Source organism: Lemur catta, chromosome 24 (genome assembly GCF_020740605.2).
Source record: "Lemur catta isolate mLemCat1 chromosome 24, mLemCat1.pri, whole genome shotgun sequence".
Lineage (NCBI taxonomy): Eukaryota > Metazoa > Chordata > Mammalia > Primates > Lemuridae > Lemur > Lemur catta.
In genome coordinates, this window is record NC_059151.1 from 2,258,958 (window position 1) to 2,365,159 (window position 106,202).

Sequence of the window (106,202 nt, forward strand, 5' to 3'; positions counted from 1 at the left end):
CCATCCATCCACCCATCCTCCATTGGAGAGGGAGGAGCGGTCGGCGCGCAGCTTGCTGCCCTGGCCTTTCCCATTGGCTGCCGCGACGCGGCGTGGCCTGCGATTGGCTGCGGCGCCCGCGGGCAGGAAGGGCGGGAGTCCCGCGCCGCGAAGGCCCGCCTTCCCTGACGAAGAAAGGTCGCCGCCGCCGCCGCCGCCGCCGCCGCCGCCGCCGCGTCAACGGGCGGAGCCAAGTCGCTCGTGATTCATGCTGTCGCGGGAGGCCCGAGGGCGGAGCCCCACGTGAGGCGAGGATGACCCGAAGTTGCTCCGCAGTGGGCTGCAGCACCCGGGACACCGTGCTGAGCCGGGAGCGCGGCCTCTCCTTCCACCAGTGCGTGTGAGAGCAGCCCCGGCGCCATGGCGCTCCCCGCGGGCCGGGCGCGCTGTATGCCGGGGCGGGGCTGGGTGGGCGGGGCGTCGTGACGTGACGTGACGTGACGTGCGTGGCGCGGGCCGTGGGAGCGGACTCGGGGCCTGTCTGAGAGCTGAGGTTTTCCTGCTGCTCGCTGTTTGCCTGCAGGTTGCTGAGTCTTTCTCGCCGCCTTCCGCTTGCCTAATGGCCTCCCCCGCCCAGACATCTCGCTGCGTTGCCCAGGCTGGAGTGCAGTGGCCGCATCGCCCCTCACTGCAGCCTCACAGCCCTGGGCTCCAGCGTCCTCCTGCCCCAGCCTCCCGAGTAGCTGGGACTCCAGGCACGGCCACCACGCCCGGCTGGTTTCCCTGTTTGTTGTAGAGCGGGGGTCTCGCTGTGTTGCTCAGGCTGGCCTCGAACTCCCGGCCTCGAGCGATCCTCCACCCTCGGCCTCCCAGAGGGCTAGTGCCCAAAGGCTTTTAAAGAGAGTTACCGGAAAGGGTTCCCGCTTTCTTAGGGTGGTCTTACTGTTTAAATTGAAGACAGCGGAAGGGAGGGCAGTTCAGGAGACCTGCTGAAGGCGTGAGCTCCCATTAGAGTGCGTGGCATCTTCATGAGCGTGAGTAAGGATCCGTTTTCGCCTGTACTGCCTGACATGGCGAGGTGGTGAGTGCCATTAGCCAGGCTCTGCAGGGCGGGTCCGATTTTGACTGCATTTGATCGTGGCAAGGAGACTGCATTTGGCTGAAGAGTGGGGCAGACTTTCAACAAGTCTTATCTGAACTCTCATCTATGGTCCAGATGTGTATAGGTCATTAAAATCAACATTCAAGTCTTACAGGAAGCAGCCTGGGTGGGGTCGCTCACGCCTATAATCCCAGCACTTTGGGAGGCTGGGGGCCGAGGGGGAGGATCTCTTGAGGCCAGGAGTCCCAGACCAGCCTGGGCAATTCACAGCTAGATAAGTTCTGTACAAAAAATAAAAAGAGTAGCCAGAGTGGTGGCCCCACCTGTAATCCAAGCTGCTTGAGAGGCTGAGGCAGGAGGATCGCTTGAGCCCAACCAAGAGTGTGAGACTGCAGTGAGCTATGATCATGCCACCGCACTTCTGTCTTGAGTGACAGAGTGAGACTCTGTCTCAAAAAAAAAAAAAAAAAAAAAAAGACATACTGGGAAACAGAATAGTGAACAAAATAGTTCCTCACGGACAAAAAGTAGATGGACCTCAAAAAGAGGTAGCCTATTAAGGTATTAATGAGATGTATTGAGTTAAACGATGAGAAAGCACTTTTTAAGGGAGGATCAAAAAGAGCTTTATGGGTAGAGGGGGTAGGAGGACAGTAGCACGGAGTAGCATGGAAAAATGTAAAGAGATAGAAAGTACAGATACAATGTAGAGGAGTGGAAAAGTACTTTGAAGATAAATTACTTTAAATATTTAGATGCCAGGTTAATTAATTTGGACTACGGTATGGTAGGCCTTTTTGTAGTCATTCATTGATATATTTTTTAAAAATGGGGTTGATTCCTCCACCTAAACTGTTACAATTGTATCCTTTGCTGCCTTCTCTGCAACTTTTCCCTATCGATTAGTTCCCATTCTCTTTATTTCAAACTGCTCTTTTTCTGTTTAGTTGCCTAAAGCCAGCGAGCATGCTTACAGCACTCCCATTTTTAAAGAGGGACACGCACAAGTCTTGAGCCTATGTGCACCTCTACATCACTCTGCTAATCTTCACTTTATAATAGGGCTCCTCAAAACAGGAGCGTATACCTACTTCCTTAAGTCCCGTTGGCTTTTCGGCCCCCTGTAGGCAGACAGCTGCCGGCACTGCTCTCATGAAACAGCACTGACAAAGGGTCACCAGTAATCTTGCCAAATTTAGCTAGCACTTCTTGTGACCTGTTTTTAACTTTCAGTGGTATTACTACTGCTCCTTGAAATTCTTCCCCACCCGGATAGTCTGCCATGGTTCTTCCAGTCTGATTTCTTCCCCTTTCCTTCCATTTTCCAGATTTCCTGGAAGCAATTTTTCTGAAATGCAAATTTTATCATACTGCTTCCTTGAAAGAAGGGTTTTAGTCCCTTGGGGCTCTTCGGTGTCTCAGAGACAGAATGCAGGTTCCTCTGTGAAGCCTTTGCCTCATGTATCCTCTCCCACCTGAGCTGCATTCCCTCTGTATTTTATTATTATACGTGTGCGGTGAATGAACACATGTCCATGAATGGAAGGAGTCACCTTTGTCATCCTGACAGCTAGGAAGTTGCAAGGAGAGCATAAAGACAGGAAGAGGAGTTAGAATACTATTGCGTTAGTCCTAGCAACAAGGTAATACGGATCAGTAGTAAGGGTCAGCGAAAAGGTAATATGGGAAGGAGAAAATTAGTCAACTTGCCACGGCCTAAAGCAGCTGTCTTCAAATTTTTTGATCGTGGAGCTCTCACCATAAACCAGTTTGGGTATATGCCCCTGATACATGTATAGTGATTATTAAATTCCACATAGGAAATACTGTACTAGTACATATTGTAAAACACAATAAAGAATGAGGCAAAAACTTATAAAAACAAATCCTAATGTTTAAGTCTCGACAGATGCTTTTCTGTGGAGTGAGTGTACTTCCCTGTCATGACCACGGGCCTAAAGGGTGGATTGAATTCATAGCTTATTAGTATATAATAATTAGTCCCTTTGTGATCAGGCCTCTAGCTAACCCTCCCACTCATCTGCAAGCAGTCCCTCCTTCATCTATACTCCCTTTTCAACTCTTTTAAGCCTCCAACTTCTTTTTTTTTTTCTTTTTTTAAATTTCTAGACTACCAGGGAATTAACTTCTTTTTCAGTGCTTTATCAGTCAGTGAGATCCAAGTAGTTATTTTCTATCTCTATGATTTTGCATTTGCTTTGGGTGGTCACTATGTGCATGGAAAACTCCTACTGAGGCTTCAGCTCTAGCTCTGGAATCATCTCCTCTGAAGCCTTCCCCAATACCAGCCAGCACCCTCACCAGAGTTGCAGAAGGAGTTGCCAGGACCTAGGCAAGAGGCTCTGGTGGAAAAACCTGAATCAAAATGACTCGAAATGGTGAAGAGCGTTATTGCAAGAACACTGGTCCTCTGTCAAAAGCGTAAATGACTAAATGTGAAGTGGGACTGGCAACTTAAAAATTAAAGGGACCCTTTAATTCATCTTTTTGTTTGTGTCAGTGAAGAGATTGAGAATTTATTTCACAACCAAGGAAATATAATTGGAGGAGTATTGTTGCCTGCATTGTTAAAATGAATTCTTCTATTTTTAAATTTTTCATTATACAGTGTTTCAGGAGTACTAATAGGCAGAAAATAATATATTAACAAACCCTGTGTGCCCATCACTAGTATTAAGCAAGTGTTAACCTTTTGCTTAGTTTCAGATTTTTTTTTCCTTTAGAACAGAATTAAGGTACAGGCATAATTAAAGTCTCGTTCCTCAATCTTTTCTCTCCCTTCCCAGAGGTAGGCACTGTAGAAAGGTTTTGTTAGCCACTTTTCTAGAAAATATTTGATGTACAAGGAGCTAAAGGTAAATTCCCACCGGTAGTATAAAAAAGGCATGATCAGCAGGAGAAAAAAATGGATTCTGTTATGGTGTAAACTAATTTATTGTTGTGTATATGTTCCCAGATTGGTTTGGGATTTTCTTGTGCTAGACGTGGCTTTAGACTAGAGAGACGTGAATTCCGGTTTCAACTGATAATTTCCTGGTGGCCATCCTTGGCGCTGGTCTTGGTTTCTTTCATCTGTAAGCCAATAAAAACCTGCCTTACCGAGTTTTTGTAAGACTAAAATCTGAGTCTCTAAAAGATACATATAGCACAATGTAAATGCTTTAAAAGTGGTCATTATTATTATTACCAATTTAATTTTATACAGAACTCAAAGTAGTCATGCTAGTTAGACTGTATTACATCCCAGCCTTTCTCATGACATTTTACACATAGGCAACACTTGTTGAATATTATTCTTTGGGGCAAACCGGTGGCGTTGTTTGGGGCTGGCTCGAAGTAACTGCTCAAGGGCGGCAGGTGTCCTAGGCCACCCTTGAGCTAAGAAGATGGACAGCTGTACTCACCACACATACCAGTCGGGAAGCTTTGTATCTATCAGAGGACCAGGGTAGAAATATGACTTGGTAGACCGGTAAACTTTGATGGTTCCTTGCATGGTTAGAGACTTATACCCAATCCGTGGAAAAGCCGCTTTGCAAACGTGCCATTAATTCCGAAAAGAGACAGATTGGCCTCACTTTCATTGGAAACAACATTCCTTGTTTGTTCTCTGTTGATCAAGTAGCAGCATCTTCCTGGTATAATAAAATGAAAATACCGGAAATGGAATTAGTTGCTCCTAGGAAAGAACAAACTTTGGATCATACTTTCCAGCTTGCAAAGTGCTTTTGAACCCATTCATGGCCCTCTGCACTCTCACTCTAGCCCTGTGAGGAGGCTCAGAGATCGAGATGTGTCTAATACCTCATAGCTGGGGAAAAAAAGGTCGCTGAGGTTTAAATACAAGGTTTTCCAATTCAATGTTCTTTCTCAAAGTGATGAAGGGAGTATCTCAGAATTATGTTTCCCCATACTGCTGTATTATTTCTCTACCAATTAGCTGAGGAAAATAAAATTTTCACCAGTCTCCGTTCCTAACTACTATGGGCTTTAAAGCCTGAATTAGAACGTACAAAAGGCACACGGCTATAAGGCTCCCTATGAATCTGTCTCCAAAATAAGTCAGAGGAGGGCACGGAAACAATAGTTTTGTGATTTCCATTATGTTAATGTCACAGGTTTCTAAACATCATAATTTGGCTGGGATTGAAAAATAGAGAAATGCAAGGTAATTTTTGTACTTAAGGCCAGGAAAAAGTAGTGCCTTCAAAAAAAAATAGTAAAATTGAGTACAGTGAATGTACTTGTTTTCTACTGCTACGTAACAAATTACTTCAAAATGCAGTGGAAACATCGTCTCACACAATCCTGAGGGTCAGGAATTCAGGAGTGGATTAGCTGGGTATTGTAGGGTATCTCATAAGCTTGCAGTCGTGTGAAGGCTGAACATAGATAACTTCCCCCAGAGCAAACCATTCGGTACAGAGTGAGGAGGAAGTCCCTTTCATGACCTAGTCTGTGGTCACCCAGTGTCACCTCTGCTTTTCATTTCTTAGCAAATCACTAACACTAGCCCATGCTCAAGGTGGGTGGGGGGAATTAGGCTCCACTCCTTGAAAGGAGAAACATCGAAGAATTTATGGGCCTGGTTTAAACTTGCCACAGGAAGGGAAAAGATACATTAAGTTCCTTAACCCTTCAAATTTGAGCAGATTCTGTTAAGTGTAGGGAGTGAAGACAGAAGGTAGCAGGATGTATATGAGATTTGTCCTCATACAACTAACATACACAAAATCACCTAGATAGTGAACTTTTGGATTCAAGAAAAATCCAAGAACTTTGAAAAATTAAATCAGATAAGTAAATTCATTGACTGGGCTTTATATAAAGCAGTTAAATCATGAGTCTGTATAAAGCGACTGTAGTGTTACTGTAATATTTTCATGTTAATGGACCTTTAATATGATTGCTATAGATTTCCAACTGACACCATCCAGCGCTCACAATGGATCAGGGCTGTTAATCGTGTGGATCCCAGAAGCAAAAAGATTTGGATTCCAGGACCAGGTGCCATACTGTGTTCCAAACACTTTCAAGAAAGTGACTTTGAGTCATATGGCATAAGAAGAAAGCTGAAAAAAGGAGCTGTCCCTTCTGTTTCTCTATACAAGGTACTTAAATGTAGGTGTAAACAAAAGTAAATTTTACAGAGCCTTTCAAAATGAAAATAGTTCACGTTATAGCTAAAATCTACTGACAGAAAATCGAGAGTATTAAAATAAATCTAATAATAGATTTTAAATGCTTTGAAAATTAGGGTTTTTTTTTTAAAAAATAGCATCTTTTCTGGGGCATTTAAAAAAGTATATAAATGCAAATCATTTGTCTAGACGTGTGTAAATATTACTAATTAATCGCAGAAATCTACTAGTGGATATAAATGGCCTTAGAATTCAGGCTTTTTCTTAAGTATGAGACAGCTTTTGTAATACTTTGAAATTATCTACCTTTTTTTGGCTCCTACCGATGTTATGGATCTTGACCAAAAAATACCTAATAATTAGGATTGATGTAGGAAGAAGTACACAGAAAATGGAGATACAGAATAGGAGATTTCTATGAGTAAATCACTAGTATTGGTGTGACATTCTTATGTTTCTTGTGATTGTTTTTATTTTATCCTTTACCCCTTAACCACAACCGTGTGTACATGGCTTTCTGCACAATCTGTAACAAGACACCTAATTGTTCTGTCCTGACATTAGTCTTACCTTCCTCTTATTCATAAGTCTCCTTCTTTCAGTATTGATCTGTCTCATTCCCCTATTCAGAAGTATGTAGTTAGTGTCAAATTCAAACTCTTAAGTTCCGAGAGCTTCCTGGTAATTGATCTGTGAATTTTTAACCGCCCTGGATTTTCTTTTCAAACCACATACACTTACCCACTATTTCTGTGATAAACTTACCTGCTTTCATGCTTCTGTGTAAAATCAGTTTATTTATCAAGACCTACAATAGTCTAGGCATCGTATTAGGAGATTTACATAAATTATTGTATTGTATCCTCAGAACAACATTGTGTTATTAGCCACATTTTACAGATGAGGACATAAGGGATTGTAAAGCGTACGTGACAGCTAGTAAGTGAGAGAGTTGGGATTCAAACCCAGGTCAGTCTTCCTTCCAAAGCTGTGCTCTGTCCACGTGCCTTCTTTTTTGTGCAGATAACTTCCCTGTCTTCTCCATTCAACCACGGCACTGTACCTCAAAGAACAACTCAAAGCCCACTTCAGTGAAGCCTTCTCAAATTATCACCACCTTTCTCTAGTCCTTTAGTCATTTCAGAAACTTTCAGTCAACATCATATTAATACTTCTGTATAGATCCCCTGACACCCCCCTATTCACATTGTCCCATAGGCCAGCAGTCCCAGCCTGTTTGGTAGCAGGGACCGGTTTCATGAGAGACAGTTTTTCCCTGGGGGGTCGAGGGGGATGGGTTTGGGGTGATTCAGGCACAATATATCATGACATTTACCGTGCAGTCAAACCTCTCTGCTAGTGACGATCTGGATTTGCAGCCGCTCCCCGGCGCTGGCATCACCGCCTCAGCTCCACCTCAGGTGGAGAGTCTCAGGTGTTAGAGTCTCATGAGGAGCCGCAACCTCGATCCGTCACATGCTCAGTTTACAGGAGGGTTCATGCTCCTATGAGAATCTTATGCCTTGTGCAGTGATGCCAGCGACGGGGAGTGGCCGTAAATACAGATGACCTGGCCTGCCCGCCTGCCCGCCCCCCACCTCCTGCCGTGTGGCCGGGTTCCTGACAGGCCACGGACTGGGACCGGGGTTAGGGACTGCAGCTATATGCTATATATTTTTACAAATTCATAGATTGTGACTTTTTCTTTCATAACTAGCCATAGCAACCAGGTGAGTGCTTTGTATTTGGTAATATTTTTACAGATAATCTAACGTGATGATTTCTAAAATAAACTTAATTTTATCTTTCTGTCATAGGTGCCTCAAGGTATACACCTTAAAGGTAAAGCAAGACAAAAAATCCTAAAACAACCACTTCCAGATAACTCTGAAGAGGTTGCTGCTGAGGATCACAACTATAGTTTAAAGACACCTTTGACAGCAGGTGCAGAGAAACTGGCTGAGGTGCAACGGATGTTACAAGTGTCCAAAAAAAGGCTTCTCTCTGTAAAAAACTACAGGATGATCAAGAAGAGAAAGGACTTACAATTAATTGATGCACTTGTAGAAGAGAAGCTACTTTCTGAAGAGACAGAGTGTCTGCTCCGAGCTCAATTCTCAGGTATTTCTCCTAGTAACCTGAAACATTTACAAAATACCTATTTTTCTGAAATACCTTTAAATATATACTTTGTCGTTGCCTATGAAAACATGCTTTCATCTGGACAGTGAAAATTCTCTGTAGTGTGAGCAAGAAGAATGAAAAGTAATTGGTAAAATTCTTTTCTATTTTATGGTTTCCCAATTGTAAGAGTAACATGGTTATTATAGGAAAAGCAAAGAAATATTTAAATGGTAAAAATAATGCATAATCCCACTAGAGATCGTACGGTTTACACAATTTTGTATTCTGTCCTCTTTTTATAATACCTCTTACCCATGCTACTGGTAAACAATTTTAACCACTACGTAATTTATTACCAGTCTTTTTGCAGTGGAGTTGAACTGGATAATTTGCAAAATTTCTTTGAACTTGGAAATTGTATGTATCTCCACATTTAAAAAAAAAATACTATAGAGTAGATATATAAATCTATGGAAAGACTACACAGTCCTCTTTGTGAACTGGGATATTTCAAGAGGGGCAAAATAAGAACTGCCAACTTATTCTTTGATGAAAGCGGCAGAGATCTGGGCTTAGATTCTGGGAAAAGAAAAGGATGTCCTGTTTCCAGAAACAAGTAGGTATCTTTGAAGGAGGAGAATATTTTGTGTTTCTTTAAGAGGGGAATAGAGGAAATAAATAGGAGCCCCCACCAGGAACAGTGGATTTTTCTTTTTTTTCTCTCTCAGCGGTAGGCAGTGGTCTACCAATTTGAATAGGACCCTATCCCTAGAAATGTGTCTCATATCTGATTTTCACTCTCAGATAAATGGTAACCAGGGAACAAAATAAAACAAATAAATGTCCTCATAATCCAGAGACTTAATTTTATACAGATATTTCATTTTCTTCCCTGTTCCTCTAAAAAAATCTCTACTCAGGTTGCCAGTGAATGATAAAACATGATTCAGATTGAAACTTGTTTCTTCCCTCTCACCAGTGAAATGATTTAAGATGAACACCATAATTGGTGAAGGAGCTGAAAGTGGATGTTAACCTCTGAACAAACTCAGTTAAAATGTGACCGTATTTGTATTTGAATTTTGATGCCCAGTAAATTTTACATCCAAATGCTGTGATCTGTACTTGAAAATGTTACTATTAACATTTTATCACAAAGAATAAATACATTTATTTTAACAGATTTTAAGTGGGAGTTATACAATTGGAGAGAAACAGACGAGTACTCCACAGAAATGAAACAATTTGCATGTACCCTCTACTTGTGCAGTAGCAAAGTCTACGACTATGTAAGAAAGATTCTTAAGTTGCCTCATTCTTCCATCCTCAGAACGTAAGTGAATTATATTTTAGATGTTAAATAAATATATTTTTTACTGCCTTTTATACATTAAGGCTATTAGTACTCATACTCTCATTGGTTAGTCCATTTTCAGTTTTTTAAAAACTTCTAGGTGGTATTTGCGTATTATCACAACAGCAATATTTCACCAACAAAATGAAGACACATAATCTGACAAAATGTTTGCATCTCCCAGATATCAGAGACACTCTGGGTGACAAAATTTGAATCCTGGAATATTGGAATTTCTAGTACACTTCAGCAGTTTTAATATCTGACTATCCTGGAAAATCTAGAACAGTTCTGGATAGATAACCATTGGTCTGGGCAAAGCACAAAAATGTACATTTTTCATAAGCACTGCAGTTGATGCCAATGTAGGTTGTCCAGGGACCAGATTTTGCTTAATAATTTTTTAGGATTTGTGGTCAAAATATATAGATATATTTATAATTCTGTTAGTGTGAAGCAAATAGCACATGGCTTTCTAGTAATGTTTTATAAATTTGATTCTTAATACTTAATTTTTACTGTTTTCACCACTGGTTTTACAATTTTTTTTTTTTTTTTTAAAGAGTGAGACTCTCTGGTCACCCAGGCTGGAGGGCAGTGGTGTGCCTTGAACTTCTGGTCTCAAGGGACCTTCCTGCCTCAGCTTTCTGAGTATCTGGGACTACAGGTGTGTGCCACTATGCCTGGCTAATTTTTTTAAAATTTTTTGTAGAGATGGGGTCTCACTCTGTTGCCCAGGCTAGACGCGACCTCCTGGCTTAAAGCAATCCTCCCACCTCATCCTCCTGAGTAGCTGAGACTATAGGTGTGCACCACCATCCCTGGCCCATTTAATCTTATTCCAGATGGTTACTAAATGTGGCTGTTTTCTTTCCTGATCTATAACAAATCAGGGTAAGTAGAAGTAAGAAGAACTGTGAACATAGACACTAATAGTAATAGGAAAGAATAATTAGCAGTCTGAGACTGGCAGGGGTACTACGAAAGAATTGCCAAGATATTAGCGCAGGTTGGCTGTATAGGGTGGTGGCACCTTAAATGTCCCTGATGGTGACACTGTGAAGAGTGAGGAGAGCCCTGGATCCCCGGGCATCAGGAAAGCTGGGCTTCACATTTGCTCATGACTAACAGCACAGCGTGGGCCAAGTGGCTTACCCTGTTAGGGACTGGTCCCCGCCGCTCCCCAAGGCTCGCGTCACTGCCTGAACTCCGCCAGCCCCGTCTCCCCAACTTCCATCCATGGAAAAATTGCCTTCCATGAAACCCTGGTCCCTGGTGCCAAAAACACTGGGGACCACTGGCTTAACCTCTCCTTCTGTCCCAGTTTCCCAATCTGTAAAATGATGTACTAGATGGTCTCAAAAGTTCCTTCCCCTTCAATAGATTTTCTCATTTCAGTGAACTGACAGGTAAGACTGGTTTATGATCTCCATACAAAGATCAGTTAAAACAAACTGCATAGTTGGTGTGTTGCCTTTTTAAAGAATCAGTGAGAGATTTAAAATACCACTTTGTGTTTGTAAGTTCCTATATTGTCTCACTACTTTCTTATAACTATATGAATATATGCTTGAAAATGTAGACTTTGGCTACTTAAGCTTAGATTTCGACAGGGATGTGAGACCATTTTAGTACCCTTTAAGGCATTTTTCCCTTTTATCTTTCTAGTCTTTTCATTTCTTCATTTAAGTTTTGTATTTTCCGCTGTTTATGTATTCTAGGTGGTTATCCAGATGCCAGCCCAGTCCAGGCTTCGACAGCAACGTTTTTTCTTTTCTGCAGCGAAGAGTGGAGGGCGGAGACCAGCTGTACCAGTACTGCTCGCTGATCGTAAAAAGCGTGTCCCTCAAGCAGCAGCTGCAGTGGGACCCCCGCAGTCACAGTTTGCAGGGGTTTATGGACTTTGGTCTGGGAAAACTCGACGCCGATGAGACACCACTTGCCTCGGAAACGGTTTTGTTAATGGCAGTGGGTATCTTTGGCCACTGGAGAACACCTCTGGGTTATTTCTTTGTAAACAGAGCGTCCGGGTGTTTGCAAGCTCAGCTGCTTCGTCTGACGATCGGCAAACTGAGTGACATCGGGATCACAGTCCTGGCTGTCACCTCGGACGCCACGGCGCACAGCGTTCAGATGGCAAAAGCGCTGGGCATCCACATGGACGGCGACAGCGTGAAGTGCACCTTCCAGCACCCGGCGTCCTCCAGCCAGCAGGTCGCCTACTTCTTTGACTCCTGCCACTTGCTGAGACTGGTGAGAAACGCGTTCCAGAATTTTCAAAGCATCCGTTTTATCAGCGGCACAGCGCACTGGCAGCACCTGGTGGAGCTGGCAGCACTGGAGGAGCAGGAGTTATCGAAGATGGAAAGAATCCCGGGGAAGCTTGCAAATCTGAAAAATCATGTCCTGAAAACGAATTGCGCTGCCCAGCTGTTTAGCGAGAGCGTAGCCAGAGCACTGGAGTACTTGCTGTCGCTAGGCCTGCCGCCTTTCCAAAACTGCATCGGGACCGTCCACTTTCTGCGCCTAATTAACAATCTCTTTGACATTTTTAACAGCAGGAATCGGCACGGGAAGGGACTTAAGGGGCCCCTGTTGCCTGAGACGTACGGCCGAATAAACCAGGTGCTGATCGAAGCCAAGACCATCTTTGTCACACTGTCTGACGCCAGCAATAACCAGATCATCAAAGGCAAGCAGAAACTGGGATTCCTGGGGTTTCTACTCAACGCCGAGAGCTTAAAATGGCTTTACCAAAACTACGTTTCCCCAAAGGTCATGCCTCTTCCGTACCTTCTGACTTACAAATTCAGTCAAGATCACCTGGAATTATTTCTAAAGGCGCTCAGGCAGGTCCTGGTGACCAGCTCCAGCCCGACCTGCGGGGCATTCCAGAGAGCGTACCATCACTTGCAGACCAGCTGCAGGTCTCAAGACGAGGCCTACCTGAGTGACGTCAGCCTCTTTGACATGTCGGTGGCTCGCAGGAAAGACCTGGCCCTCTGGGCAGTTCAGCGCCAGTACGGCGTCAGCACGGCCGAGACCCCCTTTCCCACGGAGGGCATCTGGCAAGACTGGTCCGCCTGTCCGCTGAGCGAGGCGTTGCTGGACCTGTCGGACCACGGGCGCAGGCTCGTCTGCTACGCCGGTTATATTGCAAATAAGTTAGCCGCCCTGTTGACGTGTGAGGAGTGCATCAGGGTGCTGTACGCGTCGGATCTCAAAGCCTCTAAAACTGGGTCCCTGTTGTGCGTTAAAAAGAAGAACGGTTTGCATTTTCCTTCAGAAAGTCTCTATCGGGTCGTAAATACGTGTGAGCAAGTTGTGCGAACCCATGCAAGAATGGCAACTTCTGAACTGGTCCCTAAGCAGAGGGAGTATCTCCAACAGAAAATACTCCATGAGCTTTCTGGGAATGTCTGTCTTTTTGTAGACTTAGACGTGCATCTCTTTGATGGCGAAGCGTGTGCCGTCAATCACTTTGTCAAGCTGCTAAAAGATATAATAAAGTGTTTCTTAACCATCAGAGCTACAGATGTAGCTCAGTACCCTTTAAAACATCACTCGGAAAGAACTGAGAGGGAAACTTGACCAAGGAAGCACTGGTCATCCTTACAGGATTACAAATGTTCAAGTTTTGCTAATACTAATAAATTCAGGCATTTGCCATGTAATGACGGATATCCATTCAAATGAGAGACCTAAATATATTGACACTTCTATTAAGAATACTTAGCCAACATTTTTTTTTAAAGTTTGATTTGCCATATTTTATAAAGTGACCATTCTGCACAGTGGACAAGTTTGTAATTCTGACTTATCAGAATTTCTAATAATGCATATCATAAAATCTGTTCATACTTTGGTATGTCTGGCAGCATGTGTGAGTTTCCCAAAATGTAGAAAGCAACAAGTCAGTGGGGACTGACTCTCCAAGAGGTGTTATCTTTGAACTCACTACTGTAAGACTGAGTAATATGACCGGACATACTTTTAACTTGTTCAGTCTACTTTAAAAACAAGAATAACAACTAGGAGTCACCAGAACATTGACGGCTCTTATGAATAGACTACGTTTCCTAAAAGAGCTTTGGTTTACAATTCTTAAGAATGTTCACAGGATACCTGTAAAAGCTTGAATATGATTTTTACTTAAATATGAAAATTAAGTTGTGGTTTGAAAATGAGGCTAAAGCAAAATATCAAATCCTGCAAAAATCTCCTTATCCCAGGGTGCCCTAAAATAGAAGTATTTACACTTTGTCAGGCAGAAGGTAAAGTACAGGAGCCATGAGATTATTCCCTGTGCTGCAACCAAGCTGCACGGTGCAGTCTAGGAAGAACATAGGTGATGGGATTTTCACTATTCACTGTCAAAGTATGACTTTAGAATAATATAATAAGGTGGATACTTACTTGACTCCTGTTGGAAGAGCCCAGTGCTCATCAGAAAATAGGGAGAGAAGCCTTTAATTCAACCTCTCTTTCCACGGTCTACTTGTGTTTTCAAGGAGGCTAAAATAATGAAACACATATTCAGTGTGGAGTGAATAATGGAGTATCATACCACATAATAAATTGGAAAAAGATGGTCAGTTGAGACAATGGATATGAAAACGTTTGTCAGTTACACAATGGATCTTTTCAGAAATTTAGGAGAAGCTTAAATAATCTGAAGATGGAAGCATGCTAAGGACAAATTTCTCCATTCACTCCTGTACCCACATTTGAAAAGATAAGTAGAAAAACATAGGCACATACACTTCCACAGATGGAAATACTTTAATGGATGGAAGAAGAGACAACACATTTTCCACCTGTGTTTGTAAAACCTCTGCTCTTTTTTGTCATTGAATAAATGTTCACAAATACAGTTAATCTTAATATGCAAATTTAGAATTATAAGAGATTAATGATTCGGTAAAAGTATATTAATTGAAATTCCTCTTAAAAAGTATATTTTGATATATTTGTTTCTTCTACCTCAATCAAAGGTTTTTGTTTTGAAACGTAACCAGTGTTGTACTACAGTTTTTCAAAACCGATTGTTGAGAAATCTGCATGTTGTGGTTTTTGTTTGCAAACAGAATTGAGCCTGTTTGCAAATCACCACTTTTAACTTATTGCTTACATAAACCCAAGTTTTCTACCTGATCTTTATGTAAAGCAAGGTTCCCATCTGTAGTGTCAACCGTTCCTTGCTGTTGCATTTGACTTATGTACTAACATCATCTGTGTTTGAAGAAATTAGTATTTTTAAGTGCTGGATAAATTGGGCAAACCCTGAAGATAAGAATATTTCCTTCACTGCCTTTAGCCCAGTTAATTGCTCCTTCACTTGTGAAAGGGTTTAAAGTCTTATATCAGATTTACTTGATATGCTTTACAGTGAAATAAATTATTCATTCATATTTGATTCATTTGTAGGGTAATTTGGTTATAATTTCTACTGTGGATCTTTGTGTCATTTTATTTTCTTCAAAGAAAAATGTTCCCTTTAAAAATGTATCCTTCCTACTTTCCAATAGTGCTGGGACACCTGGATATCCACATGCAAAATGACGAACTCAAAATGAGTCAAAACTTCAATGTAAGAGGTAATGCCAGGGGACACGGTAGTGCATGCCTGCAATCCTGGCACTCTGGGAGGCCGAGGCGGGAGGACCGTATGAGACCAGGAGTTTGAGACCAACCTGAACAACATAGTGCGACTACCCACCCCTGTCTCTACAAACAATATTATCAAAATTTTAGCCAGGTATGGTGGCTTGTGCCTGTAGTCCCAGCTGCTTGAGAGGCTGGGGCAGGAGGATCTCTTGAGCCCAGGAGTTTGAGGTTGCAGTGAGCTCATGATGATGCCACTGCACTCTAGCCCAGGCAACAGAGCAGGAAGGTAATACTATAAAACTCTTAGAAAAAACAGAGCTAATCTTTGAGACTTGGATTGTATTAGACGGTGGGTTCTTAAATAAGACACCAAAAACAGAAATAGCCGAAGAAAATAAATTGGACTTCATCAAAATTTAAAACTTGTGCTTCGAAGGGATACCATCGAGAAAATGAAAGACAATCTCTTGAATGCAAATCATAAATACAAAGAACTCATAATAAAGGACAAATAACCAAATTTTTTAAATGGGTAAAGAATTTGAATAGACTTTTCTCCAAAGGAAGTACATACAAATGGCCATAAGACACATGAATATATGTTCACATCAGCCATGCAGGAAATGCAAATGCAAATCACCATGAGATGTCACCCCACACCCACTAGGATGGCTATACTAAGGTAAATTAAGTATTAGCAAGAATATGAAGAAATTGGAACTCATACACTATTGGTGGGAATGTTAAACTGTGCAGATAATGCAGATGCTTTGGAAAATAGCCTGGCACATTCTTCAGAAGGTTAAACACTTACCTGTGAGCCAGCAATTCTCCTCCGGGGCATACCTAGAGAAATGAAAACACGTCCACACAAATTAGTCGTACAAGAACTGCATAGCAGTATATAGCCAAAAAGTGGGGGAAAACCTACATGTCGACAGATGAATGGATAAATAAAACTGTGCTAGATCTATGCAATGGGTCATACAGTAAGTGCACGTTTACCTTACAATGAACTGTCAGAACTTTTTGCAAAGTGACTCATTTATTCTAGTAGTTTAACCTTGCTAAACTCATTTATTCGAGTAGTTTTCTTTTACATGGTTTTTCTATTGAAGCAATCACATCACCTACAAATACAGTTTTATTTATTCATGTCCAATCTATGGGACTTTTTCCCCCATGCTTTACTGCACAGTGAGCTCTAATACAGTGTTGAATGCAAGTGCCTCAGTCTCGCTCTTAGAGGGAAAACTCACTCTTCACCATTTGTATGATGTTAACTAGAAGCTCTTTTGCAAATGCTCTTTATCAGATTTATTGTTAATAGGTTGCTCAAGAGTTGCTTTTTTGTTTTTTGAATCATAAATGAGTGTTGAATTTTGTCAGATACTTTGCACCTTTTGGAAGAAATATTTTTGAAAATAATTCACATACCATATTTACCCTTTTAAAGCATACAATTCAGCAGTCTTTCATATAATGACAAAATCATTTTCTGCAACTTTTGAGATAAACATTTAGTTTTTCTTTTGTGCTGACACAGTGCATTAAATAGATTTTTTTTAAACTATCAGATCAATCTTTTATTACTGGGATAAATCCCACTTGGTCATGTATTCATTCATTTTATATCTTGTCAGATTTCATTTACATATATAACAGAGTTAAAGTCCCTATGACCTTATCATAAACAGTACCCTGAATATACTTGTTTTCTTATTGCTTTTGAATAGAAACTAAGAATGTTTTGAATGTTTTAAATATTTTCATAAAATTTACCATTTAGAAAGAAATTTGTTTTAAAAAGCCTTTACAAAAGCTTTCACTTTATAAAATCACTTGGATGGAAAAAAGCTCACACTTTGTCTACAGATACTGATAAAATGTGCATTAAGGAACCCCTAACGAGAAGAAAACAAATCTTAAATAATTTGTAACACAGAAAATAACTCCAGTAGTCAAGGCTCTTTAGTTGCTTTGGCCACACCAGAACTCCTATGTAAATGCTCATGAGGAATGCAATAGGATCAAAAGCAGGGCTGGAGGCCCTGAAGTTTCATTTACATATAACAAGCATTCATTTTCTTAACTATTTGTGTTACAGAACAATAAAAATAGAAAACTTTTCTACAGGTATTTTTATTCACATTTTACATAAGACTGAGAAAATGGCAGTTGTTCAGTATCAAAAAATGGGGAGATGAAAGCTGCCCGCTCCCACCCCCCATCCCTGCTCTGCCTGCTGCGGTCCCTGTAACATTGAGGTGCAGCTTCCCGGAGTCCCGAGCTAAGACCCACAGGTTGCTTTTAGTTCCTCAGAGAACAGGAAACTAGGAAGGTCTTCATAAGAACATCACACATTAAAAGAAAAGAAAGTAGATTTTCTTTTCCTAAAAGAAACAGTGGGGAGAAAAAGGAGACATATATTTTCATTCCAAAGCAATTTACGTTCATGATAATTGGGCAAAATGGTAGAATTTTTTAGTTCTGTGTTTTCAGAAGTAATGTCAAATTTACTTGAAGATCAGATAATTTAAAAGGTTTCTTGCATGTTAAATGATTAAAAGTGGTGTCATTGGACTAAAGAAAAAAGGCAAAACCTTTTTTTATAGAATAGTATAAATGTTTATTTTCTGTATGATTTACTTTGCTGTCCTGTTTTTACAATATAGAAAAGTGTATTCTTTGAATAGCTCTAGTAAATATAAATTTAATCTTTCTACTTTGGGATGTAAATAGAGCTAAAAAATTATATACCCAACCCTCCCCAAATAGTCTTTTAAAATCGTTGAATTAATGTGGCCATTCATCTCGTTCAGCAATTTGACGCAAATGCCTAAACAGAAAAAGTTGTTTAGTAAGTACTACACGGGAAGGAGAAGTCTTACTATTTTAGATAGCTTCTTGGAAATCAGAAAAACTAGTAGCATTTGATTGCACCTTCAAATTTTTACAAGCAAAACATTCTTAAGCAATGCCATCATACATAATCTACAATTGTAATCGAAATTTCACAAACATTTTCTGCACACTGTATATAAATACACATCACAAAGGTGCAATTAGAATTAACACAGAATATGTACAAAATGAACAAAGTTTAGGTTTAGACCAAAAACTTACTGCAATCTTTTGAAAAATAACTTGATTAGATATTATTTTATCCTCTTAAACTAATTTACATTTATACAAATTTTAATTAAACAGATTGAGGTGCTAAGAATGTTTGCACTATCTACATTTAAAGTTACTGCACTATAATTTTATAAATCCAAATTTCAAAAGGAAGATACTTTAATGAATAACGGAATCCTCTTTTGGATTACTTAATTTCTATTGCCTATATCTTGCATGTTCATATGAACATATATACACACACTTAATACATACAACTATAGAGTCCTTGCAGGAAACATAATAATCATATACTAATAATTACTGAGGATTAAGGTACCTAACAAAATGCCTGAATTCCAACATGGTTTTTTGTTGTCATAAAATCAAGAGTCTTATTATAATAGGCTCTTAAATTCATAGGGTTTTTGAATTACTGAAAATGATTTAGATTATTTTAGTAATTACAGAGAAACACTCATACCTGCAGCTTACCAAAACACTGGCTAAAAATAATGCCACATTTCCCTTATAAAAAGACTTTTTCCCACTATAATTTTGAAAGCTTTGTTAGGAGGCCCATTTCAGTAAATCAAGTAAGAGTCAGGTATTGGTTTGAAACCTCTTAGTTCAAAAGTTTACGAAGAGAACTATTTGTACAGATGAAAAATCCTTCTCCAATTCATCTTGTACAGCTTCAATATTATTTCTTCATCGAGGCCAAATTTTATACTTGATAATTATGTGAGGTTCTATAATACCACTACATAATAATACGTTTACTTCTACTTATACACACCTCTCATTTTAATAGTACCCAGTAATCACTTTGACAATTTATTATCATTTCAAGTACATACCACCTCTTTGAAGGAAAATGGGAGACATCCCAGAGCATGTTAGCCATTCCTTATTATAGAAATAGATTGCCCATCCTCTGAGAATTATTTACTGTCCCTTAATATTTTATATGTTTTTAAAAAAAAATTTTTTTTTTATTTTAAAAGTGTACCTGGGGATTACTTCCCTTTCTGACATTCCCAAAGTGACAACAGGATATTATTCCAGGATCCAACCTAAAACACTCATGTTTCTTTAAAAGATAAGTGCTTTTTCCAAATGCAAAATGTCATCTGAATGTTTCATAAGGAGTTGCTTCTGCTGGACATTCTATCCGAATATATTTGAGGTCCAGTCCTATGAATGACTGGACAGTAACCGCTGCTGCTCTGGCTTCTTCTACTGAACGAAGTCATCCAACACCATCCATTATAAATTATAGCAATTTATAAATGTTCTTTGTCAATAGAATCAGAAGGATAGAACATCTAACTCTTACGAAACCCAAGCAAATTTAAAAGCTATATAATACAATAAAGAAAAATGCAATTTAGAAGGGGCATAAGCAGATTTGACTAAGATTTAAAACATACTAGTTTCCTCGTTTAAAATTTTTTCTCTTTCAATATTATAATTTCAGGTCTCTTAAAACAAGGACTGAATTAAAATACAGTAATTGTTAAACTATCTTCCAGAAAATCAAGTGTCCCTGCACCTTAAGTTTTCTGTACAGTTCCATTCATCAGTCTTTTGTGCAAGAGTCAGCAATTCATGGCACAAGGGTCACTTTTTGCTTTTCCTGCGGAGTTGATGACACTCATCAAACATCGTCCGAATTCCTCGAGTATCATCCGTTCAGCTGCGGCCTTTGACTTTCCCTTCTTGTCTGCCTGCTCTGCCTGGGCAAGGAGGCAGTTACACGTGGCTTCAGCTACTTCCTTCGTTACGAATGTAAAGGGCAATCTGGAAGGATTTTTGAGAGACAGAGAGAAAGAGATGATGCCAGCATTGAATCACAACCAAAGTGGGTAACATTTTTTCATCTGGAAATCTCTGTTGACACATTCAAGCCTCACCAGCAAAAGGAGCATCATCATTTACACAATGAGCACAAGCACATCCTAAAGAGCTTTCAAAAGTTAGATTTGGTTTTATTAGCGAGAATATTTTTAACATACTGTTCAGGAACTATAACATTTAACATAAAATATATGACATATTACCTAGACAAGGTTATCTGGTTAACTAAAAGATGTAATCCTGGATGTTTCTAAAGATGTTTCTAAAGTTAAGTTAAAGTCCTCCAAATTCATGAATGTAAGTTCTACCAGTGCAGGCTTTGTTTTATTTACTGCTCTTTTCTCCAGGGCCTAGAATAGTGCCCGACACACAGAGTCATTGCCTGAACATTTGCTGAACGAATGGATGAATAATATTGGGAATTGAAAGAGCTATCTCTTGGGCAACACTAAAAATAAAGCACCTTACCATAGTTGCTAATATTGTTTGGAAAAAGCAAACAAGAAAACACACCAAAATTCTGCACTGCTCCATCACAACAAATAAAACAACGGGGAAACCATTGTTCTACACACAGAGTCTTCATAAAGACCTGAACTATTTATTATGAAATCAGAGCAATCCATCCTTAGGCTTGCTATACTGTAGCCTGGTCAAGACTTAAAGCCTGTAAGAGATTAAATAAGGCAACCTAATCTAACTACTAACTCAACAACCTGTGAGCAGTTATTAATAAAAGTACACTGTAAGAATAAATAAAGGAAGTCTGGACTTAAGGCCACTATGACAAGAGAAAGTAACAGAATTCAGGCCGCCATGCAGGTGTACAGAAATCTTTAATGTACAAACAAGCACTTTAAATTAGAAAATATTCATATTATAATAATGTTAATATTACCGTAACACTGACAATACTATATAATAAAAGTGCTCATTACAAAATATTTGGAAACTATAGAAAAGTAAAAGGAAAGAAAAAGAATTCAAGGTTTGTTACTTGAAACAAAAGCTTGTTAAAATGCTGGTATAACCGTTACAGTTTTTTGATTATAGTATGCAATTTTGTATTCTTTTTCACTTCATATCATGAACATTTTCTGAAGTTTAAAAATTAATTGTAAATATTTTACTGTAGCAATATATTTAATAATCTAAAAGATTATTAAAAGACCTGAAAGGATCCTATGCCATAACCCTTACTAAGGTGTGTGCATATTTCTACTTTTTTCAGTCAAGAACCATTTGCTGATTATATTCCAGTTCAGTTGTAAGAGTTCTCCGGAATTAGTATCAGAAATATTTTATACAAAAAAAAGCCTTACTTTTATAAGTAATGGATCTTACTTCAACTTAGGCATTTTATATAATATACCATTTGCAAGGCTCATTCCATTTAATAGTTCCTCCAATTAACTTCTAACAAACTTTCTGACACAAATCCAGGTCCAAACTGCAAACCATGTTGCATCAGGCCCTGACAAATGCTGGGGATGAAAATGCTTTGTTCTCTACACCCACCTGGTAAGTAAGGGCTATTTTAAGGCCGAGAAAACTGAGGCTGAGAGCTGAAGTGCTTGTCTGATTCATAAACTACTCAGTAGCATGGACGGTATTTAAACTCAGGTCTGCCTGGCTTTAAAGGTCAAGATTTTCTACTCTGCAGCTCAGTAGCCTAGTGAGAGAGACTGCAAGAAGGAACTGCGATATTACAGTGTGACAGGGGGTCCCGTAGGACGGGAAAAGTGCGCCAAGTACTTGGAAAAGCCAAGAGAAGATAAGCAAGTGCAAAAATACTAATAATTACAGTATCAGTAAAAGGTATAAAAAAATTTGGTTTTCTTAGGGGGTTCTCAAATTACATATTAACTTGATGTTATCAGAGAGAAATCCAATTAAATTAAGCACAGTGAACTAAAGCATGTACTGTGTATTTTAGAATTGCACAGTATATTTGACAGTGGTTTTTCTGTTACCTTTAAATTCCTTTACAAGTAACTCAAGATGGAAAGAAAATGCAAAAATCAAGTTTGCAACAACCAAAAAAGGATGAGCTCAACTTTGTCCTCCCAAAAGAAACTTTACCAAAAATATTTGAGAATATTAGAGAAACACTGTAAGAAGGGATAAAAATATTGGCTTACTTTCCTCCTCCGCTGTTCAAAGCCGGTGTGGGCCTGGTGAGCAGATCCGAAATTTGAGAGGATAACTTGGTCTTTGCTGCCGTTTGTTGCTGTACCCTGACTTCGGCCGCATCTGCCAAGTGCATCAGTGTCTTTCTTTCCGGGCTTTCTTCGAAATTCTTACAGCCAATACATTTGCATATGGAGGAACACATTATTTTTGCCTAAAAGATTTACAGAAGAAAAGTTTCCAAGTCAAGACCAAAAATCATTACTATGAGTAGATTCCACAATCAAATCAACAGATGACAGCATTACCTGCTCAGCTGAGGCGGGATTAGACGGAAGCATCTCCTGCTGACAAACACCGAATGGGCTACGTGCGCCATGTGCGTGGCTCAGGCAATCTCAGCTCTGAGAGTGGCCCTACGGTGTTTGTGCTTGAGTCTTTTCATGTCAGTTTCCCCACTACCAATACAGATTTTCCTCCAGATGTGAAGACATATGTTCTTCATAAGGAATATGAATGACACATTAAAATATACTTTTAAAGGGTCATTCAGAATCCAGCCACCTCAACCAAATCACCATCAACACGCGGGTGACCTCCCATGTATGCAAACACAGACACGATCTCGCATTAAAGGGAGTTCACAGATGCTCTCTTTGTTATGGAGACCTCCCTCTTCGGATTCCTCCAAGCCTTCAATAGCCCACATCAAATTATGCCCTTTCATGTAAAAATATGTAAAATATATAAAATCATAGATTTATGTACATCTACTAACAAATACAGAGCTCTCCTTCACTTTTTAGTTTGTTTTACAAGATATCATACCTACTTTTCTCACACAGCTCACAAAATCCCTCCCAAGTCATCCGGCACCGCCTGAATTCACCCTATTTAATGGCTGGGTATTAATCCGGGTATGATGTCCTACATTTTACTGGGCATTCATTTCCTTACTGATGGGTGTTTGTTTCCAGTTCTTGGTAGCACAAATGTGCATAGAAAGACTTTTTTTTCATATGTATCATGCTTTTATTTCTGAGCTAGATTTCTAGAATTGGGCTAACTGGTCAAAGGGTATGCATATTTTAAGAGATGTGGCCAGACTGCTTTTTCAAAAGGCTGTAACATCTCACATCTCATCAGCAACGTATAAAGGGAGACTTTCCCACATTCCTTCCAGCAATGGATATTATAACTCCTTTTAGTATTTTCTAATCTGACAACGGGGCATGTTGTGAGATCTTGTTGTTCTTTAATTTACATTTCCTTGACTCCTACTGAATTTGAGTACTTTTATCGGCTGTGTTTTCTTCAGTGAACCCATGTCAATATAAATAAACACAACCACTGTCCTTTCTCTCTATAGCACCTGGCAAGATAAATGGACCACATTATGAATACATTTACAAAACACCAATAAATTCCACATACCAAAGGAATAAGTGGATATACATTTGGGTTAACTGGGTTGCTATGAGCTTGTCTGGGAATCTAACTAAAGCAACAATTAATAAGCATCTAGTTGTGAAGAGATAAAATACCTGACCTTGGGGTAGGGGAGACATACAAATAATGGTAATTTAGGTTACATCTTAACCGTAAAAAGGAGACTAATAATGTCTAACAGGAGCTCAAGAGGCAGAAATTACAATGACAAGCAACCACTTCGCTTTGCTAATTCAGCTTCCCCTGTGGGGGGTGGGGAGATATGGGGAGGAGAAAAAAAGTTACAAGAAAAGACACAACCGTTTAAATACTGTGGCCTGCCACGCAGCCAATGCGCAAGTCTGAAGGCATGTGAGAGGAACATGAACGTGCTGTGCAGATGCAAACCAAATGGACCCAAAGCCAATTCACCTGAAGACCAAAGTGTCAAAAGAACAATGCAACACAAACGATACCACAACATCACAGCCAATTCACAGCCAATGAGCCCCTGCTATTCATAGTTCACTGTAGTTTAAGTTTTTCCATTTTTTGGTACATGACTTTTTAGAATGACAAATTAGTTACTAGACACTGTGTCTGTGCTGACACCATTTCATTAAAAGAGACAGGGCAGAGTTTTCTCTTGTAACACTTTGCAAACAGTCTACTACTTTTTCTGCTTCTATTATTAATTCATAGATTTGTTAGCCAGTTCAATGAAATAATTAGTTCATGCGTGTTTGAACTGAACATGCCCGGCATGTGTTGACTGACTGCTGAATGCCACGTACATGGACAGGTAGCCCGCCCTCTGACCCAGCTTTCTACCAGTGTCCCTCTTCCCTCTTTTTGCGGACGTGGTTGAACAGCTTACAAAACACAATTCTGTGTTAATTTCAACACATTCATGACAACTTTTGTATGATACAGTTTAAAAACACAAGCCAACTATGTCATTAGGTATTCAAATAGAAGAAAAAGTCAAAATATTCCAACACTAGCTGAAAACCTGGCTTGTTGGATTTTGAGATGTTTTTTAAGACACTTTCAAAAATAACCTTGACTTTATGCAACTTTCACTCAAATGGACCGTGAGAACTAACAGGATGTTACTCTACTATACTTACGTCTTGAGAGGAGTATTTGACCCTTTAAATAAGTAAATTAGAAAAGAATATTCCCCAGAGGATGCGGTACACAAAATCTTTCATAGGACTAAAAAAAAAAAGTCTCTGAGAATAAAATTTGAAAGAATGAAAATATAACAGAACAGCCAACAGTCAGAATACCCAAAACACTGTCAATAAAGAGTCCCAGGCATACCCAGGACCCAGTTGTGGTAACCCAGGGTTATCTCAAGTGTGACTAGACTGCTGCATTTAACCTTTGCAAATAACCTGCACGGCTCTTTGAAGGAAGAGGGGGACGATTTACATGGCATCTGTCAAAGTGCAGTTTCAGCTAGATTCTCCAGAGACGATGCCTGACCCACAAATGGAAACAGCCCGTGAGTGGATGACAGAGCAGTGGAAACGGACACAATCGCCTCAGCGACCATCCATGTTCCATACTCCTCCTTTCCTGTTTTTATGCTTATAAACCAAACATCTTGACATAATTCAGTTTTCCACACACAGCAGCGTTCTTCAAAGAGGCACTACCGGCATTTTGGTCAAGATAACCCTGTCCCTTCAAGACTGCACCCTAGAATGAAGACTAATTTGTTTTTGAGACAGAATCTCACTCTGTCACCCTGGCCAGAGTGCAATGGAGTCATCAGAGCTCACAGCAACCTCAAACTCCTGGGCTTCAGCGATCCTCCTGCCTCAGCCTCCCGAGTAGCTGGGACTACTCAGGCACGCACCACCACATCCGGCTAATTTTCCCATTTTTAGTAGAGACGGGGTCTCGCTCTTGCTCAGGCTGGTCTCGAACTCCTGACCTCAAGCAATCCTCCCGCCTCAGCCTCCCACAGCACTAGGATAACAGGCGTGAGCCACCACACCCGGCCAAGGCTATTTTTGTACCCACATACGTTTCTAAAAAGCTCACGGAGACTGGTAGGCAGTACTGCCCCTCGGTTAAAAACGACTGTTACAGGGTTTCCAGTCCACTTTGATGTTATTATTTTTATTGAAAGTCAATACACTAATGCTCTGATTTGCATACTTCTGGGTTTAATGACCAAAGAGTTACAAACTGGCAAATCGCCTAGTGAGACTGCAAGCTGTAGTGACAAACCAGCCCAAGGGGGCGTTCCTCTGCAGCCCGGCTTGAGGCTTTCCTCAGACAGGGGCCTTGGACCCCTATTTTCAAATGGCAACGGCAATTTTCAAGTAAGTTTCTGTAGTACGTCCTTTCTCAAACTGTTTTCAAAAGATGGTTAGATCATTTTTTCCCAGCCAGCTGCTCACCTCGTAGCATTCGCAGTAGTTTTTGAGACATCCCGATCGTTTGCAATTACAGCCTTTGCTGTGCCGGCGGTCTGATTCTCCCTCCTTCCCTTTCCCTATCTTAGGCTTAAAGGCTTCTGGATTCCTGTCGAGGCATGCCTGTCAAAGCAGATCAAGTATCAATTAAAGTTAAATCATGGTAGATTAAAATCTAAACTGCAAAGGGAATTAGTATTGTTCTTTGTAAGACAATTGAGTTACTCGAAAAACAGGTTTTTGAAAAAGTTATTCAAAAAACGATTTTTGTCAGTTAGATGAAATAAAAAATAATCACCTTTATTGCTTTTTGCCTTTCATTTTCATGTTCCAAATTGTTATAACAATTAGTACAATTGCAGTTGTTGCAAAATTCACCATTTGCAAAGCAATCACAATACCTGGAAGGTTAAAATCAACAAAAGGTAAAAAGTCATCATTAAACAAAACTATTAATTATCTGATTATATATGACTATATATTAATACATGCAAGACATATGTGGTAAAGTATTTCAGAAATGTATTCAGAGCTACCTAGTTACAGACTTCATATATACTGGTAATCACATACTAAGGCTCAAAATTTAAGTCACCAAGTCCTAGAATTTTGGCCTAAAAACTTAGTCCAACTAGTAACAGCTGTTAATACAAGAACTATGTGCTTTTATGTGCCCCCCCAAAATAAGTTATTTTAAAATCATGAAAAAGGAAAATCACTGACTATATTCTAATCGTGGAAACTGCTCATTGAGCTCAAAAGTGCTTCTTTGGATTCTAAGCCCCAATCAGATCAATGCTTGTCATTTGTCTGTTTCATGTAAAATCTTTGTGTTTAATGCTAATAAGCATATTAATCACCCAATTATATTTAAAACCACTCAAAGTATCACCTTGGTCAGGAGACCAAATACAAAGGTCACGAATGAGACCAAACGTATATTATTAAGGGCAGAAACCACGTCTGTCTCCTGCTGCCCCCTCCAAGTGCCCCACTGCAGTGACTCATGTCAAGGCTAAAATTACTTCTTTTTGAATGAATGAAAGCATATTTCTACACTGCCATATATAGGCCTTCACTTGTATGTTTAAATTACTTAGACATATGAAATTGGTCTGTTAAGAATTTTCAGTTAGCTCCCTTTATTTTTAAGAGCAGTGCTAGTTATATCAAATGAGCAAACAGTAGCAAAAACACTTACAATTTCAAACACAGAGATTTTGTACAATTACAGGGCTTTCTCGGCCGACTGGCAGACTCTGACGGGATTATACTATATGGATACACAAAAAAAAAAAAGATACACATTTTAATCACTTAACAGTAACTATTTAGAAAAAACTTAGGAAAGTCTCCAACCCATAAATTCCTCCAAAACTAAAGCTTTAACAAATGTATCCATCCCTAATAAAAGCTTGCTTTTTTTGTTTCATTTCTATTAAGTTCAAAGGCAAGTTGTAACGTGTAAAGAGAGACAGCCAAGGTATGAAATAAGTTTTTTAAAAAGAAGTTATCAACGGCTACTAAAGAAAACTCCATAAATACTCTTCCTTCTGTGAAAACAAAAGTTGAAATCTCCTCAAAATTCTTTGGATTCAACTGTGAAGGGCAGGGAGGAGGGGAATGGGGGGGTATGCGGACTGTTCCAGACCGTTTTCCCGTAATTACCTAAGCACTGCTTCTAAGCGGATCCGATATTACAAAGGCAGCAATTAATACATTAACAAGCAAACAACAACAACAAACAAGAACCTAACATAACAATTTAAAAACAGCTAACATCATCATTTGAAAAACATATTCAGAATGAGAGAGAGAATAGTAAACGAAGCATGGCAAAATTGGTGAAGCTGAGTGACAGGTGTCTGGGAGTTCTTTGACTATTTCTGTAACTTTTCTGATTGAACTATTTCAAAATAAAAAGTACTTTAGGGGCATGCACACATGGTTTTAAGGGGAAAAAATCAAATAGGATGTATTTTGGAATATATATATTTAATGGAATATATTTAATTTAAGCTGATCCAACAACTTAATTTACTTATTTTCAAAATACTCACCCATTGAAGGGAAGCCTTGCCTGGGTCTGGATACCAGATGTTCCAGTAAAGTTAGAGTTACTTGCTATGGACACATATGAAGACTGCTGTAGCTACATGCAAAGAAAGGGAATTTTAGATCATATTTACGAAAATAGATAATACTCTCAAATGGGATGATCAGTAAGAAGCACAAACACAGATCACTAAAGATATGACACCTGGAAATGGATTTCAGAGCTTGTTTTCCAAGTACAAGTTGGTGGCATCGTATTCATGTGTGAGGAAGAGCTTTGTTATAATCTGTTCTAAATTCACTTGATCTCTGCTGATTTTAGCTTCAACTTATTTTTCCTCCTGTCTCCATAGGCTTGCCCTCCCACCAAGCCGCTCTCAGCTCCGAATTGTCTGACTTGTACATCTGACTTGTGTTGTGTATTTCCAGATGCTACAGATACATAGAAATAAACTCAAAGGTTTCGGTTAACATTTCAAAGTTCTGGAGTTATTTTAATACTAAGTTAGATGTTTTTGAGTAGTTTCAGAATGCGATTCCGCTAGACATCTTAGACCCAATTCCCACTTTTGAAACTCAATGACCTCGTTTTCTTCGCGTACCTGAGTGACGTACTGAGCTGGAAGCACCGCGTAACCCACGTTCCCCGTTCCCGGGGCGGGTGCCAGGACGGTGCCCGGCGGCAGGTTGGTGAGGTTGGGCTGGATCTGCGGCAGCGGCGTGGCAGGCATGATGAGCCGCTGCTGGGGCTGGCTAGTCGTCACTATTTGTGACGCTGGATTGAGTGGTTTGGGAACAACCTAAAAATAAAGGAAATACATCAATGATCACAAAAATAAATTTTACAGCTGCTCAATTCAGTATGAACGTCTTATACCTAAATCTTAACTTTCAACTGAAAAAGTAAATTGTCTATTTGGGAGAAACTGAGGAAAGAAGTTGCGTGGTACTCACTTGTTTGACAGTCTGAGCTGAGACGATTGGAACCGACATCCGCACTGGAGTTGTGTTGACAACCACCGGCTTTGCTTTTTAAAAAAGGAAAAAAAATATGAGTAATTTATTTACAGAAGATAGTATTTTAAACACTTATGAATACTTAGGACTCCCAAGCTATCCTCATGAAAGAGCCTAACAAATTCCATTTGTTTCCTATTCTGAGGAATCTTTAATCGGAATAGTTACCTTGCAAAAATGCTTACCCCATCTGCCAGAGAACTTGTATCTAAGGTAGCTATAAAGGGGTTTGTTCCGTGAAGTTTAGATTCGGTCGAGGGGCTGCAGTTGGGGAGCTCAAGGCCACAGGTTCCCCGTCCCTGGTCTACCTGCTTTATAGGGGATATCTGGACGTTCCAGACACTCTACTGAAAATACTTGAATCTGTATTTAGAGGATTTTGCATTTAGTACTAAATCCAGTGGAATGAAATATCGTGTAAATAAGAGAACTGCCATTCATGAGCTTGGGTAACAACACTTTTCTACACCATTCTTTCTAATTGCTGTTTCTATTCAAACCAGAGAAAATATCACTCTTATGTAATTCAATATTTACAGAATACAGACTAAAAGCCAGCAAAGCAAAAAGTAAAGACTATGGGCTCTATCTGAGTCGTAAGACCCGGGGGTTCAAATCCAGTTCTGCCGTAACGACTTGCGCCTGAGTGCTCACCTGCAACACGGGGAATACGGACCTCCCAGCATATGAGGATCCAGGAGGGATGTAACTCATGACAACTGATCCGAACAGACCATCGCCTGGCAAATGGTCCAGTGCTCGGTTAAGTGCTAGTTCCCATGACTGCTGCTGTTATTACGATCATTACAACCACAATGCCACTGCGGTCCCTGTTCCCGGAAAACGAAAGTACAAGACACCTGCTCTCAGGAGATCACGTTCTAGCAGAGGTTAGGCAAGTACCTAAACAAGACAGATACTGTTCAAGAAGCTAAATGAAGAGCTGTGGGAGTTCAGAGAAAGAGAATACACGTCTGACTGGCAGAGGGTGGGAACACACAAGAGTGCAGGGGGACGTGGCACTGAAATGGGCCCTGAACAGGGGGCAAAGTGCACAGCGGGCACGCGGGCCGGAGGGCGCTCCGTGCAGAGCAGAGGCAAGGAAGGGGAGGCTTCATCCTGGGAGGCTGCAAAGCGTGTTCACAACACACTGGTGAACAGACCAGTCGGGGGGAGGGGAGGGAACCTGGGGTCACAGGGGACAAACACGGGCAGAACGCAGGCTGCGGACGTTTGCTGAGGACCGTGACTGCTAAGGTAGGGATCTCTACGTTAAATTCTGTATTTTAGATCCGGCAGGCAATAACAAGTTTCTGGGGATTTTTAAGTACAGAAATATTGGAATACAACAAAACGAAGTTGTATCTGGCAACAGTGTGTAAGAGAATGGAGTCGCAAAAAACAAAAAAGTCAGACTAGTGAAAAACGGGGGTCCCGCCTGGGGTGGCAGCCCTGGGAGTGAAAGGACAGAGCCGACGCGAGAGAACCGGCGGAGGGGACGGGATCGTGACTTATCAACCACTGAATGGCAGGAATTGTGCGTGTAAGGGAAGAAAAAATACGTCACTGGAGAGCTTTCAAGTGACCGGGAAAATGACAGCTGTCAGAACTAAACTGTCAAGGATGAGCTGGTTTGAAGGGCTGACAAAAGCTGACGTGCAGGATGGAACTCAGGCAAGAGGCTGGACCTAGACCCGGGTGTTTGGATTGCGACTGCCTCCCGCCACTTCCACACCCTCCAGCCGGGATTCAAGACGACACAAAGGACAGCTCTTCAGCTTTCATTTAGGCAAAAGCAAGGCCGGGAGCCTGGTCTGAAAAGGACAGGTTGAGACAACGGGATCTCTATTCTGAACGATAAATGAAAAACAGTAAGTTTCTTGGGTGGAAAGGCTACTCTGATATTAACATCTTTTACTTTTGGTGGGGACTGCAAGGCTGAAGACAAAAAAGTTGAGAGTCCTAGAAGGGAATATTAAAGAGGCTCCTCTGATCTAAAAGGGAGCAGGCGACTAAAGCAAGGGGACAAACCAGGGAGGAGGGAGAGCGGGAGACTTCTAGCAAGAGTGCATGATTAGGGGTAATGGTTGCACACCTCCGTGCATATACTAAAAACCAATAAAAGGGACACTTGAAAAGAGCGAATTGTATGGCAGGTATGAATTATTTCTCAACAAATTTGTTATACAAAAAGAGGGTATGGCCATGAAATGAAGGAGCAGTGACATCTGATGCCCAATTTGAAGCCGCTCCTGTTCTGTTCTGATTCTCGGCAGTTTACACCCAAGCATTAACGAAGTTATAGTAACCACGGCAGACTGGTCTCAGCAATACCAGAAGGAATTAAAAGGTGAGCCTGCATTTGTGCTTGGAACACAGGAGAGTGGACTCCCTGAGCCACCTGCTCCTTGGGGAGGAGAGGACGGTCCCTGTGCCGTAAGCACACAGAGCAGCGACTGGGAGTGACGCCAACCACTAGTGGAACGTAAGAACTTCCTGGTGGTCCTGGGAGGGGTGTGATCTTCCCACAGTCACATTAAATGGGGGACAGTCCCTTCCCCCACCCCTGCCACTAAGAAAAACAAAACGTGGGAACTCAAGTTTACACAGGGTTTGGTCTCTGTGTGCTGGGGGTTAACTGAGGCCTGGGGAACGAAGAAAATATAAAATAAAGTGGTCATAAAACAGAACAGCAGAAAATATCTAGGGAAGGGGAGAGGATATAACTAAGTCACAAGTCTGTATTCCTCTTCCTCCTCACCTTCGCGCACACTACTAACTACTGCTGCCGTGTGCACAGCAGCTGGCATGATCTTTTATTTTTTAGTCTTTAGCAGGAACTCTGAACAATCCTTTAGAACAAGCTCCTTCCAAACTTCAGAAACCACACCTGCAAGTGTTTGAGGCTTTTTAATTTCTTAAATTGACTTCCTCCCTCACCAAGATGACCGATTGTCTTGTGAAAGGTTAGCCAAGCACTCTTCTGGGTCTTTCTACGCTGCCTGCCATTGAGCCCGTAATTAACATGATGGAGCCTCTGAACATTGGTTCCTGTCCAGCTTTTGGGGGAAAATGTTCAAGAGGAGCCCGATGTCCCGATTTCCCTTGGCATTTAAGCAAATCCCTCATAAGATATTAGGCCCTTAGATGAACACATTTGATGAACTAGGGCAACTATTTAGTGTATCTCTAATAAAAATTATAAATTTATCTTTTACAATTATTCCTGTGAATAACATATGTTATATATACCTAGATCTTTTACGGGACAGGGGAGAAAGACAAAGAGAAACATGAGCGTCTCTAAGGGCGATCCCATGGGTGGTGCGTGCGCAGGGGGGCGGGAAGAGGGGCAGGGAGGGAGGCGGAGAGCGAGAGGGCAGAACAGGGGCGAAGCTGCAGGTGGACGGCAACCACGGAAAGAGCAGGGAGCAGAAGCAGGACGAGACATTGCCAGGAGACAGAGAGAGAAGGGGAAGGAGACAGGCAGGAGAGAGACGCAAGGCAGGACAAGAAGGCAGAGACAACACTGCCGTCTGCAATGTCCACCCCTTTCCGCCAGCCTCCCTGAGTCCAGCTCCCTGTTTGACTTATACCAAAGGCTTATTCTTGCTAATGAGAAAATTAATGTGAACATTCATTAGGATTGACCCCTGAATGGATTCTTAGCATACTATCCACACACAAACACACACACATAAAGTATAACCAATGTATCTAATGACGGCCTTGTATCACCACGATACCTACGTAGACTGGACTTGTAGCACTTCTCCCAGTATCCTAAATCTAAGCACTGAGAGGATGTAACACTCGGGATTCCCTTAGTCAACACGATGCAAGTTTCATTTTTCCTCTCGCTAAGAACACTATGATAGTGATTTTCTTCCAAAATCAGTTTAGAGAGAGATTAGAAAATATAACTACTTGATGTGTCTAATTTAATAGAATACACACTAAAATACTGTTTATTTCATTTTTTCCCTTCAGTAATTTGAAAAAGTTTTTTTTCTTCTACAGTTTCCCTCAGGTGACTTAGCTATTAGCAAGAGGTAGCTCCAAACCTCTGATCTCTTAATAAAAACGAAAGAGGAACCAACTGGTCTTTAGTTCTATTTACTTCCAATAAACAAGAAGTCATTCACTGGCTATCAACTACTTTTTGACATTGCTGGAATACAAAGTAGTATCTTCCAAGGAAAAACTTAAGCCCTAAACTATAAAACATCTTGATCCTTTCATAACATTCAAGTTTTAAATATGTTTTAAATAAGTTTGTTTAAATAAATAAGTTTAAATATGTTTAAATAAGTTTTAAATTTCTATGTTATACACGTGTCTGTGTCCGTGTACCGGGTGGTAGGGAGGGGTAAACACAAACAGAGAAAATAGAGAAGCAACCAACAAGAATATTCTCTAGGAAAAATATAACTGAGCAAGACAGAACATTTTAATTACTTTTTATTAGCAATTGTAGATCCAAAATAAGTAAAAGCTGAAAATGATATTAAGTCCCTACTTATCATTTATACCTTTGCCTATTTGCCATTTAAACTGACCCAAACCCTATCAAGGGGGATTCATAGCTTAGAAAACAAAACAAATAATTTGGTTACATTTAAATCTGTCCCACTGGCATAAAAGGTAGGTTTTTAAACCAGCAATAAAATGGCTAACCACAAATTAACAAATGATGATTATTATCTGGTCTTAGAGTACGCTGTGTACCCACTTTGAGCAGAATTAATAATACCATTACGTAAAACCCTGATGATATTTCTTTGCCTTCTGTAACAGCCACTCTTTCAGACTCTCAGCTGAAATGCCACACTTAACCAGGATTTCAGCAAGAAAAGGACCAGTGTTCTTTAATAATGTTAAGAGCATTAATTACTATTTTTTAAAAAGCGGTTACTAACCTTGCTGCAGAGGCTGAGTGTTTGTACTGGGGTTCTGACTAACTGGCGGGCTGGAGCTACTGGCTGTCGTGGCCGTAACCAGCCGGACATAATGGAACTTGCTTCCAGGCACTTGGATCTGCTGGACATTGGGAGCGGCTGCCAGAGGAATAATTGTCTTAAACTGGGATGTGCTCACTCCTCCGACAGTGATGGTCTGCACAGTTGACTTCACTGCCTAGTGGACGACACAACACGGCTACCGTTACTCTGGGCTTGGACTGGCCTACTCCTTGGGATTTACGACAATCTCTCGAGTAATAAAGTATACACTCCTGCGTTTCATCAAGAGCTGTGGAAAGGAACAACCTGTTCAGAGAGAAATGAAAAGAACAGTAATGAATGCAGGAGGGAAACCAAAATTAATGAGTTCTACCCTTCTCCTCTAGTAGATAAGCTCCTTGGTGGTCCAGGTCGTATGACTTGCTATGAAGAAATTATTACTTAATTTGTAAGAATTTACACAGTTTTTTTTAAATACCAGGTAAAAGTTATAAGAAAAGGATGATTTTAAAACTCCCAGAATTAAGCCCCATCTTTAATACAGAGAAAAGAGGATACAGATAGTTGGTGTTATTACTGCCCACCAAATGAACTATGACAAATTTGATATTCCCATGTTCTACGGGAGAAAGAAACCCCAAAGAAAAGCCCATCTTATACCTCTATTAAGTCTAGTCAATTCTGAACAGCTTATAATACTCCCCAGGTACAAAAGTACACACCAGCATGTAAGCAGGAGGCCAAATTCAGTCCAAAATTACCCCAATTTTATTTGTCTAGGGCAACTCATTTGGGGTGAAATCAGGTCTGAGTAAATGCAATGACTTTAATCAATTAAAATGATTTAATCATTTAAAAGTTGAGGGTTAGTATTAATCTTCTCCATCAGCTGACAGAAAGCAACAGGACCTCCCCAAAGGCTAAAATGAATCATCACAGGCAGAGCAGAACAGACTGAGTCTTCTGAGATGTCCCCAACTGATGTCTAACCAATGTGTCGCACAAAGCAAAGTTCAAACAAGAGTCTCTAATTAGTTCTATGGTATTATTTTATAAACAATCATATCCCCACCTATTCTATAAAAGCCCTCATGCTAAAAGACAACTGACATATGATGGAAGAAATCTATATTCACTATGTGGATAATAATTTATGAAACAAGAATTCTGAAATTTTGGAACATTTTCATAAAAGCCCAGGGGAATGAAAAAAGAACGCTATTTAGTTTGGAAACTCTACAGTCAATGGAAATAAATAATTCACATATTACCAATAGGCAGAGGCATCAAAAAGCAGATTCAGAATAAAGTTAATAACAATAGGCATTGTGGTCAGTGAATTAAGTGAAAACAGAAAGCATAAGAAAAAAGACAGAATGTATAAACATGGAAGCTACTGAAAAATCAAGCAACCTATCAGACAAATAGGTACAATGGTGCAAGGGACACAGTCCTTGCTGTATTAGTTCAAAAAGGGGGAAAACCCATTAAAAAACAATAATAGTCACATTTGTTGAGTACTTAACATGCATGGAAGACAGCACTAAAAACTAAAGATTATCTGATTTAAATCTAGCAAGCACATTATGAGGTTGGTATGGCATGCTACAAGTGCAGAGGCTGGTTTGGTTAAGTTTCCACAGTATACCTCTTCTTATTTCTTTTTTAAAAGACACGTTTTATTGTGTATATTTAAGATATACAACATGATGTTACGGGATACACAGAGATAGTAAAATGTTTATTATAATGAAGCAAATTAACATACCCATCATCTCACATAACTGCCCTTTTGTGTGTGCGTGGCAAGAACAGCCAAAATCTACTCATTTATCAGGAATTTCAAATACAGTGCAATTTTATTACCTATAGATCTCTATACTTATTCATCCCACTTATCTGTTACTTTATGTCCTCTGACCTACATCTTCCCGTTTCCTCTGCCTCCATCCCTTCCCCATAATCACTGTTTTATTCTCTATCTCTGATATTGGACTTTTTTTTAAATAAGATTCTACATATCAGTGAGATCATGCAGTATTTTTCTTTCTGGCTTATATCACTTAGTATAATGCCCACCAGGTTCATTCATGTTGTCGCAAATGGCAGGATTTTCTTTTTAAGGCTGAATAATATTCTATTGTATACACACACACACACACACACACACACACACACACACACACACACACAGAGGGTCTTTATCCACTCATCCACTGAGGGACAGTTAGGTTGTTTCCATATCTTGGCTCTTATGAATAATGCTGCAATAAACATGGGAGGGCAGATACCTTCACCAGGTGGGGTACAGATATCAACACAAGGTGGTGAATCATTTCCTTTGGGTATATTCCCAGAACAGGGATTGCTGGGTAGTTCTGTTTTTAATTTCTTTAGCAACCTCCAACTGTTCTTCACAATGGCTGTACCAACCTAGTACATTCCCACCAACAGTGTACCAGGGTTCCATGTTCTCCACATTCTGGCCAATATTTAATAATGGCCACCTAATGAGGTGCTTATTTCATGCCAGTTTTGATTTGCATTTCCCTGATGATTAATGATGCTGAGCACCTTTTCATACGTCTGTTGGCCATTTTTATGTTCTTCTTTGGAAAAATGTCTATTCAGGTCCTTGGCCTAGTTTTTAACCAGGTTATTTGTTTTTCCTGCTACTGTGTTGCAGGAATTCTTTTATAAACTCTGGATATTAACCTCTTATCAGATATACAGTTTGCAAATATTTTTTCCCAATCCTTACGCTGCCATTTCATTTTGTATTTCATTTGTGGTGCAGAAGCTTTTCTGTTTGATGCAGTCCCATTTATTTTTGCTTTTGTCACCTGAGCTTTGGTGTGGCATCCAAAAATTCACTGCCAAGGCCAATATCCAGGAGCTCCCCCTTGTTCTCCTCTAGCAGTTTCATAGTTTCAAGTCTTACATTTAGGTCTTTTACTCATTTTGAGTTGTTTTTTGTATATGGTGTAAGATACGAATCCAATTCCATTCTTTCGAGTGTGGAAATCCAGGTTTCCCAGCACCATTTATTAAAGAGTCTATCGTTTCTCCACATCCTCTTGATGCTCCTGTCAAAATTTAGTTGACCGTATGTTTGGATTTATTTCTGGGCTATCCTGTTCCACCGGTCTATGTTTTTATCCCAATATCATACTGTTCTGAAAACTATAGCTTTGGAACATAATTTTAAATCAGGAAGTGTGATGTCTCCAACTTTTTCTTTCTCAGAATTGTTTTGGCTATTTGGGGTCTTCTGTGGTTCCATACGGATTGTTTTTTCTATTTCTGTGAAGAATGCCATTGGGATTTTGATAGGGATTGCACTGAATCTGTATAGGGCTTAGGGTAGTATAAACATTTTAACAATATTAATTCTTCCAATCCATGAGCACGGGATATCTTTCCATTTATTTGTGTCTTCTTTAATTTCTTTCATCGATGTTCCTTTTTCTATGTTTCACTTTTCTGTATCCTAAACTTCAAGCTACAAATCTTACAAGCTGTATATAATTGGATCTTTTTTTAAAAAAGAACTGACTATATTTTAAATCAGTGTATGTCTGTTTACATTTAACATAGCTAATTAAACATGTGGATTTAAATCAAGCATTGTATTGTTTCCTATTTAAACCCCCTATCCTCTTCTGTTCCTTTTTCTCTCCTTTCTTGACTTCTTTTGAGTTAAATGTTTTATTATCTCATTTTCCCATGTATTAGCTTGTTATTTATATTTTGTTACTATTCTTTTAGTGGTTACCCTAGAGATTATAACATGCAATGTAGGAATATAAATTAATACTTCACACACCCAGCAATGAAAGAACCATAGAACACGAACACCATTTACTCTTGACCCATCTTTCTGCTATTGTGAATTATTTCAATTCTACATATAATTAAGTCTGATGTTCATTTAGCCACATCCACAACTTTACACTTTCTGTCCTTCCTACACCTCCATGTTTCCACTGGGATCATTTTCCTTCTGCCTAAAAAAAACATCACTTTAGGATAAGTACTACTGATGACAAATTCTCCCCACTTTATTTTTTAAAACATATCTAGCCTTTTGTTTATTTGTATCAAAACTGTTGATAAACTCTTCTACTGAGTTCTTAATCTCAGTTTTAAGTTTTCAGTTTGAAAAGTATTCATCTGATTCCTTTTTATAGCTTCTAGTTCTCTGCTGAAATTGTCCATCTTGCTAAATAAATTGCTCAATACATTAATCTTAGTTATTTTAAAAGTCTGAGTCTGATAACTTGATGATCACTATCTCTTGGTTTGGAATAATTTGGTCTAGCCTCCTAGTATGTTGGACAATTTTTAATAAATGCCAGACATTGTTTATAAAAAATTAAGATGATGATTTGAGGCTCTGAATGATGTCATATGCCTCAAGACAGAAGTCACTTTGGCTTCCGGCAGGCAGTTACAACGAGCAGCAGATCATCCTAAACCAATCACAAACTGAACTGCGGTGAAGCTGGGCTTCAACCTTGGTGAGGCCTTTTCTACTTCCAGTCCATTCTTCCTCCATCCATATAGCAACGCTTCAGTGGCCCTGACTACAAGGACTTGGGTATTTATGAGGGTTCCTCCTTCTTGGTGGGGCCCGAACCCCAATTTTTGTCCACAGCACTTATAAGACTGCCAGATCTGCTTGGCTCCTCAACCTCCTATGGCCACTTTCTGCTCACCTTCTCAGTCTCTCGGCCCCAACTTACAAATCAGCCAGTGCCCCAAGGAGAACTGTCACGCGGAACATCAGGCCGACCTCTCTAGGTCTCCCTTTACTCAGGATGGTGGCCGCTGAAGTCCTGGCTCCCTTGGTAGGCCTCCAATGCCTTCCGACAGATTTGTAAACTACATTTCATTCTGCTTTTTAGTTGTTCTTGGTGTGAGGGTTGGTCTGCAACAAGCTAGTTCTATAGAGCCCAAAGCAGAAAATCCAGATTGCCAGGATTTTAATCTAAACTCCACCATTTCCTAGTGCTGTGACTTTGGTTGGATAACTAAACTTCTGAAAATGTGAAAATCTATCTTTCTCATGAGATTGTTGTAACAATTAAATGAGTTAAATTATATAAAATATAAACATGTTGCATAGTACAAATTTGTATTGATATTTGTATTGATAAAAATATTAATAATGCCCATTTCAGATGAGAAAACTGAAGTTCACAGAGACTAAGTAACTTCGCCAACGGCACACAGCTGACAAGTAGCAGAGCCTGGATGTGAAGCAGATCTAACCAAAAGTGTGGTAGTGCCCATGTGTAGTCCTAGACTGTACCCAGGAGTTTGAGGTTGCAGTGGGCTATAAAAATACCACTGTACTCTAGGCTGTAGGTTGGGTGACAGACCAAGACAGGGTCTCAAAAAAAAAAAAAAAAAAAGAGAGAGAGAGAGAAAAGAAGAGTTTTTTTAAAAAGCATCCCTATCTTTTATCCATAAAGAACTATCTACAGATGAAATGACATGCTTAACTTAAAAACTCAAAGGTGGGGAGATGAAAACAAGGTTTAAGCTGATAATTCTAAAGTTGGATAATGAAAGGCATATGGCGGTTAATTATACTATTCTAATGTTTTAATATATTCTAAATTTCTATAGTGAAAACATTAAAAATAATATAGCAATGAGACCCTTTAAGTATTCAATCAACATAATATATAAAGACAAAAACAAAACCAACACACATTGCACAGTGAAAAGAATAATTCCTTACTCATTTATTCTTTCTGCTTCTCTATCCTGGCTAATGGGTAACAGTATAAGGAGCTATATACAATAAAAATTCTTACAACAGAGCCAATGGAGCCTCTAACCTGTAGTCACTGAAGTTCCAACTCTTACTAATCTTTTATGGGTCCCTTTCACGTCAAATTGTATATACTACCAATCATGTAAGAGCCTCACAGCAAAAGCAATCAACTTCTAAAACCACTTCCCCAAATCTGTTCTAATTTTCAACTTTGCAATACTGTCATTACTCAGATCACTTCCTGCCTGGGTACTGGCAAAAGACACTCAAAATCACCTTTATGATTCCAGTCTCCACCTGTCTTGAACCCACCATGCAGACATTGCCTAATATTTTACAAACTTTATTTTCACATTTTTATTATATCTCTTGTCTCAGAAACATCCCAAGAGTTTCCATTTGCCTAATTAAGCCTAAATTTGCTTTGTTTTGACGATTATCCATAAACTGGCCCTATGTTTACTTTCTCTCCATTCCCTCCAAAGCACTAGTAATTCCAATCAGACTAGTTGTCTTACTGTCCCATGTGCACGTCGTGTCTATTTCACCTCCAGTCCTCTATTTTTGTGGCTGACATTCACTCTAACTCATACCCATAGAAAACCTCAGCTCAGGGATGCCTTCTCAAACCATTTCATCTGTAGTTGAATCACCCTACACAGGATCTCACACCACCATGTATTTTTTCTTGGTTTTGCAAATGTATATGTTTGTGCAATTATTTGATTGACTTCTTTCATACTCCTTCCCCCACCCTCATGGACTTTAGGTTCCACATGTCCGTTTTTGCTCTCTACTGTTTCCCCAAAAAGACCACATCATACTTCTGGGAAACAAAAAGATGTACATAAAATGAAATTTTAAAAACATTGTTCTAAGCTAAGTAATTTCACCTGGATTGAGTTAACAATACGATTATTCTATACAATTAACTAAAGCAGCACAAATAATTTGTACAAACATATTACACCATAAGAAGATTTTATGGCAATGCATCTCTTATTAGATGTATGGGACTCATTTTAAAAAATTACTTTTGTATCCATAAATGAATATTACATATTGCCAGAATAAAACAGAATTCAGCAACAATTACATTCCTATTATCTGAGAATTCACTAAAGTCCTTCTTCAACTTAGTAGAAAGAAAAATATTGGAACCCATCTGAACTACAAGCAAAAGAATTTTTAATAATCTGCAGTCATTCATTTTCTCACTTTCTAGGAGATGTATCAAAAAGGCTTTTTACCAAAACCTATCGAATGATAGGTACCTTATTTATCCTGACACATTCAGAAATGCTTGGGAAATTTTTTTAAATTGTTAACTACCTGGGCAATAATAACATTCGTTATCTTAGTAAAGGTCTGAATTGCATAAATGTATGCATTTTATCTGAACTTATCCAAGGGTACCTTTAAGATTTTCATATTTTGGTATGTGTAAATTTTATCTCAAAAAAAAAAACCAAAAAACCTCTAAACAAATAGTGAATTCTAGTTGATATGCTTGATGAATACTGGGGAAGAGTATACTGCACATGTGCAACTTACTTTGAAATGCATTAAAAAAAATAAGATAATTAAGGGATAGGAGTGAATAGCTAAATCTAGAATTTAATTACAGATGTTTCACAGAATTCTACCCAAGCTACAAGACCTAGATGTAGGAGGAATTCAAAAAGTTATACTGGTTAAAAATATCAGAGAAGTAAAAACCTTTTATGTAACTATCTGTATAAAGCTGATGCCCAGAAGTTCCTCACAGGGCAGTCAAGTACCTTCTGCATTCTCAATGGCTACATGATGGTTCAATTACTTACCACACGCAGGGCAAACGGGAAAGATTTGTTGCAAAAATAAAGGTCAAAGAAGATTGCTCCCCTGGGTAGGAGATCAAAACTAACATGAAATACATGTAAGGATGTCCGAGATAATTTGCCTAGACTCTTAATTAAAAATAAAGAGAAGGATTTTCTAAAGATGTATTCATGTTCATCATAAACACATTAAGAAAAAAATGTACTCATCAACATTATAAAAAGTGTGACAAGGCCTTACGTTTTAGGAATATTTATTTACTCTAAGTAAGACCAATATTAGTGGGAAAGAAAAGAGTTCTTTAGGATTCTAATCCTCATTTCTTTGATTCAATTTTCCAGAACATAAGCTCTGTAAACCCTTACCTTCCTTGAATTTCAGTTCTCCAAAAGTTCACTTATCCTGAACTCTTTCTGATCAGATTTGGTATGAATCACCAACCAGGATTCACTCTTTGTGCTAAGTCACCGACCTTTAACAGAATATAGTTTCTCTACCCTAGTGGGATAAGATCAAAAAAACTTTTTTTAATTTAACTTTAAAATTCAGATGGCCATTCCAGTAATGAGCCATACTCAGAGATGACCCAGATGTTGCAACTATCAGATAAGGACTGTAACTATGATTAATGACAACAGACCTACTGGAAGGCAGACAACACACAATGGACACTAAAGAGAATTTCAGCAGAGAGATGGAAACTAAAGTCAAATGGAAATGCTAGAAATAAAAAAATATATATAGTTATCAGAGATGAAGAAGTCATTCAATGGGCCCATTAGTAGACTCCAAACACCTGAGGAAAGAATCAATGAATTTAAAGATACACCAATAGAAATTATCCTAACAGAAATAAAAAGAAAAACAAAAATTGGGGCAAAACAAGAATAGAGCATCCAAGAACTACAGTCTAACATCTTTGAAACTGGAGTCCTAGAAAGAGAAGAGAAAAAGAATGAGGCATGAGAAATATCTAAAGAATAATGGCCAAGTTTTCCAAAAGTAAAAGACATCAAATCATAGACCCAAGAAGCCTTCAAGTCAGGATAAATACATATTTAAAAAAGAAAACAGCAACAACAAAATACAACACACATTTATATACACAATAGTCAAACCACAGGCATCCAAGATTTTCAAGAGAAAATCCCAAAAGCAGTCACAAAAAAAAGAAAAAAAGGCTAAAAATTACAGTATACTTCTTGCCAGAAACTATGCAATCCAGAAGGCAATGGAGTGACATCTTTAAAGTACTGGGAGAAAAAAACCTGTCAACCCAAAATTATTTGCCCAACAAAAATATCTTTCAAAAATAATGGCAAATAAAAATTTTTCAAACAAACAAAAGCTGAGAGATTCTTCTGTGAGCAGCATTTCCTTAAAAGAAACATTAAAATAAGTTCTTTATACATGAGTTTGATACCAGACTGAGATGTGGACCCACATAAAGAAAGAAAGTGTGTAGGATATAGTAAAACGAAAGTAAATAAAGGACTTGTTTTTCCTTATTTTTAATCACTTCAAAAGATAACTTTGAGTAAAGCAAAAACAATAAAATGGATTATGGAGTTTATAACATGTAAAATATTTAACAATGATAGCACAAAGTATGGGAGGGAGGAACTAGAATTACTCTGTTGTAAGGTTCTCACCCTACATGAAGTGATATAAATTTGAAAGTAGACTATGATAAGTCAAAAATGTATATTTGATTCTAAAACACCCAGTAAAAGAATCCCTTTTTATAATTATAACAAACCAGCAGCAGAGATACAACAGAATCATGAAAAATAAACCCCTGAAAAAGAGTTAAAGACCAACATACAGACGGGACAAAGAGAAGACAACTAGTAAAACAGGAGATTTAAATTCAATCATTAACAATCACAGTAAATAGAAATGGTCTAGAAATATTTTTATATTGACCATGTATCCAGTCACCTTGCTAAATTTATACACTAATTCTAATCACTCAATAGCAAATTTCTTAATTTTATGTGCATATAATATGTAAATTATGACAATTTTTTACTTTCTTTTGAAGCCCTATATACTTATTTTCTTTTTTTTTTTGCCTTACTGCGTTAACTCAGACCTGCAGTAGAATTGAACAAGCATTCAAAGTGGACGTCCTTGTTCAACACTGCACCATTAAATGAAGTTTGATACATTTTTCACCCTTTTCAAATTATGAAAGTGTCCTTCTGTTTTTATTTCAAGTATTTTTAACCAAAATGGAGGTTGGACATTATCAGGATTTTTCTGCAAGTATTAAGAGTATCATAAAATTATCCTCCTTTTTCTATTAATGTTGTGAATTAGACGAATAGATTTTTTAACGTTAAACTACATTGTATTTCTGAGACAAAACAAAATAAGCCATGAAAAAAACAATACTAATAAAATGTAAGAATAAGATTACAAAACAACAGACACATAAGGCCAGGAAGTAAAGGATAACAGCATTGCCAAAATCTTAAGCAAGAATAAATAAATCAAGCAGAATCAGATCTTCATTGGTTTAATGCTTAGTTGCATATCTAATAAATAGTTAAGAAAATTGAAGATTGCTTTAGAAAACAAATAACGGAAGAAATCTGTCCTGCACTAAGAGACAACTATAACATCAAGTAAATTCAGAAAACAGCCATGCTTGATTTCCCACAACAAACCTGGTAACATCAGATTCAAAGATGGAGCAGGGAGTAAGGATGGTCTGAAATCGTAATGAGAAGAACCAAGGAGAACACCTCTCCTTCTCACAGCCCCTCCCAGGCTTGGAGGCACAGGACTGAAGGAGAGAAACAGCCATCCCCTAACAGACCTGCAGGGAAAGCGGTACCCACAGCGGAGTCAGGCATCCATCAGAGCAAGAAGACAAAGGAACATTGGGTGAAAAGGCTGAGGGTGTAAGGAGTTATTTTGATTATGAACTCCAGAGGGCACAGGGGCAGGATTTCAAGAGGGGGATGGGTAGAAAAGGGGACAGAAGATATTGAGAGACTTAAAGAGATTAAATGTGGGAGATGAAAGGTGATCTAGGGGTCCAGGCCTTTTGGTCGTACCCAGTATCAACAGAGATGTGAGAGAAGTCCCGGCAGATTCAGGGCAGATGGTGGTCAGACTGAAGTGCTGGCAGGTAGGGAAAGGTTAGTGCTTGGAATTGCCTTTCAACTCCTATCAACGGGAACAAGGAGATCTCCAACAAATCCTTACTTTTTAGTCATTTTCTTAATTGACTTTTCTATGACATTTGAAATTGTGGCCCAGCATCATTCTTGAAATCATCTTCCCTTCACACTTTCTGTAGTTTCTCCTGTTGCCTCTCTTACCATTCATCCTCTCCCGCTGGCTCCTTTCCTTCTGCTAACACTTAATATTCTGTGGTTCAGTCCTGCTTTTCTTTCTACTCTACACACAACCTAAGGCTCCCTGGGTGATTTCATCTATATCCATAGTTTTACTCATTGCCTGCATTCAGGTTCCCAGTTAGCTCTCTCGTCCAGATAATCGGTGGGTACTTCAATGACAAACATGTCAAGAATTAAACATCGCTCTGCCCAAACAAGCTATTCCTTCTATATTCCCTCTCTAGTTTAAGAGTTAAGTATGGGATATTTTCTACTATCTCAAAATTAGGCTGAAGTGAGGCCCCAAAGCTGAGAACCACAAGTTATAAAGCCCCCCGCACTCTAGAAAGGAGGACAAGACAGCCATGCCAGGCTGACTAAAAGACAACATCCCTATCACCCACCTCCTGTCTATCAAAAAAAAAAAATTAGAAATAGAGAATTTGTAAAAAGAGAGAGCACTGGGGCTTTACACCTCAGTAAGAACAAAGGCAGAAGTTCTCCACGAAAACCTCTAAGATAGTCTGGGTGGACAACCGCAAGAAGGGGAAACTGACAACTGAATCACTGGCTGGGCAACTTACTAAGATAAAGAAACTCTTCAGTGAGGGTTGAATGCAGTGAGGGTTCTTGGGAGAACCTGACACATATCCTCAGGCATTTAGGGAAAATGTGAACACAGAAAGTGGTCCCTGCCTGGCAAATTCTGCAAGAAAGAAGATGGATGGAGCTGTTGCAACGGCAGGGCAAGGACACAGAGGACAGCAGTTAGGCAAGCTGCACTTGCACCACTGGGTTCTATGGCATTCCCACTGGCCAGGCAGATGCTGCAGAAGGTCCATGGCTTCTTGATGGGACCCTGCCAAAGATATGTGCCTTCTAGAGTAAAGGCACTCAGCAGGAACGGGACAGAGGGTCAACTCTAGGAGACAAGAGCTAGAAGGAGGTTGCACAAGGCAGCTGGAGTGTGTATCATACCCCGCAATGTGGACACACCCCCAGGGAGCCTCCAAAAAACCACCCTGAGCGCACAACTCTGAAAGTCCACCCTTGGACACCTGCCACACAGACGGCATCAGGCAACTGGACTGCAATAGTCCCGGTCGTCTAAAACTTTGTCCTTTCTCCTCTGATCTTCCTTCCAATCAGAAGCCAAAATCAGAAAGGGGGAGGAGGTAGAAGAGTGAAGCCTCTGACTGGACTTTTCATGTGAATCTTAATCACCAAAATAAGGCTTGTTCTTACAGTTAAAAGAATTCTTGCCAAAAGGCAAGGAAGGATGGTCCAACAGAGTGTGGCAAAAGTCAAGCATGAGAAAGAAATGAAGCAAGTTCCTGTCTGTATGTGATCAGCTATAATCCATATCCCAGTCACATCAGGCCATAATGCCACCGTCCACCCTATTATTCAACTCAGAAATCTCAGAGTCACCCCAGAATCCCCCCTTCTCTGAGATAGTGATGTCCAGTTATTAAGTCTTAAAGCTCTTTCAATACATCTGTTCCTCCCTAGCCCCTGAACTACTATCTAGCTCAAACCTAAAGTACTGCAACTATCTAGCTTAGTGACTCTCCCCTGGCCTACACTTTAGAATTTGCAAATATTAAATCTAACACCTAGGCCCCAACCCAGAGATTCTAATTTAAATGGCATCAGGTAGGGTCCAGCCATGAGTTTTTTCAAGTGGTCCCCGGTGCTTCTAAAGTGCAGCCGAGGTTGAGACTCACTAACCTACCTGATCTCTCCCACAATCCAGGCTCACCTTCCTCCAAACGCTCTTTCACGATGCCACAGAGCAGTGGTTCTCAACCTAGGCTGATTAGGGAGCTTTAAAAAATCCTGATATCAGGCCAAACTCCGGAGAGATGAAAACAGAATTTCTGGGGATGAGAACGAGGCATCAGGATTTATTCAAACTCTCCAGGTGATCCCAGTGTGCAGACAAGGCAGAACCACTGTCCTAAATGCAACGGGAAGTCACAGAAAGTCTTTAAGAACAATAAAATCCAAACTCCCCTGAAGATGAGACCTTCCGTCTAACCTTACACCCTGCCAAAACAATGTCACTCCCTAAAAGGGACATACTTTTACATAAAGTGACACCTCAATCCAGAAAGTCCTTCTGCTCATCCACGGCTAAGTCCAACCCACCTTTAGGGTTAAGGCCTGTCAGGAACAGCCCCTCTGTATAAACCCTCCCGGACACACGCAGCAAAGCTCATCAATCCACTCGTGACCGTCATAATTTTGTAGGGCAGCTTTTAATGTTTCAGTCTAACTCCCTTATTGAGCTCCCTGGCATTAAAGACCTTCCCCTTGAAATGTAGAACACCGAACCGTAACCCAACCACAGCGGGTCCACTTGCTCAAGGCTTCTTGGGCATGGCTCTGGGTCATGGTCCTCAAATTTGACTCAGAATAAACCTCTTTAAACTAAAAAAACAAAAACAAAAACACCTTATCTTATTCATGTTTTATCCCCTGTGTCTATCACCATGCATGGCGCATAATAAGCTCGCAAATATCTGCTGACTTCATCCCATTTAGGAAAAAAATTACCTACATTATTATGGACGTAAAATCCCACTTGAATAAACTGCAAGAGACATATATTTATACATTATATTCAAGCCTCATTAAAACAGAAACCAATAGCTGGACTTTTTAAAAATGCAAGGCAAACGTTTAATGTTTGTTCTATTTATGAACAGCAATACATCAGGGTACCAAGGGCAGAATGTTCCAGAGTTGCACGGGCAGCACCTTACAGAATAATGCTTGGCTTTCCACCTAAATAGTGTCTTTAAAACATACCACTTCTGAAAATGTTATGCTAGTCTAATGACATCTATATGTTTTAGGAAAGTGAGTTAGACTACTTACTTTACCTGAGAGTGAAATGATATAGGTACTTAGCCACCTTCAAATGAAAACAAATTATGAAAAGCTTTTGAATGCTTCCAATGAAATGTACTTAAGCTTAAAAAACACTGACAATATGGTTACCAGCATGTGATGGCAATTTCTAGAATTCTGGGTCCTGTCACCCAGCAAAAGCTCAGATCTTCATTTTAAAAAAAAAGTTACATTTAACATTTTATATTTACAGAGTCACTATATATGTGCCTTCCCCAAAGATAATAATTATGTTAAAATATTAACACTTACATGATTACTTTATTCAAAAGGTTTTTGTTGCACCCACATCCATATGGGCCATGGAAGTCATCGTAACATGCAAAATGATTACTACGCTACTATGTGTTTAAAGTAAGCTTTTCATCTGTCAGACATCCTTGGTGATTAAATGAGTCCAGTATTAACTGAATGTTTATTACCTGCTTGGGAATATGTTAAAACTGAAGGATCTGAAGTAACTAGTAAGAAAACAAAGGTATCAACCACAGTATTTGGTATTTGTGGCTACATTTTTTTTTTTTTTACCTTATTTGGTGATTTCAAAGGTGAGATGGCTATTTTATTTGGTGTCTGTGTTGTAGAATTTAAAGTTGATCCAATAACACCACTCTCAGATATTGTTATGGTCTTTGATGGAGTCCCGGGAGTAGACTGTGAGAGAACCCTACCTGCAAACGAGAGGCAGCGCATCAGTGTGACTTTTTAACATAAAAGTATAAAGATTATGTGACGATGACCTACACCCACAAGGACTGGAGTGTCTGTATATATATAATATGTTCACCGTTTCATATATATCAACACATGAACTTAAGTGAGTCCCTAATGAACTGTGGTAAACAGAAACAATGCTTCTTAGTAATATGTAATATCTTAGTTTACATAAAGTCTATCAATCAACAGTTCTGCTCATACTCTCATCAATACTGCTAAGTTATATCCATCAGAAAGCAAGTTCAGGGCAACTGAGCAACATGCCCTGTGTAACACAGCTCCGAAAAGTCAGGACTCGAATCTAAGTCTTAAAACTTCAATCTCTGTACTCTACTATCTATGGCTGGTCTTCCTATGTGAACGTAAACCATGAAGGTACAATTTAAATCCACACTTATAAAACAGATAGTTACTAGACTGACTTGAACACTGTCAGGTTTAACACTGATTTTAGACTGCCAAAAGGAAAATAAAAAGCTTTATTACAGCTGCCCTGACCAGATTCCATACTGTGTTCTCTCCTGGACAATACCCTTCAGTAACACTGAAAAACTCGTGGTGGCGCACGCCTGTAGAGCCAGCTACTCGGGAGGCCAAGGCAGGAGGATCGCTTGAGCCCAGGAGACTGAAGTTGCAGTGAGCTATGACGACACCACTGCACTCCAGCCCAGGCAACAGAGCGAGACCCTGTCTTGGCGGGGGGTGGCGTGGGGGACACCAGGAGCAATGGCTCGTGCTTGTAATCCCAGCACTTTAGGAGGCCAAGGCAGGAGGATCGCTTGAAGCCAGGAGTTCAAGACCAGACTGGGCAACATAGCAACACCCCGTCTCTACAAAAAATTTAAAAATTAGCCGGGCGTGGTGGCATGCACCTATAGTCCCAGCTACTCAGGAGGCTGAGGCAGGAAGATCGCTTAAGCCCAGGAGTTTGAGGTTTCAGTGAGCTAAGATGACGCCACTGTACTGTAGCCCAGGTGACAGAGCAAGGAAGGAAGGAAGGAAAGAAGGAAGGAAGGAAGGAAGGGAGGGAGGGAGGGGAAGGGGAAGAAAAGAAAGGGAAGGGGAAGAGAGGGGATGGGAGAGGAGGGGAGAGGAAGGGAGGAAAGGGAGGAAAGAAGGAGGAAAGAAAGATCATAGTGTGTCTGGATTGTTAGGGACTTAGAAGTCATATTACGTTGAATTGAAATATTGGGAATTTTTATCCTAGGCAAGAAAGGAATACAAAGACATGACGGATCTCCAAATTCTCGAAAGACTGTGTGATAGTTATTAGTGGCATTCACCAAGCATTCTAGTTCTCCCCCATGCTGGGCACATAGTAAAACTACACTGGCACATCCTGCCCACCCCACTCCCTATCTTGTGGCTATGCTAGGGTCACTTGACTACTTTTGGCAAATGAGTTACAAATAGAAGTGACATGTGTCATCTCTGGGCCAGAGGAGTTATTACTACCTAGGGAAGACCTTCCAAAGCTTTCTTTTCCTCTGCTGCATCTGAGATACGGGGTCCTTTGTCAGCCTGAGTCCCCGACTGAGCATGATGAGAAAAGCCCCACTCTGCGCCCACCACGGGCATGTGGATAATCATTAAGTGTGAAGAGAAAAATAAAACCTTGAGGTTTCTTTTACCCTTTTAAGATGGGAGACCGTTATTTTGGCAGGAAGACTAAGATTATCCTGACTGATCCAGGCTGTCAGGTGGAAAGATTAGAATCAATCTGTATCACATCAAGTGTATAGAAACAGAAGAAATTTCAGCTCAGCACTAAGAAAAAACTTCTAACAATTTCCAATTGCAATGACTATTTTAACACGGGTGAGTTTCTAGTCACTGAAAGTGTTCCAAACAGATGCTGGATAATCAAGTGCAGTGGCTAAAGAGGGAAGTTAAGCATCTAAGAAGTAGAGGAAGTAGGTAACTAAATTATCTAAAATCATTTCTGCCCTTTAGATGCTCTGACTGAACTTATAGATACAGCTAGAAACGAAGGCGAGAGGAAGAAAGAGAACGAGAAAGAAGGGATTTTTCCCTTAAGACAAAAATAAACAACTAGTACTTAGCAGTTTCTGGGCAGTGTTTCCTGATTACAATGCCAAAGTACGCACAGCTTCTTCTTGAAAAAGTGAATCAAGTTTTATTCTCACTTATGAATTTTTTAAATATTTTAAATACAATTTTCAAATTTCTTTGTAGTACATGACTACATCAATTTTATTGCCATTTTGCTGGGTTTTAAAAAACCTGAATACATCATCACTAGATAAAGTCAATTCCATATAAATTAAACGAACCTACATCAAATATTTTTAGAAAGCCACCCTGAAGTGTTGAGTCTGCCTAAAGGAACAAGTCTGTCTATTCTGGTTTCCAAAACTAATACCTGTGAGACAAGCCTGAAGCCCAATAACAATTAAGTTAAGAAAAGAAATTACCAATAAAGGCATAGTGTCATAAAATGCTAATCATTTATAGTTATTGCTATAATCTCATATTTGTTAGGAATTACATACCTTTCAGAAAATGTTCATACAGAAAATCCTCAATTCCTGAGGATAACTGATGCCAGAAAAAGGCCTCTTAGAGTGAATTCACTTAAAACAGGAACAAAAATTTCACTGTAAATAACAAAGAAAACTAAAAGTTTCACTTACTTTTTTTGGCTTATATTTTTAAAACATTCAGTTTGTAACTACAACTGCACTAACCCTCAGGATGAACAGAGAAAAAAATCAGCTGTTGAGTTTGGGGGAGAAAGTTTCTTCTGAAAATTTGTATGACAGCACAATACTAGATTCCGTCTGACGGGCACAGCATGATCATAAGAACATTTTGGCAGGTCACTGCTGCCAAAATATTTCAAGATTTCATCAAGTTTCCCAAGAACCTCTATATCCTTTGAAATTTAAGGTTTGTTTTTTTTTTTTGGAGGGGTCTGCTTGGTTTTCACCTAGATTGCATTTCTGATTATCTAATCTAACCTCCAAATCCTTATTTATCCTCAGCTCCACAGACAGATTCAAGCAAGTACTCAAGTTATTCAATTTCACCTTGAAATCAATTTACCAGCATTAATATTCTACTGTCAGTTATTCTCCAAGAATCAAAAAGGGACACATTCCAAAAAGTCACAGACGAGCTAGGCTTGGGCAAGAAGTTAGATTATTTGAGCAGGGGCAAATTCTATATGAGATTAATTCATTAATGAATAGTTTCACATAATGACGAGGTTTGCTCCAATGAAGCGACCTTGTACTGCGTGAGTTCTGATAAATGAGAACCTCTATAACTCACTTAACGATCTCAAAAGTTTTGTGAGGTGGCTGGTGTCTACATTTTACAGAAATAAGATGAACAAATAATATATTTACCCCAAAGCACAGAGAAAACCAATGAAGAGCCCTGATTAAAAACCTAAGCCTCCCAATAGCTCCCATCACATCACTACACCGTCTCCATGACATATATTCACTCGACAATCCACAGTCATTGACCCACATCTAAGTGCCAGACACTGTGCTACGCAGTAGAGAGAGGGAAGACAGTGCAGGGAGGGCTGAAAAGAGAGAGAAGCAAGATAAGAGAACTACCAGCACTATAGTACAAACACACAGTGGAACATTATTCTGCCTGAAAAAGGGACTTCTGATTCAGGCTACAACGTGGATGGACCTTGAGGACATTATGCTGAGTGAAATAAGCCAGGAAGAGAAGGCTAAATCCTACTTGCCTCCGTCTGGCTGCGACACATAGAGCAGGCAACCTCACAGAGACAGAAAGCAGCATGGTGGCTGCCGGGGGCTGCGGGGCAGGGAGGGACAGGGAGAGACAGGGAGCTGGCGTTTGATGGGTACAGAGCGTCAGTTCTGTAAGATGAAGAAAGTTCTGGAGATGGTGGTCGTAATGGTTGCACAACAATGTAAATGTACTTGATGCCAATGCACTATACGCACTTAAAAATCGTTAAAATGGTAAATTTCACTGTAATTTTTAAAAAATAAATTTTTCTTAGAAAAGAAGTAGATGACACACAAAAAACAAACAAAAACTACCATCAAGAAAAATCTCAAGTGTGGTGGAGGAGACAGCCAAGAAGACCGAGTGTGGCAGCAGAGTGTGAAAAGGCCAGCGCGGGGTGCACCCGGAGTCCCCGTCACTCGGAGGCTAAGGCGGGAGGGTCGCTCACCCAGGAATTCGAGAACAGCCGGGGCAACATAGTGAGACCTTACCTCAAAAAAAGAAATAAAGAGGTAGTGTGAATTTTAACAGACGTTTAATTAAAGGTAAGTATAATTAAGTTTTATGGTAATATACAGGAAATGGTCAGAGGAAGAGTACCTGACTAAACCTAGAGGTCAAAAACTTCCAAGACAAGTATCCAAAAGATAAAACGGATGAGTCAGCCCTGGGGAACAGCAAAGAAAGGCATTCCAGGTAAAAGGAACAGTGCCAAGAATCTAAGTCCTGAGAGGACTTAATCCACTTGGTGATCTCTTAAAATAAGTTAAATCAGTAGGTCTGGAACTGACAGAAGGTGAAAATAAAAAAGGAATGCATTAAATCACAAATGTCTTTGATGTTAAAAAAAAAAAAACACTGGTGTTTGACCTTAATCCTGACAGATTCAGGCCAAGAAATGGAAATGCCAAGAAAATTTTAAGCAAGGTGTGACAAAATCAGATCTGTATTTTAGAAAAATCACTTACATACAAATATTAAGTCTATCTTGACCAAAAGATAGAAAAAGATGCCCATCTTCAATGAGAAGCCCAAAAATCATTAAAAACCAACCTCAAGGTACTCTGAAAGAGCACAAGCTGCAAAAAAACACGCGTGTATAAAGACTGCCGCGTTAGCAATGACGCAGTCTACTTGTGATATAATTAATTCGACAGGACAGCTACTTTGGTGCTTTAAAATCTGGCTTACATGAATTTTAAAAGGCTATAAAGAACTAGTTAAAAATAGAATTATCCCTCTAAAATGAACTTAATGCCAACAACCCCAGCGAAATTCAACAGATGTCTATCTCTGCATTTTGTAGGGCTATTAAGTCTGTCTGCAATTAAAAAGTAAAGCTACAATTAGTCTGCAACATATTATAAACAACCCAAAGACCAAGCAATGGCATCCATGACAGTCTATGACAGTCAAGGTGAACTCTTTATATTAAGCAAAAATTCATTCAGACTCTCTGCAAATACCACGATGGTTTAGCATACAATGTTCCCCTCTCCGTTAACTAAAAATTTCAGGGACTCTTTCAAACGTACAACAGTAAAGAACACTGCATTGAGACGTTCCTTCCAGGTAACCCCCTCCACCTACCCAAAACCTCTCAGGGGACTAGTGGCCTCCTTTCCATCAATACAGCCAAGCAGTGCTCACTTCCAGCCAATCGCAACCCACTTCCTAAATCAGCTCCAAACCCAAACCCTTTCCAATATTGTACCTGGGGCCATACCTGCCTCCTGTGACAGCCCTCAAGACAGCAGCCTCCTGTACTGTCACAAATCTCTTCTGAGGGCCAAGAGAGAAAGAGAACAGTCACTCACTCAACACCGCCCTGACACTGTAATCTTCCCATCCCTTCTCTCTCTTGCTAAAATGAGAAGGCTCCTTACATACAATCCAAAGCCTCAGGAAAACAACAAACCACTGCCGCTGACTTCAGAGTTGCCTACTCTATGTCTGAAATCTATTAAAGGCGGTAGTAGGTTGTTTTAAAACACATGCTAGGGATGATGAGTTAACACGTGAAGTTCCCTCATCAAGAATATGCATTCTAGGGATGGGTAATTAATCTGAAAGTCTCTAGTCAAAAGTTGGCCATCTGAAGGTGCTTCCATATAAGCCTTTAGCTCAATGGAAATTAGAAATGGTCTTGTAACTGGTGAAAATAATGTAGTGTAGCTCTGAATTAAAGACCAGTCACTACGACTGTGTGATTTTTCCCTACAAGAACTGAGCTGGTTGCATAGCTGCTTGCCAGACAAGGGGTAAGAGAGTCGGACTCAACCAAGACATTAGAGAAAGAAACAGGAAAGAGAATCCACGGTGTTTGCAAGGGAGCGATCATGATGGGTCACGGACTCATCTTCAGTACGGAAGAATCTGAGGACAGGAAGGGGTTGATTACTGGGAAAGCGGAAGAAGCAATGGATCAGAGATGTCAAAGTCAAAGGACTACAGTGTCGAGAGTATAAAGGCAAGTAAACTGGAAGAACAAAGAGAATGGAACCCTTGAAGTCAAGATTTCTCAGGTGATACAGTTACTGGTGATGACAAATTTTCAAGTATAAAATACAAGAAAACTGGGCCACACTGAGTATGCTGGTAAAAGTAATATACCTAAAAATCTGTTATCACTTAAGTAATTACTATCATTGTGACAATTTTGTCTTCATAGAGAACTACATATAGAATATATTAAAATGCTGAAACCAAACATTCAAACAGAAACCATGAGATACTATACTCATGTGTGTTAATTTAAATCTATTAGACTCAGCATGTGTGCTCTAGAGACAAATTGCCTAGATTCCAATTCCAGCTCAGCCAGCTGTTAGCTGAGTGCCTCCACTTCCATGCTGGCAAATGGGCTGTTATTAGTACCTGCTTCATAGGATTGCTGGAGAATTGTGTAAGTTGCCATACGTAGAGAGCTGAGGATGATGCCTGGCACACAGTGAATGCTATATACATGTTAGCTACTATTAATGTTCTTAGAGTTTAAGACTTTGCTACTTTCATGGTAAACTTCTATCAAAAACTAAGGAGACTAAAGTAATGGACTGATTTTGAGATAAGGCATTTTGCTTGAAGCATTCATTTAATAAGAGTAACATTTCTTATTAACTAGTTTGGTTTATAAGAATATGCTATACTTGTTTCACTAAGTCATTTTAAGGTGACAGAACAGGCTTTTTTAAACCTAAAAGGAAGATAAACACATAGCTTAATAAACTAGAAAGAAATATGACCTGCAATGACCGGAGGTGAGACTTGAGTTGTCTGTCCTGTAACTGCTTTACTATTAATTGGTTTTGCAAAGATCAGCTTCGTGATTACTGGACCAGAGGTTGGTGTTCGAGGCTTCTTAGCAATCTGAAACATATAAATAACTATGAAGACCATTTGTTTCTATAAAACACCTATTAAATCAAAAATTATGAAAAGGATGCATACACAGTAGGACGTGTGAAACCAGCGCATTTAACAAAATCTAGGTATTAATGTTGAAAACATTTAAAATGCAGCCATTCATCAAAATATTAAAATGATCACATCCTTAAGCCCATATATAACAATACCTTTGCATTTTATTATAAATCCTTATTTTAGTCCCTTGGATATATTCATATGATGAAAATCAGATCCATGATTAAAAATTATTAATAAATAATAATGTTTAATAATAAAATATTATGGCACAGCAATATTATTTTTCAAAATAACAAATTATTCAATAATAAAAAGATAAAGTTAATAAACTACAGTACAAATGATGAACCCACCTATATATACAATTACATTGGCCCCTGGATGCAAAATATAAATACACATCAAAGATAGGCTTATGCTTAGATTTTCAACTCTAGATCTATATCAGGTGTAGACAAAGGAAGAATTGAACAAGTTAAAGTCTTAGGATACAAAAGAAACAAGTCTGGTAGAACAAAGACTATTATAAAGGCAAAGGCTCTGAAATATTATTTGCTAAAATACTGTTTACTATACTTTAAATTCCATGAAGGGAGGGTCTCTATTTTATTCATCTTTGATCTGAAGTTATATATCGGCCAATTGTTGACCTGAACTAAAATTAAAATTCTCCACAAGCCAAAGAAGGTAGAGTTACCAGTGTTTTTATATTGAAATTACCACCATTTGCAAAGACATAGCTGCTTTTGAAAGAAGCAGAAATTTACCAATTATAAAAACCGAAGAATTTTAGAGTGAACATTAGAACATTAAATATTAAAACATTAAATATTAATCTTATCTTTTGGCAGATAAGAAAATTGAAACCCTGAAAGCACTATCTATTATAAGAAATAATGACTCAAATGAATGAACATAACCAGCTTGAATAACAGAAATACACCAGAAGCTATAACAGATCACAAGACTAGATAAATATCAGCTCTTTGTGCTTCAAATTATAAATTAAACTAAACAACAAATTATCTTACACTCAGAATATATTATTTTCTTACACTCAGGACATATTATTGACAAGACAAAATGTATATGAAATACACAAATCACTTAAAAAATGTGATCATTACTATATTTAAAAATACCCAGCTTGCAAAACTATGACATACCCAAATAAACTTATAATTCTGCTTTAGAAAAGTGATGCAATTTAGAGACATACAGAAAAAACATTTCCCAAGTGTGATTATTGACTTAAAACTCCAAAGTCAAAATTTTACCTATATACATAGCATTAATGATCTCAAGAGGTAAAAGTATTGATGGTCTAGCTAGATCTGCCAGAAATCCATATCTAGCAATAATTAACCTTAGCTATAAAGATTATGGGCTTAAAGTATTTCCCCATTTTTAACTGATTTTCACAATCATATGAGTATATGAATACTTACCAATAAGGGCAAAAATATAAGCAATACAACCAAAAGCACATTGATTATTCAAACAAAGAATTTCATCTTGCCCTGTGGTTGTTTCTTTAGTGGTGCATTGCTGAAAATAACAATTCCCGTTCCATTAAGGAACGATGATTTTTTTGCATTATGAATTCAAGCTATCCTAGAACAATATTACTTTATTAAGTAAAGCAAAGCATAAAGGACCATTTTTAACAAGTTTATCTGATCAACAGATTAAAACAAAAATAAAAAAATTTTTTTAAAAACTTTACAAATAAGGTAGCCAAATATGTCATCAAATAATACAAGCAAGTAATTCTTGGCACTACATTGGATAGATTCAGGATCTAGTAAGGAGTTATGTTGTCCCAAACAGTTAGTTATTTACAATTCTTATATACGGTGCATAGGAAACATGGGAAAGTGTTTTTATATCTGTAATTAAATGTCACTATACCTCTGCTACTGACTCTGGCCTCAACTGTCACCTCTTTCCTTCCCGTTTTCAAGACTGGCCTCCTTCTTCCACCCTTCCCTATTGTCCATACCCTAATAGCCTCAATACTCTGATTAAATTTAAGACAACACTGAGGACTGTCTAGGGAAAAAAAAGAAAAACAACAATAGAGAATCCCTTACTCCATGTAATACTAAACTAAATATTCTGGTGTCTAAAAAGAAAAAAATATAGATGCATAGATTTTTGGTTTCTTTCTGTGCTTCAGAGCTTTGTACGTTTCTTCTGAGTTGGAAAGATTTGAATTGCCTAAAATAACTGGACAAGTAAAAGAATATTCCACATGTATTTCATTTTTGTTATTTGTTTAAAAATTGAAGTTCTTTTTTAATACATACAATCGGGTTTTAGGAAAGTAACAATAATAAAACAAGTTATAAGAATTAGACCCCAGTCTTTATTTTTATTGTCAATACTTGGGGAATTATAGCAGAGAACTAATGGATACAAGTACACTGGTCATTGGAACAGTATGTATACTTTGCTCTCATAAATGAAAAACATGACACTCTGATTCATGTTATCAGTTTCTTTTGAACATGATTATGATCCAAATTGCCAAAGCCAGATAAACTCTGATAAACCAATAAAAACAAGTTTCAAAACTTGAGGATAAGATGCTTGATGATGATAGGATATTTCACTCAAGAGATCCTCACCAAAAATAAGTATAAGGAACTGAGAGATAAGTGAGAGATGACAGCGAGCAAGAAAGAGCGCTAAATGTTTAACAGTGGCAGCAGGGACATGTACAGATTACAAAACTTGAAAAATCCTATAAAGTTCTTAAATGCAAAGCCCACGGGAAGTTTCCAATTCTTTTGCTAACATAGTAACCAAAACATTACTTCTAATTATCAGCTATGAGGGGATAGTTTCCCAAAACCTTCCTACTTCTTTATACATTTCCTTTACTACTTTAATTCATGCCTTCTCCTCTCTTCTCAAAAGCAGGGAATGCATTTTTGTTTCCTGGTCATAAATGGATCATTGTGTTTCTAAGAGTAGTGGTGGCCTAAGAAAGCCTATTTGGGCATGAAAATCTGGAAATCACTTAATATATGTTCTAGCAACCTTCTAACTTAGGGTCCTAGTCATATTAATAATAGGTACCATTTTGAAGGATCTTCAGTGTTTTGAGAACCATACTATGTATTTCATCATGATCAGTCATCTTAAGCTAAAGTCAAAATCTCAGAGAAGTAACCTACCTAAAGGTCCAGAACTGGTAGGATAGCATAGCGGCAACTCAAACCCAGTTGGCCCAGCTCTAAAGCCTACACATTATTATCTTCCATCATATGTCACTGTCTTTCCCATATTGCAAACCTGCGTCATGGCAATGAATAGTAAACTCCAAGTAAGCAGCACACACTGGCCAGCACGCACTACTGATACCAATGAGGGTTTCTCAGAGCAACAAGGTTTTCCCACCCTTTGGCCATCTGTTAACTGAAAAAATTTTATCTCCATGATTTCTTGAAAGCCCTGCAGCTAGTCTGGCATCTTTAAACCAGCAAAACATCCTTGTAATCAAACTACCATGAAGAATAAAATGCATTTTAAAATGAGTAAAAGGCAATAAATACATTAATTTGGAATTTAACCAAAATCAAGTTTGCTCTAAGTTCTCTGGAAAATTTTTCATAAGCATTAGACATACCAAACTCAGAAAAAGAAACCACACAATTACTTAAAGCAACATTCAAAAGAATTCAGTAACAAGTACGCATTTAATAGCCCTACAAACACAACTACGAATCAGTTCAACTTTTTAAACATGCATTTTAATTAATAAGCCCCCTTTTTTTTTTTCTTTTACCTGTACTGTTTTTAACTGTTGGGTCTGTAACACAGAGGGCTGAGTTGTAGTATTAATCAGTTGACTTCCTGGGGTCAGTGCTGAGACACCAATGACAGGTTTCACCTCTGGCCTCCCTCCAATGGTAACTACTTTAATTTGCTGCGGTGGCAACTTAGCATCTCCTGACTGGGCCTGAGTGGTAACTTTCTGAGCTTGGGGTAGTTGGCTATGGGGCAGTGCTAAAACAATTGGTGAACCAGACTTGCCCAAAGTTGTTAAAATTAACTTCTGTCCATCTGGCTTAAGGGTCTGATTGCCAAGTTTAAGGTCAGATGTCTGTGATACTTTGTTTAAAATAATCTGATTGGCTGAGACAGTCACAGGAGTCTGAGCACCAAGTTTCTGAAGGCCACTTGGAAAAGCTGGTTTCACTGTGGTATTAGAATCTGCTTTAGTAATTGTGGTATTCACTGCAACTTGGTTAGTGTGGTTACTGTACACTGTGATTGGCTCCGTGGAAATGGGCGTGGCTGCAGCGTCCCCGGTAGAATTTATGTTGACAATTTCTTCCAGTTCTGTCTCCATGGGAATTGGGGATGAAACAATAACAGCCTCAATACTATCATCATCCACTAAAGTTATACCAGTGTCCATTATCTCCTCTGGAAGCAAACTATTCACCTCAGCTGGCACCACCTCCATGATCGTGCTCCTGCTAGAAAGCGGATCGGGCACTGCAACAAAAGTTGAAAAATAGGTAAGTTGCTAGGTTTCAAAACAGACGTCAGAGAAGAAAAAAATACTCAAGAAAAATACAAACGACAAAATAACCGCTTTTTATTGATGTATACTTGAATGAAGGATATTCTTCATGCTTTTATTTTTAACCAGGCCTCCATTCGTGTATTTATTTCTTATTTGGGTTAAACCATTTTAACACATCCTCAACCTTCAAAGAATCTGAAATATATGTCCTATGGAACACAAGACTAGAAGCAAATATTCTCATTCAACCTGCCTCAATCCAAAAGTGTCCCGCATGCAGGCAACCGTAAGTCGTGTAATCACATGAAACTCCTTTCCGATGCCCTCTCATGAAAGATTTTTATCTTTGATGTGCCTGATCATCTTATTTCTTCCCAGTTTTTTTTTTCTCCCTTTCATTGACAGACTTGAAAACTGCTGATTCACACGAGGAAATAAAAGTTTAAATGTTAACATATTGGATATTATTTGAAAATCCCCGATGAGCTAGGTCCTAGCACGAGGGTACCAGGCCACTTATAAAAATCCATCAAATATCCCAATTTCATGTTAAGGGAGTTTCTTGAGTAATCCATGTCAGCTCATGTGGTCTTGCAAGTTTGATCAATTGGCTTTATACCAAGAAAACTTTTATGTGGAAAAAAGACCCTCCTCAGCCATTTATAAGTGTCCAAAAGGGAACCATTTAAGAGTGTACTGCCAGTCCTCACAAAGGGGAAAAAAATGGTAACAATAAGAAAGCACATTATGGACAAATTAGCACTGTGATGCTTTTAGCCAAAGGTCATTCAGAGCTTCCAGTAAAGGAAATCAGTTCTGTTATCTTCACGTATCAAACACAGCACATCATGTTTATGACGAACTAAATAGCAGTAAATGATTTGCGCAGAGAACAAAGATCCATAGAAACCTAATCATCAACTTTCTTTTCTTCCCTTTATATTTTAAAAATATAAAAATACAATATGCATCCTAAGATTAAGTGTAACACACATGAATAGCAAGTTATAATTATCAGCATTGGCGAAGACTACTACTGCCAAAATAAACCATCATTACTGAGCACTTACTATGCATCACTGATGACGTAATTATCCTCATGACAACTTGGATATAGGTGCCACCATTATCCCCATTTTACAGGAGAGGAAATATAGAAAGGTCAAATAATTTGCCCAAGGTCACATAGCTACTAAATAGTAGAGCCAGGACTCAAACCCAGGATTTCATGATGCCAAAGCTAACAATTTTAATCACCCAATTGTATTGCCTTAAATTTTTACCACTGGTGTTTTTAAATGAAGAAAAAAATAAATCTACTGTAAATAAATCTCTTTTACAGTCAATCTCCTATCCCAAAATCTCACCCTATACAACCACTGATCTATTTTTTCATTATAGATTAGTTTGCCTTTTTGTTCATTCTGGTTTGTTTGGTTTTTTTTGGTTTGTTTTTTTTTTTTTGAGTGCCCTGGTGTCAGCCTCGCTCACAAAAACCTCAAACTCCAGGGCTCAAGCGATCCTCCCACGTCAGCCTTCCAAGTAGCTGGAATTTATAGGGATGCACCACCACATCTGGCTAATTTTTCTATTTTTAGTAGAAACAGTGTCTCGCTCTTGCTCAGGCTGGTCTCGAACTCCTCACCTCAAGAGATCTTCCTGCCTCAGCCTCCCAGAGTGCTGGGATTACAGGCATGATCCACCACGCCCAGCTTTTTGCTCATTCGAGAACTTCATATAAATGGAATGATATATTATGTACTCATGACATACAGCAATCATATACTATGAGTTTTTTCTCTCAGCATTCTTTTTCTATTATTTTTTTCTTTTTGGGAGACAGGGTCTTGCTCTGTTGCCCGAGGTAGAGTACAAGAGAGGCATCATCATAGCTCACTGCAGCCTCCAATTCCTAGGCTCAAGCGATCCTCCTGCCTCGACCTCCCAGGTAGCTGGGACTACAGGCACGTGCCACCATGCCTGGCTAATTTTTAAATTTTCTGGTAGAGGCAGGGCCTCGCTATTGCCAGGCTGGTCTTGAAATCCTGAGCTCAAGCGATCGTACCAGCTCAGCCTCCCAAAGTGCTAGGATTACAGGCGTGAGCCACCTCGCCTGGCCTCAGCATGCTTCCTGAGATTTATCTTTATTTTTGTACTTATTAGTAGTTGTGTTCCTCTTTATTAATGAGTAATATTCCATTATACAAATCTACCACAAAGTGTATATGCATTCACCTGTTAATGGACATTTAGAATGTTTCTAGTTTGGAACGATTATGAATAATGCTGCTAAGAACATCCAAATTCAAGTTTTTTGTAGATACATTTTTTTCTTTTCTTTTGAGTAAATACCTAGAAGTAGAACTGCTGGATCATAAAGTGAGTGTATTTTTAATTTTGCATGAAACTGCCAAACTATTTCCCAACTTGACAGTACCATTTTATACACACCAGCAATGTGTAAGAGCTTCAGCTGCTCCACAGCCTTGACAACAATTGGTACTGTCAGTTTGCTGGTCTTTTTAATTTTAGCCATTTTTGGATGGGCTCAGTGGCTCACACCTATAATCCGAGCACTTTGGGAGACCAAGGCGGGAGGATCCCTTGAGGCCAGGAGTTTGAGATCTGCTTGGGCAACACAGTGAGACCTTCTCTTTACAAAAAATACAAAGATTACCCAGGCGAGGTAGCACGTGCCTGAGGCTGAGGCAGGAGGATCACTTGAGACCAGCAGTTTGAGGCTGCTCTGAGCTATGATGACACCACAGCACTCTCGCCCAGGCAACAGAGTGAGACCCTGTCTCAAAAAAAAAAAAAAAATTCTCGCCATTCTAGTGGGCATGAAGTGGTATCTCATTGTGGTTTTAATTTGCAATTCCCAGATGACTAATGATGTTATGCATCTTTTCATGTACACACTGCCTATTTGTGTACCTTCTTTTGAAAAGTGCCTGTTAAAATCTTTGTCATGTTTTTCTTTTTAAAAATACTGGGTTTACAGTGTTCATATTGAGCTGGACAAGTTTTTTGCATACACGGCAAAATCACCAGTCACAGTAAGCTGCAGCTCAAAGGCATCACTAGGGTTTTGGGGCCCAGAGCACCAGCTCGCCTTGACCTGTGTCTCCTACGGGCATCCACGACACAGGCGTGTAAAACTACCAGCACCACAGGCATGCTCGGCAGGGAAAGTCACAGCGACAGGACACAACAAAGGCCCCGCCCACAGTCACCTTGCCCTGCGGTCAGCCTTGTCCAAGCCCCCCCAGCTGACTCTGGACACTGCGCCCTGCTGAAGGATGACTTCTGCACCCACATCCAACAGAGCCGTGGACGTTCGCTTCCTTCCTCTTCCTGAGGTTCCCCCAGCACATTTAGAGATGCGGGCATGGCCTTTGGTCCCCTTAGGGACACAGAGACCTCAGCCCAGCCCCTACTCATCTTTTCCCCTTAAAGCACCTGAAGTTAAAGAGCAGGAGCGGGGGGGGGGGGGGGGGGGGGGGGGGGGTCAGGTCACAGAGGAGACGGCAGCTCCACACCAATAAACAAAGACTTGCGTTTACTTTCATTTTCAAGCACCCACCCTGCAGCTCAAAGAAACTTCTAAGGTTTTCAACCCACCTGAAGCTACAGCCTCAACACCGACATCACGTTTCCATCTCTGAGGACTCCTGGACTCAGCAACCACAGCCACACGGCCGCTCAGCCATGTGCAACAACGGGGCTGAGTGTGCAATCACCCACGTCCCATTCAGACAGCTTGTTTCAACTCTACTGTCAGCTAAGCCTGTGAATATTGACAGGAAGAACAGGAGGACTCTCACTCCCAGTCCCTACTCCCCTTGCCCACGACCTGGGTGAGATCACTCACTTCCAGATGCCAGAGGGTCTTTCCGCACCTCCCAACCTAGCCCACGGAGCCCTCATCTTTCCTCTTTCGAAAAGCCACGCCTCTGCTAGCATCCGCTCCTCACGTCCAAATTGGCCAGAACTGGGAGGGGTCTGAGATTTTTATACCTTCTTTGCAAGCTGACAAAGTAGCCTAGTGCTGTTTCATGGAACCTGGCAGAAGACACAGTAGTCCTCGGTCAGAGACAAAGGTCCTTGACTCACAGCGGAGAAAGGAACACGAGCATCAAGTGTGTATCAGTTTCCCAAGAGCCCCCAAGGCCCACAGGGAAGACAAGGAGGGGCCCAGGTAAATGCCACAAACGCAGTGGGTTTGTACCGCAACTGAGAACCCCTGAGCCTAGGGAACCCAAACTTTTATAATGGGCTCAAGCAAACCTGCCCTTTGCCCAGAGGGAGATGCCATCTTTATTATACTGGACAATAAGCAAACCTGCCCTTTGCCCAGAGGGAGATGCCATCTTTATTATACTGGACAATAAGCAAACCTGTCCTTTGCTACAGAAGGAGACACTATCCCTATCGTCCAAAGAAGTTTGCTGTACAAGCAAGTATCCTTGAAAGGAGCGCTTAAAATAGCTGTCACTGCCTCACCTGCAAGAGGGACAGAAATGCAAAGACCCATGAAGAGCTGGGCACAACAGTGCACACCTGTAGTCCCAGCTACTCAGGCGGTGGGAGGATCAGTTGACGCCAGGAGTTCAAGGCTGTAGTACACTATGATCACACCTGTGAACAGCCACTGCACTCCAGCCTGGGCAACAGGGCCAGATCCCCCACTCCCCAAAATCTCTTTAAAAAAAAAAAAAAAAAAAAAGACTCATGGAGAATTGTCTCCCAACAGTGTATCTCCCTACTTATTTATCTTAGCAATGTTGAGCAATTCAAGGGCATAGGTCTTACACATATTTTGTTAACTTTATCCTTATTTCATGTTTTTGATGCTGTTATAAATGGCCTTCCCCCCACCCATTTTCCAATTGTTTACTGGTATGGAGAAATAAAATTGATTTTTATATATTGTCCATATATCCTACAACCTAGTTAACTCACATATTAATTTTGGCAGCTTTTCAATGTAGATTCCTTAAGATATTTTACAAAGACAATCCATGTTATCTGCAAGTAACATCTGTTTTTCTTCTTTTCCAATCAGCATATTTTTTATTTCTTTTGTCTTACTACACTTGCTAGGACCTCCAGAAAAACACTGACTGTAAGTGGTGAGAGCAGACATCCTTGCCTCGTTCCCAGTCTTATCTGTTAGGCGTGGGCTTTTCACAGATTTCCTTCACCAGGTTGAGAAAATTCACTTCTATCCCCTGTTTGCAGAGTTTTTTCTTAAGGGTAACTGGATGTTTAATTCTGTCATATGCTTTTTCTGCAACTAGTGAAATAATCATATGGCTTTTCATTTTTTCAGTCTCTGAATTATATTGGTTTTTTGATGACTAAACCAATTTTGCATTCCTGAAATAAACCCCCTTTCTTCGTATATATTGATGAATTCTATTTTGCTAATATTTTGTTAAACATTTTTGTCTATGTGCATGAGGGATATTGATGTGTAGTTTTCTTATAGCGTCTACCTAGGGACAGTGCTAGGCTAATACGATGGGGTGGGGTGGTTGCCTTCCAATTTTCAGGAAAAGTTTGCAAAGGATTGTTTACTTCTTCCTTAAATATTTGCTAGAAGTCACCAGTGAGGCCATCGAGATAGAAAGCTTCCTTGTGGGAAGGTTTTAAACTGTGTGTGTGTGTATATAGTTTTTTGGTTTTGGGTTTTGTTTTTTTTTTTTTTTGAGACAGGGTCTCGATCTGCCACCCAGGCTAGAGTGCAGTGTCATCATCATAGCTCACTGCAACCTCAAACTCTTGGGCTCAAGCCATCCTCCTGCCTCAGCCTCCCATGTAGCTGGGACTGCAGGTGCATGCCACCCACCTGGCTAATTTTTCTATTTTTGTAGGGGTGGGGTTGTCTCGCTCCTGCTCAGGCTGGTCTCAAACTCCTGGCCTCAACCGATCCTTCACCTCAGCCTCCCAAAGTGCTAGGATTACAGGTGTCAGCCACTGTGCTTGGCCTTTATTTTCTTGAATAGAGGTAGGGTTATTCAGGTTATCTCTTTCTTCTTGAGTGACCTTTGACATTTGAGAGTTTGGTGTCTTTCAAGGAATTTGTCTATTTTCTGAGTTGCTAAATGTATTAGCATAAAGTTATACATGATATTCTTTTATCTCAATGTCTGTAGGATCTGTAGAATAGTCTTTCTTCATATTGGTAATGTGTCTTCTCTCCTTTTTTTCTTGATTAGTCTGGCTCAGGGGTAGGGAACCTGCAGCCTTAAGGCCACATGTGGGTCCTTATGACTCAATCCAAATTTTACAGAACAAATCCTTTTATTTTTACTAATACATTTTTGTCATTTATATTTTCATTTTATTTTTAAAATGAATGTATTTAAAATGCTAAAGAATAAAGTAAGTTTCAACGAAATAATCCTCCCAGATTGACCAGCACAATTAGAAGAGGAAACCATAAGGGCTAACTTGACGGCTGCTACCCTCATGATTTAGTTCTAACTCCCCCCACGTGACGGGCACCACTACCACACGAGGCTGGTTGGCGAGAGTTTATGGGGGTCCAGCACACCAGTCTGTTACCAGCTTTTGACAATGGTGCACTGTGTTTCTGTTTGAAGTGGAGTTTGTGAACAGTTGCACAGCTCAACAGTATTTTTTAATTCTGTCTGCCTAACAGCCCATCATGTCCAAGAAGACCAGGAGAACGCTGAAGGAAGAAAACAGATTTTTTAAGGAGGATTGGGAATTGCAATGTTATCTTTTTCTGCTAAAGATAAGATGATTTGCTTGCTTTGTGATACTGCAATATCAACATTAAAGAAATTCAATGCTGATCAGCATTGTCGCACTTATAAGGACCACACGTATTTTAAATTAGAAAGAGAGTTGCAAAAGGTAGTATTGTAGAAATTAAAAGATGAACAGCAAAAGCAAAGATAATTCTCTCAAGCAACAATAAGACCTGAAAATAATGCCAATGAAGCAATTTATAAAGTAGCTTCTATACTTGGGGGAAAAAAGGGAAACCATTCAGTGATGCAGAAATTGTGAAAAAATGCACTGTCAGAGTTGCAGGATGAATCAATTGATACTACTGATCCAGTGCAGGTTTTATACTTCATTTGGGTCATAACAGAAGATTTTCTTTGCTATGAAGAGTTCCTCACTCTGGGCACTCTTGCGAACAGAACATGGTGAATAGATACCTTCAATGACTTTCAAGATAAATGTCATGAGGTTGGACTGAATTTGGTAAATTTAGTGAGTGTTATGTACAGAGGGTGCACCTTCCATGACAGGAAAACAGGAAGGGTTTATTGCACAGATAGAAAAAAGTATTAACAGTGGCCGGGCGCGGTGGCTCACGCCTGTAATCCTAGCACTCTGGGAGGCTGAGGCGGAAGGACGGCTTGAGCTCAGGAGTTCGAGACCAGCCTGACCAAGAGCAAGACCCCATCTCTACTAAAAATAGAAAGAAATTAGCCAAACAACTAAAAATAGAAAAAATTAGCTGGGCATGGTGGCGCATGCCTATAGTCCCAGCTACCCAGGAGGCTGAGGCAGTAGGATTACTTGAGCCCAGGAGTTGGAGGCTGCTGTGAGCGAGGCTGATGCCACGGCACCCTAGCCCAGGCGAGAGAGTGAGACTCTGTCTCAAAAAAAAAAAAAAAAGAAAAGAAAAAAGTATTAACAGGCCGGGCGCGGTGGCTCACGCCTGTAATCCTAGCTCTGGGAGGCCGAGGCGGGTGGATCGCTCGAGGTCAGGAGTTCGAGACCAGCCTGAGCAAGAGTGAGACCCCGTCTCTACTAAAAATAGAAAGAAATTATCTGGCCAACTAAACATATATATACAAAAAAATTAGCCGGGCATGGTGGCTCATGCCTGTAGTCCCAGCTACTCGGGAGGCTGAGGCAGTAGGATCGCTTAAGCCCAGGAGTCTGAGGTTGCTGTGAGCTAGGCTGATGCCACGGCACTCACTCTAGCCCTGGCAACAAAGTGAGACTCTGTCTCAAAAAAAAGAAAAAAAAGAAAAAGAAAAAAGTATTAACAGATCCAGATGCTCTCATTTCTTTTCATTGTATCTTTTTAGCTTTTTAGCAAAAATCTCTGTGCTAAAGATACTATTTTTAAGTGATACTTTGCAACAAGTTATAAGCCTTGTTAACTATATTGATGGTGCAAATGCAACACTGCATCATCATCCGTTTCCTACCACACTAAAGTTTAATGATGAGGTATTCAGTGTGGATTTGCTATATCATTGTAAAGTGTGTTAGCTATCGTGGGACAGGTGTTAGCCAGAATTTTATCTCTGCAAGGACAGATAGTTAAATTTTACGAAGAACAGAATCCGCAATGTGAATTACTGAAAGATTTCTAGAGGAATGCAGTACTTCTGTGTGATATTATGCCAAATGAAAACAACTTGAATATTCCTTTGCAAGGTAAAACTAAGTCTATGTATGATACATATGGCAAAAAATCCAAGCATTTCGAAAAAAGCTATCTTTTTTCAAAACACTTCTTCAAAATGAAATTTCAGATGACCATTTTCCCCAGTTAGCAAAGGTCCCTGATGAGCAGGATGATATATGCAAACCATTTGAAGATACTTAGCTGCTAAGTATCTTTTAATTGATCTATTAATTGAAGAATACAATGAAAGCTTCATTGACTTTGAGAATCATGACATCACACTCAAATTAGCATTTCAGCCTCACGTAGTTGATATGACCAAGGCACCTAAAGAACTGCAGATGGAATTGATTGGGCTCTCGGTAGATGACATTTTAAAATCACTGTTTGATGCTAAGAAAGATCCAACTGAAATATGAGAAAATGCAGTAGAATACCTATGCCTTTGGCAACATCCCCGAAAAATGCTTTCTTGCTTTTCAACCACTTATTGCTGTGGATCTACATTATCCTACCTAACCCGAGTCAAGACGTCCTTAAGGTCACAAATGACTGATACCCATCTACAGCAGCGGACCCCAACCTTTTGGCACCAGGGACTGGTTTCATGGAAGACAATTTTTCCATGGATGGGTGTGGGCGTGGGGGGTGCTGCAGCAGAGCTCTGCAGCCCTTGGGTTGGGGACCACAGATCTAGAGGATCAACTAAAACTGCGGACCTCCATGCTGCAAGCAAATATTCCAATGTTTTCCAACAAAAAACAAACACAACAAAGTCATTAAAAGTTAACTTTAAAGTTAACAAATGGTTTTCATTTTTTGCAATTAAGTACACAGTAGATTTTTACAAAATAACATACATTTTTAAGTATATCTAATTGAAGTTTCTTAAATGAGGCCTTATTTGATTACAGCTAAATTAATGCGGCCTTCCAACATGAAAACGTTCCCCACCCCTGGTTTGGCTGCAGATTTATCAATTTTATTGACCTCTCCAAAGAACCATTTTTGGCTTCATTGAGTTTCTCCATTGTCCATTTTTTATTTAATTGGCTATTATCTTTACCTCCTTCCTTCTGCTTACTTTAATTTGTTTTTTGTCTAGAATCTTAAGATGGAAGCACAGATCAGGGTTCACCAAACGATAGCCTATGGCTAATCAGGCCCATGGTCTGGTTATGTATTGCTTCCTGCCTAAGAATGGTTCTTTATATTTTTAAACGGTTGGGAGGGAAACCCCCTAAATGTAACCGACTTAGATGGCCTGCAAAGCCTCAAATATTTGCTATCTGGCCCTTTACAGAAAAAATTTGTCAACCCCTGGTTTAGATGATTGATTTTAAACCTTTCTTCTTTTCTGCAGTAAGCCTTTAATAATATGAAAAATTTCCCCTAGGGCCGGGCACGGTGGCTCACGCCTGTAATCCTAGCACTCTGGGAGGCCGAGGCGGGTGGATCGCTCGAGGTCAGGAGTTCGAGACCAGCCTGAGCAAGAGTGAGACCCCGTCTCTACCAAAAATAGAAAGAAATGATTTGGACAGCTAAAAATCTATATAGAAAAAATTAGCCAGGCATGGTGGCGCATGCCTGTAGTCCCGGCCACTCGGGAGGCTGAGGCAGGAGGATCGCTTAAGCCCAGGAGTTTGAGGTTGCTGTGAGCTAGGCTGATGCCACGGCACTCACTCTAGCCTGGGCGACAAAGCGAGACTCTGTCTCAAAAAAAAAAAAAAAAAAAGGAAAAGAAAAAGAAAAATTTCCCCTAAAGCTGCTTTAGATGCATCCGATTAATTTCAGTATGTGATTATCATTCGCTTCAAATGTTTTCTAATATTGCTTGTGATTTTATCTTTGACACATGGACAATAAGGAAGTATGCTATCTAATTCTAAGATATTTGGAGATTTTCTAGCTATCTTGTTACTGGTTTCTAATTTAATTCCATTATTATCAGAGAACGTAATACTCTGTAACATTTTCATCATTTGAAATTAGAAACTTATTTTACAACTCAGTAGGGTCTATCTTGGCAAACATTCCATGAGCACTTGAAAAGATACATATTCTGTAGTTGCTGAGGGTAGTGTTCTATTAATGTCAATCAGATCAAGCTGCTTGATGGTGTTATTCATATCTTTGATATTCTTATATTTTAGGGTATTAAAAATCCCCAAATATGATGATGGATTTCTCTGTTTCTCCTCTTTTATGCATTTTTGCTTCATATTAATATATTTTAAAGCTCTGTTATTAGAAGAACATGTGTTTTTATTTGTCCTGTTAAAAGAAAGGCTAAGAGTAACAGGAGTAAGAGTCTCCCTTTGAACTAGGGGCAAAGTTCAAACTTGTAACAAGAAAAGTTCTGACTGGTTCGGCCAGACTCTATGCAGTATGAGGCCGTGTGGAGTTCCAGAGCCAGGACACCTCATAAGCCACTGAGCAGACTGTAGGTGACGGCGTTACAATGAGACATCCTTATCTATTTCAATCAGGGGCACATGCAGGGCATGGTGGCCTTTGCTAAAAGAAACTCTCAAAAGGAGCTTGTGGGCATGGCAGGAAAGGGTTTGGCCATCTAGTTACATGAATCATCACCCTAATTTTATCCCTTGGGAATGGAAGCTATGTGTTAAATACTAGCACACGCACCCTCACGGTCACTGTGCTGATGGCCACTCCAAGAAAAGAGAGGATCTTCCTGGGCCGAGAGAGCTGAGCAGCTTTAGTGCACCTCACCTGTATGAGGATATGGCAGAGAAAGAATCCACAACGTATGTTTAGTTCATGTAAGCTCTAGAGGCAAAGTATGTTCCTGGAAGCCAATAAAATGAGACGTTCCCACCTCACAACAGAATGTTGAATGGTTTAAGTCCAATGAGAGTTAAAGAGTCACTGATTTCGGAAAGTCTAGTGATTTTTAAATTTGTCTCGACTGTTAAAAACATATCCAAAATAGCACCCCATCCTCATTTCCACTGCCCAGGTACTCTATCCCATTACTCTGGTATTTCCATGATAGCATCTAACACAAACAGAGGTGTCCTATCTGTTTATAGTCTTATCTCTCCCCGGCTGCTTTAGAATGCAAAACTACAGGAGGATAGGACTTGTTTGCCTTCATCACCACTGTATCACCATCCCCAGTACCTAGAACAGAGCTGGCAAATATTCACTTAATATAAATCTCAACAATGAAAAAGTTAATCATGGAGAAGGGGTGCCATCTAAAACTCTAGAATTATTTATGTTGGGCTTTGAAAATAACTTTTATCTATTTGAGTAGGACAGGTATACATAATGCTCTGGGACTTAATAACACTTTAAATAAAATAAACCCACATCACCGTAAGACACACTAACAAGGTGAGAAACTCCTTTCTAATAAGTTTTTAAATACTCAGATTTAGCTAACGATATCCTCTGCGATTACATTCTATCTTAAAATCTGCAAGGGTCTCTTAGTTTTTAACTAGCTTACAATTTTCATCAGTCTTTTAATTAATAAATACTTATTGCTTCTCAGCTTTGTGGAAGGCACTATGGGAAATTAATCAAACACCTTGCCCTGAAAGAGCTTGGAAATCAATAGATGAGTGGCATGGTCACAGTTGTACTTCGGGAGGATTAACCTCATCTCAGTATTTTATTGCCTAGAGGCAGGGAGACCAGTTAGAAAGCTGTTACAGTAATTAGTTCAAGACAGAGATAAATAGAAAGTCTGATTTAGGATAGTAACAATGAAAAAGAAGTGAATTAAATATAAAATAAAAAATATGATACAAACACTCTAAGCTTTTATATCTTTAAAAAAGAATGCCTTATATTAAATAGAATCATTACCACTGCAGAAAACACTCTTCCTTTTCTGGTTACAGGAAGAGAACAAAAGGTCAAGAAGATTAAGAAAAAGGTATGGCATGAATATATAAAATATATGTAGATACTAGTCTATTTTATCATTTACTACCATAAAATATATACAAATCAATTCTAAAAAGTTAAAATTGACCAAAACTTACAAACGCAAACACAGACCATACATGTTGCCATTTGCAGTCCAGAGAAATGTAAGCAATGTAAACATGCAGTATTAAATCACAACTACATAAAATTAACTGTAGTACACACTGTACTACCGTAATAATTTCACAGCCACTTCCTAGTGCTATTGCAGTGAGCTCAACTGTTGCCACTATCCATGAGTATCCAAGTATGTGTTTAAAATGCCATGTGACATTAATTATCTCGGTGTGAGCAGTTCAGTAAATTGCATACAGCAGTAAAAAGTGATCTCTGGCAGTTCCCATGCATTTTTCATCATGTTTAGTGCAATACTGTAAATTTTGAATAACACCAGGGGACCCGTACGAAATGCCACTAGTGATACTGGAAGTGCTCCCAAGAATCAGAGAAAAGTCATGACATTACAAGGAAAAGTTGCATGGCATGCACACAGATTGAGGTCTGCAGCTGCAACTGCCCGCCATATCGAGATCAATGAACCCAGCATAAGGACCACTGTAAAAAAAGAAAAGAAAATTTACGAAGCCATCACTGCAGCTATGTCAGCAGGCATAAAAACTTTGCACTTTTCCCAAAATACCTTTTCATTTTGTATCGAAAATGCAGCTTTTTTAGCCGGGCATGGTGGCGCATGCCTGTAGTCCCAGCTACTCGGGAGGCTGAGGCAGTAGGATCGCTTAAGCCCAGGAGTTTGAGGTTGCTGTGAGCTAGGCTAACGCCACGACACTCACTCTAGCCTGGGCAAAAAAGCGAGACGCTGTCTCAAAAAAAAAAAAAAAAAAAAAAAGAAAATGCAGCTTTTACGTGGGTACAGGATTGTTATAAGAAAGACAGACCTATGGACTCTATTATTATTCAAGAAAAAGTGAAGTCATTATTTGACAACTTAAAGGAAAAGAAAGGTGAAGAATCTAAAGCTGGAGAACTTAATGCCAGCAAAGGATGGTTTGATAATTTTAGAAAGAGGTTTGGCTTTAAAAAATGTCAAGATAACAGGAGAAGCAGCTTCTGCTGACCAAGAGGCACAGACAGGCTCCCAGGGGCCAGTAAGAAAAGCACTGAGGAGAGAGGATATCTGCCTGAAATGGTTTTTAATGCAGACCAAAGTGTCCTATTCTGAAAAAAAAAAAAAATGCCACAAAGGACATATATTAGTAAGGAAGAGAAGCGAGCGCCAAGATTTAAGGCAAGAAGGAATAGGCTAACTCTACCGTTTTGTGCAAATGCAGTCAGGTTTATGATCAGGACTGCTCTTATCTACAAAGCTGCTAATCCCCAAGCCTTGAAGGGAAAAGATAAACCCAAGCTGCAGTCTTTTGGTTGTACAACAAGAAGGCCTGGACAACAAGAAGAACTCTTTTTTCTGGAGTGGTTCCAATCCATGCTTTGTCCCTTAAGTCAGGAAGTACCTTGCCAGTTGCCTTTTAAAGTTCTTTTGCTATTGGACAATGTCCCTGACCCCCCAGAACTTCATGAATTCAACACCGAAGGCATCAAAGTGGTCTATTTTCCCCAACCCAGTGTCTCCAATTCAGCCTCCAGATCAGGGCTGATAAGGGCCTGTGGAGCTCACTGCGCACTGTACCCTATTAAACGGTGTTCAACACTGTGGAAGACGATCCAGAGAGAACATCGCAAAAGTCTGGAAAGATTGTGAAGATGCCAATGTTGTTACAGAAAAAGCTGTGAAGCTACCAAGCCCAAACAGTAAGCTCCTGCTGGAGAGAACTGTGTCCAGATGTTGTACGTGACTGTCGGATTTACAACAGAGCCAATCAAGGACATCATGAAACAGATTGTGGATGTGGAAAAAAGTGGGGAATGAAAGATTTCAAAACACAGATCTTGAAGAAATTCAAGAGCTAACAGACACCACGTCAGAGAAACAAACAGATGACTTGATGGAGACGAGTCCTTCCAAACCAGGGCCAGACGAGAGGAGGAAGGGGACGTAGAAGCAGCAGAGCCAGAAAACAAACTGGCACGAGACAATCTGGCAGAAGGTTCCCAATAAAGGCTATTTTTGACTTCTTTTACGGCATGGACCCTTCTATGATAAAACTAAAGCAAACGGGGGAAGGAGGATTGGTGCTATCCAGAAACATTTTTTAGAGAAATAAAAAAGGATTAAGGCAGACAGAAAACACAATGTATTTCTGTAAAGTTACGCCAAGTGTGCCTGCCTCTCCTAAGTGCCCATTCATTTCCTCCACATCTTCTGCCTCTGCCGTCCCTGAGACAGCAAGACCAGCCCCTCCTCTTCCTCAGCCGACTGATGTGAAGATGACCAGGATGAGGACCTTTAGGAAGATCTATTTCCACTCAAGGAACAATAAATACAATTTTTCTTCCTTACCATTTTCTTAATAACATTTTCTTTTCTCTAGCTTTATTGTAGGAATATAGTATATAATAAACATAACACACAAAATATGTGTTAATCAACTGTTTATATTACTGGTAAGGCTTCCAGTCAATAGTAGGCTATTTATTAGTAGTTCAGTTTTGGGGGATTCAAAAGTCATCTGTGAATTTTCAACTGCTGGAGGGTCACCACCCCTAATCCCCACATTGTTCAAGGGTCGACTGTACTTTTGTTCATGTAATGCTAGACAATAATATCTCAGTTTACCTATAGAGTTATTATGAAAATAATTATGAGATATGCTGTATCTCAAAGTTCTTTTCCTATTTCTCTATTAAATACATTAGCTTTCCCTTCTGATTTCTCTGTTTATGGCATTCAATATTCTATCAAACACCGGGCTTATCTTTTTTTTAGAGATGGGAGTCTCATTATGTTACCTTGTTACCCAGGATAGTCTCAAACTCCTGGCCTCAAGCAATCCTCCAGCCTCAGCCTACCAAAGTGCTAGGATTTCAGGCCTGACCCACCACACCTGGCCAAGCTTATCGTAAGGTTATCCTGGACATCTCTCTCTCCATAGAAACAGTAATCTGTCATATATCGTGCAGATTATACCTGCACCATGACTCCATCCCAATGCAACCAAAAGTGCCCAAATCTCCAAAGGCTGAAGCCTGCTGCGGTACTTTTACCTCCACCTCCTCTCACCTACACTATATCCTACATATTAAAACTACAGGATTTGGCTCCCTCGGTGCATCTCTGAGGCTGTCAATCTCCTACTCAAATTTTCTGTAACTCTCAAAATCTTCTGCAGTAATGCCCCACTCGACTCATCCTTCTGACTTTACCTCCAATAATTCCTAAACTGAAAGCTCCCTGAGGCAATAATACTAGGGTTATTTTATCCCCCTCACTAGCATAGTATATGACATACAATAGACACCTAATAATGGTGTTTGAAAACAGTAATCAAAATCTGTAATGCTCCTCTTTAAAACGATGGACACTGGATTATCTCCAGTGGTATGACCCTTCCTTCATTTCTTTATAACACACTTAATTATTAACACACAATTGTTCTAACCACAGCAATCTGAAAACTGGCATTTAAGGACAATCAGAAAGAATTACAAAAAGACAATAGCCCTCTGTGATTAAAAGAAAGTCAATGAAAAAAACACTTTAATCTCCCTATTTTGATTATTTTAAAAATTCTTAGTCTTACTACTAACTTAGCAGCTGTGATGGCCTGGACCAAATAATTGCAACACAAAAGCTATAACTAAAAAAAGACAAAACCAAATTCCTACTGGATAACATAAGAACATCAGACAAATTCTTTTTTACAATATTTAACATAAAAATCATTAACTAAACATTCTGAATACTTTTCAGGTATTTTCCCTAAAAATTTTTTTAGTCCCTTATTCTTCCAGTGAGTGAAAGCTAAACGTCCAAACTATACACACACATTCACACAGAGTATTTCCTGTTTGAATACACTACATAATTTATGATATTGTATGACATACTATGACATCATCTCTTGGTAGGCAACTTGGATCAGGAAATTTACTGCTCATCGTAAACATTACTTGTGGGTATTTCTCAAATATTCCCTCCGGTTACTCTCAGACACTTGCTCAATGTCACTAACCCAACTTCCTACTACAAAAGCTAGGGGAAAAAAACCAGAGGGCCCCAAATTAATGTACAAAAATTCAATTCACATGTAACTTTTCTGAAAACACTGCTGTTGGGTACAAGGAGACAGATGCCTTAAGGGATCTTGCAACATAATCTAAAACATACATGGATCTCTGGATAACCTAACAAAATTAAACTATGGCCATCACAAAGCCAATCAACTCACTTCTCCAGCTCTCTATACAAAGGGCCAACGAGACCAGCATTTAAAATTTAACGGAGCTCCCGATTTACCTTTACCAACTTAAATGTACTCACAACAAATGCTTGCATCAAAGCCATCACAACTCCCCTTAACCACGAAGGTAAAAAAACTCGTGATCAAAACAGAGCTCTCGGAGCAGTATTTCACTTGGATTATAAAATCTGCTGCAAAAATTTCCATAACTTTACGCTTTGAATTCATGAGATGGATGGGGGCAGGGAAGAACTTCCCTGAAAAGCATGGGTATGAAAGATGACTGACGGTGTCTCAATTGTTATTTGCTAAATGGCAGGGGCCAAGGGGTCACTAGATGGATGACAGCATAAAAAAAAAAAAAAAAGAAAAGAAAACAACATTTTTAATTGTTACAAAAACTGGTCCCTGTTCTGAAAACACGTGAGCATCCACACCCCCACAAGTTGCAGCCTGCGATCGAAGGCAGGCAGGGGTCTCAGACGCAGCAGAAATGCCAGCGCTCCGCGTCCCCAGAGACACGCACACGCGCGACCTGCCGGCCGCCGCCGAGCCGGGCCGCCCGGGCGGGGACCCAGACGTCGCACCGGGGGTCGCGGCGAGCGCCGGCGGCTCTAGGCCTCGGCCGCAGCCTCGGGCAGGAGCGCGAACCGGAGCCCTCTCGACACCCGAAGAACAACGCCGCTGTCGTGACGAGGCTGCAGCGCCTTCGCGCTCCGGACAAGTCCCTCCCGGATCCGCCCCGCGGCCGCTCCCCCGGCCCCCCGCGCCGCCCAAAGCCGGGGTCTGCGGACGGGGCAGCCCGGGGACCCCTCTGCTCTACCTCCGCCGGCGGCCGCCGTCGCCCCCGCGGGCTCCGAGGCGGGGGCTGCAGAAGGTCCCGGCGGCTCCGAGCCGGGCGGTGCTGGGGTCGCCGCGCCCCGGGGCTCCGGCCGGCCGCTCGCCTTCCCGGCTCGGTCACACCGGGGCGGCCCGCGGCGCCCGGGGGGCCGGGGAGGGAGCCCGGGCGGCGACGTCGCCGCGGCCGCCGCCTCTGGTCTGTCAGCGGCCGGGATTGTATTTCGAAAGATCCGCCATTTTCACCTCGTCATCACCATCGCGGCGCGGCAGCTTCCCGGCGGCCGAGCCCGGGCCCCGCCGCCAGTCCCCGCCCTCCGCGCCGCCCCGCCGCCCCGAGCGGCGCACCCCGCGGCCGCCACACGTCCCCGGGCGCGGGTCGCCCCGCCGCGCCGGGACCTTTCACCCCGCGGCCGGACGCCGACAAGTCGCGCCACCTGCGGGTCCCAAGTCCGGCGCGTTTGTGTTGGGAGAAGCAAACGCCAGACGGAAGGTGGCAACGGGGACAATGAAGAACTCCAACTCTCTTCAGAGAAGCAACTTGAGGGAGACGGTGGCATGCCTGTCGTTCACCGTGTCCCCCTCGGGCACTAACAGCGTCACGAAGACCTTCGTGCCAGTCACCCGCTTTGACACGTTGCTCCACCCGCAGAACTCCCTTGACAGGATGGGGTTATTTCCAGATGCATCTATGACCTGACACCTCTGTAAAATCACAAAGCATCTGTCCTCCTGCAGACAGGGTGGTCGGTGGGCAAAACATCTCCTTTTGTAAAAATAAAGTTCGGAACTATTATTTTCCTATTTAATTTCACGTGGTCATTTCTGCCCATGAACGTGGGGACTTCCAATGTGTCGTTGATTTAAGACGTTAAAGCGCGACTAGGTGTAAAATGTATTGATCCAGTTAGGGTAACATTCATGAGTGATCAATTTCCAAAATATAGAAAATATAGTTCTAAGGTAACATTTTTTGCCAAATGTTTTTAGGGCTTAAAGTAACCAACTTGAAAAAAAAATATGTCCCTGATATATTTGTTCAATACAGTGAAAACAAACAGCTTGCTTTAGAACAAGACCCCAGGATTACCTACTCACCCCTACCTGCTCCTCTCATCATTCAGTTTAATAACTAAAAGAGAACATTGGTATCTTTTAATCATCTAAGAAATAAGAAAACACAAGCTGCAGGGCTTCTGAGACCAGCATTAAAAAAAAAAAAGTAAATTGGCAATTCTTTGTTAATCTCAGAGTCAATAATAACGACTCAACAGCTGAATTCTATACCATTCAACTAAACCATAAGCTCCAAAACACCCATCTGAAATAAGCAAATTTAATTTCAAGGTTGCGAATAGGGCCACTCTACTTACTGTCTTTGTAGAAAGTTGGTCTAAGAAGAGTGAGGTTGAAGTTGAAAAAGCCATTTCATTTCCCTACCTTGTCTGAGTGACAACTCCATATAAGAGCTGGTGGATTCAGGCTTAAACAAGCGCTATCAAGCACCCAGCCCACTCGGTTTTTACATGCAGTCTGCCAGACGCCGAGAGTGTAAAGTGTCCCCAATTTCTTCCTCTTTAAACTTTACTCCCCACCGACGGTCCCCGCCACCCGCGCTCTGCTTTGTTGTTTACCGTTGCCTGGCCGAGCTAAGCCCCGGCCCGCTCCCGTCCCCCCTGCAGCTCGGGGACACTGTGACATTTGGCTGGTGGGCTTCGCGAGGAAAACGGACACGCACGAAGAGCCCATACAAAAGGGAGTGGGACGAGCGCGGCGGCGGGCAGCAGGGAAAGGAGGGGCTGCCACAAATGACACAGCAGCAAAACCGGTTCCCAGAAACCCGGGGCCGAACACGGCCGGCTCCTCGGCCGCGCTGCGTGCGTGTCAACAGCCGAGCGAGCCTCCCCTCCAGCCCCGCGGGCAGCCCGCCGGGTGACAGCCGCCCTCCCGGGCGCGGCGGGCAGAGGCCGAGCCCCGAGGATCCTCCGGCCCCTGCAGCCGGGGATGGGGCGCGGCGGCCCCGCCGCGGGTTCCCGCTCCCCGCCACGGCCCGCCGGCCTGGGCTCCGGGAGGGAGCGGTCTGGCGCCCTCCGCCCGCGCCGCCACTGGAGCGGGGCTGGCGCCCCCTTCCCGCCCGCCCAGAAGCCGCCATCCCGGGGGCTGACACTCACCCAAGCCGGCGGCGCCGCCGCCCCCTCCTCGCGCGGCGCTCCCCGGGCTCCCAGCAGCCGCGGCGGCGGCGGCGCCTCCGAGACACAGACCGGGGTTTGTTCAAAATCACGCGCCCAGCGCCATTCCACCGCCGCATCCCATAATACGCCGGGCCCTCCCCGCCCGCGCGCCGCCGCCCGCCCTGCGCGCCGCCCGCCCCGCCCCTTCCGCGCGCCTCGCCCCGCCCCGCGGCCACCCGCGCCGCGTCATTGCGCCGCGCTCCGGGGTGCGCTCCGCCCCACGTGACTGCAGGGGGCGCTCTGTCGCAGCTTTCGCGCGGAATGTTCCATCGGCCTGGCGCGCGGGGGGGAGGAGTTGGAGCGGCCGGTCCAGCGCCCCTTGTTAGGAAGTCTGCGGGGTGGGTGCGATTCCCGCGTCCCCCGCTGGGCGGCGCGCTCGAGCGAGGAGGGGACCGTACCCAGAAACGCCAAAGCGCTTCGGTTTCCAGGCGCTAATTTCGCGGGGGTCGCTAAAAAGCCCCCGGGCGATCACTCTGCTAAACTTATTTTGAAAAGGACCTTTTGCTTCTCTTGCAATATACGGCTGAGGCCAACGCAATCAGGAGCCTTTGCGTTTAGTAACCTTTTCCTTCTTTGATGTTTCCCGCTATTTATGAGCGATCCGCATGCGGGGTGGGGCCCTGGGCGAGCCAGGAACTACGCAGACGGAACAAGAGAAAATAGGAAAGAGTGCAAACGTGAAACGGGGCGGCACAGTCTGTAACTGCTGCAGGAGCCCGGGGACAGGCAGGTCGAGGTGACAGCCTAGCCGGGGAGCACGATGCAGAAGGGGAGACTGAATGCAGTGGACGTAGCAATCGCTTTGGAATCAAGCAGTCTTGGTTTCAGATTTCGGCCCCTGCGCTTATCAGTGCATCAAGTTGAAGTGTCTTTTCCCCTCTGCAAAACAAACATAGCCAGACTCCCCAGGATTCTAAAGGTTAAATAAAATGAGGGGTGTCGGGCAGCTGCACCGACACAGTCTCTGCCTCAAATGTTGGTTCTATCACGTCCCAGTCCACACCGCCCCATACGTCCCGGCCCCAACGCCATGGTTAGGGTTTAGCAAGGCAAGTGGCAGGGAATGAGCAAAGGCTTGGAAGGGGGAAGGTCTGCGGAATGTGCAAGGAACGCCACAAGGCTGAATGCTACACAGGCTCTGTTGGGGATCAGTGGTGGGAGCCCAGTTTATAAGGAGCCTTGAGAGCCCCTGTGAGAAATCCTCATGGTCGAATGAGGGGTGATACTGTGGGGCACCTCTGGAAGGAAAAAGGGCGTGGGATGGGGTATCCGAACCAGGCTGGATTTTAGGGAGACAAAGAACCCCCAAAAAGTGAGACAATTTCCCAGTTTATTCCACAAGGCTTGTGTAACTCTGATACCAAAATCCAAGACAAACTATCAAAACAGAGAAAGGAAACTCCTCCTTTCTCACTATGATTTTGTTACAAAGCCAAAATGAAAATGTTAACAAGTCCAACAACGTGGTAGTAAAAAGAATTCACACCATGACAACGTATGATTTATTCCAAAAATGGCGATTTAACATAAAAAACCTACTCATGTGATTTATTAAAGGAGAAAAATCAAATGATATTCTCTAGATGCATTTTGTATCAATCAACAACCATTCTGAATTTTAAAAATTCTCGGTAAACTAGAAATAAAAGAATGTTTTCTTAATTGGACTAATCTAATCATCAGAAAATAGCCACATCATACATTACAGTGCAATGGCAAAGGCATTCACATTAAGTCAGAAACAAGGATGCAGGGATATAGCAGCTACTATCTAGTATTTTTCAGGGTGTCCTAGCTAAATGCATTAAGTAAGAAAAAAGAAGTATAAATAGTAGAAAAAAAGGGCTAAATAGTTCTAATTAAAAATAATTATGTCTGGGCCTGGTGGCTCACTCCTGTAATCCTAGCCCTTTGGGAGGCCAAGGCAGGAGAATCACTTGAAGCCAGGAGTTCAAGAGCAGCCTGAGCAACATATCAAGACCCCATCTCTACAAAAAGTTCAAAAATTACCCAGACATGGTGGAGCACACCTGTAGTCCTATCTACTCCAGAAACTGGGGCAGGAGGATCACTTGAGCCCAGAAATTTGAGGTTAATTTTTCTCTTCTGGAAACACCCTCACAGACGCTCCCAAAAATAAATGCTTTACCAGTTCCCTAGGTATTCCTTAATCTGGTCAAATTGAAACCTAAAATTACCACCACAGAAGGACATATGGATATCTAGGTATCAGAGGGACAGACTGTAGCAGAGAATGCTGATTGTCCCACCAAACTCATTCTTTCATTTTTCCTGGGTACAAGACTACCCAGTTGGGAACTAAATTTCCAGTCTCACTGTTGGTAAGCATGGTCATGTGACTAAGTTCTTGCCAATATAATTTGATCCGAATTGACGTCGGTAATCTCCACCTTACTTTCTTAAAATGAATTCCTTGCTCTGGCCTTCTTTTCTTCTCCTTCCCAATAGAGGGAACATGCCATTTGTCATATACCAAGATGGCAAAAATTTAAAGGTTTGACATCTTTTGTAGGCAAGGCTGTAGAAAATTGCACTCCTATATATTTCTGGTAGGAGGGTAAAATGATAGCATTCCTATAAAGTGTAATTTGGCAATATCTACCAAAATTTTATGCTTACCTTTTGACTCACTTCTGGTAATGTGTTTTACCTGTACATATATAAAATGATCTATGTAAAAGGCAGCATTGATTAATTAAAAATAAGTGTTCTCTAAGGATTAAATAAACTACCCTCACTATGCAATACTCTCCAGCTCTAAAAAGAGTGACTACTTACTTAAGACTAGATTTATATGATAAGATCTTTGGGTGCCTTGCTCTGTCTTCTGTTGCTTATAACAGAACACCTGAAACTGGGTAAATTATAAAGAAAAGGAGTTCATTTCTTACAGTTCTGAAGGTTGAGAAGTCCAAGGTCGAGGCGTTGCATCTGGTGTGAGTCTTCTTGCTGGCAGGGACTCTATGCAGAGGCTGGAGATGGCATAGAGCATCACATGGTGAGGGGACCAGAGCACCAGGAAAAGTGAAATAAAACTCAAGGTATAACAATGATACGGTGTGCTATTTTTGGTGACAGCCAGAAAGGAGAGGAAATTTACATTTATTTGCTTGTATTTGCACAAATTCTATAATACACGAGTAATGGACGTAATCCCTATAAAGGTAGGGCGACCATAAATTTGTCATTCAAACGGAACCGTTTCTACAGTGAAAGGGGGTGTTATCAGTCATTACTCCAGGACAACAGGTGGACACTGCCATTGTCCCGAACAAATTGGAAGGTGTGACCAACCAAAGGGTACAGAGTGGGAGGAGGGAATCGCTTCTCGGCCTTTTGGCTAAGGTCAAGTGCAGAGTGGGAGGCGGAATGCGGATATTTTTATTGTCTTTTTTGAAAACCATCTGTCTGCGGTGAACTGGAAATAAAAACAACTCGTTCTTTACCACCGGTTGTCTAAGCGCTGCCTTCAAGAACAGTAAACCGCAGACATGGGACACGGAACTCACTGCAAACGCCGTCGTTTTCACACACCGGGCACTTGGGGCGGTTGCACAGGCGGAGTTCGCCAGCCAATCCGAAGTCGGAGCGTGCGAGGCAGCGCCCGCGGCGGCCGCTTTGGCGCGCCCCAGTCTTGAGGAGCCGAGCGGCGCGTCACTCAACCCTGGGGGCGGAGCCAAGCCCGGGCTCCCACAGCCGGCGCTCTGGCCCACCCAGGCGCTACTCGGTGGCATCTCGGGTTCCCTCTGGCTGCGCTCTGGAGGACCGCACTCGTTTTCTTTCTGGCTGCCCGAGGCTCCGCGGCCGCGGCGGAGCGGGGAGCAAGATGGCGGCGGCCGTGCGACAGGATTTGGCCCAGCTCATGAATTCGAGCGGCTCTCATAAAGACCTGGCTGGCAAGTGAGTGTTTCCCGGGAGCACGGGGGTGTGGAGGTGGGCAAGGCGAGCCTCCGTGTTGATCTCCGTGGCTTGACCGCGGCTCTCGGGGGTGAGGCTGCGAGCGGGCCCGAGGAGCGAGGGGGCGGGCCTCGGGTCGCCCCGGGAGGCCAGTGGTGGAGCAGGGGACCTTGTTCAGGGCCTCGAGGCCAGAGACCCAGGATGACTGTCAGCTTCTTCAGTCCTCGATAGCGTCCTCTCTGGTCCCGGAGGGTTCTGGAAGCGCGCGGTGCGAGATGACTGCCCCTGGCCTTCGCAGCCTTCCCTGGGTCCTCTTGCTGTCGCCGGCCGGCCTCTCACCCCGCATCCGGCCTCTCTTTGCACCTTTTCCTCCCCTTTTTGGTCGAGGGACATTTATATTCTGGGACCTTCATGCAGCGTTTTCCGGGGAGATGGCTTCTTGGGGGCTGAGGAGGTATGGCTGCTGTCATGTCGCATGGAACCCCGCGGCCCGTCTTCTGCAGGTCCTTGTGTTTTGGGTCTTCTCTCTGTCACCAACTCTGAAGATGGGCACACAGGCGGAATGTCCTCCTATCGCGGGGTCAGGATGCTTAGAGCAGGGATGTTTGCAGGCGTCTGGATTGTTTAGGAATGGTGTCGACATTTATGTAGAATGGTTAGGTCCACTCCAAGTTAAAATTTGTGACATGTGCTTGTCCTGCAAGAAGTTGTTCAACAGCGTTAATCATAAGTAGGTAGCTAGATATATAGATGTCGCTCATTTTCTCTGCATAAACACAGCACTGTTGTTTTGTGAGGCACATGCTTTCTGTTTAAAGTGTGCCTCTCAAGTTGATCCTAGTATTTACAGCCTGACAGCTGAGATCACTTTGATCTATATTAATAGAAACACCTTCTCTAACCTGGACATTGAACTCCTGTGTTTTACGTAGGCTGTGCTGTCTTGTCTCTGTTGTTAAATGTACTTTTTAATTATCTACTTTTGTTAGTGGGAAATTTAGCTGTATATTTTGGACATAACTACTTTTTACTGCATTTTCCCACTCAGGAAAATGGGGATAATGATAGGACTTATTCCTGTCTGAGATTAACTGAGGACAAAATGAGTATGTGTGTGCACATATATTTATCACAGTTATATCACTTAGAACAGTACCCGACGCATAGCAAATGCCATAAGATTGTTGTTACTGTTATTAAGCAGTCAGTAAATACATACTGGCTTATTCCATGAGTTGAAAATAAGTTGAATATATTTTCATGGCTCAATCCTTTTTGCATGTAATTTTTATCAATATGGATGAAAGTAAAACTAGCTTATATTTTTCCTCGTGTTGCTTTGCTTTTTATTTTGTTGAAGGAAAATAAGTGCATTAGTTATCAGAAGAGATAATAGCTTTTCAAACATTTGCAGAAGCCTGAAACTTCAGCTAAGTATTTACTTCCTCGGCTCTAAATTGGAGATAAACAATAGTATTTCTCTTATAAGGTGTTGCAGGTGTCTTTCAGTGTAATAAACCAAAAACTCAGCAGTATAAAACAACTATTATTTCTCGGGATTCTGTGGGTTGACTAGGCTGTTTTGCCAGTCTTGTCTGGGCTCACTCATGCGGGTACAGTCAGCTGGCAATTCAGCTTGGGCTGGACTCACATGTGTATCTGGCTGTTGTCTGGGTCTCTCTCTATGTACATAGTCTCTCATTCAGTAGTTTAGCTGGACCTTTCTTTTTTCTTTCTTTTTTTTTTTTTTTTTTGGAGACAGAGTCTTGCTCTTTCACCCGGGCTAGAGTGCAGTGTAGTCATTATAGCTCTGCAACCTCAAACTCCTAAACTCGAGTGATCCTCCTGCCTCAGCCTCCCGAGTAGCTGGGATTACTGATGTGTGCTACCACACCCCACTAATTTTTTCTGTTTTGGGTAGAGACAGGTCTCACTCTTGCTCAGGCCGGTCTTGAACTCCTGACCTCAAGATCCTCCCGCCTTGGCCTCCCAGAGTACTAGGGTTATAGGCATGAGCCACTGCACCTGGCCTAGCTGGGACTTTCTTACATGGCCATGAGCGTGTTCCGAGAGGGTGAGAGTGGAAGCTGCAAGATCGCTTAAGGCTAGACTGGGAAGTCTCACATCATTTCTCTGGTACTAGTCAAAGTAAGTCACAAGACCAGCCCAGATTCAAGGGGAGGGGAAATGGAGCCTACCACTGCCTTTTTAGTGGCAAAGTTACATTGCAAAGGGGCATGGACAGAGGGAAGCCTGATTCATTGGAGGCCATTTACCATAATAATCTACCACAGGGGATTATTGTGGAGATTAAATGAAATAATGTGCTTGATAACTGATAGCCAGTGCAATGTTAGCTAGTAAACTCCTTCAGAGCTGCTTTCTGAGAAAAGTCTTGGCCTTGCCTGTAGGTCCTATCTGGGCAAGAACTTGTCAGGGTATCCATCCTTCCGACACAATCGTTCTGCCAGCTACGTGCTTTAAGAGAAATACTCTAGAAATATATCAGTGGTTTTAGGGTTTATGTAAGGAACTGGGTGACAAAGGATTCCATATTAAGGAATGATGGATTACATTGGTTTCTAAAATATTCATACTGTGTGTTCCCAGCAATTAGCAGGGTATCTATAACAGTTGTTCAATAAATGTTGGTTGCATCAATAAATAGCTAGAAAGGGGCAGAGGTTATATTTGAACCCATTTGTCTATTCTAAAAAGCTCATTTTTAACCTATCAGCCTCTATACTACTTTTCTTGTTGAAAACCCAGATAGAAATGCTTTCTCATAACTGAATTAACACAACTGTCTGAAGTTGATATAAGAAATTGACCATAGGAAAAGCATTTTAACAAATTTTATAGGCTGCTTTTTGTACATATTATGTATTGTGTTCATTATCTCACATAAAGCTTTAGAATAGGAGAGGCTGGAGAGGGAGTATTTGAGAAGATAGCTAGCTACGGTGATAACCTTTCTTATTCATACTTGGCTAAAACCTACTTGGTTCTTCCAGACTAAGTTCAGATGTGACTTTTTCCAGAAAGCCTTCTCTGAACACCCACCAGCACACACTCATACGCATCCACACACAGGACCTGGTTAGTTGTCCTCCTGTGCCCTGCGACAGCCTGTATTTTTCTCTCCCATAACACTAATTGTTTGGTCTGTTTGCTTGCCTGCTTCCCTAACTAGAATGTGATTTCTTTGAGGGCAGGCATGAGGTCGTGGATTATAAGTTTTTGTTGAGTTAATCCTATAGAAATATCACCTTTTTTGTTTTTTCCCGTTTTGTGGTATGGAGGCTACCCAGAGGAGGATAGCAGGCCTGTGGAGTCTAAACATGTCATTTTATGAGAAGCTTTTAGTAATGGGAGAACTCTTAGCTGCTTTTGCCTATTACAAAAGCCATTTTTCAGAAAAGAAAATAGATTATCCTCTGTTCCACAGAGGTGGACTTTGGATTAGAACTTTCTAATAATGGAATGCAATAGAGCTGTAAAATTGGAAGGTAGACACACACACACACACACACACACACACACACACACACACACACAAAGGAGAACAGTCTGTATAACTTCAAAGGTAAAAGCTGATAACACCTAGGGTTTACTGTGTGCCAAACACAACATTACTTACATTTTTAAATCCTCAATAAGTAGATGATATTATTTACGTTACATATGAGAGAACTGACATACAGAGGTGAAATACCTTGCTCTGAGATCACACAGCTAGGGGTCAAGCCAGAAAACAGCCCATGTCTGCTTGTCTCAAAGCCCTTAACTCTAAACACATCTACCTTTTTGTCCTTATATTATTTTCACCAAACTACATTTCATGTAGTGATTTTTTTTTTTTTTGGCCTAGAATGCCTGTCTTCCCTCTGTCTTTCCCACCGTCACTAAATTGAAATATTTAGAATGGTCAAAGGCCAACCTAATTAGGAGATTATTTCTCTCTCCTGAAAATTATATTATATTTTAAGATTTTAAAAATTTTCTGCAGCTTCATGTAAGTACAGGAGGGCTTAGCCATGAGCCTTGATTTAATTGAATATGAAAAATAAACCCATCAAAAAATAAATGATAAACCATTGAATGTGTTAATGTATTATCTGAAAGCATTCCCGGGACAATAAAGTAAATATATAAAAAGATATATGGAAAATTTTATTATACGTTCATACATTTGTGTGTGCACGTATATACATATATACAGAGAGAATGAGAGATTCCATGCAAATGGATTTTCAGATAACTAAAATTTATCCCTTTAAGGACCCTCAAATTTAGCAATATTAAAAATAAGAATTTTGTTTCTAAAAACTCAATAATATTTCCTTGCTTTCTTAGAATAATTTATCTTTTCTTTTGGAATTTGCTATCCTGTCAGTGTACTTGCTTTCTTAAAGTCAGTCTGATTTATTACGGTTTTGAGAAATCAGACAAAGCAAGATTGTAAGAATTTTGTATAAATTGAGAGTCTGTAAGTGCTGAGTGGTACTTTGAGGATGTACTCTATAAAATACGAGCCGTAAATCTGAATGAGTTCTGTGTTTATAAATTTGTTTTTTGTATATATTGTGGATGACTTTCTGAATAATTGCAAAGCTATTAAGTTTGTAGAATGCATTTAACTAGTGCTTTTTAAAAATATTATGATTAAGACAAAAGATATAAAGAATAGTATAACACTCATGGACTCACCACTCAATTCAACAAATAAAGTATTACCCATACTGTTGAATATTTACATGCTTATGATGTTTGAGACATTGAGTATATAGCAGTGAATGAAACAGACAAAAATCTCTGTCCTCATGGAGCTTGGGTTTTAGGAAGGAATTTGCCATTGCCTAATAAGCGTCATTGTTCCTGTTTTCAGCATTTCTCTTGTCCTTTTTAAAATGCTCATTTGAATCTTATGTGGTCATGGATATTAGGAAGAATAGCTGTTAGAACTGAAGCAAATAAAGAATAAATAGGTACTGTCTGACACCATAAAGGATGTTCTGTCAGTGCATTTGGCTTGGTGGAGTTTATTTTGTACAGATTAACACATACAATCTCTAATGTTTGGTTTCATTGCCTAATCAACATTATCGTATTGTTGGTGGCCCTAGATTTATTAGGTCCACAAGAGGAAAAGGTTCTGGATCATCTCAAATAAGGTCTGTGTAATACACAGTTGAAGGAAATATAGCTTATCTTTTAAGGCATTTGAGAAGAAATTGGCTTTTTAGTTTAAATTCACAACTAAAATTTTTGAGAAAAAAATGGCACCTTAGATTCAGTAACTTGGAGTTATACATTAACTCTTTCTTTGATGGGGTTGAAAAGTTTTAAAAAATTCTGTACTGAAAGCTAGAAAAAAAAGGCACCTTAGAACTGTAGATTTAGTATTTCTTGTGATGGACCAGAAACTTAAAAAGGCAGGCGCAATGGCTCACCCCTGTAATCCAAGCACTTTGGGAGGCCAAGATAGAGCCTAGCTTAGGCAATAGTAAGAGCCCTGTCTCTACAGAAAATAAAAAAATTGGCTCCGAGTGGTGGGGCACACCTATAGTCCCAGCTGCTCAGGAGCCCGAGGCAGGAGGATGGCTTGAGCCCAGAAGTTTGAGGTTACAGTAAGCTACAAAGCCACTGCACTCTAGCCTGAGCAACAGAGCAAGACCATGTCTCAAAAAAAAAAAACCAAACAAACAAACAAAACTGTAGTGTACTATAAAGAAAACCACAAACTAGAACACTATGAAAGAAACCAGGGATGAATATAAATGAATAAATACACATCAAAGTTAGAAATGAATGAATAAACCTCCAAGTTTGCATTTGAAAATATAGTGCCCTCTGAACATCATTTTTATTTGATATTGTTTTAGGTATCGTCAGATCTTGGAAAAAGCTATTCAGTTATCTGGAGCAGAACAACTAGAAGCTTTGAAAGCTTTTGTGGAAGCAAGTGAGTGAAATGGAAATTGCGTTTGCCTTGTATTCCTGAGATGGGACTTGAGAGCTTTCTCAAGCCTTGTTTTATGTCAAGTTATCAATGTTAAGTATGCATTGAGATTTATTGATTGATTTTAGAATGTAAACTATTTACAACTTAATTTTTGCCTCCAGAATTAGAATCCCAATTAAGATTTTGTATAGTTATCGTTATAGTAGCTGATGAGAGACAATATAGCATAATGGTAAAGAGAATAATTTGAATTCAAATCCTGGTATGCTATTTTATGAGCTGTGTGATCCTGGGTAAGTTATTTAACCTCTTTGTGCCTCCTTTTCCTCTTCTATAAAATGCGAATATGATACCCTGTAGAATTATTGGGAGATTAAATGAGTTGATACACATAATAAAGTGCTTAGAATAGTACCTGGCATATAATGAGTGCTGTGCAAGTGTAAGCTGTTATTAATGTTAAGAACATTCCTTTTGAAATGGGAACTAGAAATTTCCATTCTTTGAGACACATTTCCTTACACCCTGACTTAAAACATATCAAAGTATCTTGAAAACTACTCAAAATTCAGGCTGGAATTTATAGTGAGTTAACAATATTAATGATACTTGATAGTGCTTTACAGTTTACAATGTGTTTTTACCCACATTATCCATCACATAGGCTCCTTTTAGTAACCCTGTGACTAGACAATATACATATGGGCCTCCCTATGTAATCTATAATAAAATGAGTCTCAGGATTAAATGATTTTCCTCCCTTCCTCCCTTCTTCCCTTTCCTCTTACTTTCCTTCCTTTCTTTTCTTTTTCTTTCTTTCCTTTTTCCAGACAGGGTCTCACTCTGTCGCCCAGGCTAGAGTACAGTGCTGTTGTCATAGTTCACTGAAACCTCAAACTCCTGGGCTCAAGGGATACCTGCTGCCTCAGCCTCCTGAGTAGCTGGGACTATAGGCATGAGCTACCACGGCCAGCTAATTTTGCTTTTTCCTGTTTTCTTTTTTGGTAGAAAAATGAAAATGAAATAATGAAAAATGAATAATGCATTGAAGGCTGCACTAATATAGAGTGTTTTTAGTATTAGTTTCAGGTAAAGATTGATTGCTTAATGAAAATGTATAAGTTACTCATGTTTTCTTATCTCTTATTTTTCTCAACAAGTGGTAAATGAGAACGTCAGTCTTGTGATCTCAAGACAATTGCTCACTGATTTCTGCACGCATCTCCCTAACCTGCCTGATAGCACAGCCAAAGAAATCTATCATTTCACCCTGGAAAAGATCCAGCCTAGAGTCATTTCATTTGAGGAGCAGGTAAAAATCTGGAGCAGTGGTTTTAGAACTTGAAATAGCAATTATTTTGAGAATCTGATGTTATTAAATTCTTAAAGGAGATAATCATTCAGTTTCATTTTTGACAAAAGAATGTGCCAAGCAGCATTTTACAGTGTAAAATCAAATAAATATTAGGATTTCGCAACTCCAGCTGACATTTGCTCATAGATTAAGTTTGATTTTATGAACCAAATATTACTCTTTAGAAAATTTTTTAAAAATTGGTAAAAATAGGCTGAAAACCGGAAAACTCTAGCATCATGTATACAGTAAAATAAAAGCAAAATTTAACATTTAAACTACAATATTGCCATAATCCACATTGCAGAAATGTGGTTTCGTTCACTACTTTGATATTCTACGAATGCAAAATTCATAGAAAAATTTGGTGGTCTAGATAAACTTTTACTATTGACTTGCCAGCTTACTATGCTGAATTGCCATAGTAGGTTAACTTGTCTACTTATTTCAGTTACTAATGTCTAGTTGAAATAATTTAACACGTATATCTCCTATTCCAGGTTGCTTCCATAAGACAGCATCTTGCATCCATATATGAGAAAGAAGAAGATTGGAGAAATGCAGCCCAAGTGTTGGTGGGAATTCCTTTGGAAACAGGACAAAAGTATAGTAAATAGTGGATATTGGATGACTATGTATAGGATATATAAATAGTTCACTTATATTTTTGCTTACATTCTAGCATAGGAAACAGGTAAACAATTTAAGAAATAAAGTACATAAATTTTGTACTATGTTAGAAGATGCTAAGTGCTATGGAGAAAAGCCAAGGGGCAAAGTGGAGACCGTTGGTATGTATCCTTATAAATAGGGTAATTGGGGTGGTGAGTGGCCCCGATGTCACTTTCTCAAAGACTTGAAAGAGTTATGGGCTACGTGAGAGAACAGTATCACTAGAACACTGGTAAATTCAAAAAAGTATAGTGCTATATGTAGCAATTCATATTATTTTGAATGGTGAATGGAAAACATGGTATAAAATATTAATATATAACTTATACAAAAATATGAATTTATATAAGTGTCTCCTCCTGCTCTCTGCTCCACCCTCCCCATACAAAAAAAATTAATAAAGTGCAGAATTAATTTCAAAGCTGGGACAAGTGAATTATAAACTTCATGTTCTTGCCACATGGTGGCACCACTTTTGCTGGTAAATAGCATTCATTCATTTTTGTTAGGATTAATATTGAATTTTGTGTTTTGAATTATTTGATGTCTTCAGTTATGCATTCTTTGCATAAAATCTGACCACTGGGATAAAGAAGAATTGAAAACCACTTGTAATCTCACTACTCCTAGATAATTGCTATTACTATTTTGATATGTGTGTATAGATATATATTTTAATGGTGTTTTACACATTGTTTTATCCAGTTTTTTCACTTAGCAAAAATACATGATGAATTATCACATAGTAATGATTATAACGGTACTGTATAATACTCTACCATTTCTATGCACCACAGCTTGATTACCATAAATATCATAATAGGTGACTTCCAATTTTTTTTCTTAGTATAGATATTTATAAATAACTTGACACATGAATGTCCTCGTACATACGTATGTGGGCACATGCCTTACTATCTTTGTAGGATTTATTTTCGAGAGATAAAAGTATAGTGGGTTAAGGATATATGCGTTTTAAAGGACTCAAAGGATTGTTGCAGATCGTATTGCTGAATTGCTTTCTAGGAAGGTTGTGCTGGTGTATAGTCCCACTACTAGTATATGATATGACCCTGAACCGGGCAGTTTTTCTAGTAAGATCTTTAGCTTATCTGAGATTATCTGAGGATTTAGAAGTAGCTAAGATATAATATGAGCAATGATGATAAAAATTCAAGAAAACTTATTTTTTAGTTTTTCTATTATATAATGCAGACAAGTTTGATTCCTTTTTATTAACAGAATATATGTAAAGAAAAAAATAACATATTTTCTATCATTCCTAAACATTTTCTTGATAAAATATTGGGTCATTGTGTGTTTTTCTGTCATATCCTAGACAGTACAATGTAGATTACAAGCTGGAGACTTACCTGAAGATTGCTAGGCTATACCTGGAGGACGATGATCCAGTCCAGGCAGAGGCTTACATAAATCGAGCATCACTGCTTCAGAATGAATCAACCAATGAACAGTTACAGATACATTACAAGGTAACAGATGAGCTGATCTGGAATTGATTTTGTATTAGAGAATTGTACCATACTAAGATGTTCCAGAACACCTGATAAATACTCTTAAATATTAGAAATTTGTTCTCTCTCTTTTTTTCTTTTTCTTTTTCTTTTTATTTGTTCTCCTAAGTGAAACATTTTTCCCTTTATAGGTATGCTATGCACGTGTTCTTGATTATAGAAGAAAATTCATTGAAGCTGCACAAAGGTACAATGAGCTCTCTTACAAGACAATAGTCCACGAAAGTGAAAGACTAGAGGCCTTAAAACATGCTTTGCACTGTACCATCTTAGCATCAGCAGGTAAACACATAATTTATGCTTAAATGAACAGTTGTCTTAGTGACTTCAGGTTGGTTACTGTTGGAAACCAGAGGAATGCCTTTTTAATACAATTATGGTAAATTTAGGGTAAGCATTTAAACAGTTAAAAACAGCAGTAAAATTGTTAAAATAATTTAATATGCATGTATCAGTCTATTACCTGTATGTGTTAGGAATAGTTAAGAAAGATAATATAAAGTTTAATTTTCCTAAAATTTCACTAAAGAAATAGATATTAAATAAAGTGAGAATTACATAGAAGGAAACAAAAATTAAAATCTAGAGATTGATGAAATGATAATTAATGTACTGTTTTTGGAATTTTTTGGTTATGTGTTTGTTTTTATTTTAACCTTCAAGCCTCAGTTTTAGACCTGGCATTCATCTTTTTCTTCAATAAATATAACAAACTAGTTCTATTCTTCTGGATGAACTTTTTCTTTTCCTTTTTCTTTTTTTTTTAAAGTATCACTGTGTATTTTTTTATTTCTTTGTGTATATAATATACATTAAGAAAAGTGTACACATCAAAAGTGTACTGCTTGATGAATTTTCATAAACTGAACACCGCCATGTAACCAGCATCCAGAACAAGAAACAAAATATTACCAGCACCCCAAAAACTTCCTTTATGCTTTCTCCTAGTCACTGGCCCCAATTCTCCACCCAATAAGAGCAATCACTAGAATATATTAGTCTGCTTATTTTTGTATAAATGAAACATATAGTGTACTTATTTTCTTGCTTCTTTTGCTCGACTTTATGAAATTTATTCATATTGTTATATATAGTTGTACTTTCTTCATTTTCATTGTTATGTGGTATTCCATTGTATGAATATGCCATAATTTATCCTAGCTTCTCATTGGCAATTAGGAATAGTACTGCTATGGACATTCTTGTATATTTGACTCAGCTTTTTATTTATTCAATGCATTACAATAAATTATAGTTGTTATTCTTTTGTTGCTCAGATTGTTCCAAATATGACCAGGTCATGTCTTATTGACTTGGCTCCATTAGTCTTTGAATACTTCTCTGTGAATTAGCATGTGAAGATGCCTTGGGTTTATCTTGTATTTTCCCTGTCCCAGACTTGGAAGCAGCTATTTTTCAAGGATCTCTAGCTCTTTCTAGATGGGATACCAACATTTGGACATTCGATATGCTCATTGCTACTGGGTGTCATTGCAGTTAGGCTCTTTCCGTATACAGAGCTAGAAATATTTTTAAAAAGAAAAAAGGTTATTGATGGTATTATTTCCATCAGTTTGATTTTTTTATGTCATCAATTGTCATGTAAAGTTCCTTGTAAGTATAGGTTGAAGCTATGAATATTAAGTTTCCCAGTATATCAGAGAAATATTAATTTATAAATTTTTTTATTGTTACCAAAGTTATACATGTTCATTGTAGAAGTACAAGTAAGGAAAAAAAGAAAATAGAAATTACCTGTTCTTTTAACCACTTATAACCTTTTGGTTTCTATGTAGGTCTTAGCATATGAATATACAGTTGATCCTCATTATCTGTGGATTCCATGTTTGGGAATTTACCTACTTGCTAAAAATTTATTCGTAACCCCAAAGCCAGTACATGAAGTGCTTTCACAGTCATTTGTAGACATGCACAGAGTGGCAAAAAATTTGACCCAGTGCATATATTTTCAGCTGAGGCTGAATAAGTTGATGCTCTGCTTCTGTTTCAGCTCTTATACTACAAACAAGTGTCCTTTTCGTGGTCTATTTAATATCATGTTTTTCACATTTTTGTGCTTTTATCAGTGATTTTGCTTTTTAAAATGGCCCCCAGCCATCGTGCTGAGAGTGCTATCGTTCTTAAGTGCCTTGCAGAGAAAATTTGTGTTAGATAAGCTTCATTTAGGTATGAGTTATAATGTTGGCCATGGGTTCAATGTTAATGAATCAATAGGCTATATCAAATAAGATATCTTTAAACGGGAGCACACATAAAACAAGGTTACAGATTGATTGGCCAACAAAAATGTTGTGACCAGAGGCTCACGGTACTTAACCCTGTATTTCCAGAGAAGGAGCAGTTGTATATTTGCTAATTCAGTGTTGGCAGCAATTGTATAGACTGTAACTACTGTGAATAATGAGTACTGATGGTATATTTTAGTAGGCAAAAATGGGGTCATAAAATAGATTATTTTTAATGAAGAAGCATTGCAGGACTATTTGTTGTTCCTTTGTTTCCCTTAGGACAGCAGCGTTCTCGGATGCTGGCTACTCTTTTTAAGGATGAAAGGTGCCAGCAACTTGCTGCTTATGGGATCCTAGAAAAAATGTACCTGGACAGAATCATCCGAGGGAATCAGCTTCAGGAATTTGCCGCCATGCTGATGCCACACCAGAAAGCCACTACCGCTGATGGTAATGATCATGTCTTGTGTGTGTGTGGTGGTAAACATTTACCTTCCACTAGTACAGACTGGTAGAAATTATGTTGAATTAGAAGCATCTTGCTATCTTCTTATATTTCTATATAGCACTTCCTGATAAAAAGAAGAGGAATATTATATTGACTGACCATGAGTATCATACACACACATGGGCTTCCAGTATAAAAATAGCCTTATTGTAAAGCATTGTGAAATAATGCATTTTTTGGAAATTGTAAGAGCAGAAAAATTATAGACTATGCATATAATGCCTAGTTTTTAAAAAACTCAAACCGTTGATAAGTAAAATCAATCCTAATTGATCTGATTTAATCTAATCTAATTCAATCCTAAGCATCAGATTGTAATAGCATAATTCTCCCGTCTTATTTTTAGATAGCTCAAAATTTGGCATAGTTGCTTGCCCCAAAGTTACTCAGGGTAAAGTGTTGCCAATAAGAATAGAACTTGGTGTCATATTTCCTAGTTAAGGGATGTATTTGCTTGAGTCAGACTGTTTGGCAGGAAAGAAGTTTTTAATAGTTGCTTGTTCATAACATTAATTACTTTATGTACATTTGTCTAGAGAGATTTTAAAGAAGCTTGTAATGATAACACATGTGATACTAAAAATATAGATGTAGACAATCTGAAACATGGAAAAGATCAAGATAAAAATGCAGATGAGTTTAGCTGCAAGAGAGTCATTTATGTGGGGGCTGGCTAAAAGATGTACACTTCATGCAATCTTACTGCCCTGAGTTAAGCCAGACCGATGTGAAGGGATTGTATTGAACTACTATTGAATTTCTTTTATTTAATGGCACTTTAAGAAGCAATTCAGTTGATTCTCATGTTTCTATAAAGGAAATATTTTTTTTTTCCGTAAAAAGAATATTTTTTATGTAGATCATCAGGAAAAATTCCTTTATGGTCTTAGGATTAGTTGTGCTTCCTCTGAGCAATTAGTTTTTACCTTATTTAAACACACTGTGAATTGATAAACTGATTGGTTTTTTAATTTTAATTGGCTGCTAGAAAGCTTAAAATTAAATTTATAGCCCACCTGTGAATAATATGTGCGTTTTGATTGTTGCTACTCCTGTTTTTACTTATTATTTTTTTGAGACAGGGTCTTGCCCTGTATCCCAGGCTGGAGTGCAGTGTTGTGATCATAGCTCACTGTAACTTCAAACTCCTAGGCTCAAGCAATCCTCCCATCTCAACCTCCAGAATAGCTGGGACCACAGATGTGTGCCACTACCCCCAGCTAATTTTTTAATTTTTTGTTGAGATAGGGTCATGCTGTGTTGCCCAGGCTGGTCTTGAACTCCTGGCCTCAAGCAATACTCCCACCTCAACCTCCCAAAGAGCTAAGATTACAAGTGTGAGCCACTGCACCTGGCCTTTACTTTTAAATTCTCTTGTCTTCTGTGTATTCTGAACAGGTATAAATTCTTTTTGAAACAAGATATCTGACACTCAAGTTAAAGGCAAGACAAACTTTAAAAAGTTTCCAGAATTGATATAGTTGACTTTCAGATTTGACTTTGAGGTTTCTGCCCATGAAAGAAAAGTGAAAAGATATAATTAGTTAAATAATTCTTTTCAGAAAAGAATACTTACTAGGATCTCTGAGGAGCAAATGATTCTCACATGGGACTGTATGTAGAGGAAAGATGTGTGTCGTCTTCCTCTTCCATTTTAGACCTTATTGCTTTCTTTTGTATCTTTCTTAGACATTTTTGTTTATTGGTATTACAACCATAAGTTAGCAATCTTAAAACACTGTTTTTTCATTTAAATTACAATTCAGTGATTTTTAGTGTATTCTCAGAGTTGAGAAACATTACTACTAATCTACTTTCTGCTCTATAGATTTGTCTATTCTGGACATTTCATATAAATTGAATCATACAATATATGGCCTTTGTGACTGGCTTCTTTGACTTAGCATAATGTTTTCAAGGTTCATCCATGTTGTAGCATGTAGCAGTACTTCATTCCTTTTTATTGCGAAAAAATATTCTATCATATGGATATCCCATTTAACTTATTTATTTGTCAGTTGATGGACATTTAGGTTGTTTCCGCTTTGGGGGTTTTAATAATGCTGCTAGGAACATTCATGTATTTTGTGTGGATATGTATTTTTAATTCCCTTAAGTATATACCTAGGAATGGAATTACTGGGTCATATGAGGACTCTGTGTTTATTAGTATTTCAGGGAGCTGCCAGGCTGTTTTCCAAAGCAGTTGCTGTGTGTTGAGGATTTTAATTTCTCCATATTCCCATCCACACTTATCTGTTTTTTTTTATTTAGCCCTCTTAGTGGGTGAGGTGGTATGTCATTGTGATTTTGATTTGCATTTCCCTGATAGCTAATGATACTGAATACCTTTTCATGTGCTTACTGGCCATTTGTATATCTTCTTTGGAGAAATTATCTATTCAGACAATTTGTCAATTTTTTAATTGGGTTGCTGCGTATTTTTTTTTTTTTTTTTTTTTGAGACAGAGTCTCACTTTGTTGCCCGGGCTAGAGTGAGTGCCGTGGCATCAGCCTAGCTCACAGCAACCTCAAACTCCTGGGCTTAAGCGATCCCACTGCCTCAGCCTCCCGAGTAGCTGGGACTACAAGCATGCGCCACCATGCCCGGCTAATTTTTTCTATATATATTTTTTTAGTTGGCCAGATAATTTCTTTCTATTTTTAGTAGAGACGGGGTCTCGCTCAGGCTGGTCTCGAACTCCTGACCTCGAGCGATCCACCCGCCTCGGCCTCCCAGAGTGCTAGGATTACAGGCGTGAGCCACCGCGCCCGGCCTTGGTTGTTGCGTATTTTAAATACACGTCGACTATCAGATAAATGATTTGCAAATATTTTCTCCCATTCTGTGTGTTGTCTCTTCGCCTTTTTGATAGTATCCTTTGAAATACAAAAATTTTTAATTTTGGTGATGGGCAGTTTTTCTGGCTTTTTCTTTTTTTATTGTATCATATCTAAGTGTCATATCTAAGAAACCATTGCCTAATCCAAGATAATGAAAATTGGCTCTGTTTTCTTCTAAAAGTTTTATAGTTATAGCTCTTACATTTATGTATTTGGTTCATTTTGAGTTAATTTTTGATTATGTTGTGTAGGGTAGGGATCGACCTTATTCTTTTGCATGTGAATATCCAGTTGTCCCAGCACCATTTATTGAAAAGACCATTATTTTTCCCATTGAATTGCCTTGGCACCCTTGTTAACCATCAGTTCATCAGAAGCATGAGAGTTTATTTCTGGACTCTCAATTCTGTTCCACTAATTGCTAAGTCTGTGTTTTTGCAAATACCACACTGTCTTGGTTGCTATATCTTTGTAGTAAGTTTTGAAATTGGGAAGTGTGAATCCTCAAACTTTTGCAAGATTGTTTTGGCTCTTCTGGGTCCCTTGAATTTCCACATCAATTTTGGGATCGACTTGTCAATTTCTGCAAAGAAACCAGCTAGGATTTTGACAGTGAGATTGCATTGAATCTGTAGATCAATTCGGGAAGTATTGCTATCTTAACTGTATTAGCCTTCTATGTTTTTCCATTTATTTAGATCTTTAATTTCTTTCAACACTGTTTTGTACTTTGTAGACTAACTTCCACTTTTAGGGAATTTCATTTCTGGCACTATTAAGTTAATGAATTTGATAGTTAGCCTAAAGAAGCAAAACCCCAAACCCAAAGGGTTAAATCCATTTACCTAGCTAATAATTACTTGCCATTGGCTCATTTTCTAACTATGTTCTTTTTATTTAATTGCATATTAACCAAATAAGGCATTTTGGTTGCTTAAAAAAAATTTCTTATAGAGACAGGATCTCGCTCTGTTGCTCAGGCTGGAGTGCAGTGGCACAATCATAGCTCACTGCAGCCTCAGACTCCTGAGCTCAGGTGATCCTCCTGTCTCAGCCTTCCAAGTGGCTGGAACTATAGGCATGAGCCACCATGCCCATTTTTTTTTTTAATATAGAGATGAGGTCTCACTGTGTTGCCTCATACTTTAAAAATTTCAATCAGAGAAATAACGATGATGATTTTAAGTTACTACATGCCTAGAAGTTTTCAGGAAAAAGAAAGTATCTTTTTAGAATATAAAACTAGTTTCAGACTTATAACTGTCTTATTTATGTTTATTTAAGGTTCCAGCATTTTGGACAGAGCTGTTATTGAACACAATCTGTTGTCTGCAAGCAAATTATATAATAATATCACCTTTGAAGAACTTGGAGCTCTCTTGGAGATCCCTGCAGCTAAGGTATTTTCTTGATTCCAGTGCATAGAAAGGAAATTAAGAGACAAAACTAGGGAGTAAGGAGAAAATAAAACATATAATTGATAAATGTTAGCAGCTACCACAAAAATTACACATAAAAAGCCTCAAATAAATGGAAATAAATTATTTAAATGTTAAAATAGTACTATGATGGAATTGTCTTTGTGTTTTGGCTGTTTTAAATTGTGTTTTGTGATATGGTAGCCAAGAATGGAAATCTTAAGGGAGTTTCAGGTTATGACACCCATTTTGTGAGAATATCTTTGTTCAGTGTCTGTTTAAATCCACTTCTTAATGGTTTCTGATTTCTGACTAATTTAAGATTTTGATAACGTGCCTTACTTCTTTTTTCTGCCCTACATTGACTCAAAGGTTAAATATTTCATCTCTTTGAGAGAATGACTGTGGTCATATTCCAGGCTATTCTGTTGAGTTACTTGATTTAACTTAAGTTCACTGACTTACTGGGGAATTTAATTTTATTCTAGTCTTAGGGTTTGGTTACCAATTTTTAAATTACAACAAATTACCAATATTATTTAGAGGCTGTTTCAGATATCATTTGCAAAACAGTCTGTTAATTTTAAATAATATTAAAAGTAAGCAATCAACCTTACTTTTACCTAACTCACAAACTTTAAAGTTGTACAGTTATGGATTACATCCTTTTATGTGGTGGTGAAATTTTAATTTAGAATTTTTTTACAATTCCTTGTTCACATTCAATACACAATAAAGGAAGTGGAACAATTTGGGAACCAAGGCTTAAGTTATCATTAAAAGATACTTTCCTGACTGGGTGTGGTGGCTCATGCCTGTAATCCTAGCACTCTGAGAGGCTGAGGCGAAAGGCTCGCTTGAGGTCAGGAGTTCAAGACCAGCATGAGCAAGAGCAAGACCCTGTCTCTACAAAAAAATAGAAAAATTAGCCGGACATGGTGGTGTATACCTTTAGTCCCAGCTACTCAAAAAAAAAAAAAAAAAGAAATGCTTTCCTCATATGCTTTGAGGTATGATGTCTTGCTGAGACTAAGAGAAGTGAGTATCTTTTTCTTTCAAGACAGAGTCTCCATTGTGTCACCCCAGCTAGAGTGCAGTGATGTCATCACAGCTCACTGCAACCTCAAACTCCTGGGCTCAAAGCAATCCTCCCACCTCAGCCTCTGGAGTAGCTGTGACTACAGGCACATACCACCATGCCTGGCTAATTTTTCTATATTTTGTAGAGACAGGGTTTTGCTTAGGCTCTTCTTGAACTCCTGACCTCAAGCAGTCCTCCCACCTTGGCCTCCCAGTACTTTAACAATAAATGCTAATCACAGTCTGTTCAGGAGTGATTTAGGATTGATTGTGAGGATGGTCACAACTAATAAATGACCAAATCACAATTCAGTTTGCTTACACACAGCAAATATTAAATATGTCTTCAGGAGCTGGGTAGAGGATCTTTTGCTTCCTGTTAATTCTCTTTTAAATCTTTTTAATTCGAACATCTATTCTTCCTTTCAATTTTTTCTTAAAAATATTACTTTCTTAGAGAGTTTATGGGGTAATAAATACTGTAGAAATTGAAATGAAATAAAACTAGTTAATTTTTTTTAAGGTGTGGACCCAGTGAGTAGAAAAATTGTTATTTTGATTTTGAGCATAGGTGAAAATTGGTAAAAAAGTTATATTCATGTACAAAATTCCTCAAGAAAAACAGATCCCAGTTAACTTAAAATACCCGATTATACTGAGAAAGAACTGAGGAAATAGCCAGATTTACAAGATTTATTCTTCTAGTGAATGGCAAATCAACATGTATGTAAAGCTTAGTGATAGGTACTTAAACCAAAAGCTTTCGGTTCTCTTATTTGAATAACTGTTAGATATAATTAAAGTTTCTGAGAGTTTTCTTGTTTTTTTTTTTATAGGCAGAAAAAATAGCATCTCAAATGATAACAGAAGGACGTATGAATGGATTTATTGACCAGATTGATGGAATAGTTCATTTTGAAAGTAAGAGGTTTTGTGCATTTCTGTCATAATGAAATGACAGTGAGCTGTTGTTGTATATTTATGATTAAAACATGTTGAACAATTTCCTTTGACCCAGAATCTGCTTACTGGAATGAACTTATTTTCAAAAGAAATAATTTTTAAGAAGTTATATTCATGAATCTACTTAATGCAATATTTTCTATGTTAAAGAAAAATTTGAAACTTGAATTGTTGTATCAGTTCATTCATTTACTCATCAAACATTTATTGACCACATGTCACATATCAGGCAGATATTTAAAATAATAAAATCCAACGTAGTCATCGCAAACTAGGAAAAAGAGTGGAAGAGAGAAATGTGTCGTGAATCCCAGGTAGGGCTGAGGACCTGTGACCTTGAATTTACAGTGGCATCAGTCTGTCCGCTGTCTGACTCTTCTTCAGCAATATTAGCTAGCTATACAAGCACACGCATGGAAAATAGGGAAAATGGGTTCATTCAAGGTGAAGTTTTGATTCTTAATAGATACTACCAGTTTGCTTTCCAGAAAAGTGTAGGCATTTAGAATTCCACCAAGAGGAGAGAATAGGCCAGGTGCAGTGGCTCATGCCTGTAATCTTAGCACTCTGCCGAAGTGGGAGGACTGCTTGAGGTCAGGAGTTCAAGACCAGCCTGAGCAAAAGCGAGACCCCATCTCTAACCAAAAATAGAAAAATATTAGCTGGATATGGCAGCACGTGCCTGTAGTCCCAGCTACTCAGGAGGCTGAGGCAGGAGGATCGCTTGAGCCCAGGAGTTTGAGGTTGCTGTGAGCTCTAATGACGCCACTGTACTCCAGCCAGGGTGGACAGAGTGAGGCTCTGTCCCAAAAAAAATAAAATAAATAAATCTTGAGCAACTGGATATTAAGGTCTCCTCCACCTTGGGGTAAAACTAGTATTTTCCTAAGATTTTTTCTGATGTTATTATTTTGTATTCAGAAATTTTGTCCTGGTTAGAAAGCAAAATAGAAAAAAGAAGGGTTATCTTTGGAATTTCCTTAATGTTATATATTAAGGAGGAAGAGCTGATATTTTTATGTTATTGCATATTTCCACCTGCGAATGCGATTTGTGTCTACTCAAGTTATTTTATGGCCTATATTAATATTTTATAGATTTTTTTTTCATTAAAAAGTGCATTAAATCTGTGCACTTTTTGGTGAATTTTGGTGCTGTCTTGAATGAGACATTCCCCTCAATTTTTAATTTCTAACTTCATATTCCTGGTATATAGAAAAACCTGGTGGATTCAAGATGACTTTTTTGTTTGATTAAACATTACAACATTTATCCTTCAGCATCAAATAGAGACAGCCTTGAATATAGAAATAGGCTGGCTTTCCCCAGTAGGTGGCAGTGTTTATGAATCAGTAAATGTTAGTGTTGAAAAAACCGGCTTCAGTGAGGCTGTCTTTTCCTGTTGCAGTTGTGGTTAAGGTTGTTTGGCTGGTTGGTTTGATTTTGTTTTCACTAATAATAATAATATGTATCTGATTTCAGTGGATCTGAAATGGATAGAAAAATAACAACAAAAAACAAAACAAACAAACAAAATAATATGTGTCTGCATGTATTTTTTTGTTGTTTTTATACTTTGTGCCAGTGATTTGGGTACTTTTCTTGACTATTGCTTAATTTAATTTTATTAGCCAAGATTTTTGGAGTAAACTTTTAAAAAATTGATACCACTTTATTTATCTTTTCACCCGCATTTGCCATGAACACAAAGGAGTAATTGCAGCTTTGTACACTGTTGTCTTTTTTTCTTTAGCACGAGAAGCCCTACCAACCTGGGACAAGCAGATCCAATCCCTTTGTTTCCAAGTGAATAACCTTTTGGAGAAAATTAGTCAAACAGCACCAGAATGGACGGCACAAGCCATGGAAGCCCAGATGGCTCAGTGAATCCTGGCAGAACTTCTGTGCACACCACATCTTTTCCCATGTTGTGCAGATTAATTTCACACTCTCTCAAAAGCATTTGCATCATGTATTTCAATCCCTTTTATGCTGGGTTCCATTTAAAGAAGACATTATTAGAGCAGAAAGTACAAGCATTTTAAAATACCTAGTTCCCATATATTCAGGGTCTCTGCGTATTAAGCTAACCCAGACGTTTTGAAAGCTTTTTCTTTAAACAGAGTAGGTAAAGTATCTGTGGCTAAAAAGTTTGGGATTTGTGATAACTTTGTAGTCATGTAAAACTCAAGTGCTTTGTGCCTCTCCAAACGTGGTTATTCTAATAAATGGAGAATTGAGCCAAATAAAAGTAGTAATTCGTTTTTAATTAGCAAAGAATGTCTTGTTCCTTTTTCCTTCAGTTCAGCATGTAACAGGGGGAATGGCCTGAAAAAGGGTAAAAATGTTTCCGTCTCTCTAAAACCTCCCCCACTCCCTTTGGGAATTAAAACCTGCATCCCTGCTTTAGCCCAGTGGTCAGGAGGGCAGAGGAGTGTCCTTTTTGGAAATTAAAACCTGCATCCTTGCCCTAGGCCTGTGGCCAGGAGGGGCAGGGAGTGTCCTTTGTTTTTTGTACCACAGGAGATGATGAATCAGAACCATCAACTATAGTTGAGGAGCAATAGCCTGAAGCTAAAAACCTCCCCTTTAAACGCTCTGTATTTCTGCTTAGAGGCAGAACATTGGTACTTTAAGACGGGAGTTTGCCAACCTCCTCGTTTGCTGGCAAATTAACAAACTTCTCTTTCCTTCTCCTCAAGCCACTTATCCTCATTCTTCTGATGCAGCCTCGGGGACAAGTGCCAAGCTTCGGTAACAGAATTTGGTGTCCCTTGGTGGGCCCATTGGCACCCTGGCAGAACGGCACCCTGTGACTGCACTCAGCTGGAAGAGGGAGGCAGCAGCCCCAGGTCAAGCCGTGGCTCTCTGCTGGGAGCAGCATCGTCTTTTCGGGTGAGAGATGCCGCGTGAGAGATGCCGGAGCCTGTTTAACCCCAGAGGAGCTTCTTTCTCTCCCTTGCCAGAATCAGACGCAGCTCGTAGCTTCCTGAACTTTGCTGGGGAGAAGGAAATGGATCTAGAAACATCCAGACAGCCTGGGCCATCTTTCTGAGTAAGTTCCTCAGCGTGCATGCCAAGACCCTCGATTCCACCCATTTGGGAGGGTTTGAAACCTTCCGCCCTGTGGCAGGGCATTGGTTTGGAGGTGCCATTTGGGGTTGTAGAGGCACCATGTGGGGTGGTGTTTGTCCCCTTTGGATTCCCATTTGATTGACAGGGCTTGGCATTTTAGATTGTTTGTGTTAGGAATTCCCTATATTGTTTGTGTTTGCTTGTTTCTGAGTTCTGTCTTAACGTAGGAGGCTCTGTTTCTGTTCCACC

The 106,202-nt window shown here is 39.8% G+C and overlaps 3 protein-coding genes across 5 annotated transcripts; 2 read left to right on the forward strand and 1 right to left on the reverse strand.

Annotated features, from left to right (window-relative positions):
• Nucleotides 1-220: 220 nt before the first annotated feature.
• Nucleotides 221-13,417, forward strand: THAP9 (THAP domain containing 9). Its single transcript, XM_045536634.1, is given in 5 exon segments — nucleotides 221-373; nucleotides 6,018-6,213; nucleotides 8,061-8,364; nucleotides 9,550-9,700; nucleotides 11,443-13,417. Coding segments are annotated over 5 exon segments (2,706 nt in total). The 5' UTR covers nucleotides 221-293.
• Nucleotides 13,418-17,760: 4,343 nt separating this feature from the next.
• On the reverse strand, nucleotides 17,761-80,435 carry LIN54 (lin-54 DREAM MuvB core complex component). Of its 2 annotated transcripts, none has more exons than XM_045536680.1 (13): nucleotides 80,313-80,435; nucleotides 60,538-60,590; nucleotides 55,901-56,024; nucleotides 48,729-48,871; nucleotides 34,287-34,503; nucleotides 29,305-29,378; nucleotides 28,953-29,150; nucleotides 28,356-28,447; nucleotides 27,497-27,568; nucleotides 26,594-26,696; nucleotides 26,281-26,418; nucleotides 22,447-22,649; nucleotides 17,761-20,248 (listed from the first exon to the last, which is right to left on the reverse strand). In XM_045536680.1, the coding sequence occupies exons 2-13, from the start codon at nucleotides 60,556-60,558 to the stop codon at nucleotides 20,047-20,049; spliced, it is 1,587 nt and encodes a 528-aa protein (XP_045392636.1). In that variant the 5' UTR covers nucleotides 60,559-60,590; nucleotides 80,313-80,435; the 3' UTR covers nucleotides 17,761-20,046. The 2 variants fall into 2 exon arrangements, with proteins under 2 accessions (XP_045392636.1, XP_045392635.1); XM_045536679.1 differs by having other exon boundaries at nucleotides 59,875-60,590; nucleotides 80,313-80,384.
• A 3,624-nt stretch (nucleotides 80,436-84,059) lies between these two features.
• On the forward strand, nucleotides 84,060-105,124 carry COPS4 (COP9 signalosome subunit 4). 2 transcript variants are annotated; one of them, XM_045536681.1, is made up of 10 exons: nucleotides 84,060-84,293; nucleotides 90,176-90,255; nucleotides 91,416-91,567; nucleotides 92,110-92,213; nucleotides 93,621-93,774; nucleotides 93,948-94,098; nucleotides 96,345-96,515; nucleotides 100,702-100,817; nucleotides 102,752-102,836; nucleotides 104,632-105,124. In XM_045536681.1, exons 1-10 carry the CDS (start codon nucleotides 84,220-84,222, stop codon nucleotides 104,763-104,765), a joined length of 1,221 nt encoding a protein of 406 aa, XP_045392637.1. In that variant the 5' UTR covers nucleotides 84,060-84,219; the 3' UTR covers nucleotides 104,766-105,124. The 2 variants fall into 2 exon arrangements, with proteins under 2 accessions (XP_045392637.1, XP_045392638.1); XM_045536682.1 differs by lacking the exon at nucleotides 102,752-102,836 and having other exon boundaries at nucleotides 84,077-84,293; nucleotides 104,632-104,688.
• The last annotated feature ends 1,078 nt before the right edge of the window (nucleotides 105,125-106,202 follow it).

Bases quoted from the DNA above. Each gene is read 5' to 3' on its own strand.
- LIN54 (XM_045536679.1), bottom strand. From the start codon at position 60,558: ATGGAGGTGGTGCCAGCTGAGGTGAATAGTTTGCTTCCAGAGGAGATA. The intron at 34,504-48,728 runs GTAAAAAAAAAA...GTCGTCCACTAG, and splicing joins CTTTGAAATCACCAAATAAG to GCAGTGAAGTCAACTGTGCA. The intron at 26,419-26,593 runs GTGATTATTTTT...CTGCTTTGACAG, and splicing joins AAAGGCAAAAAGCAATAAAG to GCATGCCTCGACAGGAATCC.
- COPS4 (XM_045536681.1), top strand. From the start codon at position 84,220: ATGGCGGCGGCCGTGCGACAGGATTTGGCCCAGCTCATGAATTCGAGC. The intron at 90,256-91,415 runs GTGAGTGAAATG...TTTCTCAACAAG, and splicing joins GAAAGCTTTTGTGGAAGCAA to TGGTAAATGAGAACGTCAGT. The intron at 96,516-100,701 runs GTAATGATCATG...TGTTTATTTAAG, and splicing joins GAAAGCCACTACCGCTGATG to GTTCCAGCATTTTGGACAGA.